Source organism: Ixodes scapularis, unplaced genomic scaffold (assembly GCF_016920785.2).
Source record: "Ixodes scapularis isolate PalLabHiFi unplaced genomic scaffold, ASM1692078v2 PGA_scaffold10__122_contigs__length_95168666, whole genome shotgun sequence".
Classification (NCBI taxonomy): domain Eukaryota; kingdom Metazoa; phylum Arthropoda; class Arachnida; order Ixodida; family Ixodidae; genus Ixodes; species Ixodes scapularis.
Genome location: NW_024609836.1, coordinates 84,924,524 through 85,066,458, shown reverse-complemented (window position 1 = coordinate 85,066,458; position 141,935 = coordinate 84,924,524). Strand labels below are relative to the sequence as shown.

The window sequence follows — 141,935 nt, the reverse complement described above, 5'->3', positions numbered from 1 at the left end:
ATCTTTTAAATTGACTTATCATCTGGGACGATCGTCGAAAGCGGCGACTAGACGATCATTGCTGTCATCGTCGTCAAAGCACGTCGTCGATTGCTGCTTCGACCTCGCCTACGGATGTTCATCGTAGCGTCAGTCGTCGACGATCAAAGCTACGTTTGCCCAGTCACATAGCAATGGGCGAAACGACGGCAATTTAAAAGTCTTTCCAGAGAACTCGGAATGGTTCTTACGAAGCTAACACCTCTTTCATTGTGTGGAAGATAGTTAAGACGCATAAAAAAAGGTTGTAAAAAAAATGACGCACTTGCTTATATCGGACGTCATTATGAGGAAAGCCCTTCTTTAGAACGACACGTTAGTAAGTAGGTACCCACACTCTTCAAAAAAAAAAGTCCGTGAATTTACTCTTCCACAAAAGACGGACACGGCCAATCACGGCGAAGAATAGAAAGATCCAAAGGAATGAAAAAAGAAAAAAAAAAAAAAAAACGATATACGTATGGAGAGAGAACGAGTCCTGCTCACTGTCCCTGGCATCGCATATTTCAGGTCCAATTAACTCGCAAGCTTCCTCGGATCCTTTCATTGATCGACGTGAATCGGTTGCCTCCGTGTTCAGCAGGAATGCCAACTCACCAACATTTTGTTTAGTACAGTCATCTGGAACGTATACTACGCGTCACTGTTAGCGCGAACAATCAATAGCCAGGTTTTTCTTTCTTCTTTTTTTGTCTTGCTGTATTTTTCTTAGATGTGATTCGTGAAGTTCTACAATCAAAGCTACTGCTCTGGTTGAGGCACCAATCTAAGCCGTAAACGATAGTGCACCTTGGCGAAAGGCGAAAAAATGCCGACGTCGTGTTCGCGCTCACTGTGTTGCGGCAGTGTAGTACAGGGTGTGCTAATGGTACGTATAATTACTAATGTAAAATTTAAGAAAAAGACAACATATTTACACCATGAGGCGCAATTTAACTATGATGTTTCCTACACAGCTGTCGTTTTATTTTTTTTTTTTTGCAAGTATACACGATTGTATTTACACAGCTATATTTTTTTTTTCAAGTATACAGGATTGTTAGTCTTCGCAACTAATGACGCAGTTAACGAATTTTTCTAGACCTTTTTCTTGTTCAAACGCTCTGATTGGACAAAAGAGCGTACAGATGTGGAGCTGGCGACCAATCAGGACAGTGCAGCCAGCCGTTTCAAAATCACAAACCCCCCAAAATTGCAAAATATATATATATATATATATATATATATATATATATATATATATATATATATATATATATTAATACACGAAACGATGACGTTCACGGAATAAACGGGTAATTATGAAGTGACGAAGCACGGTGAAGGTCGAGGTGACTGTCAATCAAATAATACGCCAGGGATGGTGTAGCAACTTATAGAAAAGGCGTCTATTATATTCATGTCTTCGTTGTTCGCCATTCTTGTCGGCTGATGCCGCAATCGTATTGAGTGCGGAATTATAATAAGATCAATCTCCACGCCGTACGTTTCTTAACGCGTCTTTTAAAGCGGCTGCTTTTTTTTTTTTCTTTTGCTATTGATTTTTAGCAGAGCTGGCAGTAATGTAATTACTGTAATGAAATTACAGTAATTTAATTACTTGTTCCAGTAATTAGTACTGTAATTCATTACTTTTTGTAGCAGGTAATTTAGTAATGTAATGAATTACTCCAGCGACGGTAATTGTAATTAAATTACCTAATTACTTTTTCGCACCAGGCATATTTTTGTGTCCACAATACACAAGAGCGCTTTTCTTTTTATTTTACTTTTTCTTTTTCCTCTACACCTTTCCAAAAAACGCTCTTCGGCCGCCGCTACGTTGCTGATGCTCATGCGGCTGGTGCGACTCTCGCGCCCGCCATCAGCTAGACATTTTCTGCCACTCTCTTGAACTGTGAAAACCCGCTCAGCGCGATTCTCTACCTATGTTTTGCGGTTTTGCATTCGACGTTTTCTGGCCCCTCTTGAAAGCTTCCGCTTACTTTTTCTGATGCATACTGCGTACCCTCTCTGTGTTATCTTCCACTGTGAGAAATATGGCTGGTAAGTGCCTGCCATTCGAGCTTTTCTGCTCGACATTCTCGGGAAACGAGAATGTCGGGAAGGAGGGGAAGTACGTCGAACTAAGGCCCCTGGTAGTTGTCCGGGTTGGGGTGGGAAACGGATCAGTCGCGTGCGTTCCTCTGTCCATCGGTAAACATGCAACAGAGAGTTCTAGCTGTGTGCCGTGAACTGTGTAAATAATGTAAATAAAGTTATCTGTAAAAGGAAGTTATCAATAGCTCCTTTATATTTAAAAGTATACAAAAGTAATGCGAAAGTAATGTCATTACTTTTAAAAGTAATTTGTAATGGTAATTAATTACTTTCTGGCTGTGGTAATTTGTAATGTAATTTAATTACATTTCAGCAATTTTCAGCAAAGTAATTAGTAATGTAATTTAATTACAAAATATGAGTAATTTGGCCAGCTCTGATTTTTAGGCAGGCCTTTAGCTAGAGGTTTTCTGAGTCATGTGTACAAGATCGTGACTTTGCACAAGCGCGTGTCGGCATTGTTTCTCAACACAGTCTAGAACGAACAAACAAACGGTGAGATACGGCGTGCAGTTCAAATTTTCATCTTTTCCTTTTTTGTTATAAAAGAAAAATTGTCCCGGTCAGAAGTACCATTTATTCACTTGGAACTCAAGACAGCGCGAGCTGATGCGATTATACACCGACGGAAGACCATTGCGCACACGGTAGCGCATACGAAGTGCGAATTTCGCCCCTCTCGCTATCGTGTGAAGCGAAAAAGCACGCCATCGAAGGGGGCGACGTGGGGAATAAAATAAGCGTAGCAGACGGATAAAATGCCTCCGAAACCTTAACCTAGTTTGCCACAGAACGCCCCAAACGGAGGAAACAATTAAAGGCAAAAACCGCACGGATAACTCGAGCGCGTCAGACAAACCCAATGTCCGTCGAGCCATTTTGGCGCGCGTAAAACTAAACGGGCGCACATGTAACGTGGAAAAGAAAGAGCTAAAGGACAATAAGACTCGTTACTGACCTCCGATCTCGAAGAGATGCCCTGGGGTCAGATTTTCCTGTCGCGGACTCGATACGCTGATCGGAAGAAACGGTCGCACCAGATCTAGCAGGCGAGTTCGAGGTTGCAGACGACACTCGGAGTTTGAGGTTGCAGACGACGCTCGGAGTTTCAGACGAAGTTAAAGTCGAAGCCAAAGTTCAAGTCAATTACGAAGCCTTAAGTACCACTTCAAAGTCGGGGACACCACATCACAAACCGAGACATTTTGCCCGATCGCACCGCGGAAAGCCCCGCGGTACTACGTGAGCAGACGACGCGCGAGCACAGCTGACGCACACACTGGAGCCGACTTGCAGGACGGATCCCACGTCCTAGGCCGAAGCCAAGGACGATTCCTAAGTCGTAGATTCAAGCCAAGTCGAGTCGTAGACAAGATTCACGACGGTTAGCAGACGACGGCGACGTCGCTGACGCCGAGTCGACGAGTAGGGTAACTTGGAGGCAGCGTTTGAGAGTAAATCGACAATAGGATGTGGGTCAAGTTGCAGACGCAAGTGTCGTGCAAACAGAGCTGGGCACGTGGGTGACACTCGGCTCGCATTCTGCACTCAGTTCGCAGACGACACACGCAGACGACATCCAAGACGCAAACGAAACTAAAAACGAAACAGACGGAGTAGCACCGGTGCCGCGAGCACAATATTATTCCCCTCTCCACCTCCGCTCTTCGCTCTTTCAGTCCGCTGTGGCCATATCGAGAAGATCGAGAGCAGGCGGCGAAAAAAAAAAAAAGCGAACAATGGTAAAAACTGAATAGATGGCTTCCCTCTCCCCGCCCTGCGGAGTGTGTATGCAACTGCCACCGTGCTACCCTCAAACTAAAGCAGACACATGCAAAAAGGACAGAGTCGCAATCTTCGCAATTAAAATGAAAGCGATCTGCGCGACCCGCTGTGGCAGATCGGGGCGATAACGACGTTGTAGCACCGCGATTTATTACCGGTGCTTCGATTGGACGACGCGAAACCGAAACGGGCTCCCCGATTGGACGAGGACAGTCACGTGGTTTTCGCGTTCGGCACGCAAAGGCGGGTGGTTGTTCCGTCGCAGCCCGCCGCGAGGTGTCCCGGCGTGGTTGAGCAGGCTCGATTATAAATTGTGTCAGGAGCAGATCTAATCTCGAAGAGGCGTAATCACAAGTGGAGCCCAAATGGGCTCGGATAAGCCGACATCAAACATCACCGACATGGACGCTCGACGGGCCGATCTGTGTATGTTTGGAGTTTTATCTCATAGGACCTCTCGACTTTCTCCAGTGACGACGATTTGGTCTCGTAGGCGGTAGGCCTGTATCACGCGCAAGCCGTCACCTGATCATCCTTCGCACACTTTCATGACCTACGATGACTCAAATAAGGATTACTGCGCAGGCGAACTAATAAACAATCATAAGAAAAAAAAAAAAAAAAAACTTAAAGCAAGGGAAAAAATAGAGAGGGTTGGGGGTTGGGAAAATTTAATATTTTTTCTCTCCCTTGTTTTAAGGTATTTGTTGCTATGAACGACCTAGAATGTTTCTATTAAAGTACGTGTGAACACGTGATGTCTTCTCCCGGCCGGCAGTAACGCAGATGCACCCGAGGAAGTCGTTCGGCTGGCACCGGTATCCAATCAGCGAGAAGACGAGCGCTGCGTCGGTGTTCGGCTGGCAGTCGGCTTATCCACTTCCGTTCCCGCTCTGGAAACGGAAAAGGTTAGGTGCCAGCCACAACACACTGTGCGCCAAAACAAAAACAACGAGACAGCCAGTTGGCCTGAACATACGCGAGGGCAGACAATAATTTCAGCCATCCATGATTGGGCAAGTGTGTTAAAGTAAGCGGAAAGTGACGTCCGTGCTATGCAGAGCGTTTGTGCGGTTTCACCGCACCTGCCGTATGTAAATGAGAGCTCAAGATGCACAGGGCCTGGTTTGTTATGTTCACGCATCTCGCTTCGTCATTGTTCGTTGGTGACATTGCAGCGTTCAGCGTTACAAGATGACCTCGCCACGCCCACCGCTTCTTAAAGTGACTACAGCAACTCTTGCTCGCTGCTCTCGGTTCAGGAAAACGGGTCGAGTAAACTAATAAAAAAAAAAAATCTCGCACAATCAAATATGCGTGTCTGTTTGAGTTCCAGCGCCACCACGCGGACTGCGATGAAACTATAGCACGTCGTATGCCGTCCCATTTGTGCAGTTGAAATTGCACATTCTTGCTGTGGCACAATGCCAGGAATGTTAGCCTTCAAAAAATGTATCCTTCTTGCGTCCACCAATGGTTATTTGCAATGCGAAGAACCCGTGAACCAGAAACAGGACCCACTTTGGTTCGAACGAGATTTGGGAACGTGCGATAATTTATTTTCTAAAATATTTCGCTATTCCATTTTTGTGCCGGGAAGGTTGGAGGAAAATGGACTGCACAAAGATGGAAGTTTTGACCATTCAAAACAAAAACCTGCATTTAAGCGGCATTATCTCCCCATATGTCTCGGCGTTTTTGCGTTATTCTATTTTGTATTATTTCTATTTTATTTTTAGACATTCGCTCATTTATCGTTAGTTAGAGCTAACATTTTTAAATATTTCTTCCAAACTCTTTTTTTTTTGTGTGTTTTGCGATTATCTTGTTACAAATACCAGGTAGCCAGGACATAAACCAGAACTTGTCAGTATACATGAAAACATTTCGCCAGAGCCGTAAAACTCAATTCTATAAAGTAGCTGAGCTACCGTCCGTTTCGAGATGAGTATGGCATGAGGCGTTCCGTCCACAATAAGTGAAATTACCGGTTAAACGCCCAATGAGCCAAGTAAAAATGCATATTACAAGGAGATTTTTTTTTTTGTGCCAATTTTGAGAACAAAATGCGATGACGGAAGTTCCCATCCCTTTCCGTGACGTCATGGAAATGATTCGTTCCCGCTGTGTGACGGAGTGACACATTTCTCATGGGCAATTCGGGGCCGAACATCTCCCGCATTACATGCGTTCTAACGTGCGTTTCTTAGAAGAAAAAAACAGAGATCGAACAAAGTTAAAAAAGTGTACCCAAACTACAGTTGCGCAGTCACCAAAATTTCGTTGTAAGTGTAGAGAAGCATTATTTGATCCCGTGGGCTTGCCAAAAAATATAGGTAATGGTTGTACACCATTACCTATATTACCTATATTTACTACAGTCATTGTGACTGTAGTAAAGTATTATTCTATTGCACGGGCTGTTTTTTTTTTTTTTTTCTTATTTTTATTTTGTCTAATTGTTAGCATACTTAACGTGGAATACATCTTCATTTTACTCCGGGGTCATTCCGACCGTAAATGCAACGCCACGGACAGATAATTCAGTGGAATTATTTTACCGCTTAGTTTAGCGCGAAGGTTTAGCCCGTCACCACGTGTCACGTGATATACTCGCAGGGGTTGAGTGGGAGCCTAGAAGGCACTCTCTGTTTTCTTCTTTCTCTCTTTTTTTCCCTCGTATTGTTTGACGCTAGCGAAATTGTAACCGATTGTACTTGAGCTTCGATATACTTTAAAGTACTACGCTACCGCCACTCGAAGCGTCAATTCAGACGAGACGGGGAAACTTATAAAGACGTCCCTTTCCGCACCGCCTCCCGACGATTCGTCACCTAAACGTTGCCTCCGTGTCAACAGCGGGAAGGATAAAGAGACGCGAACAACGCAACAGCGAAACAAACGAAGAAAACGAGCGCCACTTTTGCGTACTGTAGATCCACACGACGGCCCGAAGGGCAAACCCTCCACCGACCTGACTCATAATATTCCCATGCCATTTCGAAAGGGGACCCTCAAGAAGCGGGCCGCCCCGATCCTTCCAGGGAACCGGCAGTGTGTCGAAACAGCCCGCATCAATCACGTTCAAGGCGAGGCCCGCCTGCCGATGAAAACAACAAGAAGAAAAAAAAAAAGAAAAAATGAATGAATCGGGAGTCAATTGCCTTCAGGGTGGCATTTCTCAGAGCCGACTTTCACTCAAGAGTCAAAACCAACGATAGACTGACTTTTTTTTTTTTTTTTTTTTCAAGATGTTTTGAATGTAGAAGAGAGTATGCACAAACGTGCACCAACAGGCGGCAGCAGCGCTCTTGTCTGCATTGGGCGTGCGCGGAAGCTTAAAGGGGGAACCGGCTTTCTGCGCACGCGCAATGCTTCGTGAGGGCAAACGCCGACTCGCTCGTAAGCGTGCGCACTTAGAATAAGTGCGCACGCCATTCCTCGACTGTCGTGTGGACGCCGCCCCTGTGTTACGTACTCCAGAGGGAGACGAGGGTTTACGATGAAAAAATCCCAGTTTTCCAGCTTTATAGATACGGTGTCGGGAAGATCGGGGACTGTTCTGACATTCAGGGAGGGCGGAAAAGCGTTTCCTCCGTTTTCAGATGAAGCTTCATATTGCTGGCAACGCTGGTTTCGAGCACCGCGATGGCCGAAGTGGGAAATTGGTTCACGTGCAGCGTTTATCGCGAAAGCTTTTTCGAGCAACGCCTCGATCAAGATGCAAACAATGTTAACGGAGTCAAAAAAAAAAAGACGCTAGAATGTTTAATTTCTTCCACGCTTACGGCATTTTTGAGCGAGCTTGGATATCTTATGGGCTATGGGTGGGTACACTCCTCTTTCCCGTTTGTCACCTGCCAAGAACGACATTCTCGACGATTTATGAAATACACGTTCAGGAAGCGCAGCGGGAGTTGGACGCCAGCACGCGCCCTTGCCAGCTCCGGACTCGGCATGCCAGACCAGCCACTAGACCTGTACTAAACAATTAAGATCCCTGCAGTATTTGTTTTTCCGCTGCATCTGCCCTTTATTGTTCAGGTCGTCCACTGCATACCTGCTTTGCTATTAAACTAGGGAGCAGGGATTCTTCAAACTGCTCAACGTCATCTTTTTTTTTTTTTTTTTTTTTTTTTTGTTTTACAGTTTTTTTTGTTTTTGTTGTAAGGTAGAAAAATTAATTGATTTGGTTCAATAGTAAAAGTAAGGCGTTATTTTAGAGAATCCAACGCGTTCCTTTGGGGGTCCAGTAACCGGTAACGTACTTATTATTATTATTTTTTTTTTTTGTTCTGCTCTGCTAAAGTTTACAAAATAAGACGAAGAAAAACGACACACACACACGAAAGGCGCACGATAAAGATTAGGTTTGGGCTAATCGGTTTTTCACCAAAAAAAAATCATGAAAACCCAACTAGCCCAAACCCAAGCTTTATTTAACTTCATTTCTAGTACATCCGGCCTGCATGTTTATATTAATAAAAAAAAATAATGAAAAACAAACTAGGCCCAAACCCAAGCTTTATTGAGTAATTTACAATCGGCACTAAAAGATTAGCTAAACGAGCACTTTGTGCCAAGACAGGCTGGCGCGTGCTGCCGCCCGATTAGGGGTGTTCAACTCCATCCATCCATCTATTATTGTTTATTTTATTTATTTATATTTATTTACCAATACTGTCAGCCTTCTCTCGAAGGCTATTACAGGAGAGGGAGAAATAAAAGGGAAAAACATACAATCTTAACGTTTAACAGCAATAAGGACACACAAAATACTATTACATTTTCAAATAACAACAATCAACCACAATTTCTTTTAATTTGAAAACAGCTCTTCCAAGGAAGATTCAAAAATGACACGCGTCTGTTAAATTTATGACATAATATCTATATCTATCCACAGCGGGAACGAGACCGCACGATGAGGTTGGCGAGTGTCATGATTGTAGCACGGGTAGACACGGGAGTAAGCGCGCTTTAGGAACGCCGGAGTTTGCCTCAAGCTTTCCTTGGCCCGTGCATGAAGAGCATACGAGGTCTTTTTTCGCATGTTTCTTGAGAACAGCGATATCCTCTTTTTTACTCGCACTCTTATCTTCATGGGTAGTTCTTAAGACACCGAAGTAGCATAGATCATAGATTACATTATCCATCTATCTAGTAAAGACCATTCCTTGGAAGCGATAACTGTCTGCCGATGCACACCGCGGAAACAGAAAGGTTGGAACGACCATTCTCGCTGTGTATAATATAACACTAGCGGGCTCAGTTTCTGATCGAATCCATCTCAAACCATGGGAAGCGTTTTGCAATTTACTGGCGTCCGCTTCTTGCGGAGATTGGTCGTAAGTGCGCCTGTGCTACGTTGTCGCCTGGCGACGAGGACACATGGCGAAGACGCTTGCAAACGATCAACGCCCTTGCCACCCCGTCGATGATCGTACACCAAACGCTGCCCATAAATCACGTGACCTCGATTGAACACTTGAAAACTGTCTGTAATCTATAGGTCTGTGGAATATGTTGGACAACGGCAGCGCCGCGTAAGACAATTTTACCCTTCCGGTCGTCCATTACTCGCGCTAATGTTTTTTTTAGTGCCGACTGCACGTATACTTACATTTTGAGCGAGTTGCCCACCCACTAGAAACGGTTCTTACTCGCTATTTTTAATAACGTGTCTAGGGTTGCTAGCGAATAGCGCGTCGTGTTGCAACCATTCACCGGGAGTGCGTGTATGGCGCTCCAAATGCACGTACAAATCCCTGTACGTGGGTCGGGGGGCCTCAGACGGTTTTCTCGGGATATGCGCCTACTCGGCTCAAGCACTCACTGTCAGACTGAAACCGCGAAGAGAAGAACGGAAGTCTGGGTCGATTGCGTGCGCCAGGTGGGTATAAGGTAGTTCGTGCGAGCAATGTGCACTGTACGAATCGCACGATGGGAGTCAATGTGTCCAGACCAGGATGTGCCATGCGTATACGTTATGGGAGGAGGGGGGTGAGAGAGGGAACCGGGTGCGGTAGAAATACAAGAATAAAAAAGAAAAATAGGCACCCCCAAGCCTGAGTACTGACGTGGGGAGAGTTTGCGATCCCGACAAAGCTCGTCGTCACAGACACGAATCACAAGCGCCACTCGCTGTGTTTGTTGCCTGTCGCTTGTTGGCCAACTTTTCTTACGCCGAATAGGCCGAACAAACTAATTGTAAAACAATGTTTTTGTTTTGTTTTTAATCACAAGTACTGATTTTTTTTGTCTGTTTTTATCATTAGCGTGACATACTTGAGCTGCCAAAACATTATTTTTTTAGTTGTCACGTCACGTCATCATACGCACATGGAAACAGCAAATGATATCATAGATGATGCGGAGTTAGCTACGCGTCTGGCGGATAATTTACCCAGAAAGCTACAGAAGCCACCAACAGGTAAAATGTTCTTCTTGGCCGTACTTATAGTCCACATATATGCAACCGCGAAAGGAGGAACATTTGCTATGGGTATGCAGTAAGTACCAAACACAGTGATAGAACACACGAAAAGGGCGCTTCAATAGCTATAGACCCACGACCGTTTACTGCGGCAAAAGTCTATGGAAAAATTGGCGGTCTTTAAAGCCCTCCAAAAAGGACGTCGAAGACACTACCCTTCAAGATCAACCTTATGTACTGCGTGTGTGACATGATTGTATGTGCATTATTTTACTCTTATTCGAAATGTCTTGGTTCCCCTGTACCCTTCCCTACGGAGTAGCCAGTCGGGGAACGAACTGCGACTGATCTGTCTTTAAAGTATCTATCTATTCTCGGGGTACTGTACTGGCTAAATTTCTCGTCTACAGCCGAGACACCAGATGCTTACTAAGGCCGACTAACTTCCGACTGTGTAAACATGCACGCGACACGATTATGATTATACTCGTATTCACCTCAAGAACCGTGGCTAATTTCCCCTTTCCTCGCGACTAATTTCCCCTTTCATGCGTTGAATCAAGACATCAGTCTTAGGTTAGCTTCATGATATTCTATCAAGACGTTCGCGTTTCGAACGTGAAAACCTTAGTTTCTTCCTTCGACAACCAAATCTGGTAAGAACACCGCGCAACGCCTTAATAATGCGAAGAAAAAAAAACGTAATTTTGTTCTTCATGTGGCAACACGTATTGTTGTTTCTTACGGCGAGACCAAACAGGTTAAATTGTTGCTGACGCCCTTCTACGGTTGGGCAAGCGCTCCTCCCCATGATGGCTTTCGTGCGAATAATTTTACTCGTCGGAAATAAGAGCAATGTCGTTAATTTTGAGCGTGTTGGTTGGAAAACGCAAGGAGTCGGAGCTTCCAGCGTGCTTTTCGCACGCACCATCGAACTTGTCATTCGCAGCTGATCATCTCGGTTGTGACGTCACTGGTAGGAACCCTAAGAGGGAGCCACCGAAATATCTCGTCGTCAATGAAGATGACGGGCTAGAAGAGGTGATCGTCTGCTCCTTGCACGGTGTCCTGCGTTCGAACGACGGACACCGGCGTTCGGCGCTCGCACTGCGAGCCCGTTCTCAAACCTGGCAGCATTGACACCAAACATATAACCTCCTCTATACTCACAAAGCCTGGCAGTTCGATGACGGAGCCATAGAGTGCCCGCGGTCGCAGATTTGGAGCGCGAGGATCTGGTAGCACGAGGCATTTCTCGGGGAGTCTGGTATTCAGCGCACAGCTTTTGCGGCGGCGAGGGCCCGAAACATGGTTTTCAAACCCGACGAGAAAAGAAGCGGTAGCGCGAGGAACGCGAGGAGCACGAGCGGACATTCCATCGCTCGGGAGAAGTGTGTTTCGGCGTCTCGCCGCAGCGGGGCGCTAGCCACGTGGCTCTCCTCTCATCCGTTGTCTGCCGCTCTGCCTTTTCAATATTGGCGGCCGCTTCTCGTTGCGATCTGCCAGGCTTTGTCAGTATAGAGGAAGCTATGCACCGAATCAACACGTGTACTTAATCAGACACTTGTGTACTGGAGGGTCGTACCTCGTCGTACTCAATATGGTACTCAAATGCTACAATATACTTACGGTTCTTTGTTTTCGGGTAAAACCCGATAGGCCCCGATTTTACACCCCGAACAGTTTTTATGGAAATCGGGTTAAACCTGATTTGTCCCCAAATACCGGTCTCGAAATCAGCTGAAGTTATGGAAAATAAGAACAATTCTGGATCTGTTTCAGAACTGCTTCCTCGGTCACTCGTTTGATGGTAAGAAACTTCTTCGATTTGCGTTACCTCTGCATATACTCGCTTCAGAATGAGAAGACGTAAATATACTCTAAGATTGAGCACCATCGCTATATCATATACATTGCTGACTTTTGTTCGTGTAAATAGCACACTTCAGGTACTTGCAATTCATAAGTAAGACCCGAGAAAACCGGATTCCCTAATGGCTTCAGAAAGACCCGATTTCTCCCCGATTATCGGCCCGAAAAATAGAGCGCCCGATTTTTACCCCCGATTTTTGAAAAATATAAAACCCGAAAACAAAGAACCCTAGATATACTATACTGTTAAACTTGCTTATAGAAAAATAACTTTACTTAGACACTATCTCGTACAAAGCCCTGCGTTTTTTTTTTCTTCTAGAGTTGATTTGGGCAACCATTTCAACTTTTTGTGCATGCTTTGAGTATGCTAGTGATGTCTCTTAGATAAAACGTACTCTTCCTGCGTTTTTTTTTTTTTTTTCTGATTTCTTGTTTGAAATAACAGTTCAAGTACTTGATATTGTTACTGTGCAAGAATAAGGCAGGCCTCCACGGAGGCCTCCTTTGTTCCATCATTACACATGCAAATAAACTCATTATAATTATTATTATTATTATTACTAAACTATCCTTCCAGTCAGAGCTGGGCGTTCACGTCTCTTCGTGTCCCTGAGTTTCCCAGGAAGCGTGTCCCGCGAAGGGGGGGCATTCGATGTTCAGCGTTCACGCAAGACGGCGAGGGACGCGTCATACGCGATAAGGGTGTCGAAACCCGCGCGAACATTTCGTCAAACTCACGAGAGTCTCTGCGCGTGAAACCAGCCTCAATTTCATGCAAGTGGAACGCCAATCCGCCCAAAACTGCCGTTCGATAGATGGGGCAAGGCAGGAGCGAGCCAGGTATATACCGATATGTCCTTCCGATTTCCAGTGGAAGCGTTTTAACTATACGCGGGCGTTGCATGGTATGCCGTGTTTACCGCGACTGCCTGGATCGCGTCTGGGACCGCGGTGTGCTCAGAGGCGTATGCGGTGAGCAAGTCGTCTGCTTCTGGCAAAGGAGTGGCGGTGACGTCAGAGCGACGCCGAGCTGTGATTGGTTCTGATTAGAGGATAGAGACCAGGGTGTAAGATAGACAGGTGGGGAAACGGCCCATAGAAGCCTACCGCAGCGCCGTGACCGGATTGTGTACTCGTCTGCTTGCGGGTACCCCCGATTTGCGACAGATGGCGCTGCGGCGAGAGGAAAAAAAATTGGAATTGAATTTGCGTGGAACTTTATGGGAGAACGCGCAAAATAAACCGAGAGCACGACATTCCTTCATTGAAAATCCACGAGAAATCATCTCCGTCAGTTTAGCCGGTCGCCACCGGTCGCCCACCCGGAGTGAGAGTTCGCGGTGCTCCACATAGATGGCGCCACAGAAAAAAGAGAAACCCGAGGGGGACACAATCCGATCGCTCATTTGGCTCTCGTTTCCCCACCTGTCTATCTTACACCCTGATAGAGACCTCGAAGCAAGCTGCCTCGAGGTCTACCCACTATCCTCCAATCAGAACCAATCAGAGCTCGGCGTTCTGACGTCACCTGCAAAAGAAGCAGACGAACTTGCTCGCCGCAGATGCGTACCGGGTATCGAAAGGGGTTCCGGAGTTGGAACAAATGGCGTTCCGGAGTGGCAACATGTAGTGTTTGCCTAGATTTGAGTGTTTACGGCGATGGGGGTCGGGTGTTTACGGGCCGCGTTTGGGCCGGTTCTCCTCCGCCGACAATTCGCGCATGCGCATAAACCAATCTGCGCGTCATGGGCCGAGTTGCCCACGCTGTCGGACGTCGCGATCCTGGCGGCTGGTTGCGTAAGTCCCGGCCGAAAGGACGAGGGAACGCGAGTGTCGCTGTCGTCGTCGCTGTCGTCATCGCGTCTTGGCTGCTTCGGTGGGCCGTCGAGCTGGAGAGCGATCCTCGGCAGAACTGACGTCCGCGCTGCCTCCGCTGCTCCGTGCCAACGCCACAATCGCGGTAGACAACAGCTTGACACAAAGGGGACGTCATAAGGGGGAAAGCGAAAAACTACATTCCAAAACGTGGATAAAAACAAAAAAATCTAAATTGAATACGCGTTTTAGGCGCCGTAGCGCAACGCTGATCAAATGAGCCGCGTCTGACATGGTGAGCTGTAGCACGCGACTTGCGGCGACCGTATTGCTTCAGCGTTAGCCTATACAGGTAACTTGCTTTCCCAGAAATACCGAACATGTTCTGTGTACCGAAAATAGAGATTGTCTAATACCACAGTTTTGAACGCCCATGGATACGAGTGTTAAAACTTGACTGGGAAGCGAAAGAAATATTATAGAATAAAAATATTTTCGTTTCACGTGAATCGAGCCAGGGCAGAAATTGTTTCCCACCAAACGTGGCTATGTATAAAAAATAACAGCTATGTTACACAAGAAACATTTTCAAGAGGGCCATAAAAAGACGAGCTAGGAACAACACAATGCAGCACACCGAGCAATGCAATGATCACTCATTTATCCGAATATAGATGAATGTCCTTTAAAAGGAAGAGGGAAATGCCAAACGTAGACAAAGAAGGACGAAATACATGATAGTGAGCAAAAGTTTCCGAGCCCGTCGAAGCACCCGAGATGCTCCGATAGGTCAGCCGTTTCTCCGGTTACCCCGGTGCAAAGCAGTGAAGCTCCACGCGAGTGCGGCGGAACCAAGCGGAGAAGCTTCAAGCGAGAGCGCTGCCCTGGTGCGAAGCAGTGACGGCGACGCGAGAAATCAGGGAACGCTGAAGCCGTTATTCGTAATTTTCGAACACTCAAAACAACACTCGAACAATTGAAAAAAAGATGAGTGTACACTGCGAATCAAATAGCATAGCACTCTTCGGGAATTATTAAAATTTCCTCATATTTGCACACCGAAAAACGCTTTTCTTTTATGTTCAGAGCACGTCTCTACTTTTTCTCCAGCTTCTTCGGTATCGTCTGCAATGTTGCGCAAGCAGTACGGAGCAACCGCTGCTCTTATGCTATCGTACGAGCTTTCAGGCCTCGTGGTTCATAAAAGTGTGCTACGCCAGAAGGTTCAAGTTACAAACAACAAATGCGGACACGTTAGGTGCGCCTTGAATATATAGACACAGGAGTTCAACGCTACTTGTTGCTAGAGTATTCGGTCCGTGGTACCGAGTAAACTTGTACGCGCAAACATTTGTCCACTCTTTTGTGCTCGTCTTCTGCGTTTGCGCGTACAAGTCGTCCTTGTCTTGCTTTCGCCTCCTACACGTAAGTAGTCTTAAGTGAATTCGTGTATTTTTATTTTACTCTTCCTTTTTGTTTTATCGTTATTAAAGTACCAGATGCTTTTTGACGGAACCCTTCAATCTCAAAATTGTGTGCGCTCGTGCATTTCCCGCTAAATATAGCGGGGAAATCGACGTCACGCGGCATATACGCCAATTCAGTTTCCCGTTAAACTGGGCGGGGAAATTGATGTCACGTGACCTGACATCACGAGACGTATACACCAATTAAGCTTCTTCGCTAAATGTAACAGTAAAATTAACTTCACGTGATCATTCTAACAAGTCAGCTTCTCTGCTAAACTTAGCGGGAAAACTAGTGAAAATGTAGGTACTTTTTCACTCTCAGAAACGACTGTTTAATCTCTTCGAAACAAACTTCAAACGATAGATCCTTGGATAGTGCGCTTAATTCATTTTAGGACTTTAGGGATACAGGCAGCTGTTAGTTTTACGGCGGAGCTGTTAAGGGCTAGTTTCCCCAGTTTCGTGTCCGTGGACAAATAAATCTCGACACAACGCTCTGGACAGCTACCGCCATCTATGAGTGATTGCGGCAACCAGACAACCGGCTTGCCGATTGTCTGCATGGTTACCGCCGTCGCTCATAGATGGCGGCACGTAGTACAGCCACCAGTAGGGAGGCTGTAGTGAGGGTGGGCGCAACTCAAACCCTGGAGAGCGTTTGCAATTTAATGGCGGCGCCTGAGGGAGAGGATTCGAGAAAGGATATGCGCCAGTGTGGCCTGCACGAGAGCAGGCGCCCGCTCTGTTGCAACTCTGTTGCTCCATGCGCCTTTCCTCCTCTCGCCTCCCATTGCAAGCAACGAGCGCCTTGGCGCAGCCTCTCTCGCTTCCTTCTCGCTCCGAGAATTGCAAACGTCGAGCGGAGAAAGCAAAGTTGCCAGACAAGCAGCAACGTCCAAGATGGCGGAATTTACCATTTTTCGCGTTAAAAAAATACTTAACCTATCGCAACAAAACTGGTGGCTATGGAAAAGTAATCATTTATACCTTGTGTAAATTATTCAAGCACCTTAATGGGCTTTTATGACCCGAGTTAGGAAAGAAAACGATCTTTTGCCCCATAGACTCCCAGCAAAATTGAGCAATTAAATGGCGTCCATGTCCCGTGATCGCCGATCTAGCAGTTGCACCCACCCTCACTTGAGCCTCCCTAGCCACCAGAGTGGAAAGGTTGCAAGTTTTTTTCTCTCCATCTCTCATTTCTTCTTCGTCTTCTTTGCTTCTATCAAGCGCCGCATTAAATTAGGTGACGGGACATCTTTTGGCTCTTTGCACCGCGGCCAATTGACGACAGGCCTCGGGGATGACAGAGGACTTCAAACAGGTCCCGTCGGACAAGGAAATAACAAAAACAATGAACACCCTTCAACTGGATGTCAGCCCTAGTCGGTGCGACGAATGCATGACCGAACATATCTCTTCCGGCACGGCCGCTGTAAATCATTCCATTTCACTGTCGACGCACGGGCGTCGAACGGGGCGTAAAAAAAAGTTTGATTCATCTCCTCGTCAATGAAGAGCGTCGAACCATTCATTATGCATTGAAACAATGGCCGCTTCGTCTCTAGGCTGATGCGTAGCGTCGTGGAAGGCCGATGGTGCCAAAGCATGCGAAGTAGGTACACAAGAACACGAGCATGCTGCTGCGCACAGCGCTTGCGCTGCAAGGACGCGCGTGCATGCATGGAGTATTGACGTATCTAAACTAAACATAACGAGGGAAAAACATGGAAGCGTGCATACGTTAAGTATAGAACAAAGTAAAAGCTGAACATCCAACCCTGGAAAACTAAAGTAACTAACAGCGATGTACAAATGAAGACACTGCCGGCACAGACACACGTGTCAGGAAAGACCCAGCCTCAAAGAAGTGCAGCATGCATGCAGTCCTTCGGTGCTCATGAAGTGAGCACGAATGATTGCAAGCCTGCCAAAGGTATTCATTCGCGCGCGTGTTGCCCGTGTTTGAGGCTTGTCGGTGCCGGTTGTTTCTGTTTGTCGCTCTAGTTGGACTCGGCCATTATAAAGAATCGGCACCACATTCCCCGATTTTCTTGTGGGCGCGCCGTTATTTTGGTGCTATCGTCACGATTCGAAAAAACGACTTCCTGGCGCTGTCAGAGCTGCTGTCGCCAGCATGGGGCTTGATCTCGCAGAACATTTGCACGAGTTCTCGCGCAAACAAAATCATATAGATGAAGCCACGTTCTCGCGCCAGTAGCTTTGACAGCGTTGTGTGCTAAGTATGAAATAAAGTATAATAGCGACGAGATGTTTCGGTGGCGCCCTCTTTAGGTTCCTATTTCTTACGTCACGACCAAGATTATTAGAAGCGAGCGACGAGTTCGATGGTGCGTAAAAAGTGCAGTGGAAACATCACACGTTCCTCAATCAACACCGTCGAAGTTGAAAGTTTGACTTTGCTCTTATTTCTACCGATGAGAGCAGAAATAGGCTCACTGAAGACGTCATTTGGCCAATCGTGGAAGGTAAAGTCCCTTCATGTTTTCGAAGTAGCGCAAGGTGCGTCGACGCACGAGGCACGTGCAACGTGTAGCCCTTGGTAAGATCATGGCGGCACAGCGCAGCACTGAGCTAGATTTCAGACGCCACGTTCTTCCCAGAAGTAGCGCGCGGCACGTGTCTCGAGCATTTCCACAACAAAGAATGGCACCACTTTTCCCAGGAGAGAGGGGCTTTGGTGGAAGGCCGATCACAGTGACGCTTTTAGTCGCACACGTCGCCAATAGGCTGGGTTTACATGGATGCTATCGTAGGGCGTTGAATCGAGCAAAAACCAATCAGACGCGACCCGTCCCTTTACTTCTTCCTTGTCTACTACCAATCAAAATAGTCGAATCTTCATTCGAAGTACTACGGCCGCATTCACGTAAATGGAGCCATAAGAGCGCTAGACCCCAAGACCCGCAATTCTTAATTTGCCTTATGAGGGATGTCCTGATTCTTCGCCAGCCCAAGGCGAGGCTCCCAATACTGTGGCTTTTGCTTGCCTGACTCCGCCATCATAAAAGTTGGATTATTCACCACCGTGCCTAACCTCCGACCATCCCTACGTCGATGCAACGAGTCTGCTCAAACAATAGACAGTTTTAGTATAGCGTTGCTGGACCTTACGTACGCAATACGCAATAGTATAGCGTATGCTTAAAATGACCTGCTCGGACCAAATTTAGTTGTGCGTTACGTTTTCGAGTGAACACCGCGCATGATCTTGTTTAAATTTCCTAGAGCCGTAGAATTCCGCGTGCTTGTAGCGCAACCACGCTCCCGGAAAGAAATATTGAAAATGAAAACGTGTCCAATCATTTTATTTCAAATTAAACCAAGCCCCAGCTGCCTCGTCAAGCGCGCTTTTCTGCGGGGTACAGAGGCTGCGACATGGATGAGAAAGAATAAAACAATTAAAACAGGGGCAACACAACCACATCTTTCAACTAGCAACAGACGAGTAAACTTTCAACAGCGAGCAGCCGACTATACCCAGGAGGAGTAGGGGAGAGAAAAGGGGAGAAGGAAAGATAAGAAACGAGAAGTGCAAGTCAGCTGGTGGTGGGGTTATCTCGGATTCTAAAATTTCAACCTCAGTTTTCGTCAGCAGGAGGGAAGGGTTTGACACGTTGTTTTTTGCTGTGGTCATGGCGAATGACTCTATGATCTCCCTGCCGAATCTGCTGTCATGACCCCCCCCCCCCCCCCCCCCCAGGATTTTTGTGTCATCAATTGTTTGTTTTGTTTGTTGTTTTATTCTTTCTCATCCATGACTTAAACCAACACGCTCTTCTCCCAAGCAGAGGCTACGAGTGTATACGAGTGCGTAGCCAAATTCGATCACGGAGCCTCCGTCAGTCGTCCCGTGGAAACGGCACCTTTTATCAATGCTATCGCGGAATGAATTTCATGACCTACTGATGTCCAGTGCATAGCAAGAACTTCGGCGATTTCTTTTAGAGTCGTTCGCCCGTCGGCGATGAACTGTGCGAATAGGCTTAGCGTTGAGCAGATCGCAGCGTTGACGTACATTCCGAGCGGCGAACATTTTCACTGTACACTCCTTCAGCTGCACGGCGATCTGATTCGACCGCGGTGGTCCCAGAAAGAATGGCCGAGCTGAACACCACGCAATTTCACGTAACACAGAACTTTGAAAACACCACGTCGCCCTTACTGCGCCAGTCGAGGTAACCGCCATCTTGAAACTGGCGCTCTCGTTGGGCCCGAGATCTCTCGAGAACGTCCCGCAAAGCCCGCTAGCCCGCCACGCAAAATCCCCAGCGTTGCGTGCGTACGCAATACGCTAGCCCTTCTATTGCGTTCTGCGCATGCGCACTCATGACCCACAATTTCCTTGCGTACGCAAAGCTATAGCGTACGGTCCACTAAAACTTTCTAATAGCTATTGACATCCCTCTGGCTTCATGTGCTGTGCATTGTCTGCGATGGGGTCTGCAACACTGACACCAGCACAAGATCATCGGTGCCGTCTGGTTCCGGTGTGGTGGTGTTGGTGCGGTTTCCTCCGTGCTCTGTGCCCAAGCGCAGCATCATCGCTCAAAACCCACTGCCATCCCAAAACTAACGCAACCTTTTCCAACTGACGCCTTTTCTTTTCATGGGCGGGCCTAGATCTGTTTCTTTCTCTTTAGTCATAATCACGGTGTTAACCTTCCTTTTTTTCCCCTCATTCTTATCTTTGACGCAAATCGGTTATCGTGGCTACACCCGAGAATTGTGCTCTATGGTCCGATTTCATGCCAAATGACGGCCGCTATTTAACTAAAGTGCGATGGTTGCACCAATGTTTACCATCGAGGAAAGAAGTGCTCCGGTATCTCTGAATAAAGCACATTTAAGGAAATGAGCGCTTTGAAGGTAGACAAAGGGCGCTGTCCTGCATGCCGCGGAAGGCAAAGTCTTACTTAAAAAGCCCCGATATTTCATCTGCTCCAATGGCCAACCTATATAGTGTCGTGATCAGCACAGCTCGCAGCAGTTAATGACAAAACTCGACCTACTTGTGTCTTGGAAAGACTGTCGGTGTTCTTCATGAATTGCTCTGAAAGGTCGATTCTCTGCTGATTTTGACGCAGACTGTAGAACTATGAGAGCTAGCCCGAGCGAGATGCACCAGTCATTGAATTTCTTTTCATCGGGATATGACTCGCTAGTGAAGTCAAACAAATCTCAAGACAACGTCATCAAGGAGCTCCAAACCGAAATTAGTACATCGCATTCTGCACTGTTAGAGCGAGCAAAGTAAATTCAGCAGCTCAAATCCAACCAGAACGACGAAGATCAAATCAGACTTAAAAAGTAATCCGCTACAAGTAACGGATTACTTGTAATCCGTTGCTTTTTCCAGTAATTTTCTAATTGCCACGTTACTTTTTAGGAAGTAATTTGTAATGTAATTTCGTTACAAGATATTGGTATCGGATTACTTTCATTACTCGTTACTTTTTAAAAAAAATATGAGCATAATACAGTAACTGGAGCAATACGACCAGAACATTCAGCAGCATAAAGAGAGCAAGTTCAACAAAATAGAAAACATCAGGAAGGGGAGAATGGCCTAAAAGAAAACGCGATTGTTCGTATGACCCGGTCACTATAGAACCACCAGAAAAACGGTCAAGGCATGTACAAATATACGAAAAACAAAGATCAAGTAAGACAATGCCGAGTAGGCTTTCCGTCGCCATCCATGGTGTTTTTCTTCTTCTCCCGGGCAGGAGAAAGCTCTTCGTGTTTATTTGTTGTTGCTTTTTTATCGTTTCTCCCTTTCCAACTTCTTCGACGTCTCCCGCCACCTGCACAGACATCAAACCTGAACCCGTACCCCTCGATTCGCGGGTTCATTGCACTAATAACCAAGTTCCAGGCTGTAGAAACATACACACAACCTTCTCTTTTTTTTGCCAGGCTAGGTGTTTTCAGCGCTGTTAGGGAGTCAAAGAAATTTGTATAACTAAACCAATGAACGGAGTGCATTAAAACTTTTCAGAGGTGTCTTCAGGTGGTGCGCTTATCATTAAAAAATTTCCCGTGTAGGTTTCGGAAAAAATAAAATTAGGCCTAAAAAGAAACCTTTTTTTCCCCTATGCACACGGTGGAGATCGGCACAAACCGTCTGCTTGACATTGCTGCACAATAATAATAATAATAAAAATAAACATTATTTCCAATTCGAAATACGTGAATGGCGGAAACAAGGGGAAAAAGCTGTATAACAGCTTGACGAAGCCCCTTGCAGTTCCATGTGCATAAAAAATAAACATACAACAGCATAAAATATATCACAATACAGAATACAGCTTAAGAGGGCGCGGTACCTCTATTTATTCGTCCGTTTCAGCCACCAGATGGCGCGCGGCTCGAAACGTGGTTGAACGCGCAACTTCTAGATGGCGCCAGTATCGAGGTGTGAAAAGGCCCGCGTTATCCGCTGCGTGAAATAGATCCCGAAATCTGCCGTGTTCTCCCGGCGGAGGAAGTTTCTGCATCCCTCGCGCGCGCTTGGTATGTACGCGCGGTGACCGAGTCCGGCCTCTGCGCTGTGTGATGCAGTGGGTGGCGCTCGTTTCTGTTCGGAGGTAGGAATAAAAATGCCGGTCCCCTTTTTTACGACGCTCGTTTCTATAGCTTGTTTTTCTTTTTTTTTTTTTATCTCAAGTGACCTACAGTACCGCCTGTTCGAAATCGTCCTTTGCGGTGAGCGATTGAGAGTCAGGTTAGCATTTTATTTGGGTCAGCACTACACGTTTAATGGAGACCTCGGGCGGCGATGTAAATATGCATTGCTCTCCAAAGTGTGTCCAAGGTGCGCAATGACAATTGGAAAGGGTATTGAAGGCGCGCGACCGTCGGTTGGTAAAATACGTGCGTTAGATTCACTTATTCAGTCTAATCATTTTTGCCAACGTCTTATATCTGTTTCGACAAATGACATGGTCGAGTCTATTGATAACCTTAGCTAGATTGGACGTACGGAGTGTCCGGGCTTTAAATAAATTTGCTTCGTTTATGTGAATGAATAACTGTTTTCTCTTTTCCGTGCTCGGTGCTATGCAAAAATCGCTGAGATGTTATGGTAGCTCAGTGTGGCGGCGTTTTGCACGCTGACTCGCTATTGCATTCGCTGTGCACAATATGTGTTCAGATGGAATGTGCCAAATCGTATTTCCGATCGATATGATAGATTTACTTTGCTACAGTGTTAATTATATTTTCCTGATTTAAACTGGTTCGTCCCTGATCTGAGCCTAAGTTTAAATTCGAAGGGCAGACAGACTTAGCGTCGTAACAGCCGTAATGCGCAGAAAGAAATTAGTACCATGAAAGAAAAACAAAAGGATACGAGGTGGCTCAGTGTTATAGAAGTAATGAGTGTGCAAAGGATGGGATACGGTCCATTCGTCACATGCACACTCGTCACAGGACGATTGGTCACAGGACGATTCGTCACACAGGAACATTCGTCATAGGATGACTCGTCACGCGGCCAACCGGTCTCACAATAGTTCGTCCCCCCAAAAATGTATTGTTCAATTTGGTTCGGGCGGACAAAGGCGAAGAATTTGTAAGGAACGTTTTAGCTTCTGATTCGGTCCCGAACATTGAATGTTGGTTGGGCCTCAGAAAGTCGGTCACCTCTTATCTTAGCATGTCTTTCGCTTCTCGAGGTCAAAGAATTTGTAACAGACGTTCTAGCTATCTGGGTCCGTCCTGAACGGTGAATGCGGAGGCCATAGAAGAGCGACTATTTTTGAACTACATTCAAAAGGATGGAGGTGATCGCAACAGAGAGAGCCATGATGCTGCACGAGGGGTACTCGTACACATTCGGCAGAAGGAATTCCGATACTTGTTGGTTTTGTCGAATAGGTGTATGCAAGGCAAAACTAAAAACTAATTTGGCTGCCAGTCGGATTATTGCTCGTTCAAGCCTGCAACTGAGATCAACCTGCTGAAGACCCGTAATATAATGAAAGGAAAAGCGGATGAGTATTGTAATATTAGTTTATATAACCATTGGTTTACGTGACAGTGGAAAATTGTGAAACTCCTCATCAGGGTATGTAGGCAGATGTTAAAATTTACAATTTACTATCGTCCCCTGCTCGATCAATGAGACCAGTTGCCCGCATGACGAGTCATTCTGTGACAAATGTTCCTATGTGACGAATCATCCTGTGACCAATCGTCCTGTGACGAATGCGCATGTGACGAATCGTCCTCATCCCGCAAAGGATGCCATCGTACGTTTTTTTTTTTTCTTTTTTTTTTTTTTTTAACGCTCCGCATTGCTGGGAAACGCTCAAGGTACCAGCAAAGACAGCGAGCTGGCGTGAAATTTCCATCGAGCGGAAAACGAGTGTGACTTTTATTTCATCATGCGCTTTCATTTTGATATGGCTCAAAATGGGCGCGAAATAGTAACAGGTAAGGCAACAAAATTTAGATGTTAGGTCTGGAGCACCGCCATACTCAGCCGTGTTGGGGGCATCTCTCGCGAGTCAATACGGCAAAGGTATTGCGCGTCGAACTGTACGTGAGAGTTATCCATTTCAGCGAAACCTTGATTTCGCAAAACTATTGTGGCTCGAGTCGTGGCTTCCAGTACTTGAAAGCCACGAGCGAGAAATAAATGACAGTTGATTTTGAAGGACAATCGCGACGTGGAAACCCATAAAAGAGAGTTCCAATAAGACGAGAGCTTCCCCTTCTCTTCAAGTGCGTGGGTTACGCTCTCAATCCTGCACCTGTGGTAACACCGCAGGCTCCTAAAATGGCTTTGAAAACGTTCCTGATCGCAAAAACTTTTTTTTTTTTTTTTTTTTGTTGAGGCGCTATTTCATTTTTTTTTTACTTTTTGTCTACCTTGATATCCCATCAGCGCAAAAACTACCATAAACTAAAAAAAAAAAAAATAGTGGGCATACAACGACAACGCACCCACTGGGACCCGAGTCAAGGCAAGAACAACTAACTACTAAAAGGGGAAAAAAATCATGTTCGCATACACAGACAGAACGCCTCCATCGAAAGAAATGAATCATGCGCTTGTTCTGCCAGTCTCGTTCTGCGTGTGTCAAAAGCCACAAAGGAGGAAGACAATCAGCGCCTACACCACTCCCCTCCACTCCCCCACCACCCCTAAAAAGAAAGGTTTCTTGGGCGCGCGCGCGGTCGCCCAAGCGATGACCTTGGAAGGGTATGCGATTGTAGCACGTTTGTCCCCCGGTTGTGCCCCTGTCTCAAATGCCACAGTCCGTTTCTCCCAAGTGCCCGTCTTATCTTCCCGAGTATCAACTCCGCAGTGATTCTGAATCATTCCGATGCTTTCCAACGTTGCAAAACTGTTAGACGAATATTTGCACAGAAGTATACTCTGTTCGCAGAACTATCTACGGCGCTAAAATTCAAAAGCGCCGAGTTGGATTCGGGAACTCGTGTAGGTTTAGCTCATCGTTGGAACATTCTTATTCGCTCGATGAACTCCACAAAACGTGTAAATATTAGAATGAACTTTCCAGAGAACGATAGTTGTTGTCGGGGTTCCAGGCGACCGGACAGGTCGCAATTATTGGCTGATTAAAAATTTTATTTCATAATCACAATCGTATCATCAAGGGCACGCCATTTCCTCATCACTTCTTCTACGAAAAGAGTTGCTGTATTCGTAGCACACACAGACGGAAACGGTTGAGACTGCCCAAATAATATCTTCTTTTGGCAGGTACTGCGCAGCGATTACACACAATGCCTCTAACATAAACATGCTGCTCCACATATCTATTCACAAGATGCAATACATCGTTCTCCCAACTTTGTTGAAATGGGCATGAAAGCGCGTAACCGTCACTTTTTTGAAGTTCTACTTAGAGGTGAAGTGTTTACCGTAAAAAGTCGTTAATTATTAATTTTTTTCCGTTTACTACAAAGCTCGATTCCCTTAAATTTTTGTTTTTATATCGTCTCTACAGCGCTTTTACGTCGGTACTTTCGTGTTAGAGGACATCACATAATGTGCGAAAAAAACAACAAAAAAACGGTAGGATCGATGCTGCATAGCCTTTTTTTTTTTTTGTGGACATCAAGAAAAAAAAAAAAGATAGTAGTTGTCTTCACTTCGCACTGCATGTTTTGGCACGGAAGTTCCTATTTGGTTATGATGTCTTTATTTTCTTAAAAATTGTATACAGTAATTTAAATTACCGAATTACAAAAACGTCGAAATTGTATAATTGCTTCTCGTTGGGACGCCATCACGACAGCGACACTCGTGTTCCCTCGTGGTTTTCGCCAGCATTTCTACGATGAATTGCCACGATCGCGAGATGCAACAGCGTGACACTCCGTCTTCTGTGACGTCATTTGTTGCACTTCGGGACCACTTTTGATGTATGGCCAGCATAAGACGCTAACCACACCAGTCGGAGACGCGCTGCAGGTGCCATAGTACTGCTCGTAAAAGTAGCTGTCAAGTGCTTTGCTCCGCGACTGAGGGTTGCCAAATTACGGTGAAACGGAGTATAGATAAAACAGACTGGACGACATTTACCGGGCATCTTTAGAGCTGCGAAGCTCAAAATCACGCGTACTCATAAGATTTTTTTTTTTCTCGCGTGTTTGTGATTTTTATGATGTCCTGCAAGCAAGAAAAAAAATATATATGGTGAAGTCACTCCGAGGGGGTACCGATAACTGCGAGCCACGAACATGAAGGACTCGCTAACATCCGTCAGGAGTGTGAACGGTAAATCGTCACGCAAACATATTCTCACAAGCTGCAAATATTTATTTGGCTTAGCAAGTAGAATACTAGTATACTAACGACATGTGATTATTGTACACAAGATACCATTTCTCGGTTCTTCAAAACCATTTCCCAAGTCTGAACGGTCGCGCTACGGGCCGCGGCTAGCCGTGCCCTCGATAGACTACGGAGCTGCGTTGTGTCGTCTGCTACTGTACCGCCAACAGGAGAGCGATAGCTCTGTGTGTTCCACAGATGCGTGTTGCGGTATAACTCTGTACGTCTGTCCTAGAGGAAGACAAAGAGATAGGCTCTGTGACCCCCTCCTAAGCTAACAAAAACAAACAGAAGTATACTCGTTTGGACTGAAAGGTTTACAAAATAGTGACCAGACATTGGAAAAGCATATGTCACAGAACTTGGTTTATGAAATGGCATCATTGTTTCGAGCAAGAAATTACCTGCTCACCACTGGGACGATGAAATCGTCACTATTTATTGCATCAGGTATATTTGCGCTCATGAAGAAAAATCTGAACACATCCTTCTCCCAAAGTCCTATGTCGAATAATAAACACTTTTTTAAACATCTATGCACAAATAACTCATTTTTTTCTACACTTGTATATGCACGTTAATTGACGTCAAACCGCATTTTTGATTAGATCTTGATGTCTACACCAACTACATTCACATTTTTTAGGGCTTTATTGAACGATAACTTCAACTATAGTTAATGGAACACGATGGCTCGATCTCGACAAAAACCTCAACGTGCGAAGCTTCCACAGACGGTCGCTAGCGAGTATTCTCAATGTGAGACTTCAGAAGCTTTCGCTTGCCATAGGGAGCTTGCTTTCGACTACAGCACTGCACGGGCCCGGAAAGCGCTGCTGTGGGGAGAGGTTGACTTACAAGATGACGTGTTACGTGGTCACGTAAGATGGCGTCATTTCGTGCAGCGTGATCACGTAAGATGACGTCATTTCGTGTAACGAGATCATGTAAGATGACGTGTTTGTGTCACGTCATCACGTAAGATGACGTCAGTTCGTATGAACTGACGTCATCTTACGACAACGCCAACAACATTAGTGCCGTCCGGAACCATTGACCTTAGAAACGCGCTTCTTCGCTTGAAGAGCTGATATGCGTTGATTGTTATTTGTTTCTTTTGCCTACTACAGACCATTCAAGAACTCGCCTTCTGGGTGCCACCAACTTCGTCTACTGGGCTGTGAAGCGAGCGTGCGCAATACCTCTCTAGGCCGAAAGATTGTACACTGAGTATGCGTTCACAGCTCAATGACTTTGGCATTTTTCGTCAGGATAGATGCTCCCACGAGAAGAGCGTAATGGATATGTGAATAGAATTGGAAATTTGAAATGTTCTTGTCCAATCACATTTTTCTTTGGTTATCAACGCTTTTTAGCGTCATCACAAGACGTTCAACCCATAATACACTGGTGATTAAAAAATAAGCACCGAAAAACATACACCGATTTTCGCTCAAAAATAAACACCGGAAAAAAACATACCGTAATCATTACCCATGTCACCTTTTTGGGTGATATGTGAATTTCCAGAAGAACAGCGAGTTATCACCCTCCCCTAGGAATACCCTGACTACAGAGCAGGCGACCCGTTTTTCCCCGCGTTAGATTGTGGTGACCACGAACCGTACGGAGGTCACAGGACGTCCGTGAAAAATAAAAAGGAGGCAAACAACGATCTACTCTGTGCACGCTTCATCCCCAATTTCCACGACCCCAAGGCCGAAGGAAGTTTGTGTGAAGGATAACGATAAAATAAAACTTTGCGTCAAAAAAAAAAAGCCCGTTTTTAAAAGAAAAAAAAAAAGTAGAAACAAGCCCAACGCGTTGACGGACCGCGAGGTTGTGGAACACCGCGCGGTCCGCTTGCCACAGGACGGTTGTCTTCGAACCATAGCTCCAAGGTGAATTTGCCACTTGCGAAAACACGGAGACCTACCCAGCGAGAACCAGGAAAGCAAGACACGCACACTGACGCCTCGGCGTGCAGAATGAAACAGGATACGGGCGCGGAATACGGCCGCGGAAGAACACCTCGCACAGTGCCGATCCGGCCGATCTCCGAACGGACGATTTCGCATTTCGTGGACAGCGAGCGCCACCGTACGGGAGAGAGAGGTACCTTAAAAACGATGAAAACAAGCACCGACACCTTGGTTCTTTATATTTGCTGTAGTTACGGAACAAATCGACTTACATGAATAATTTGAATATTATTCGATTCCGTAATAAATTTAGAAGACATTAAGCGCAATTCTTCTTATGTTTGAATTTAGATAATTTTGTAAATTCGCTCCGAACGCAAGAGTGCCGAATTAGCCGATTTTGACCATTTTCATGATTTTTTTAAAGAATATAATTAAATTTATGATGAAACATTTGTTGCGCTTAGTGTCTTGATAATGATCCAATGTCTTTAAAGCCGAAATTTTCAAGAAGATCCGCGCAGCCGTTATTATGTGAGAATTTTTTTAATTTGGTGAAAAACCTCATGTATTCTCTATGGGGCTCTGAGGTGCGCCCCCTCTTAATACGCAAACAGAAAACGTTTGAACTTATTTCAATTCCAGGAAATCTTTATTAGCGTATCGAGTGAAGTGGGGAGTGTGTATTTTAGTCATTGCATGGAATGATTATTACGACAAAACGGCACAGTCCAATGCTCCACCGAACGAGTTGGATAGATTAATACACGAGCTGTTAGCTCGTTAAGGTATTCTCATTTCTTTTCATTCCTAACTTGAAAGAGACCACAAGTTTGCACTCGTGTGTACTGAAAACATGCAATAAATTATATTACGTAAACAAGTCTCGGGTATAGGAAGTGCATGCATGACGCGTTCTCTATCAGGCGAACGAATTTCTTTCGCAATAAATGCATTTTTGCAAAATTTGAAGGAGTGGTTGTGTTCCATACTAGGGGGCAGTAATTTACGCGAGAAACGAATAGGGTCTGACGTTTCATTGCACTCAATTCATTAGTTTATTTATATTCATTTTTGACGCCCCATTAGCGATCAAAAATACTGTCTGATCCTCTCATTCCAGCGTGCAAGAAAACCACAATGGACTAGTATTTATTTCCAAAACACATTCCTAGGAGATCCGAGTGTCACGTGGACTTGTTCTTCTGCCGTTCCTCCAGGAGCTTGTTGTACGCGTTGTCATCTTCCCAGGGCCTCGGACCGCGGACGTTCTGCCAGTTGTCGATGTCGATCTCTTGGATCTTCTGCGGAATCAGAGACGAGGTAGGGGAAAGAGAGATGTTTCTTTTATCGGAAGGTTCATCTGAGGTCCCAAAGTTTGACATTGGGTGTACACACCGGGCGTTCCCGACAAAAGAAAACCGTGCATTTTGGCACGCGTTAACAAGCTACTGTCGAGACCGGTAAACCCTAAGCAGTTTTGGAACACTGTAAACAGTAATGATAACGGTGATATATCTCTAATCTTCCCTGATGGGCAAAAAATTGAAGCCCACGAGTGTGCCTCTGTGCTGAATGATGTTTTTGTAAAGTCCTTTTCTGTTCAGAGTAATGTAGGTGTACCTTCATTACCAGTGCATGATTTCTTGCCCATGAATTCTGTCATTTTTGATGTGGTTGGCGTTTCAAATGTAATGCGGAGGGCAAGTTCGTCTGCTTCTTGCCATAGAGTTATTATAATAAACGCTAGAGGCTCAGCTGGCGCTAGTGTCTATGGGACTTCCGGTTGCAAATTGAAGCAGACAGCATGCAGTCTACTTTTCCAGTCTTCCTGTGCATTCCTATGGGAAAACGCGCGTGAATTTTGTCTCGTCGCCGAAAAATAACATGAATAACGCTTGTTTTTTCGGTTGTACCGGATAGTATGCACCTTTATTACTATTGTGAAAGTGTAATCGCTTTAGTTACAGCATTTTTCTTTTACCACTGAACGATGTCATACTTCGCTATAGTTCAGGCCCAAACCTCTGTTCCATGGCAGGTATGTAGAAACGACCGACGATTCTAAGCAAAATAACGATCGAAAGGAATGTAGAGTGTGTTAAAAGTCCGCCAGCATTCCGTTGGTGCTTATATATTGCTAATATGCCTGTCCTTCCACTATAAGAAAATAACCCCGTCGTGCATCTTTACGAGTGGCTAAAAAAACGTTCGAAACGTAAAGAATAAAGTACGTGGGCCACGAAAGGTGAGTCTTCTTATTATTTCCTCTGTCGGGCAATGTTTATCGCGCACCTGTTCTCTGGCTTCCCCCTATTTGCAAAGATTTGGAGCGCGCGGGTGATGATATTTTGAGCACACCACAAGCATCTTCGCACATATTCACGAGCAGAAAGAATAAACCAGTACTTATTTATTGCAAATCGGACTATATTACGTGACTTTTCATTTATTTTGATCGTCTGCAAGCGCAAAGAGTTACTTATCCAGTGTTACTGCGTAGTTATTGCCGTCTCTCTTGGTTTTCCACGTTTTCTACATGTCCTTCGTTTGTTTGGCACGTATATCACCCATGCTGGAAAGCGCCGACACCGTGTTCGCGCTAACAGTGTCCGACAGTGCACATAAATACATGTACCAAACAGTTTTAGCACCGTTTTTCATGACACGATTTTAAAATAAAAACGGCGTAACTGACCAATTATTTCATCTGCGTGACTGGGAAACGTTCTAATGTGTCTAGTAGGTACGAAATATTCGTGATATTTGCTCTTATAATCGAGCGCAGAGAGAAAATGCACTCGCTTTTTTCCATAGAAATACATTACCGGAAGTCATTTTCGGACTGCTTGCTGTCTGCTTCAATTTGCAACAGCACACTAGCGCCAGTTGAACCTCTAGCGTACATTATAATAACTCTATGCTTCTTGCGCAGGGGGTAGCGGTGACGTCAGAACGCCGAGCCCTGATTGGCTGATCGCGACCCCCTATCTGAGCGTCGTCTGCTCCTCTGCAACGTCGTCTGCTCGCAACGTCGTCCGCGTCTGTGTTACCTTTCCTGCGACTTTCGGAAGGCCAGATTCACGAAACGATCTTACACCAAAAATGTGCGTAAGACAAAACCTAAGAACAAATTCGTATTCACGAAACGAAATTTTCGTAAGTTTTGCGCAGGTAACGGCGAAATCCTACGACAGCTCCGAAGCTGTCTTACGCACTTCTTACGATCAAGTCAGCATGGCCGACAGCGTCGCGGTCGTGACGACCCACGGACGTTAATTTTTCTACGTGCGCTTCTCACGCGTCCCGACTTCAAGCAGCAAGGAAAAAGTAAAAAGTACTTGAAACAGACCATGACGAACAAGAACGCTGGATCCACAAACACCGGGGAAAAGCTCCAACGGCCACGATTCCACCGAACGCGACCAAGTGAGCACGGCAGTTAGGCCTAGCAGGCACTCCGCGACTCGGCGACCGTCTGCCCACGACGGGTTGGCGTTCTGAATGGAATATGCCCGCGCGACCCTTGTGAACCCTTCCCGTATTATACTTTGATCGCTGACCTCAATTTTAGATTAAAAGGTCAATTTCTTCCTCTTGTTATATCCTTGTTTCCCGAGGCAACGGTGACTCTCACCGGTGAAAAGGCGGTGAATCTCCGACACACACAGGAAAGGTAAAGCAGCCATCGCTTTGAGTAGCAGACGTAAAGCAGACGACGCCGTTAAAGAATGAGGGGTCTCGCCGCACACGAAAGGAGGGAAAAAGTATTTGGGAGGGAACTTGCGGACACCAGGCTCACCTCTCGGTTCGTAGCAAACAAACCTCGGCGCCTCGGGTCACCTCGCCAGTGAGTCCTTTGACTTCTAACCTTGATGCAGGTCTGCTAGTTGTTATTTCCTCTGCCCTCTCTGAAAGGCGAAGTCGAGCTCGCTCGTAAAGACCTGCACCTCCGAAAGTCGCAGGAAAGGTAAGACAGACGCAGACGATGTTGCGAGCAGACGACGTTGCAAAGGAGCAGTCGACGCTCAGATAGGGAGTCGCGCTCAGCCAATCAGGGCTCGGCGTTCTGACGTCACCGCTACTTCCTTTCTCATGCGCAGGAGACGAAAATGAGCCCACTTGCGAGGCGTATAGATGGCCTTAAGATGTCATCATCTACGGGTGCTGATGATATTAATTCAAAATTTCTAAAAAACACCAAAATGTATTCGTCAATAATACTTCATCAGCTATTTTCTCAATCACTCGAATTCGGTATTGTGCCTAATGACTGGAAGATCGGGAAGGTGGTTCCGTTGCATAAGTCAGGTGTCAAACATGATCCATGTAATTATCGTCCTATCTCACTAACGAGTGTTCCATGCAAAATATTAAAACATATCCTCTCCTCTCATTTGGCTACCTTTTTAGAATCTAACAACTTCTTTACATCGGCTCAGCACGGATTCAGAAAATCATTTTCATGTGAAACTCAACTCGTCTCTTTAACCCATGACGTTCATCGCTTTCTTGACTCTGGCTCTTATACTGACTGTGTCTTTTTAGATTTCTCGAAGGCATTCGATAAAGTTTCTCATTCGCTACTGCTTCAGAAACTCCGCGTCTTGAATATTGACCCTCACATACTCGATTGGATAAATGCCTTTTTAACTAATCGTCTACAGTTTGTACGTGTTAACAACAACAATTCTTCTTTAGCGTCTGTTCATTCAGGGGTGCCTGAAGGTTCCGTCATTGGTCCTTTATTGTTTCTTATTTATATTAATGATTTAGTATCTAACATTTCTTCACCAGTCTGCTTGTTCGTTGATGACTGCGTTCTCTATCGCAAGATCACTGACCAATCTGACATTGTTCATCTTCAAACAGATCTTAACTACATTGCTCGCTGGTGCGATGCTTGACTAATGGAATTAAATACGAATAAATGCAAGTCCATGAGAGTATCGCGCTCTAACACTACATGTCCTACATACTACACTAACAATGCACCCCTATCACCTGTTTCCAGTTACAAGTACCTCGGCGTCTATATCACCTATAAGCTTTCATGGAATACCCATATTGAGCATGTTGTTGGTAATGCCAACCGTATGTTGGGTTACCTAAAACGCAATTTTTCTCAAGCGCCTTCATCGCTAAAACGTATAATGTACAAGTGTCTAGTCCGCTCTAAATTGGAGTACGCTTCATCTGTGTGGGATCCCGGCCAACATTGTCTTGTCACTGCATTAGAAAGCATTCAGAATCGAGCAGCTGGATTTATCTTATCTAACTATCATCGTACTTCCAGTGTAACATCTATGAAAATAACTCTGTCATTACCTGACTTATCTTCCCGCCGTAAATGTGCTCGTCTCTCTTTATTTCATAAAATCTACTATCACAACTCACTTTTACGTCAGTGCCTCATGCTCGAACCATCTTATCGCTCAGCTCGCCTTGATCATGCTCATAAGGTTGGCATACCAAGTTACAACACTAACGCATTCAGTATGTCATTCATACCTCGTACGTCAACAGATTGGAACCGCCTTCCCGCTTCAATTGCCTCCGTCACTGACGTTTCTCTTTTTAAACAAGCACTTTGTAACAGCACCCTTAGTTGACTGATTTAATTGCCATCATTTTTTTTTTTGTGTGTTCACTCCCCTCTGAAATGTACTATGTACCTTGAGGGTAAATAAATAAATAAATAAAATAAATAAATACTGTCGAGACCGGTTATAACGAAGTCGGTTATAACGAAATAGCGGCTATATCGAAACGATCACGATTCCCCATTCCCTTTTGGACTTCGTTATAACCGAAGTTGGTTAAAACGAAATAGCGAATATAGCGAAGTGATTTCCGATTCCCGTTGACTTCGTTATAACCGGTCTCGAAGTATGCATCGTGGAAAGCTCAAACTCCGTGGGAATCTGACGCTAGCGTTTAGGATAGAACGCCTGAGAGTAGATTGCGGGTGCAATCTACTCTCTTGAATAAAAAGGTGCAAATCAGGGAGAAATTTGTTCTTTACAAAGAAAGATTTGATTTTCACCAAAGATCGCTTTAGAACGTTCTATCTCGCAAATGCTGTCCCTAGAAAAAGTAAAGGATGCAGGAGCATCAGCCGTCTTGGGTAAGCGTGTTCTTGTTTGGCAGGGAAAGAGCGGAAAAGGTTCTTGGGCAAAGAAACCCCAAAACTTACAAGGCACAAGAGAATAGAAGAAGCCTGCAAGTAGCTTTTTCGCCTACAGGAGATCGAAGAGACTAAACTCATTGGGACCGTTTCTTGGCCCGCATTATGGCATCCGCCAGTGCGGCACTGAACGCGCCACCGGCAGAAATCGGAGGCGAGTACTCAAACTAATACATCGGTTAACAGCAGTTGAATTTCCCTTAATTATGCAGTACATCGAGAATATTTTGCCTTGTCGGATCCCGTGCGCCATGCGGACGCCCTCAGATAATATTCGGACTTCCATGCGAGCGCTAAAACGTGTTCAACGCCACTTGGACAAACTTTCCAAAAGACGCTGGAGGTCACTTAGTTCCAACCTTGACTCGAGAAAACCACTCAATCGAACATGGCAGACAATGCGAAGCCTACGTACAAGGCCACAGCAAGTTCACCCGTTCTGCGCCATCAGTCTGAGTCACCAAGTATCAGAAACAGTCGTAGCCAAAGAGTTGTATCAAGATCACCTCCTGCTCTTCAAGGCCCCAAAGTCAGTGTACAGGAGGGACATGTATCCGTAACCGTATGCAAGGCTATTGATGCATGTCACTTGATATGGCGCTCGAGCCGTCTAACGTTAGGTCCTCCCAATGCAGGCAAGGTTGATATACGGTATTCAGCCTTACGCCACTTGGGTGAGGGGTCGCCGGACCGCTACTGCTACTAAGATTTAACTCCTCGTGGGAAACGGGTTCTGTACCGAAAATTGCTCGGGTTCTACCGATCTTAAAACCTGGAAAATCTCCTTTAGGCATTAACTCCTACCCTCCGATAGCATGAACAAGTTGCATAGGCAAAGTAATGGAGCGAATGCTGCTTACCCGTACGGAATGGGATCTAGATAATAGAGATCTTATATCCTTTGTCTATGAATGGATTTCGACGCGGAAGCAGCAGCATCGACAACGTTATTAACTTAGTAACTAGCACTGAACGAATGAAGGTAGTAAATAAAAAAACAACAGCTGTATTTGTGGACATAAAATCGGCATTTGATTGTGTAGAACACAACGCTATTCAAGATGTGAAGGCCATTGGATTTGCAGGACGTGTATACAAATGAATAGCCAATTACCTAAAAGAAAGAGAAGTGTACATATCGACACAGGACCGCAACACCGATCTTCATCATATTAATAGGGGAGTACGCACAAGGAGGCGTCCTCAGCCCCATGCTTTTTAGCATTTCTCCCATAGGTCTCCTAAAAATTCTCCCAAAAACCGTTCACGTGTCTATATACGCGGATGATGTCTGCTTCTGTACTTGCAGTAGATCTCTGTACATCAACAAAGCAAGACTACAGAAAGCCATTAACATTACCGCACGGTACCTGCACCTCCGAGGTTTCCACATATCGCCGGACAAGTCAGCGGCGATGAATTTACAAAAAAAAAAAACAAAAAAAACACGGACAAATATTCAATCGAAATAGACGGAAAGAAATTCCAAATGTCACGGAACATACTTTCCTGGGTATCACTCTGTAGGCAGCCGACCTGGAGACCCCATGCAAAACGCCTTAAAAAGAAGCTCTTCTTTCATCAATATAATCAGGATGATTAATGGAACCAAATGGGGATGCTCTGTCTCCGCACACCTTGCCCTTTATAATACCTTATTTCTCGAACTTCTGCGCTACAGCCTGCCTGTTATGCATAACATCTCACGTACTCTTCTAAAAGAACTCGAAAGTATTCAAGCACAAGCTCTTCGCACATATTTAGGGCTGCCAAAAGGCACTTCTAATTTGGGATCTCGTGCGGAAGCACAAGCGATTTCACCAGCCGTTTTAAGAACGCAAGAAACGTTAAGAACGATCATCTTCGTCACAAATATCGTACATATAAGCATCAGCTCACAAATATTGCAACAGAGAGACCATCATCTGGCTTTGCACAAGTTATCACACTCTTGGAGGATTACATCCCCGCTTCTTTTAAAGCTGCGGTAATTCCAAGCTATCCACCATGGAGGTATACCACCACTTAGAAATCAGAACGAGTATTCCGGGAATCGCTTCGAAGAAAACAATGCCCGCCCCCGTGATTACGCAGACAGTGCTGGAGCCGAACTTATGCTTCATTTGGACATGTCTTCATCAACGGGTCAACAATGTAAGCATCATCAACCCCTACATTCCGTCTCAGGACGCATGCATACAAGAAAGGTTGAGCCACGTTCCGTCGTCAACAGCGTCGGAACTCGCAGCAATTCGAGCAGCTGTTGCTCACGTGGGAGCCGAGAGTCCTAGTTTGAGGACTATCTTTGTAAACTCTAAATCTGCTCTACATACCCTCTCTACGATGAAGAAATGTAGCCCGAACTTGCAACTCGCACATGATATTCTGGAGGCAGCTCGCCAACAGCTTCATGCAAAAGGCTCCAGTTTATTACAGTGGATTCCTGGTCACTCTGGTATAACCGGAAATGTTACCGCTGACAGAGCCGCTCGAAACGCTCATGAGAGCGCTATTATACTGTGTCAATTCCATCGTCTGGGTCACATGCAAATAACTTGATTAGAGATATTGGCCAAGAAATATCGTCTTCTCTCTGTAGAAATCCTCGATATCATTACTCCTATCTTTACAATATCGATCCCAAACTTAAATTTCGGGCACCACGAGGGCAGCCGAGACGGTCCGACATCGCTTGAGACTAAATGTGGCATACACCAACAGCTACCTTGATAAAATCGCTAGAGCCGAGTCGTCTGAATGTGCTTCGTGCGGAGTAGCACATAACATCGAACATGTGCGAATGCAAGGACTACGGCCGTGAAGGGGAGCTTATGTAGACAGACCTGAAGCTACAAAATGAACAAGACGTAAGCATTCGTACTCTGCTTGGTCCATGGATTTCTGCTGCTGAGGGGTATAAAGCTACGAAAACTCTGCTGAAATTTCGAGCAGCTACTCGCTTACAGAAGAAGCTGTAGGGGAGTATATAGATGAACAGCAATGGCCAATGACAATCTCCAGTGAAACATTTTCGTTAGTTCTTTTTTTTAAATTCTTTTATACTTTGGTTTTGTGTGGTTTCTCCCTCTATCTTTCTCTGTTTACCTTTCTCTCTTCTATTTTTATGATTTTCGCTTCCGTTCGTTTCACAATGTAGCAAACCAGCACCAGGCGCTGTCTGACATCATTGCTTAACAAACGCCTACCTCTCCGATAATATTGTGCACTTTCGGTTGTTATTCGTGTAGTTTATCATCGAACAACGGCATCCCTATGACCAGGGGATTGTCTTCGTTGAAAGCGCTAGCTCTAATTAAATCTGGAAGTCAAGCAATGGAGGAAACCGCAAAGAAAACAAGCGAACTTGGAGCACGCGTTTAAGGCGTTCATCCGGGCCTTCCGCTCGTACCTATCTAACCAGAAAGGAGGAAAGCGCTTGTAAACCCTCTCCCCCTTTTCTCTCTTCCCTTCTTTCACTAAAACGGTCGATAACACACGAAACTCAATGGCGCCGGTTACCAAAAACGGGCCCCAGTTTTCAATTAAAATTTTCCGAAAATCACCTTTCAGTTTTGACTGATGATGAGTAGTTTATATTTCGTGATGCGTAGTTTATGATTGCGGCAAAAAACAACAACTAATTTTTGTTTTTTGACGTGTGTTGACCCCCCCCCCCCCTTTTTTCTCTCTCCCAAACCTTTTTGTCAAAATCGGTGAAAACCAAAAGACGCCGAATTGGCGCTGTTCTTGAATAGTTTCACGAGCAGAAAATATTTAAGCGTAGCAGAAGCTGCAAGAGCGAGCTCCGAGCTTTGAGCGTCCCTGCCTGGCACGCGCGCTCGTGCAGTGCAAGCACTGTTCAGGACCACATGCTCGTGAAGCGATGTGTAGCAGCTTTATTTTGTGTTGACTCGCACATGGCTCACTGTGAGACAACGTTACTTTGCTGTGAAATGTCAGCGAGGCTGCTTCTTCTTTCGAAAAAGACCGATCTCGAGCCATGCATCGTGGGGTCTTTGAGCGTGGAACACTAGTGAGATCGGTGTACTCCCTTCTCTTATCCGTACGGGGTCGTTTTCCAAGCATTCGGGTCACGCGTATGTTACCTGGCCGTGTTTTAACTTTTATTCCCCAATTCTTTTTCTCTTTTTTCAAAAAAATTAATACCGAAAAACACAAAATCGGCGGGATAATTAGACTGCGAAAAAACACCTCCCGATTCGGAGAAAAATAAACCCCGTGGAACCATACATTTTTGTGCACTACCGATTTGAGGGTGTCGTGTGAATCTTCGGAACACTCACTTCTAGCGCGGGGCCGACAGCTCGTGACAACAAAATGGTGGACGAAGGTTTTGTCACCGAAAACACCCTATATCCATCAGCCCATGGTAACGAATACGTCGGATATTGCCCTAATCGCGACATTTTGCACCCGGAAAATATTCCCGAAATCTGTCCTTCGCAAAGTTCGCGTAGCCGTTTTCAGTAGTCCCAGAAAGAGAGCTACCGCGTACGCTCAAAACGCCCTCCAAAGTTCACTTTTTTTTTTTTTTTTTTGCGAAATGAACGCTGAGGTTTTACGCTGTACGCGAGTCGAGTCCGAAGTTATCGTCGTAAATCGGGAGGGACCGCGTCGAAACTCGAGTGCACTTTGAGCGCACAAAGGGCTGCCCATCTGCCGGGGCCGTGGCGACATCTGGAGGGAGTCCACTTAATTAACGTGTCCACAAGCCGCTCGCGCCGGTTTGCGCGGCGTATTCAAACTCGCACCGGAACTGCCCTGAAATCAGGGCAGTGCATGGCACTCCTCGGTCGTGCAGCGCGAAGTCGGTGCAACATCGAGGACCAACTGCGCCAAGCCGGGCACCGCACTGAACGCCACCTTGCGTCACCTCACGTTTTGTCTCGCGTACGTCCGCGCGCGCGGTGCCCGTTTGCTGTTACTTTCTCCCGTTATTTTTTTTTTTACTCGCAGATTTAGCGGTTACACAGAAACGAACACCGTGGACATGATTGTCGATGGGGTCACGAAGCGGGTGAAAATTCCGCAGGCATATTTCGCCCACCATTGTTGGTTCAAGAAAAAGTAGCACCAGATGGTAACCGTACCCAGGGGCAGATTTAGAGAGAAGGGGGGGGGGGGGGGGGGGGGGGGGGCGTATGTCCTGACCCTCCTCTTGTTTTCTGCATGTGTAAAATTTAGGGCGTAAAACGAGGGGGAGGGGGTTCCTAAACATATGGTACGCTGACCAAAAAAAATTGGTATCATATTTATTTTTTTTAATATTCAGTGTGTGCCTTCGATCACCCACGACTTTGATTATATTTAGTGATAGTGTCTAGACTCTTAACCATAGAAAACGGCACGTGACCACGAAGAAAAGAGTGAGTGCGACTCAAACCAATGCTCAAACCAACCAGAGGCTCGATCGGCGGTTTACAGCGGAAAGAAAACGAATTTCGAGCAGCAAAGTGTGTTCTGGGTAAGTGGGCTCTCATGTGTCACGTACAAATGAAAACCTTGGCCCTGACAGTGTCTGATTGATTACCCGTGCAGTTTCGATGGTCGCGGTACTATTTAAAACAATCCGGCTTCAGGGCGCTGCCACCCTGCTCGGCTGGGGTGCGCTTCGCAGCGGCCATAATCCGATTACGGCGCCTTAGCAAGGCTCCGTAATCGGATTATGACGCGTCCAAGCGTATTCCACTGAGCAAGAGGGCGGCGCTCTGAGACCGGACTTGTAAGGGCGCAGCCTTCTTGAATGTCGTCACTTCTGGTATGCGTTAAAACATATCGGTGTGACCTCTCCACGCCGCTAGAAGGTGTTCACTAAACATGCGTGATTGCCACATATTCTTGTTTTGCCTCGCCTGTATTTTCTCCCACATTCCAGGTTGAAACGTCTTATTAGTTTTTACCCACGTGGCTGAGAACGAAATGAAAAGAAAAACGTCTACAACCCAAATCAGCCTTTAAATACAGAAAATTAAGCCAAGGCAAAAATTCCAAAAAGAAATGTAAGATGGGTGAATACATATATTATTTTTAAATGTTGAACTCATCAGACATAAATCAAAGCGCACAGGACCTTTGGCATGTTCACACAGGGCAAAAGACACAAGACACTAAGCCCGATATTTGTGAGAACGCCAAGGAACTGTATCGTAGTTAAACATAAAGCAGAGAACTACGAATAGCACTGCTGGGGATGACAACGTACAATGCTGTGGCGAGAGATCCCGCGTTTTGATGCAGTTTTTTCTAATTCTTTCTGATATCTTCGTAGTCCGTGTCGCGATGCCTCCAGAGGTCTCCAAACCCTGCTTTAGAGCATGCGCCCGTGAAAACCTCGTGATATCTTGGAGACATTTTCGCTACGATCACACATTCGCCATTAACCCCATGCTATGCCCCATGTCTTGTTTATTCCCGCTAGTTCGCATTCAGAACATCTTTATAATCATCTTGACAAATCGTTTGAGCTTGTTGACATGTTCAATGATGACCTCTCTGTTTGTGCATCACCGTAAAAGGTCCATGGTTGTTGGTATCAATTAATTCCTCCTTACCTCGTAGACCGATTCTGTAGTGACCTCTCCAGGAGCCTTCATTTTGATTCCTTCTTTTTCTGCGTCTTCTTGTGTGATCTGTGGGTAAGGGGATAAGGATAAGCGACACTTGGCAAAACGGCGTGTTTGAGTTGTGTTGCTGCAAAAAGAAACATGCCCAGAGTTCGCTCACCTTGGTGGCCCTAAACTCGTACCGAAGCGACGTGAAGTGTTTGAGTCCGAATGATCCGCCGACTACGAATATCTGTGGAGCAATTAAAGCGTTTTGTAAGATATCAAATCAAAGGAGTCTTAAAAATTGCCGCGACCTTACCATGAACGGGACCCCCAGCCTGAAGAACCGGCGCCGATACACAGACTCAAATAGCGATTTCAGGTAAACGGCAGCCATGTTATGGGTTTTTAAAGCTGGCACGCGATGTCTAAAACGTTACATTTCCAGAAGCGGACTTGTAGTATTCAACGTTAACGATATGTTTACGAAACAACGAAAGCTTAAAAAACAACGCGAAATTCACAGCAGACAACACAACCGCAACATGTCGCTACCGGAAACGAAAGTTGATTTTTGACCTCCTGGCGGCTAAAGTGGCTAAAGTGCATAGATGGCAAGGTAAATGTGTGTTGTATTTTTATTTCTCCGTAATCTTGTGTATTTTTAATTATTTTAAACGAAACTAGCTTGTTAGTGTCCTTATATTTTCTTCTTTGTTAGTAATCTTTGTTATAAGTGGCTAGATGATGCGGTCCGCCATCCGGGGTCCGGTCCGCCGCCATCCAATTTACTTATCTATTCATTTGTAACTACAAGAAGATGGCGGGCCTCGTGCGGCTTTTCAGTGGGCTCTCTCTTCACTGTAAATCAGGTGATTTCTCTTTCCACGTTCAGTGTTCACGTTACGATTTCTGTACAGCGTATGTGTCAGATCCGTACCCTCACAATCACTATGTACCTTCAACTGGGAAGGCGTTAGTTGCCACGTCTATAGACCGCATCGCCCGGCGTCGAATAGCATCGTCCGCGTGCGAATGTTTTCGATTTGTGCTCTCCTCGATTCTGCAAGCGTAACGGGAATTCAAATGTTTTCAGCGACCTGTCTGACGCAAGCGAAGGCATCGGGCGTCCTGCTGCGACCACTGGAGCCCATAAACACCGCTGAATGCATTCGGGGCACCAGCTTCTTCGTGAAACGTGAGTTGTGCCTCATTTCTCCACTGGAAGAGTCCAGGCACCGGGTGCCGGAATGTATCAGAACCATTTTTTCGAGCGATGCATACTTTTGCGATCGTCAGGACGCTATCACAGCACAGTGTTTGGAGGCATTTCTGGAGACACCCAAGTGCTGACACCTAAACGGTACCCGTAGAAAGTATTGGCACGAGTGCCGGCTGGAATTGGGTGTGCAACCGAGGTACAAGCAGCTACAAGCTTTGCTCGCTGCAGGGAGTGGTGGCTTTTTTCTGCAGTGCTTACTTTAGCCACGAGTCTACACATCATGCACACTCGCAACGCAGCCATGCAGGGAGGTCACGAGCAGACAGTCATCTTTTTGGGGCAGCGCGGTCGAAGCTATGCACGCACATTATTTGCCCTAAATGTCAAAAGCAAGTTTAAGTATTTCTACATTGGGTTAAGTGTGCTATGTGCTACACATGCTACCTGTTGTAGTAATGCTGTTGTGCCTCTAATAGGCTCCACTACCACGCACACTGGTAGGTACTCAAACTTTTCTATTCTACGAAAATATGTAGCACATGATAAAAATAGTTTCCACAGGAACTGGAAGGTTCTATACACCCCGGTTGTTCTCACGGCACAAAGCACTACCTTCAGACACTTCGGTAGCTTCGAAGCAAAGCTCCCACCCACAGATTTCGATTCTGTGGTGGTTCGTTGCAAAGAAGGTGCAGTCTAATTGAGCTTTCAAATCCATATCGAAAGACGTCGATGTGGCTTCAATTAGCTCTCAGTCCTTCGCTGTGACATGCCAGATGCTCTTCCTTGGTGTGTCATATAAACCCCTCAAACGTCGTTTTAACACAGAATGTGCTCGAGGACTGGGATCCTTGAAGAGAGTGGGATGGAACGCCACTGAAATTGTTATGCAATGTGTAACACGTCCTCCAGAGGACAATCTGTACAAAAGGGCATATAATTAAGAAGAAATAATAATTAATTGGAAAGGAAAAACAAAATTCTGAACGCAGGCACTGGTAGAGTGTCGGCACCAAAGGGGCAGTAGCGAACTCTAAAGCCCCAGACTCCGGTGTTCGAATGCATTTGGACAGTGAGTAGAGGCAAAGACAGCTAGCTTTGCGTCCTCCCTCTGATCTTTCCAGTCAGAGCTCGGTGCTTCAATGTCTCCGCTCAGTCTCATCTCTTTCTTTCTCTCAATATCTAAGAAGAAAAGAAATGGCTGCGATTTTTATTTTTAAGTTCTTATCATGCATGAAATGGTTAGGAGTGATAATTTCAATTGTCTTTTTATGTTGCATCACTCCCTTTTCTTTTTCCTCGCAGTGACGGCGGAACAGCTGTGGAAGGGCGTCACCAGTGTAAGCAACGCAGGGAGGAAGCGGGGGCGAGCGTCTGGCCATTCTCGGAAGCTGTCTAAGGACCTGAACAGAGGGCAGGTGATCGGCGTGGGTGAGTGACTCCTCCGCGTGCCAATCGCACACACACTGCCGCATTCGACGTGGAATACGGAGCTTGTGCCAGAGACCGTTTGGGGCTTTCGGCGTAATGAAAACGAGCCATAAGTTGGGAATGCTGATACTTTGCTGGATCGCAGTCTTAGCAGTAAAAGCTGGGCCTGAAAGTTTTAGGAATTTGCAACAGCCAAATCAAAAGATGGAGGAAAACGGCGGCAAATTACTAAAGTGGCAACTCGGTCTTGAAATTCATATGATAACGATATTGCTACCTTTTCTTCCTCAACAGTTTCAACCAAGCACCTAGCAATACCTTTTCTTAGTCCGCTTTTCAAGTGTTTCTCGTCATTTATGCATATCACGGGGCACTTTTCATCATCTCATGCAGTCTTCGAAGAGGAAGTGTTAAAAAAAATTAAAGCCGTTCACAATTCCCTGTAACGCCGGATTAGAGCGCAGCTCTTGAGGAGGAGGAGGGAAGGGTACTGAGCGATAGGTGACTTCCTGAGGTCATGTTACCTCAAGGGGGGGGTGTCACGTGACATCAGGAGGGTGTCACGTGACCTTAGCGGGGGTAACCCTCGTGAGGGTAACCATTATGACCCTCGTGAGGGTAACCCTCATAACCCTCGTGAAAGTAACCCTCGTGAGGGTAACCCTTTTGAGGGTAACTAACCCTCGTGAGGGTAACACTCGTGACCCTCGTGATCCTCGAGAGGGTGACCCTTGTAACCCTCTTGAGAGTAACCCTCGTAACTTTCACGAGGGTAACCCACGTGACGTCATTATGGGAAATTTCCAATAGTGCAACACGCGGTTACGCCCATGACGACGCCGCTCAAGCCGGAAACGGGTGCCTAAGAGTTGCGCTCTAATATGCAGGTGACCGTACCATACTTGATTGAATGAAACTAAGGTTATGAAGCCGCCAAAAGACAAAATCTTTGGCAGCGCCGGGATTTGGATTGTGAGTTTCCCGATATCTGGTCGGGTTGGGAGACCCGGTGTTTGAATCCCTGCACCACCAAAGGTTTTGGTTTTCGATGGGTTCGTAATTTTTGTTTCATTCGATCAAGTACGGATCAGTCATGCCCATATTTTAGAATTGGTTTTTATGTAGTTATGTACATAAACTGTACCATTCCTACTATGGCTGTCAGTTGAGAGCCGTGGTATCTCTCTAATAAAATAATGACTAAAGGAATAAATAAACACAGTTTGTCGGTAACAGACTTAAGCCATCTACATGACACGGCAGCTCGTAGAGGACACTATGTTTGTGCCCTAGGACGGTTTCCATGCAGAGCCGCCATCATGTAGAAACAACGGCAGGGGCATTGCAGACTTTTGTCGACTCGGAGGTTTGACTGTTTACAAACTTTCAAACGTTTGGCAAAATTCTCTCAAGTTAAACTTTTTGAATGGGGTTGCCCGACTTCTACAAAACATTAAAAATTTCGAGAACAGATCATTAATAAAATTCCCCGTTTTAAATTTAAAAGTGTAATTACCCACGTTACTCAATATAAAAGCAAACATATATGTTTTAAATGATTGAGTTTGTATAAATGCCGCATCTTTCCTCTGTCATGTGGTGCCAATTTACGCACATGCACATAATAATCAAACTTGTGTCGAACCTTGACTTTGAAGTTCGACAAAGTCAAACATGGTCGAATTCAAACCTCGGTGGGTTTACGACGTCCCCATCCGACAGCTAGCGCCATCTAGGAGTTGCAGTGTTGGGCACCGCCGCGTCACGTGTCTCAATCGCGTGGTGTCCGGACTTTCGGCACAAGCGGTCCGTATACGGTGCTTGGAATGTGTCTCGAACCAACGCGTTTTTTCTGTGCCAAAAAGTGGTTCCTCGATTTCCACCCAACGACGTCGTACGAGCGTCACGTCGTCGCCTGCCGCGATACTGGTGGAGTTAGAGCAGCAGTGGTGGTGCACATGGCAGCGGCCCGTTTCGCTGCTGGTTGTTTGACAGTCCGCGGAAGGTTCGGTAGCCGGGAGTCGGGACGGCGCAACGCTTGCATTCTTTCGCGCTTTCTTGCTCGACTTCTACGCCGAACCAGCAGGATTGCAACATCCGACAGCGTGACAGTTCGGCTTTTGTTACGTCGTCTGTCGCCGCTCGGGGCCATTCTCGATGTGTGGGCGGAGTAGGACGCTAAACGCATCGGTCGGAGACAGGTTTCAGGGACTGTAGACCGAGGACCCGTCCACTCCCCCGCAGGCAAGGTGAACATGGTCTGGCCGGGCCTGAACGCTCCCGTGGTCCGTGGAAAGGAGGTTGTGGAGAGGGTGCAGCTTCCACCGGACAAGCAGCGCGAGGAGAAGCTGCTGCAGCTGCGAAACGAGATGCACGGCTTCCGGCCCCTCAAACTGACCCCGCTGGAACGCGGGTGGTGCGGCACCAGGGCGCCCGGCCGCAGCATAGGACCCCCGGACCCCGTCGGAGATGGTGAGGCGGCGCTGCTCTCACCGGTCCGTTAAAAAGAATGCGAGACAATTTTGTTTGTCACTCCGGCTGCGGTCAGCGACAGCTCAAGAGAGGCAGGGCATGGCGAGTTCCGAGCATTCTACTGTCGCTCCGTAGCCGGTTTGACAAGAGCCACTTTTAGGAGTAAATGCTACACGCTGTGAACAATTCTTCCCAGGCACTCGATTCTAAGTTTGAGCTTGCTTTGCTTTCCAGAAACCTTCGAGAAGTTTGATACCATCGTAGTTGAGGTGAGTGGCCATGTCGCGAGGCTCGTCTCGGCTAATCCCGGAACGTGCCGCCTCGTCGATCCGCCTCACATCCGCTCGCGTATCTGTTGCGCAGAGTAGAATGGTATCGAGGATGACTGGCAACCTGGGACGTACACGCAGGCATAAGGCAGTTGTGGTGGTCGGCAACAAGAACGGACTAATCGGTACGTTGATGCTCATTGCGCTTTTACAGCCTCGGTCGGCACGCGCGAAACCGTTAAGGTCCGTTTGCGCACTTGCCTTTGCTTAGGGTAGAGTTTCCTTCACCAAGCGTTAAAATAGTAGTGGATGCTAACGACAGTCGCAAAGGCGTTGCTTTAGGCAGTCGGCTTTGTCAAGCTTCCTGCTGTGTGCACGCTTGCTTTTTTGAGATGAAGGAATCTCGAGGAGCTACGTATAAAAAGTTAATTTTGGAACTGACAATGTCATGGAAATGACGCTTTGAAGTATCAGCTTGGAAGTATTCACCAATTGACTAAATGGTCACTCCACTCCCGTCTCAGGCTTTGCGAGCGGAAAAGCTCCGGAAGCAAAGGCGGCACTCAGAATGGTGAGCTTTTGTCTGCTCGACAGCGCGCAAATCATAGAAATTATAAATGCAAGCCGTACTCCCTTTTCACTGCAGGCTAAGAACAGGGCCATCCAGCGGCTGCGATACATCGACAGATTCGAAGATCACACGGGTAATACAAGTCTCACATTCCTTACATTCCGTTCTAAAATGGCATACTGTAATGGCGACTGAGGGAACTTTGGAAGTGTCGTCCACCCATGTTTTTTGGTCTGACTTCTTTTCCTTACAGTATACCACAACTTCTTCACTCAGTATGGACCAATGAAGATGATGGTCAGGAAGAAGCCCAGAGGTAGCTCTTGGAACATCTGCAACATTGTTACGGCAATATGTATGATGTGGCAGTCCCGACTAAGCAGGTTATCTATCGTAGTCGGGAAGAAAATCGATCGGTCGGTGCTCGCCTAATTCGCGCTTCCGCTCTCGATTCCACTCTCGTGCCGTCGCCGTCGAAAAGCCGATTGTGTAGTCCCTTTACCAACGCTCGTTCCGTCGTGCGACCAGGCTATGGCCTGGTGTGCCACCGCATCTTCAAGGAAGTGTGCAAGCTGGCTGGCATCACCGACATCCACGTGAAGCTGATGGACTGCAGGGCGGGCTCTGCCACGGTGCTCCTCAGGGCCTTCATCCTCGGGCTCCACAACCAGGTGCGCCACTTTGCTCAAAGAAAGGCTCCGTGGCTCGTATTGTGCGATCCACCTTTTTTGAAATTGAGGTTCACATTCCATGAATTTGTGAGCGACCATGGCAGAGCTCAGGATGTGCATGTGCCTTCTCTGCCCAAACACCTCGAACCGGTGATTACAAAAAAGGTGGATTCCCTTTAATGTGCAAACCGTAATGTTTTTTTAGTGCTTACTTTTAAAGTTTTCTACAAAGAAAGGCACTAATGCTATATGCACAACTAGTAAAATCCCAACCTGCTTCTTGTCATTTCTATTGTTTTGCAGTGGGTCTATGTGCATTTTAATTGATTAAAAAATGTATATAATATGCAAAATAATTTTGGTATATGGTGTGTGTATGCCCTTACACCCAATTCTTAGGCGGCTGTTTGCGTTGCTTATACAAGATTTTAGGCTGGACCCCTTATTTTTACGATACGAGCACTCGCTCGCCAACCTGGTAAAATGGAGTGCTCGTACGCAGAGAAACTTGGTATTCTGTCATCTTGTTGCATTCAGTAGTAGAGCAATTGCACAACATTAGCTCGAGCTAACTGGTCCTTGAGGACGGCTACTACACTACAAGCTCTTTATTGCAGACTGATGTAGTTGAGACTTTTACTGGAGAAACTCGTTTTACTATGGAGAGGTTTTATACTCTCCGTCAACTTCTTTGCGGTGCATTGTCGAAGCTAGTGTAGCTTCCGCAGTGCAGAAGCCTTGCAAAGCCGCTAGAGCACGTGACTTCGTCTTGCATTCTATTTTTCCCAAAGATTCCCAAAGGGAGTCACGAGCCAACACCACCTTGAATAGTCGAAGCCTGTGAATTTTGATGTCATCAAAGGCACATATTGGACGCATCAGCATTCTGCTTGGCTTCATGTCCAATCAGTACGTCGAAGGATGCTAAGGTTCATCTGCCGAGTTTGCACCATCCGACTGCGATTATGTTCCATGGAGGAAGAGGAGGATGTTCGCAGGCCTCGATTATTCTATCTGGCTTTACACGAGCTCGCGCAAGTAACCTTGAGGGTGTTGGAGCACTGCAGAAACTATGCCAGCTTTGAGAATGTAGCACGAAGAAAGTTTGCGTCAGGTACAAGACGCTCCATTTTAAAAAGGAGCACGAACCCGGGGTCCATTCCAGAAAACGCACCAGCAGCTTGCGGACGAAAAACGGCTCCACCTGGTGGAGTTCAAGCGCGAGACGGACAACTTCCCCCGCGTGGTGGCTTCGCCGAAGAACGGCTGCCGCACGGCGGAGCAGATCGGCACAGACGAGGAGCTCGACTTCGACCTGGTGGTGAGCGGGGGCCGGCTGGTCAAGCCCCCTCCCAAGTACGTGCCCTGGTACATCCGGCACAACACCAAGGGCTGGCAGGTGCACCTGCGCAAGGTGGACCCCTACCGCAACGCCTACAACACCCGGCTACAGCTGATGGCCCGCTACGGCAAGCTGTGCAGCTTCGTCAACCCGGACGGAGTGAGCCTGTACAACAAGCCGCCCAAGGACAAGGACGCCTCCTAAGCTATGCGCTCTCATTCTAGTGCACTTGTTGGTGGAAGTGTTAGGTTTTTGGAACTAAGGATGGGCTCTGCATCTGCCGTTAATAGCTTATTCGCGCGAGATCTTTATTTACGGAGAAAATCGAGTGTTCGACAAGTCTGCGAGTAGCAACGGCCGCAAGGAGCTGGTGGTGCAGAAAATTAAAGCAGACATTTACGCAACAAAATTGCATGTACGGCGTCAAAAAATTCGTAGGGTTTTATTAACGCAAAAATAAAGTATGCGTTGCCATATGCTCGTTCTCTGCCTAAATGTAGTGCTAGCAATCGAAATTAGATGCCAAAGCTTAAAAACTAACTGTTATCTCATTAAAAAGTTGCGTTTTTTTTTTAACTTTTAAGGGGAAAATGGGCCCAATTCTTGGTAACTGGCGCCAACCAACTTTGTGCATTCGAAGGTTCAGTTGGCCGCCATTTGCCCATTTAAAATTTCAGAAAATAACTTCTGAATAAGAGAACGGTTAGTTCTGAAACTTTGGCATCCGGTTCAGATCGCTAGCGATACATTTGCGCGGAAAACGAGCGTTCGGGAACGCAGTTTACTTTTGCGATGAAAGAACTGTGAAAATTTTTTTGGGGGACTTCCGGTATGATATGTAGTTGTCGTTGGGAATAAAAAAAGTTAGGTTTTCAAAACTGGCAGCCGAGTTTTGCATCCATTCAGTCAGTGAATCCTGGGAAAGTAGCGCATCTTCAAGAAATGTTTATGAAGCATTCTGTCACCAGGAATTTGGATCAGCTCATTAAGAATGAAGAGGTCAAGGAGGGACTGCTCGTTCCATGGGCCAGCACGACGACCACACGGGGAGCTTGGCGCTACCTTCCCAAGAGTCGGTGACTTTACATGTACCGTTAAGGGAAGCTCCACCGATTTTGGCGCAGAATGTTTAAAGGGCAAGGAGCATGCAGCGCTTTGTGTCAGGTAAAATAGATGAATAAATGTTTATTACAGAAAGTTACACCAGCCCTCTAGACTTGAGTCGTCTGAATTGGGGGATGGGGTAGGACAGGGAGGATAGTTTAGATGAAGAGGATGAGACCTGCCAACGATGGGTCAAAGATTTCCTTGCAACTCTTTGCTCCCCCACTTGGGGTAATGCATTCTGACCCTCTCGCTTGTCATGCTGGATGTTTTGTTCAAATGTTTTCTGTGCTGAAGGTGTTTTGGTCATTACAAGAATATGCGACGTGTCCTTACCATGTCTTGGCATTTGTGGTGTGGTCATCTGGTGGGTGTCCCAGTTCTCTCCCATTGCGTAATCTTTTCCTCGCCGTGGGTGCCTTGGCCGTTTCGGATTCCGTGTATACAGACCCTGCTCCACCAACCGTAACTGGAGGGTGCAGGGCATTGGTCTATAGAGCCTTTGCTTCTTTACGATCTCTCGAGCCTTTGCGTTGACCAGGTCACTGCGACTCAGTGACCTGGTCATTGAGGAACTCGGTGGCAAGGAAGAAGTAAGACGTTAATGGGGCATTAATTCGGGGATGAACCAAGCATACGAGAACAGACCTTTACATCCAAATTAGCAAAAAGGGTTAATTTATTTATTTTTTTTTTTTTAAATCTTGTTAGCAGACAAGATTTTAACGTGAAACATTCTTTGGCTCGTTGAGGGTCGCCAGATTTAGTGAAGCTCGACGTCGATTGGCTGGTGGAAAGGTCACGTGATGGACGCTTGTTGGCCGGTTCCGGCAAGTATGGGAGGTTCTGGAAAACGGCCAGGCTTTAAAACCCCCCAGCGCCAGTATCTTCATTCGAGGAACTGCTGTCAAGCTTATATGCCACTTGTCTGGCGAAAAGTGCCACCAGCATAGGTACCGGGCTCAGCAACGTTCCGGTGCGATATCGGAACACGGGCAGAGGACGAACGTGCACACGGAAGTGCTGGCACAAGATCTCGCTTTAAAGCCTGCCATGGTCACTCGTGAATCCATGGAACACAAACATGTTTTCATACCTGAACTTCCGGCACCACAATTTCTAAAGGTGTATTTGCTACACAATTTTTTCAGGTTTTACTTTAAGTCCAGACTTTACAGTCTGGACCGGTGTAATGTATTCACATTTGTCCAAGTGTCTATGTACTATTTACTTTTGTGCTTGGCGAATTTATTTATTTGTCAGCAACTATTTCAGTTGCAACTTCCCAGTAGTTGAAGTATCAAGGGCACTGCGACAGCACTTCTCTAGAGCTTGCTTGTCATCAGTGGCACATACGTCCGGAGGGGTTACTCAATCTCCCAAATTTATTTGCCTTAATCATTCCTTTTGCGTACTGCCGCAGGCTCGTAAGCCACCTGTTTACATTTCATCCAGCTACCGCGACTGTGAAGAGAAATCTAAGCGAGAAAATGCACACAATGCCAGCTGGAGGTTTCTTTCAGTATATTTAGAGTACACCTACATACACATCACACACAAACTTAAAACAAGCAGTGTGATTGGTTAGCACTGCAGCGCTGAGAGCGGAGAGATTTAGGCTGCGATTTGGGACTCGAAACGGAAAACAGCATCAACCAACAACTTCAACAAACACCTTTGGCAGTTTTTTTTTTTTTTCTCTCTCAACCAAACTTTGCCTCTCAGTGTACCTTCTCTTAGGAACACTCGAAGCCTTGCCTTTGCATACGTACAGACGACTCTAGCTGTTGAAAGACCCTTTAATTTATTGCTACCTAGAGTAGTAGTCGTACGACTCCAACACTCCGCGGAACAAAAAGCGGCGAGCAGGGGAGAAAGGTGCGCCGAAAGAAAAGAAAAAAATGTTTTTGGGAACAATTTTTTAAATGCCAAACTTGCACCAAATGAGGATTTCCCCCAGAGTATATTGAAGGTTTACAGCTAGAGGGCATCACACGAAAAAAGTGAAACAAACAAAAAACAAAAGGCACCCTAAAAATGTGCAACGGGTAATATACAAACAAGACGACCCGGAAAGGCATCTCGCGAAGCAAAGAGCGCAAACAAGAGCAAGGAAGTCGGGGGAACCATTCATCGTCGCGTGGACACTGCAATATATATTACTCGCAAAGATGAGTCTCCTACGCGTTGGGGTGCCGCCGAAATTTTGTACGGGCCGGCTACGACCGGCTACTTCTTGGTGGGCGACACGGGGGCCGGCTTGGCGGCCGGCTGTTCATCACCCTTGACCTCATGGGGTGGCGGCAGCTTTTCCCAGGACGGCTCGACGCCCCAGATCTCGCGGGCGTACTCGGCGATGGTGCGGTCGCTCGAGAACTTGCCCGAGGAGGCGATGTTGAGCAGTGCCATCTTGGTCCACTCTTCCTGGTTGGTGTACATGTTGGACACCCGGTCCTGGCACTTGATGTAAGACTCGTAGTCTGCCAGCAGGAAGAACCTGCCGGGGAGGGAGTGTCTTTTGCGACCACCGTGCGACAGGGATGTGTGTAGTAGAACAGTGTCTCGCATAACCGAAATGTACCAAGTGCCACGTAAACGAACTAGCCACATAACCGATCACTACATAGCCAAGTTTCAGCCAGCCAGGTGTCCTAGTTTCGGCCAGCTAGTTGTCTATCAGCCAACATTCTGTTAGCCAAAATTACCCTAGCCAGGAGCCAAGCCTCGGTTTAAAGAGCCCCAGCTAAAAAATGCAAAATATTAGTCTGCTGAAAGGTATTGAAAAAAAGTATCAGCCAAAGACGTCCCGGCCAAGGACGTCCCCGGCCAAAGACGTCCCCGGCCAAAGACGTCCCCGGCCAAAGACGTCCCCGGCCAAAGACGTCCCCGGCCAAAGACGTCCCCGGCCAAAGACGTCCCCGGCCAAAGACGTCCCCGGCCAAAGACGTCCCGGCCAAAGTCGTCCCGGCCAAAGTCGTCCCGGCCAAAGTCGTCCCGGCCAAAGACGTACCAGCTGAAGTCTAGTCTTGTCAACTACTCCCTGTCCATGGCCCCACGTAACTATACATAAACCACTTACCTGTCATGGTTGAGAAGGACATTTGTGAGATCGTGGAACAGGCCAGGATTGTGAGGACTGAACATTCCACTGTTGATCTGGTCAATGGCCTGCTTGGCTTCTGGAAGCCTGTTGTAGTAGTCCCAGGCGTTGTAGCTGCAAGACCATCCGTCGCCACACGTGAAACACCCAGTGTTGTTGACGATATTGCAATATTAATGCGGTGGCGTTAAGAAACTTGTTTTGCAGAAAAGCCGGCGGGAGTTGTTGCGATTGGAAAATCCTGATTGGTAAATCGGGTCATGACGTCACAGCCACATGACCTTGCGCAGGAATTTCAAACAACCCACTACGCTCATGTGAAATGTGACGTCATGCGTAGAATGAAGTGATTTAAAATGACGTGTAAGGCGATTTAGAGGTCGCTGCATGTCTCAAATGAATTCACGTCATAAAGTAAATAATTTGCTTTAAAGAAAAAATTTACGAGGGATTGAAACTTATGACCCTTCGGTTGCAAGTCAGACGCACTACTGATGACTAGGCCAGGCAGAGATGCTTGCATGGCTTGGGAACAAGTGGGAGCTCATATGTTTAGTTTTCGCGTTTCACTCTTAAAGGGAAACTGAACCGGTTCTCTATTTGAGGAAAAACATTTCAATGGCCTTCATTCTACCTCCAGGATGAGGAATGAGGAATATCAAGATTATTTTTCAATTTGGTGCACGGAGGCTTCAGAAATTAATTTTTAAAGTATCGCCGAAGCCCCTCCTTCCCGGGGCGTGACGTCACACTAGGAGCCTTCGGAATATCTGCTCTCGCGCATCTTCAGCGCCTGTCAAAGCTATGCACGCGCACTCTTGCTATTTTCAGAAAGGTCAGAAAGAGACGTCACGACTGGTGTCAGTGCGGGGAAATATACCTGGCAAGCTTGCGTTGCACGCGCTGAACACACGAGCGACACGCGCTTGGCGGCCCGAAGATCCTAGTATGACGTCACGACTGGTCGAATGTTTTTTCGCTTTTTCTCGCTTTTAGTTGCATCTTCAGGGAAAACAAAAGTGATATTCAGATTCACGGGATAAAAATACGCCAGAATTCACCTCTAACTCGTTTTTTTCAAGTAGTGTTTCAGCTTCCCTTTAAAGGCGAAGCTAAGCGTCCAAGTTTTAGTAATGTTAGCTCACTGACAGAAAGGCGGATAGTGCTGAGTTCGCATGGCGAAGTACAGTCTTCTCCAACATGAAAGACCCACTCGCGGCGCATGGCTGAGGCTGCGGCTTGTAAGGGTACTGCTTGCGCTTTGGGCCATTCTACGTCACTCCGAGGGAAAGGAAGGCACTTCGTCAGTGTGCGCCGATGCAGTTAGGCTGCGTTATCGAGTTTTACTCCCCTCAGAGCAGTATGATACTGACCACAATGCGTGCCGTGCCCCCATCAGTAGTCTTCTCGGCACTTGCTTCGAGTGGGTCTTTCATATTGGCGGAAACTGTACATCGTGGCCAAAACCTATGCAGCATGCCAGAGCACTGTGAGCACATCACATGACAGATGTGCTGCATCACTGCAACAAATGCTTCAAACGTCATAGTTGGATCAACAGTGCTTTGGGTGTGCAAAAGCTTATGGTTAAATGGGAATTCCGGCGATTTTTTTAGCAACCCCAACTCACCATATTTTCGAAATTGTCGTCCTTTACTCTTTCCAATATGCTATTTAGTATTGCGAAATTCAGAGTAGTTTTACTTCACAAATTGGTATGTTATATCCAAATGTATGTTGTAACCAGGTCTGTTGTAACGAGCTTAGACTGTATTGTGAAATCGGCAAATGAAAATGACGCCAAAACGAAGGTTTGAATACTCGCGCTTTTCATTGCCGTGACGTCACGGGTGGGCTAGCTTGCGGTTTGAGCGGGCAGTCTAAAAATGAACTATGCCGAGCATTTGTATCGTGCTGCTGCACGGGAGCTGGAGCGATTTTCCAAAGCATTCATTTGACACCATGAAACTGTTTGTAATCAGTTGGGAACAAAGTCTACAGCCCAAAGAGTGAACCCCTGCCTTCCCATGACTTCACTTTTTCAATGTTGCCAGCAGAGCTTTTCATTTTGAAAAACACGATGAGGACCAAAATTGTAAATTCTGTAACTTCGCAAAAAAAGGTTATTGTCCAAGTATTTGGGTTACTAGTTCAGCGACGTTTGTTGGTGTTTTTAGCAAGTTTTTAGGCAAATCGGGGACTATGAAGAAAACGGCAGAGTACCCCTTTAATACCCAAAAGCAGTGACATTCTACGAAAATGCGATCTGCTAAAACTTTGCGAAGTCGTGCAGTTTCTCTGGGCGCCGAGTTTTCTCTGTGCATCATTCTAGGTGGCCCTAGGACCACCTATGCTCTTGTTCACCTCAAAAACCGCCGTTAAAAAAGTCCGGCTCTTTGCGGAACATTGTTAATTCCCCCCTTCGTTCATGAAATTAAGATGCCGTATTTTCCGGGCTATAGTCCGCACCCAGCGCATAGTCCATACCTTGCCCGAACGTAAAAATTATACACAGCACACTTTGACAAATGCCTCTTGTATTAGCTCACTAAGAAGCTTGCATCATACATAAATGCACATTAATATACTTTGTTATCCATTAAATTCTCCACGACTTGTCAGAATGAACGACCTAGGAAAAAAAAATTGTATAGTCCGCATCGGGTAAAATTTAAACTTCTAAACATGAATAGTCTGCAGACTATAGACCTTTCCAGCGGCAGTCTCGAACCAAGCGATTTACAGTGTGCATCACTGGTTTTAAGAGTGTATGACGGTGTTGCCCGACTGTGCTGGGCTGCGGGTTCTCCCGTCAGTGGGCTGTGGCAGCCTGCGTAGGCACGATTCTGGATGCTGCTGGTGGCTAAATTGCTGCATTTCGTTGTTTCTTTTGTATTCTATGGCAAATAGAATTTCTCGAGGTCTTCAAGAAACATTGTACTATTTTTGAAAACAAAATCAAACAAATAAAAGCTATTTTCGGCGAGTCTGTGCGCAACGGAAGAAATGCAATTGAAATGTTTGTTTCATTTCACACCGATTTTTTCACAGTGTCGTACGCCCATCTGTATCACCCTGCAAAGGTTTTAACTGTTGAAATTATTTGACCACACAGGATAGCCGAACTGCATGAGTATTCCCCGCTCACAACACGAAATTCAACGAGTCTCATCGATCGTACAACATATATTGTACATACCCCACGGTGCCGCGCTCTCCGAACAAGATTCGAGAAAGGTCTCAAATAACATAGCATATCCAATATAGTGTCGACGATAGTGGCTTCACAATGATCGGACGGAATCCAGTTTGTTTTGGGACACGTTTTGCAGAGAGCTGCTTTTTTGCACCGCACCAAAGCAAATGCACGAACCTGCCTATTCCGCCTTATACCCCGACCTGACCCTATCGGCTATTTTTCGCAAAGACCGGGAACATAGCTGGGAAGTTTTTTTGGAAGATTAGTGTGATGGAAATATTCCTCGAAGAATGTCAAACAACCCGCGCGCCGCGGGCTGCTCGACGTTTTGCTCTCTTCATTCGTTTCCTGCGAAGGCCGAGCAGGCTACAAGCCCTAGAATTCCCTGGTTCTGACAGTGAAAGATTACACAAAAATGATAAGCATCCTGAACAGGCAAATAAAGTAAAATCTTTTAACGAAAACCGGCAAACTCCGCATGGACAATGCAGGTGGGGAGTCACACTGACCGGGTTTCCACAGTAAAGTAGTGATTTGAGCTAGTTGGTACTTCAACATGATAAAACAGCGCACAAAACACTGAGGAAGAGAAAAGTACAGATCGAACGGAAGAGCGCCGTTTGTTCGCGCTCTTTCGTTTTATTTGTCCTTTTCTCTTCCTTCATATTCTTTGCGCTGTTTTATCATGTCGGGTTTTTACAGCTCAGGCGGGTGGCAGAAATTTCTGACTGACGGGGGTCGCTCAAGCCCCAAAACGGCGGCGGCCAGAGAGCACTTTTTGAAAACGCCTATAGCCTGGAAAATACGGTGTATGCATAGGCATCCTAGATTGGCTTTATCTTTTTGTCGAGACATACCCATTTCAAATGCCAAGAGCATTGTTTCTTTCTTTGATGACCAAACCCTGGAAAAACGTGTAGCGCACGAATAATGTGCAAACCTTTCCTTTTCTTGATGCAACGAGCATAGATTTCGAAGTGTAAACCTTGGAAAAACGTGTAGTGCACGAATAATGTGCAAACCTTTCCTTTTCTTGATGCAACGAGCATAGATTTCGAAGTGTAAACCTTGGAAAAACGTGTAGTGCACGAATAATGTGCAAACCTTTCCTTTTCTTGATGCAACGAGCATAGATTTCGAAGTGTAAACCTTGGAAAAACGTGTAGTGCACGAATAATGTGCAAACCTTTCCTTTTCTTGATGCAACGAGCATAGATTTCGAAGTGTAAACCTTGGAAAAACGTGTAGTGCACGAATAATGTGCAAACCTTTCCTTTTCTTGATGCAACGAGCATAGATTTCGAAGTGTAAACCTTGGAAAAACGTGTAGTGCACAAATAATGTGCAAACCTTTCCTTTTCTTGATGCAACGAGCATAGATTTCAAAGTGTAAACCTTGGAAAAACGTGTAGTGCACAAATAATGTGCAAACCTTTCCTTTTCTTGATGCAACGAGCATAGATTTCGAAGTGTAAACCTTGGAAAAACGTGTAGTGCACAAATAATGTGCAAACCTTTCCTTTTCTTGATGCAACGAGCATAGATTTCGAAGTGTAAACCTTGGAAAAGTGTGTAGTGCACGAATAATGTGCAAACCTTTCCTTTTCTTGATGCAACGAGCATAGATTTCGAAGTGTAAACCTTGGAAAAACGTGTAGTGCACAAATAATGTGCAAACCTTTCCTTTTCTTGATGCAACGAGCATAGATTTCGAAGTGTAAACCTTGGAAAAACGTGTAGTGCACAAATAATGTGCAAACCTTTCCTTTTCTTGATGCAACGAGCATAGATTTCGAAGTGTAAACCTTGGAAAAACGTGTAGTGCACAAATAATGTGCAAACCTTTCCTTTTCTTGATGCAACGTGCATAGATTTCGAAGTGTAAACCTTGGAAAAACGTGTAGTGCACGAATAATGTGCAAACCTTTCCTTTTCTTGATGCAACGAGCATAGATTTCGAAGTGTAAACCTTGGAAAAACGTGTAGTGCACGAATAATGTGCAAACCTTCCCTTTCCTTGGTGCAACGAGCATAGATTTCGAAGTGTAAAACCTTGGAAAAACGTGTAACGCACGAATAATGTGCAAACCTTTCCTTTTCTTGATGCAACGAGCATAGATTTCGAAGTGTAAACCTTGGAAAAACGTGTAGTAAACGAATAATGGGGAAACCTTTCCTTTTCTTGATGCAACGAGCATAGATTTCAAAGCGTCTAGGTAGTCCCAACTCCAATGGATCCTACCATACGAGGGATTGTGCCAATTTGGTTTCCCCCTGAGCCAGTTGCAAGGCCCAAGGCAAGAAGGCCTCTGTGCAGTTACCGGGGTGAAGACTGCACTCACCCAGACTTGGCCAGGGCGTTGACCTCGTCCTCGTTCATGCCGAAGATGAAGATGTTCTCTGGCCCCATCTCCTCTCGCATCTCCACGTTGGCTCCATCCAGAGTGCCGATGGTCAGTGCTCCGTTCAGCTGCACTCACAAATCATGCATGTTAAAAAGCTAAATTGTTCTTTACGATTGTACTACTTACAGCCACTCTCAAAACATATAGTTAAGTTACACAAAATATTAGCTGCAAAATGTGCTATGATGTCAAGGTACACTCGCACATCCTATGTGGAAAAAGGTATCAGCACAATTTCGTTATCGGTCTAGTGTTTGGCTCATGGTAGATTTTGAATTGGGAGCAACAACAATTCGACAATATTAAGACTAACAATTTGCATTTCTGCGTATCAACACAATTTCAACAAGTAACAAAGTGAACCACGTGACAAATTGCATCATAAAGGTAACTATACTACAGAGTTACAGATACTAAAATTTTCACTACTATAGCTTGAGAAGTATTTAGTTAGCAAACCGAGCAGCAAACGAAATTATATTTAATTAGTTGCAACATAACTGTCGACAATGGTTGCCCTTTAACGGTTCTCATCGACGATTGTCTCGATATAATTTAATTGTTGACACTACGACTCCCGTGAGCCAATCGGAGCAAACATGCAAAACACGCAACAGCCCTTCACCGGACAATGGTACATTGTCACGTGCCTCACTCCAATTGGCTCGCAGGGGCCACAGCTTTTGCCATCTGCCAAGTTTTGCCGCTCAGAGGCTGCATTTCAAATCTTGCTCCAGTAGATCAGAGTTACTCCTGCTGGTCATATCGCACGACAACACAGAAAGACACCGGCTTTGCCTTGCTACCTGGAAGCTCCTGGAAAGGGATAAAACTTCAGTGGAGAGGGAGGCCGCGAGGGTGCGCACCTACTCTGAACTCTCCCCCCACCCCCTCTACTTAATTATCAGTTCTCCGTGACCTCCAGGTAGCAAAGCATGTGTCCAAGGCTACATGCACCTTCATTTGCATTTCATTCGTGCTTGATAGTACAAAACCTTTACTCTGGAGCGAGATTAAGTAAATTTTGAAACACATCAGTGTCTGCAGATAGAGGAAAGGAGCTGGAGAAATGGATAGATATTAACAGCTACATATAATGGGCAGTAGCTTGTGCCACCTAGCCTAAAAGCTAAAAAAAAAAAAAAAAAAACGCACCATGAACTTCATGTTTCCTGTGCCGGAGGCCTCGGTGCCTGCGGTGGAGATCTGCTCGCTCAGGTCTGCGGCAGGGATGATCTTCTCGGCCAGGCTGACCCGGTAGTTCTCCAGGAAGATCACCTTCAGCTTGTCCCCCACCACAGGGTCGTTGTTCACCACATTGCCCACCGCTATGATCAGTTTGATGATCTGCTTCGCTATGTGGTAGCCTGGTGCCGCCTGGAAAAGCACCTCGTTGTTAGCACGCGCTCTGTTGACCGCCATTCTTTCTTATCGCCTGCCAGCGCAGTCGAAAAGCAGAGTTACTCGAACTAAAATGCAGCAGTTTCAAGTAGCTATACTTTATTTCATGCTTAGTATATGCCAAAATTTCAGAAGTTGGTTATCGAACTCAATTGTTAGAAACTATTTCATTTTTCAATTAGGAATTTGTATTGGCTCTTGGTCACAGACACTGCCTGCGTGTGTAAGACCTGCTGACCACCATTTTCTCATTAAAAATTTCAGAAAATTGCTTCCTGACGAGTTCCAGCCGCTTAGACTGCTATTCTGAACCTCCAATGGACCGTAGCTTCAGAGATTTGAGCCGTGCACACATACCTTGCCACCGATCATGATGGTACGGGGCACCATGGGGGCAGAGGGGTTGGCCTTGATGCGGTTGTACAGGGTGATGATATGCAGGCAGTTGAGCAGTTGCCGCTTGTACTCGTGAATGCGCTTCACTTGCATGTCAAACATCGAGGCCGGGTTCACCTTTACTCCCGTCTCCTTTGTCAGGTACTCCGCCAGGCGCTGCTTGTTCTCCTGCACCCAATTCACCCCCCAATCTTACTCCTAGTAGGGAGCCTACAGCGCATCTCCGATCGGCGCGTTTGCTGCTGCCTCAAATGTGGACCCTCAATGTCTGCTTGGTGACATCCTGGTGGTCGCACAACAGCGGAGGCAAGCACGGCAGACTCCCGTTTTACCGTGGCTCACTCTTGGCTCAACAGTCTACCAAAGTTTCTGCGGCAACGAGTTTGCACACTGTGACAACGGCAACCCTCTCTTGCTTTTTCCACAATATCTACACCTAACTGCCAGTATCGCCACATTCAACAGCATGACACTCCAGCTTTTGGGACATCATGTGGTACCACTTTGCATGACCGATATAGGACACTAAACACACTGGCCGAAGACGTGTTCAAGGCATTGTAGTCCTAGAGTTACGCGCGGAACAGCACCAAACTCCCGAGCAGCAAGTCTCGTCGGAAACGGCAGGAGAACCGCAGATTTGTTAGGGATTCCATACGTGATACGAGATGCAGAACGGTGCACTTACAGCCTTGACCCTCTGCAGGTCCCTGAGAAACCCCTTGTCATTCACCAGGGGCTTCAGCTTTGTCAGCTGGTCCAGGTGCACAATCCAGTCCTCTCCGATTTTCTGCAAAGATCCAAACACAGGAGGGAGCGCTCAGCACCCATCAGCAGACGGGGATGTGCAGTGCCCGTGAATCTGCGAGAGGAGCTCAATGTGCCATGGGGATCTTTTTCGATTTATCTGCACCGGCCATCAGCGATGCAGAAAAGTGTAGCATGCTGCAGAAAAGTACAGGGCAACGTACCGTAATAAGGCACACTCGTAAATCGAATCTGGTGGCATGCACCAAGTGTAGCTGATGCAGGAGGTGCACGAAAATTGAATGCAGCAACAGCCAACCACAAGTTTGCTGTTCGCACATGCCTAGAAAGTTACCATCAGGCTTCCCTATGTGGTTCTTCACACAACACCCCATTTGACATAGGTAGTACTAATCTGCATGTTCTTCCTTATTCCGAGAGACGGTGTGCAGTCATAGGCGCATCTACGCACATCTGCAATGAGGTCGGCCAGGCTCGCGTTGCACAGCAGCAGCCAGCGACGGGGAGTGATACCATTGGTCTTGTTCAGGAAACGGTCTGGATACATCTCGTAGAAGTCCTTGAACCTGGACGCAAACACGCGCAGTGTTTACCTAAAATGGTCAACCACAGGAATGTTGCTCCAAACGACATTACTAAAACATTTTGCACTTCCAGTTTCTGAAACTTGAGTAAACTGCGAACTACCAGAAACGTTGAAATGGTGAATTACCACTTTTGCCAGCATTCTACAACCCTCGCAAACCGAGAATGGCCATTTTAAAATAGCCCATTCTGAGAGCTTCCCAAACTCTGAGCCCATGTTACAAAGAACTACTAGCTGAAACCCTCCGATGTTACAGTGTACAAAAGCAGACAAATTTGCATACACACACAAAAAGGGACACAGAAAAGAGTTCCCTCTTTGTGTGCCTATGCAAATTGTGTCTGCTATAACATCGGGGGTATGAACAAACAACTTGCCCAAACCCAAACTATTCTGAAAGGTGTTCCCACTATTGGAATAATCAACTCGTGACAGTCTCTCCAGACTCACTTAGAGACTCGCTCAGTGAATAGACAAAGAGTACTTGCAGTCCCTTTTTGAGGATCTCGGAGTGTATGCGAGCCACGCCGTTGATCTTGTGCGAGCAGACAATGGCCAGGTGAGCCATGTTGATGCGCTTCTCTCCTTCCTCCTCCACCATCGACATGCGACGCAGGCGGTCGTTGTCGCCCGGGAACTTTTGCGCCACTTGCTGCAACACGTCCACTCGTTACAGCACGCAATAGCTCCCCATCAAAAGCCTCAAAAGAAAATGACAACTTACCCCGATACTGCTTCGCATAAAGCAGACTCACGCGGAATGCGTCATGTTTGTGCCTGTCTGTTTTAGTCCATTCGAATCTGTTGTGTACTGCCTATTTGGCTTTTCGGGTAATCTTAGAGAATGAGACTTCAATACACGCATGATGCATTCTGCGTCATTCGGTTTTATGCGAAGTATCCAGGAAAGTTACCATTTGTTTTGTCCTTTTCCTCGCAGTAAGCTTAAAGATGTTCCAACCATTTCTTAGTTGCCATATTTTACGATTGCAGAAGTACATCTATAAATGAACTGAAATAGTATTTTAAGCCGCTCCGGTAGCACTATACCCTTTTTTACCCCAAGAAAACGGGAAGTTTTGCGCACTGTTCATACACTACGTAAAGTACAGTAATCCCGTTGTAACAAAATCACTTTTTTTCGAATTATTCCTTTTATCGAAGTTCAACGTGGTCCTAGCCGAGATGCACGCATTTTGAATCAGATTATTCGAAGTGTATCGGCGGCCGACCACGCCTATTATGAAGGCCGCGGTGCCGAAAGCACGCGAGTCTACACGAAGGCGCACGGAGACCCTTGCGTTCTTTCCCCCTTCACTGAGGCAAACGGCAAACTGGGAAAACGGCAAACAAGAAAATGAAGCAAATGGGTGACGGGAGGCAGAGCGCCGCTTCCGATGCCGATGCGCCGACGCAGGCAGGGAGCAGCGGGACCAGCGTCCACGTTTCGACGCTCCTCATGGCCAATGCTGCCCGACTTTTGTCGGAATCTGGTTCAAGGAAGCGATGGAGCCTGGAGGAGGTCATCCCTTTGGGAGCCCCCGATGTGCGTGCCTGTGACGTACACGCACACGTGCGTAGTATGGGAGGGTGGGAGTGTTTACCGAAGTCGCTTAGATCTGCGGGATTGAGAAAAGTGGCCGGGCCAAGTCCGAAATCGCCGAAGAATTCACCATTCCGGCATCGGCTGTTCGACGCTGTTCACCATTTTGCAGAACAACCAAGGCATACTGGATAGGTTTGAGAAGTTTCTTATGCAAGAGTAAGCGCACCCGCAACCCAAAGATAAGATTGTCAACTGCATTGCGCACGTCAAATTTTTTCTTACGAGCGCGCTTGCCGAGCCGGTGCACGATTTCTAGGACTGCAACGAGTTTTACAGGAGTGTGTGCAAACATGTTGGCAAAGCCACCGAAGATAACTTTGATTTGTTCGCACTTGTATGCGGACGTTACCGTTTCTTCTGCCATGAATGCTGCGATCGTAGACCTTGCGTGCGGCCGGGGTAAACACCAAGCAACGTCGGAGAGGCGCCTCGAAAAAGGCCAATGACTGCAGAGATGCAGAACATTCTACAGCTGTTTCGAAACAAAGTGGAGCGCAGCGGCGGTGAGAGTGTTCTTGCGATGTCTGGAACAGTTCGAGGAGAACTGATGCCCAAATTAAATTATCAGCAAGCTCCATTTAATTTTTTTTTACTCGGTAAAGCAACCGCTTGTTCATATCTAAAGTTTTTTTTTATTAGGATACGGTCAGCGTTCCCACCCACCTGCAAGGCTGTTGGCGCTGTTTCTATGGTACTATTGCTTTTACCAAATGACCGCTTATATCGAATTTTTTTGTTATAACGAGGGATTACTGAATATTACAAGATTTGGTTGCCGGAGGTAGAATGCGTGTTTTTGGCATTTGAAAAGTGTATGTCTTGATAAGATAACACGATCGTAATCTAAAATGCACCTACATATATCTTAATTATTTACATAAAGAAGGAAATGAATGCTCCGCGAGGAGCCGGAATTTTTTTTATTACGGTTCTTGAGGTAAAAACGAGCGTAGGGGGTGGAGCATAGGAATAGTGACAGAGTTCGTCGATTCGATTCTCGCCAAGGGGCAAAGTGATTTTTGCAGAGAAGCCTGGCTGTGCTTTTATGTTTTTTAGGCATGTGTGAATAGTGTATTTTGAGTTTGGAGCTAATTCAAAGCGGATAGTGGTTTTGGTTGAATATTTTCTAATCAAATATTGAATAGTTTCTGCAACATTTTAACTATGGTTTTAACTATTTAACTAAAATTCAGTTGAACTTGTGAAAGTTATTTGCAACCTTCCACATCTCCACTTATAAGCTCAGTTAATTTTAATATAGATGAACTGTGGCATGTAAACAACACATTTGTTGCAGCCATCCTAATCGAGGGGATTCATATATCTGCTTGCTATATGCAAGCATTCTTTTCATTTCAAATTAAAAAAAAACACGAATGATGAACGCAGGCTCTTAAGACATTGCTGCCTAATATACCTCCTGCATAACTGCAGCAGGTTAGCCCCGTTGAGTGCGCTTCACGCCGAACACTTGTGCACTGTGGGGAAGCAATACCCACAGAGCCCACGAGCATTGCTTCCCCTCATTGCACAGGTGCTCCGTGAGAAGTGCACTTGGTGGGGCTAATTTACCGCGATCAACACTTCAAAAAGTAAAGGCCAGTTCACATATACAGTGCAGTGCCGAATCGGCGCTGTAGAGAGCCGGTGCAGCTCAGACCTGCACTTGACTTATCACCAATGTGGTTCCACAGTGGTGCACGTGACTTATCGGCGACGTGCCGTTCCACAGTGGCGAGCAACAATTATGTATTGCTGCTTAACCGACAACTCGGCACAGCACCAGTGCCGCACCGGCGTCTTTTCCAGCGCCAATTCGGCGCCGCGCTGTACGCGTAAACAGGCCTTAAATATTGCAGTTCACCTCGATGCGAATATCGAATAGCCCATTTTTCTAAACTATTATTCGAATATTCGGACAACACTAATGTTTTTGTTACAATTTTTCGCAACGCTTTAGACTTTGAAGTTAGCCCTAAAATGCATTCTAGATTAGAAGAAGTAAGGAACAGCAGATTCCATTAAAGAAATCTATGCAGGAGAGCGGTCTGCAAAGCACATTGAGGAAGAAGGGCAACGCACGTGCAGGAAGCGTGCATTGATCTCGTAGATGATCTGCAGGTGGCGTGGCAGGAGGTTATGCAGCATGGAGCAGGGCCAGCGCTCCAGGGCTTCAGGCAACACCGTGTGGTTGGTGTAGGCACAGATTTCGGTGGTCAGCTTCACTGCCTGCCCGAAAAAAAGGAGGGGACTGTGTAACATCCGGAAAGGTCACGGACCGGTTGTCACGGCAGCTGCCATCAATGTCGTCCCCTTCTTGGTTGTCAGTAGAGCTAGAGCCACCAGACAAGCTATGCTACAGAGGAAAAACAGTTCAGCCATCTTAGTGCTTAGAATTATGGTGGCCAGTTACGTGAAGCTTTATCTAAAATTGCAGGAAACACTTTTTCGTCTTCCACAAATGTTAAAACAATCAGCAACAAAGCTAGGGTGCCACATAACCCGAGCTTCGTGGCACCCTATCTGAAGCTCAGGAAGACCCATTTTCGAATTGCTACTGTACTGCCAACTGTGCCCACTGTACGCAAAGTACCAAAATGACGGCGCCCACAAGGAGACAGGGGAACTGAGCGCTTTTTCTGCTTTCCCGATGCCCAGTGTTTGGCCGAGACTCATGCTTTAGCCAAACGAACGCGTGTCGCAGCCGTGTGCCGACACAGCGCTCATGTTCAACGAGCGCGAGTCGCAGCCATATGCCGACACAGCGCTCTTGTTCAACGAATGCTTTGTGCCGGCTTTTGGTAGGTCGCTTAGAAAATCCGGCACCGTGGCCCCGAGGAAGGTGTGGCGTGTGCCTACCCTATCAAAGTCCAAGCCCTCGATGTCCACAAGGAGGCGTACGAGCTCGGGGATGGCAAGGGCAGGGTGGGTGTCGTTCAGCTGGATGGCCACCTTCTCGGGCAAGTGGTCCAGGCTCGTGCGTACGGGGGCCCTCGTGCCGAACTTGGACGACTTGTAGCGCCGCAGGATGTCGTGCAGCGTGGCAGCCACCATGAAGTACTCCTGCTTCAGGCGCAGCTCCTTGCCCTCAAACATCTGCACGGGGAAGAAAAGGTTGTATCGGCTCGTATTCCGAATGACAACCTCGTTCTTGAAAAAGAGTGGGGGATTCTGCTCAATTTTTCCAGAGTGGAATGCTTTTATGGCTCGGTTCTTAAAGGCCTGACCACACACTTGCGTTTGCTTAGGACAGAGTTCTTGCAATCTTTTATGACGAGAGAACACACTGACATGCTGGCGCCATCTATGAGGTGACTTTGGGACTGCATTTCATTAAAGCGAAGGTTCTGCGGTGTTTGCGAGATCGAATGTACATACTGTATATGAAAAATGGTCGAACATTGGTGAAAGTTTTTCGAGCCAAGAAAGAAAGAATGATGTCCCACAGCTAGCTGATAGAAGGCACCATGCAGTGTGTCTCTTCAGAAATTTTAAGAGGTTTTAAGGCACACAGTTGTAAGCGGACGCAAGCGTGTGAACCAGCCTTAAGTTTGAAACATAACGAAATGTTCTTACAAAAAAATTATAATACGACCAAGTGTACTTACAATCACCCGTGCCGTAGCCCCATTCAGCGCTTTTCGCAGCCTCGAAGTGAAGTAGGAAAACAACTCGATCCTATATGCATCACGTCAGAAATGTGCAGAATGCTTTTCTTGCTAAATTTAGCGAAAGGAGGTCTCGCGACGTCCTAAGCGTGCCAAGTGTAGTGCAAGCTGTGGCATCACATGAGACCACAACGCGACACTGCGACATGACGTGACCACCGCCCGCTTTGCAGGAAATGCAGTCTGCATATTTTTTACTGTACACACAAGATCGAGGCATTTGTTTTCTGCATTTTATTTTCTCTTATTTGTTGGAGAATTATCTCTTCACCGAAAATAAAGCAGAACCAAGTTTTTGTGACTTACATTTCTCTTAGCAGCATGTGCACCACGGGAGACATACATAACCACCAGCAGGGGAGAACAATTTTGAGTCCTACATTTGTTAACGAAATAAGTTCTACAACCAAGTTTTTTTTTTCACGCATTGTATTGGCAGGCGACGGCATTTTGATTTACAATTCCTAGTACTTTATATGCCACCCCTAATTGCATATGTAGTATGAAATAATGTTGTAATTGCACAAGCCACAAAAAATAACTGAAATAAATAAAATTAGGGGACTATTCCCATTTTAATAAATCAAACCTTGGTAGAGTAAAAAAACCCAGACACCCATTGCTATTTTAACACTGCACAAAAGTTGTATTGAAAGAAACCAACGTTACTAAAACACTCAGTTGGGAAACTCCCATAGAGACAACCCTAAAAATATGGCCCCAATCTGTCTCCGAGCACCGAGCTAATGACGAACACAACGCCACCATTTCTCCCGCAGCGGCCACTCGAGAAACTGCAAGTGACTTCTATTTTTGGCTTTGACAGAGGTGAACCTCCGTCTCCCCGGCGGACGCGCCGCGTTGAACTACTGAAGTTAAAATGCACCTAGGTCGGGACGCGCTACCTGAAAGGCCCGCTGAGGCATGGTTTTATAAAAACAATATTAATTGTTCCGCAAAGCCTTGCGAACTAAAGATGATAAAAACATCACGCGCCCATCATTGGGTACTAAACTCTAATAAATTTCATACAAAAAGAGTCTTTTCCGTTTGTTTTGACGCAAAAAACAGGTTTTCAAAAAGCTCAAAGTGACCACAGTACACACAAGTGACAAAGAGTGGCGCTGTTGTCGCATTTAGCTCGGTCTCGGTGGACGCCAGCGGCCCAGGTTTCGACGGCGAGTTTCCCAACTGAGTCTTTTAGTAACGTTGAAAGAAACCAAGCAATTCACTCACATTGTCATTAGGATAGAGCACTCGGGAGATGTTTTCGGCCAAATTACGGTCCAACACGGCCTGGATGTAGTCACCGTTGTTGACTGGAATGAAGGGAGACGCGATACAGATCAACAAATATGGCATCGGCGCAAGTGAAAAGACGTCCGTCTAATTAAGTGCAACAAAACCGCATGCAGACTCACAGAAGCGGAGGTTGAAGTTGACGGGGGACTTTGCCGACCAGAGCCGCATCGTGTTCACGACGTTGTTGCGGAACCCGGGAATTGGATTGTCGTAGGGCATCGCAAACACCACCTGGCAAAAGCGAGCGCAAGAATAGATATACAGCAGTGCGATGGGCTGGTTTGTTCATACCCATAATAACAAATGCGACCGAGACAAAAAAAAAAAACAACGCGTGGACGATCACGTGATGTGATGCGAATGGACAGCGTCCGATGGTGCAATATTTCTACGGTATTGCACAGTGAATGAGTAGAACTATTTCGGTGATATTGCGTGCATTCCATCCTAACGTACAGGGTGAGGCCGAGCGAATCGGGGACCAAAGGCGAGAAAGAGCAGGTGGCGCCCCCTCCCGGGCCAAAGCCAACTGCAATAAGTGCGCTCATGCTCCATTCGTTTTCAGCAAGACGACACTCGCCCACAACCAGCTCAATACTATAGCCGACGCTGTAAAAAAGGCACACATACGACAAGGATTGAAAGGTACAAACAGCGCAAGGACATTGACGAAATAAAGTGGTTTCTCACACTTTCGACTAGTTATGACCGAGTGCCTTAAAATTTCTTACTTAGGATCTTTTACGACGAGAGAACACACTTGCGGTATCTGTCGGGTAGCCGTGGAACTCTGCATTTCTTTATATTTCCCGCTTTTTTTTTGCGCATTATTCCTTCTTTCTTGGCTTGAAACTTTAGACAGTGTTAAAAACAACCACTTCTCATAGATACCATGTTCATTTGATCTCGCTGATACCGCAGAACCTTCACTCTAGTGAAATGCAGTTCCGGGTCACCTCATAGATAGTTTCGCACGCCTGTGTGCTCTCTTCGTAAGAGGTTGCAAGAACTCGGTCATAAGCAAATGCAAGTGTGCGTGTGAATGGGTCTTAAAAGAAGACAGACATCTTTTACTGTTTTGTTGTGCTGTATGTACTTTTAAGAATCATGACCTTTCAGCAAACAAAATCGTCAATGTTAGACAAGGACTGGCCAGTCCTTGCTATATGTGGATCTTTTTTTCCGTCAGTCTTGTTCGCATTATCGCGTGCCCACTAACTGGTGCCCTTAAGCATCTTCACACTCACGTCAGTAAACTCACAGCAGTAGTGTTGTCAAACCTGCAGGATCCTCAATCTCATTCTACTGAAACTGTGCACGAGCCCCGTGCAGGTAGATGAAGTGAACCGAACCATTATCCGACCTCGTTTAGGACAGCCAATCAGTGACTGACCTGTGTGTCAACCCACTTGAAGCCCTTGTCCGTCTGCTCCACGTGGCCATAGAAGTTGACCGGCAGCATGTACTCTGGACGGGCCTTCTCCCAGGGGTTGCCGTACCTCAGCCAGTCATCTGGCTCTTCTTGCTGCAAGCCCAGACGTCGGCAGAAATTTGCCAGATGAGTGTGCACGGCCCCCGAAAACAATTTTAAATCAGTTCGTGAAACATGGTGTCATAATTATCCTCAGATTCTTATTCGTTCAGCTCCAATCAAGCATTTTAACACAATCCACAGAAAGTACCATTACCATAATCAACGTTTTGGCAAGACAGCCCTAATAGAGTATTTGAACACTGAGGAATGAATGGCTATAAAATATGTGGTTTTGAGGATCTTAACACAGGCATTGGTGGGTTCTCATAAAAGGTTCCTCTGAGCATCTCCCACCGTTCCTCAAGCATCCAAATTCTCTCGGTCATCCCAAATCCTAAGTAAGCTGTTTTCTAAGAACTCTTAACACATTTGTGCCCCACACTGATGCACAACGACGAGCCAAACATGACTAAGTTTGTATATTATTGCTATCAAGGTGTCGATAGCATCTGCACTAGTTTATTCAAAAAGCACTGAGCAGGGGAAGGCTTCTTCGGCTGTTATTTAGGGCAGGTAGGTGCCTTCCAAGGTACAAAATTTTGAGATCCTTTCAGACAACTGTGTGGGGGCATCGAGGTTCAGTATAGAAAATCTTATTATACCTCGTCTCTTGAATGGGCAACTGTATCAATGAGGTAGTCGAGAATACCACATAAAAATTAGATTTTATGTTATCGCATCTCTTGACTTCCTAAGTTCATCAAACAGTGGTCAATCATTGCAGGAATAGAAAAGAATAGGAATAGAACAGAACCGATTTAATGTTGCTCAAGACACCCAAATATAATCAAGTTCAATTGACATACAAAATTTCAAAGGTCATTCCTCCGAGAAGTCATCCCTGAAAGTATTTCAAGAACCAGTATATAGAACAGGGGTGGCCAAGCAGACCCGGCCTAAGAGCCGCAAGCGAAATCACGAAACTTCGCCGCGGAAAGGGGGGCGGGGAAGGGGGGGGCAAACTTAAATTTCTGTATGTATGGGGGCACAAGCTGCACGACTGTACGTATGGGGTACAAGGCTACCAAACCGCGAGCCATGCTTTATTCTGAAATCCTTTCTTTTTTTTTCCTGAGGAAACGCAGAAAGGGGCGGGGGGCCCTTACGAGGGATCCGCGAGCCGCACTTGGACCAGCAAAGAGCCGCATGCGGCTCGCGAGACGCGGTTTGGCCACCCTTGATATAGAATACGATTTTTCATGACTACATGGCCTGCATCGGCAGACTAGGTAAATATTCTATGCAGCCTAACGCATGGAGCTCGACCAACGATGCACGAAGCCCGTAGGGCACTTGCCTGCTCGTTGTTGACAATCTTCTGCGAGAAGATGCCATACTCGTAGCGGATGCCGTAGCCATAGGCGGCCATGCCCAGGGTTGCCATGGAGTCGAGGAAGCAGGCTGCCAGGCGCCCCAGGCCCCCATTGCCCAACCCGGCATCCTCCTCCACTTCCTCCAGCTCTTCAATGTCCAGCCCCATCTGGTCCGATACGTCAACATGTGTCTCGTCACGCTTATGCTAAAGCTCAATGCTGGGGAATGTAACAAGTCAAATAACAATACAGTACCCCAAGTGGTCCCAGGTCACCCCTTAACTGGTCCCAGTTCACGTCCCTCATCTGGTCCCAGTTCACGTCCCTCATCTGGTCCCAGTTCACGTCCCTCATCTGGTCCCAGTTCACGTCCCTCATCTGGTCCCAGTTCACGTCCCTCGTCTGGTCCCAGTTCACGTCCCTCGTCTGGTCCCAGTTCACGTCCCTCGTCTGGTCCCAGTTCACGTCCCTCGTCTGGTCCCAGTTCACGTCCCTTGTCTGGTCCCAGTTCACGTCCCTCGTCTGGTCCCAGTTCACGTCCCTCATCTGGTTCCAGTTGGGCCTTCAGCTGATCCAAGTTTGTACGAACTGGGATTAACTAGAATCAGCTGAATCCCAGTTTGTACCAGCGATTCCCAGTTTGTACCAGCGATTCCCAGTTTGTACCAGCGATTCCCAGTTTGTACCAGCGATTCCCAGTTTGTACCAGCGATTCCCAGTTTGTACCAGCGATTCCCAGTTTGTACCAGCGATTCCCAGTTTGTACCAGCGATTCCCAGTTTGTACCAGCGATTTTCAGTCTGTACCAGCGATTTTCAGTCTGTACCAGCGATTCCCAGTTGGGGCCAGTTAATTCCCAGTTGGGACTTGTTAATTCCCAGTCGGGACCAGTTAATTCCCACTTGGCACCAGCTAATTCCCACTTGGGACCAGCTAATTCCCAGTTAGGACCAGTTAATTCCCAGTTAGGACCAGTTAATTCCCAGTTAGGACCAGTTAATTCCCAGTTAGGACCAGTTAATTCCCAGTTAGGACCAGTTAATTCCCAGTTAGGACCAGTTATTTCCCAGTTAGGACCAGTTATTTCCCAGTTAGGACCAGTTATTTCCCAGTTAGGACCAGTTATTTCCCAGTTAGGACCAGTTATTTCCCAGTTAGGACCAGTTATTTCCCAGTTAGGACCAGTTATTTCCCAGTTAGGACCAGTTATTTCCCAGTTAGGACCAGTTATTTCCCAGTTAGGACCAGTTATTTCCCAGTTAGGACCAGTTAATTCCCAGTTAGGACCAGTTAATTCCCAGTTGGGATTCCAACTGGTCCCAATTAGACATTTTCACCTGGGCAATACAGGCTAAACATTAAGTAAAGCTTTGCATCCCAGCATGTACGTGCTCGCTACCTTCCGCTGGGCTTTGGCTACATGTGCAACAATTCTATTTAAGACAAAAGACACGTGCTGGAGACTGAGCATATTGAATTCTTAACTTGTCGTTGGCTATAGCAGAAGGCAGAGAAAGGGATATTTTCTGTCCACTCATCCCTTACAGTGCTAGTTACGGCTAGAGTGGGAAAAGGCAAAAAAACAAAACAAAAAAACTTGTCATCACCATTCTTTTGCAGAGGTTTTGGATGCAGAGCTGTGAAGACTATGCCAGCATTTCATAGAAAAGCTGGTGCAAAGTATATGAAGAGAAAAATCAGAAGGAGAAATGCTACTTTATCGTTTTCAAGCGCATATTTTCTTGATTAGGAAAACAAATATTCTAGTTGATAAATCAGCATAAAAACATTTCTTTCATTTGCCTGTTACCGACTAAGGTCTTCATATAGTATTGTGACAAACAAGCTATTTCTCTCAATTCTTAAGTTGAGAAGTCGTCTCAAAGCATGCGTTGCACCACATTGCCTTGGTAAACATGTTGCCAATTAGCTCTAGTTCTGCCAAATGCGGAGCCTCACCTGATAGAGGGCCTCATCGCAGGCATTCTGAATTCCCAGGTTGACCATGGTGTTGGTCAGGGAACGCCCCATGTAGTACTCCAGGGACAGGTAGTACACCCTCTGCACGAGGAGGAGTAATTGCACAGGTTGGACCCTTTGGCATGCCAACCAGTTGGGTGCTATGAAACACCCATTTGCGTGTTGGCATCCGTGCACTCCACCAGTGCAACATTTAATTTATACTGCTTGAAAAGCGATTTAGCTCTTTAAAAGTTTTCATTTCATCAGTTCGAATTTGCCCGTTCACACATCTTTATTTCACCAGCTCAGAGGTTCCACAGTATGTTCACTTGTTCTAATAGGGCATTCACTGGTGCCAAAAGATGTTCACTGGTTTCAATGAGTTAGTTTCAAAGTGTTTTCACTAGTTTCAAAGTGTTTTCACTAGTTTCAAAGTGTTTTCACTAGTTTCAAAGTGTTTTCACTAGTTTCAAAGTGTTTTCACTAGTTTCAAAGTGTTTTCACTAGTTTCAAAGTGTTTTCACTAGTTTCAAAGTGTTTTCACTAATTTCAAAGTGTTTTCACTAATTTCAAAGTGTTTTCACTAGTTTCAAAGCGTTTTCACTAATTTCAAAGCGTTTTCACTAATTTCAAAGCGTTTTCACTAGTTTCAAAGCGTTTTCACTAGTTTCAAAGCGTTTTCACTAGTTTCAAAGCGTTTTCACTAGTTTCAAAGCGTTTTCACTAGTTTCAAAGCGTTTTCACTAGTTTCAAAGCGTTTTCACTAGTTTCAAAGCGTTTTCACTGGTTCAAAACAGTTTTTAGCAGGTTGCAAATAATTGACTGGATCAAAAGTTCTACACTAGTGCAAAATCATCCTGTCTGGGAATGAACATGCCAGTTCACTAGTTGTCAGACCAGCAGTGTATATGCTTAAAACCCGAGATGCACGGTGACACATAAGGAAACTGGGCATTGCTCGACTGCAGTTAGAAGCAACAAAAATAGAAGGGACATTATGCCAAAACACTTTCTTGAAAGGAACAAACAAAGTGTCGTCAGAAAAGAAAAAAAGAAAGTCTGCAACCGCCGTTGTAAATCATGGTCCGTATTCTGGCAACAAGGAGTTACTACCTTTTCTTTTGCTTACTTTCTTATGCCATATCAAATTCCAAAGTTCAGCGACCTCAGAGGTGCATCAAGACTTCCTTGTAGCCAGGTGAATACGATGCTCAGGACTGTCATTACAGTTAAGTTTATATATGGGTACAGTGCAGCACTTCAAATGTATACAAACCACACAGTACAGTGCAGCAGCACAACCTTAACAAAACTGGCTACAGCATTGCTTACCGATTGTCTCACTTTTAGCCCAAACAAGATAGACGCCAGTAAAAAAATTATTGTCCATGAGTTACAGGAGTGGGGGAGTCATTAAATAATTTTGAACCATATCCACAGACTTCATACTTTAACGACAAGCCTTGAACATGCTAACAGTCAACTATTAAAACAAAAGTCATTTGTCACATATAACTACTCCCGCTCCTCCCCACATGCAGATCAGGATCTGGCGAGTATTGTACTGTCGGCTAGCTTAGGGGTGAATAGAGTATAGTCCCTAATCCTAGAAATATCATTCTAGACATTTCCCACCTTCAAGTAGCGAATGACTTCTCTTCAAATTATTCGTCAATACTATACATAAATTTGTCATTCCTGGGCTTCTTTACTTCGCACAAGTACGCATCCAATAGTTCAGTATTTGCTGTATGCAGAAAATGCATGGCAGTACTTCAATTTAGTGTGCAAATAATCACAATCAAGCAGCCAAATATGGCATCCATTTTTTTTTTTTTTACAAATCTCCATACCCTCATGCTTTTTTTTATTGTCATTCAATTTTGTTACAGGGATTGAAGCTGAAAAAATTCAGGTTCTAAGGTAAATGCTACGTTGTGCTCAGCGGCTCTGAAATCAGCCCGACAATGGCGCAGTAAGAGAAAACTGCCATATCATGTTGGCAGACCCACGATGTTTTTTTAATACAACTTGTGAGCAGCTACCACAAAATGTTGTGCAGTCTTCAAGCTGTCATCACAGCTGCCAGCTTTGACAGTTTATTTAAAGGTGTCAGGTACAAAGAATATTGCACGTCTACTTAGAAAGGCCACTGATGATACCACAGTGAAAACGCCACTTGCAACTTTATTAAACATATTTTTTATTTATATGCAAGTCGAAAAGTGAATCCTACTTTCTGCAGCTCCGGACAGCAAAATTAGTAAAACCATGCATTTTGCTTTTTTAATGATCTAATTAGGCTATGGCCAAATATAGCTCAAGCGTGAGCACTACTCATGGCTACAACTCTGAAATTGTAAACAGATAATAAAGTAAGCAACTGCGTAGTAGTTAAATGTTTTTCTCCATCTTCTAACCAATTAATTGGTTTCATGTTAAAATTTTTCTTGTCCACAGAGCAAATAAGACGAGGGAGAAGAAAAAGAGGAAAGAAAAAATGTCTTTCCTAGGGACTTTTCCAGATTTATGCAAAAGTAGGTTTAAGGCAGTAAAATGCATACTTAGGCCAGTTCATTTATACTGCAACCATTTTGAAGCACGACCTGCATGAGCCCTCAACCGCGCTTCAATATATAATGCAAGTTCCTACATAAAATTAAACAATTAAAAGTTTTAAATTTCTATGTCTTTCAAGCACATCCAGCGCTGAGTGCACGCAGATGTCTTTTCTCTGTCCCCATCATCAGCCGTCAGCTGTCCCAGAAATTCCATCCAGCGACCATAACACGGTGTTTGCAATCCCCCCCCCCCCCCCCCCCCCCCCCCCCCCTTCGAGCCGATTGTTACAAATATACCTACAGTCAAGGCTATAGAGGACGCAGTGCGGCGCAAAGCGGCGCATTTCCTGCGCATTGCCTTGGCAGGGAGGCCCTTCGGGAAAGACAAGGGGTGCAACAAACCCATAATAAGAAACAACCCTGGATCAATGCCAGCAAAGATCCCCGCCGTGAATTGAAGCGACACTGCGCCGCGGAAGACGCAATCAGAACCGACTAGACGGAAAACTTTAAGGTAAACAAGCAAAAGAAGAAGGATGAGCTAGTAACACCCTCGGTTACGTCGCGGCGAAGGAAATTACAAAATAGTAATTGCGGTCGGCAGGCGCGCTTCGGCGCAATGCACCAGAGCGTTGCACAAGAGCCGACCTTACAGGCGGAAGACACCGCGCGCGTTGGTTGCCCGGCAACAAAAGGCCCAAAAACGTCCTTGGATCTGTTATATTAGAAACGTATAATAGAAGTAAGAAGGCACACTCAACTTTCTATTAAAAAAAAAAAAAACGTAAAAATAAAATAGCACACAAAAAAAATTGACCGGCCGGAAGAAGGGAAGGTAGGTCAAGCAGAGGTCAGAGTTATCCGGCTCATTCCAACATTAACACGGTTAAAAAGAAAACTTTCACGGCCAGTCGGCTAGACGACTAAATAGTACTCCCGGTTACGTGGAGATAGTAAAGGACCAAAACTCGCGCTGTAGTCTCAAACGATAACGGCGACTTGGCATCCCAAGGCTGTGCGCTAAATAGGCTGCGCTTATCGACTTCACAGCCGATAACGATAAGCCAGAAAAACACACTGACCCCGGAATATGTGCTACCCGCTATCGAAGAACCAACGAATGGCAGCTTAGCGCGCGCGCAGCGCATTCAAGGAGGAAAACACGAATCGCACAAACAACCAAATCAAGACGCTCCGGAACTTCGCAACCGGGGGAGGATTTCCTTGGCGTAATCACAGTTATCTAATCCTTTCTGTGCACACTCCTTGCAGCGGTGTTTTTCGACCCTCGACTAGTCACGTAACCGGTCGTCTTGCACCAAACGAGGATGCACCTCAGAAACCCAAATTCAAGAACGAAAAAACCGTTATTTACCGCTCCTATTGGATAGCAGACGACTGCAAAGACCGTCTGCTAGAAAACGAAACCAAGAGCGCCCCACTCCGCAGTGCACCGCTGACCAAACCTCGTTTGACGGGTCCGGCCTTCGCAACGACCTCAATCCGGCAACACCGCTCCCACCCCTAAAACCCAACGTATCTCCCTTTGCGTACCGAACTGTCAACGCTTGATTGATTATACCGAAAACGCGGAAGCCGCTCGTCAAAAAAACACAGCGATTAGGAAATAATGATTCGGCGTACCTTGGGGTCTTTTTCGTAGTAGTGCTGCTGGGTCCGGATCCATCGCCCAACCAGGTGATCTTTGACGGTGTGCGCCAGGGCGAAGTAGTAGTCCCGCGGCGTCGCCACATTGCGGTCTTTGACCAGGGTGTAGTGAACGTGCCGGTTGAAGGCCTTTTTGACGTTCACCACGTTCTCTACTTGGGCGATGCCGCGCACGCTGATCTGCTTGCGCTTCTCGTGGTCGGAGGCCGGCACGGCGGTCGTCATGTTCGGGGCGTTCTGCTGGCCCACCTGACCTTTGGCGACCGCTGACGGCGTGAGAGCGGGGAGACGGTGTTAGGCCGGTCTGCTCTCGGCGGGAGAAGCAGTTAACCCGGTTTGCGGGTGAAACACTTGACTCTGCACAACGGCCGCGCGCGCTACGACTCCCGCTGTTGTGATGTGATGTGATGTGCGCGCCTGAGAGCGGCTTTAGCGATTCGACCCCTCGAGCTCTCGAGCTTATCAAGGTCGCGCAGCCGCAGTCTCGAAGACGGCGCAACGGCGCGTTCGTTTGTTTTATGTGCGCTAAAGGGAATGTCGAGCTTAAACTCTTAGTGGGTGATAACCGTTTTTAGTTGTCGCGTTTAAAACTTTGATAAAAAAATAAAATATATAGACGTATTTTATACAATAATCTACACCATATAATATATTAAATTTTAGATGTTTAAAGTTATAACTTTCTTTGCTTGAGAATACCTGCAATCACGTGATTATTTACGTGACGTCATATTTGTATGTACGTGCTTGTGCGGGAAGCCCGACACACTCTCAAGAGTTCTGGATTCAGTTTGGCTAATTTGTGGATTTTATGTTTGAAAGCGAAACTAGAGTCAAGCGGAACCAAACCCAAAGCGAGCGCCTCATTTAGATTAATTTAAATTTATACCTAAGAGACAAATTCCGAAACAAATAAACAATTTTGCATTGATTGTGACGCAATATTACACTTCCAAGATTATCCTGGTTTGTATTTTTATCCGGAGTCACACAGGACGCTTTGGAAAATTACTGTGGAGACATTGGCGGTCTTGGTATACATGCAACATTTTCAACATCGCAAGCTGCAAACGTGACGTGAAATTGCTAGTATTCTTCCACTTACGCCGCTTTGTTGCCACATACGACGCCATTTCCCCAGCTTGGACCGATGAAGTTGGCGACACACCTTGTTTACCAGCTATTTACCAGCTGCTGCTGGAACATTCAGTCGGGTCTCCGCCATCAGGAACGCTAGGTTGCTCATGAAAACGGCGGTCTGACCTCGAACGTGCGTACCTGCTCACGAGGTGTGCTAATAACTTAGATATTTTTTCTTCTTCACTCTATGACAGGGAGAGCGCGTGCTTGGTTTGGAAAAACACTGCAACACCTCCAAGAACAACCTCTCCCTCTACGACGACCCCAACTCCAGTGCGTGCTCGGTAGACTAGCGCGTGTGAGGCGACCGGTTTTAATGCTGCGATGGTACTGTATTGAGATAAAAACCACTGTGAAAGTGGGAATAATCGACATTGTGGAGGTATGTGAAGTATGTATGATGTCTATGTTGAAGGCTTCATTTCGTTTCGTTTTGCAGACGACGCTTGTCGTCCGCTCGCGATCATTGTTTGACAACGCCACTAGATGTCGCAATTAATTCTGGTATTTGAAAACCACAATAAGCGATCCCATTTACTTACATAACTTCGAATAAATTTATTAGAATAAATAATAATTTTTAACAATTGATAACACTAGCCAAACGTTTTGTTGTTATTTTTGCACTTTCGGCTTATGGCGCTTCCGGTGTAAACAAACGCGCGTGGCCGGCAGGGAAGTCGGCGTTACTGTAGCTTTTCCCAATTTTTCGGCGTGTAAATTGCGCCCATTTACAACACACTAAACAAAAATTCATTCATTTTTAACTGTACGTAGTGATATCTTACCAACAAGCTCGTGCACATGTTGTCGACGTTGTTTCTTAGGTTTTACCAGCGATTCAGAGCTTTTCGACATAGCAAGGGGTACGTAGAGAGAAGATAACTTTGTGATCGCGTACTTGATTTTTTCGTTTCTTTCTCCTTAGATTACTTCAGAGACACCGGCTCGCTATCGCCAATGCCGGCACGGCAGCACTTTTGTGTCGAGCTTGGAGCGTTCCTGCCACCGCGCATTGCGCAAACAGCGACCAGGTAAGCGACCAATTCTGATATAACAGAACAAGTGTCGGTCAGCATTTATAGGCATACACTAGCCCGAGACCGCAGGACGCAAAAACGACACACACACAATGTCTTCAATACAGCTGTGTTAAAGACTTCGTCCAAATTCCCTTTTACCACATTCAATGCAAGCCAGGGACCGAAAATGCCTCTGGCATATACCTCACTTGGCAAAAAGGCTAAAGCTAGAGCTCACATGCAGAGAGCAAATCGTGTGTTTCTTGCGCAGGTGTTGAGGCGGCGTCAGAAGCGACGCGAAGCTCCGATTGGCTTTGATTGATAGTTTAGCAGACTTCAAGACTTTGTAGTGTTTGTGTCATTTTTTGCCTGCAGTCTCGGTGTTTTTGTCGTGTAGTAAACCCGATGATAGATGCCTTGAGGTCTACCCACTATTTTTTTCAATCAGCCAATAAGAGCTTGGCGTTCCGTCATCGTTGCAACCCCTGTGCAAGCAGATAAACTTGCGCTCTGCACTGGATGTGAAGTATGCAACAGCCCTTTACGGGAGTGCGCAACAATATGTAATATAGTGTCACGTGCCTCGTTCCACCATACTCCGCCTGACTTGCTGGGGCCGCAGGTTTTGTCTTTGCAAATTAGGTCCTAGTGAAACAGCGCGACGCATTCTCCAGGTTCAAGACCTAAATCCGGCAACGTTGTCCCACGAATTCCTCATCAAGCAGGCTAGCATCGCTGCCGTCGAAGCAACATCTAGGATCTTGATGCAGCTGACGGCTGCTGTCTTGGACGCACACGAAGCATACTGCAAGGTGAGGAGTCTAATTTCGGAGCCTGACCAACCAGGAGTTTGTCTCGTCATAAATTAGGGCAGCGTCCTAGACGCAATGATACAGGACACAAATGCGCAGATATGTACGGAGGAAATGTAGACGAGGAAACTTTTCTCCATGAGTAAGACAAAAAAAACAAAGAAGCACCGATGTCTTGTTTGCACTGTGTTGCATTATGTACCACTCGCCACAACAAACCAAATTTAGATCAGTCTTGCGAGGAAGGGGAGAAGTTTTAACGAGATTCCTCGAACAAAACGCAAGTGCAATGTCAGCATGCGCTGGAACAGGCCGAGCGGTGGCTTCAACCCCGCTTTCCTGGCTTCTGCAGAGCCTGAACCGGATGTGCTCGTTGATGAAGACCTTCGAGACCGAGCTGGGACGGTGTGCCGGCAGCGACGAGTTGTGGCTCGAGCTCATCGCCATGAGAGAGGAGGCCAACCGTCTCAAGGCCAACCTCGTCGTAAGTGGCGCCGTCGTGATGCCGCAGCTGCGAGTTAGGGAACGAACGTTTACGCTGCGTTTGTGCTCGGCACAGTTAGATTAGAAAGTCTGCCGCCAGTTAGAAAACTTCCTAGAGGTGTGTGAATGTCACCACAATTTTGACCGCAAATTGAATATGAATATTAAAATTGTGATGTAAATAAGATTCAATATTTTTTGATATTAACATTTAATGTGAATTGAACGGATACTTTAATAAACCACGACTCTTTTCTAGAAAACCTGCCGAACGAAAAGGAATACTTGCATTAAAGACATTAAAGACGTTCAAAATACCCTGGAACGCCCCCTGCAATGCGGAATTAGAGCGCAGCTCTTGAGGAGGAGAAGGGGAAGGTACGGAGAGGAGGCTATGCCCCTCGCCTTCTCCTGCTCGCCTCCCACTCAGGGGAAATTTTTCCGCTAAATTTAGCGGGGAATTTTTTCGCTTAATTTACGGGGAAATTTTTTTCACTAAATTTAGGGGGGTTATTTGTTCTGCTAAATTTAGCGGGAAAATTTTTCGCTTAATTTTGCGGGGAAAGTTTTTGCTAAATTTAGCGGGGGAACTTTTGTGGCATCGTCCTTTAATGGGCCCATTTCTCTCGACCAGGGGATGCTGTAGCGTCCCTGAGATGCGACCACAAGAGGCGCTTCCGCTAGCGTCCGTGAGACGTGACCATTTCATGCCTACATGAAGCGCCGTCTCATCATGCACGATCTACGGGCATAAACTAGTCTGTCAGCGTCCCTTGGCGTCTGTCCATGACCACTAACAATGCATTTGAAAGGGTGCAACGCTATGCAAAACGGAGAAGCGACCTAAACATATTCGGTTTTGCTCGCAAGGGGCATTGCTCAAAACTTGAGGGCTACGGGTCTTTGAGAAGTTGAACTGTAATCATAACCAAGGAATGCTGACCTATAATAGCAAACAATATAACCGAGCCCATTGAACCAACCAACATGCTCAGACACGTCAGCCGTTTCCCCCAGCACGCAGGTGCAAAGCAGTGAAGCTCGACGCCAGTACACTGGTGCAAAGCGGCGAAGTTTGACGCGATGGAAATCGTTGAGTTTTAAAGAACCTCATTCATGGTTTACAAATATTTGAAAAATACGCACCAGGTATTTTTGAGGAAGATATTTTTATGTATTTTTTTGTTGCCTGCCCGACGACGACTGTTCCACTATATCTTTATTGTCACCACCAATTTTTGGGGAGCAGTACACTTGTATAGTGGTACTACGCTTTTCTTCCCAAGTACTCTAAACATGCGAAAATCCGCGTTGCAGAACCTGGAATCCCGGATGCAGAGCGTCTCCAACCTGGTCGAAGCCATGGCGCAGACGGCGTTTGTCAACGGCGCCGAGTACGCGGGCATCAGCGCCAACGAGCGCCTCCTCTCGGCACAGCGCGAGATCAGGAGCGCCGCCAAACGCACCGCCAGCCTTGAGGCGGTGCTCAACGAGGCCCAGAAGGCCAGCATCATCGCCGCCCTAGACAACGACGACTACGACGACCTCGACGACAGGAAAAAGCCGCAATGACAATCCTCGTCCTACTGGCATTTGCAACGGGAAGTGAAAACGGCTGGTCAAAAGGATTACCAGCTGCACCGATCCCGGATATCGCATGGTCCTTAGGTAAACTACTTACTGGCCTGGAATCTTCGGCAGTATCTGCCCTAGTCAGTTTTGTCACCACGAGCTGCACCGATCAATGTAAGAGTAATTCCGAAATCATACGACACCTAGGTCTGGAGCGTAGATGCCGTTCCTAATCATTCATCTTTTCGAAGGGCCAGTGGGGTTTTATGAAAGGGCAGACACATCTAGCGACTTTCGTTGTGGCAACTTCTCCGAACCCTCGTCAGTTCGTTAGACACTCCGAGTGATCCGATTGGTTGACTCCTAACGTCGGCAGCATGCCTCAGGTGCTTCAACTCGTCCCTAGGGAAATCCTTCCCATAGCATGCAGAAAAAATTCCGGACCAGGTAACCGAAGGACCATGGCTACAGTACCCAGCTCTTTCGGACAAAGATGAAGCTCAAGCATTATCCTGCCTATGAGATACAGCCTGCAACATTTTTTTCGGGCCGTCTTTGGCCAACCACGATACTTAGGACAAGAGAGTGCACGGCGACGTCTGCTATCTTGTTGATGGAAGAGAGCCTGCGATTGTGTCTCTGTTATCCTGTCAGCCGGGATAGCAAGGACAAAGAAGAGGATATCCCAGCGGCATCCACAGACTTGTTGGTGTAGGACAGCCGGAATCACTCGCTTGGTCATCCTGTCTTCTGTAAACAAGAATGACGACTATCCAGGACAAGCAAACAAGTGCCTCAAAGTTATCCTAAGCACCCAGGGGCGATTCCCAAGGACAATAAAAAGCCGCTTCAACACTTGGTATCATCCTGCTTCCAGTTGGTATAGATGTGCGCGATATCCTTTGTCCGGTCTTTCATCGAAAATGGCAAAACTGACAAGCAAATGTTCTCCTGGCTTTGTCCTGCGCCTGCCAGCATGGACAATATAAAGAATGGTTCACACACTTGCAATGGTTTGAGAGTGTCTTAAGACCTCTCAAGATTTTTTACGACGAGAAAGCACACTGGCGACATCTATCCAGTAGTCGTGGAACGCTTGGTATTTCCATATATTTCCCTTTCTTTTTTTTTGCTGTCTTGAAAACTGTGGACAATGTTATAAACAACCACTTCTCATAGAAAGTATGTACATTTGATCTTGAAAATACCGTAAAACCTTCGCTCTAGTGAAATGCAGTTCCAGAGTTACCTCCTAGGTGGTGCCACCATGTTCTCTTGAGCGACTATCTTACAATTCGGGGGAATGTCATTGAATTGTATCCTTCAAAATGGCCTGATGTGCAATTTTGAGCTGCCTCCAATTACGTGCTTTCTGTGTGATTCTGCTAATTGAATTCGATGCATTGCAATCAGCATGCACTGGACACTTTATTTGAACCTTTGCGTTAAAGCAAATGTTGAGCCTGCTGCTCACCAAATGCATAATGGATCTCTGCCGTCCTTCGGTTTTTCCTGTTGTGCCACTAGTCTATTGCCAATAGAACAAAGACGCAGCATTCTTTTAGTGCAATCGGTTATCGGTGCAAAGCTGTAAAAATACATGCTGCATTGAAGCGTAATTCGGAGTTCTCCAATTACCCAGATTCGTTCACTTAGTAGGATCATCTTCTAAATCCGTGGGGTATCGGAAGTGGTGCCTGACGATTAAACTCGTGTTCTCTTCTGGTAAACCCCTCGTGGTAACATACGCTCATAATTGACTCGTCTGTTATGCCACATTGATTGCCGGAACAGTGTACCTTCAGGCTTCGTGCAGTAAGACTCGTTACTTCCTTAAAAAGCTCGCACAATGAAGTTTTTTTTTTTTATTGCGTTTCACTCTGCCTTAGGTCAGACAAACAATATCTTGTCAAAGTCTGTTATCTGCTTCAAAAATTGTATAGTTTTGATCGTCAAATGTGCTCGCACTGTTGCACCGCGATTCGACGAAGCAAATTAACTATGCGGGAACCCGGAAACAATGCGGCTCTCGGTCATTACTTTGCAGTAACGACAGCGACCCACAGTGTTGCCGGATTTTATGGCCATATCCCAATTTGCTTTGGGGTTCTCGAAGCTCCCGTTTTTATACATACATCCGAGCCTCGACTAAACTGGTGAACTGGAATGATGTATCTTTCCGCGTCACAGCCCGACGTGTGTACACTCAAAGCGTTTGTGCGAGGTGGTTCGATGCTCCGCCGGGCGTCACGTTGAGTTGTCGACCTTGATGCCCGTGAGCAGGTAGCCTCCCCCGCCGCTCATGTTGATGGACGGGTGAGTGCGATCGGGCAGCACCTGGGGTGGAGAGTAGAGCGGCTCAATAAGTTGCTCGCATTAACGTAAAGGCAAAGAGGCAATAGTCCAATCTTTCATTGCTACAGTCGCGGAGAGGATGAAGATGGCAGCTGCCTCTGGCGCAAGATCCCTACCTTCAATAGCAATTTCGGTGGCTCGTGTGGGCACGTGCTCTCCAAGCACGGCGGCAAAAATAGGCACGCTGTTCTCACCCTGTAGACAACTATGCTAAATGTAAACTAAATAAAAAAAAGCTGCCTCTTTCGCCCACACTGCGCGAAGAAGTAAAAGCAAAGCCGTTTGTCGCCGTGTACGCGTGTCCACCCCGTGCCAGTTGTAGCTCTGAATGCTCGCGTCGTTGTGTACGCACCTCCGCTTTGCGCGTTCGTACCTTGGGATTCTCGTGTCGCCGTCTATGTGCGACACGGGCGAAGGGCGGAGAGGGGGACACGTGCGGCGAAAGGAGGCGAAGCTCTGCGGGGAATGTGGAGGGAAGGCAACGAGTTTTGCCAGAACATATATTTTACGTTTCGAGAAGTAGGGATGTTATGGTGAGTGGTGGGAGTTTCTAAAGCCTTCCTATATTACGCATAGCAAATGTATACTACTGCCAAAGTGGAATTTTGTATAATGCGAAGAATGTTTAAAACGCCTGTTTAGAAGTTATTGTTAGCAGACGACGGGGGAAGGTGCTCCGCTGACGCTTCCTCGGCGTTGCGTCGTTACAGGCGAGTCGTCGGGGCTTTCCTCTCTTTCCTCTTTGTGGCAATGGGAATACCTAACCTCTCTCTCCTTGCGCCATGCAAGGAGAGAAGGGCTCTTCCACCTCTGCTGCGACGACAGACAACAAATGCTAACACTGAAATCCTTGCAAAGTGTCGCCCGTAAACTAAAATCTTTCGCTGTAGCCAAAGTGAGAACGTTGTTTGTAGCTAGTTGAAGTGAAAGAATTTTTACTAGTAGCCAAAGTTAAAATAAAATATTTCGTGATAGCCGAAAAGAAAACGTTTTGGTGTAGTTGAGGGAAAATATTTTCAAGATAGCTTAATCGCAAAAACAAAAAGTGTGGTGATAGTTGCAGCGAGAAAATGGTTTGGTGGTAGCCAAAGAGAGAAAACATAACTAGAGATAACCAAATTTTAAAAAAAAGGTATGTCATGGTAGCAAAGGATCAAATGCTTGGTGGTAGCCAAAGCCAATAAAGAATCGTTCAATAATAGCCAAAATGAAAATTGAAAAAAAAAAAAAATAAAAAAAAAATAGATACAGTAGAACCTCGTTGATACGTTCTTGGTTGATACGTTTTCCTGTCCGTTGCGTTCAAAAACGCCGGTCCCGTTTTACTTCCATAGAGATACATGTATTAGTTTCCTGCCTGTTACGTTTGCTTTCCCGGTTGTTACGTCCAAAAGTGCCGGAATCGCGGCGCCTCGGCGCCTCGGCGCGCCGTGCGCCAAGGTGCCACGCCGGCTTGAAGCGAAGCAAAGCAGAGCCGAACAGCCGAACCACGCAGCGCGGAGGCGCGGATCGCGCGGCCGCGCACGCGGGCGCCCCCCTTCCCTTTACTCCTTTCCCCCTCTTTCCCGGTCTCCTCACTGGGCTTTGCTTTGCTGAGCTCTGCGAAAACGCTCGTTCTCTCTTGCTCTTTCTTTTCATCTGTCCTCTCTCTCCGGCGCGAGTTGTTCACGCGCCGCACGCACGCCGGGACGCTGCACTGGCTGCACTTCCAGTTTCTGTTCCGCTCGACAGCTCGACTGCGTGAACAGTGCCGTTTCTGAGTGCGTGCGCGTTGACGACGGCCATGACATCCCGAAAGAGAAAAGCACTCTCTTTTAAAGAGAAGTTTGACATACTTCGCACGGTGGATCGAAATCCCAGCCGGAAGAGGTCTGAGGTCGCAAGAGAGCTTGGACTCGCGCCGTCAACTTTAAACAGTGTCGTCGCGAGACGAAAGGAGATCGAGGCGAAGGCTCCTTTCTACCAACCAGGCTTTAAACAGGCTCGGGGGGCAAAACACGCAAAGTTAGAGGAGGCCCTGTTGGTATGGTTCAAACAAGCCCGGGCATCTTGTGTCAACATCGACGGAGGCATTCTGCGAGAGAAGGCGCAAGAGATTGCTGATCGTTCGGATATCGAGCATAGCGGACATTGTGGCCGACCTCACTACTGCCGACAACGAAGAAAGTGATGAAGAAGACGAACAAAAAACCAACGATTACGCTGCACCCACGTTTGCGGACGCGATCGCTGCGTTGGACACCTTGCGCCGCTACGTAAACGTTCATGACTGCGCGGAGAGTGAGAGGGGACTGCGGCTTCTGGAGAAACGATTTTTACTGCATACCATTAATTCGAAGCGGCAGGTGGATATTACGCGTTTGTGAACGTGTCTGAGTCCAAAAGAGTTCGGTAAGTGCATAAAATAAACCATTGCATAAGAGCTGCTTTCTATCTTATATAGAGTGCCTTTAAGTGCGTTATCGGTTGCTGCGCTTTCCCGGTTGATACGCTTTTTTTCCGCGGTCCCCTGAAAAACGTATCAACGAGGTTCTACTTATACACGAAAAAATTATTTCACGGTAGCCAAGCGACAACAATGTTTGGTGGTAACAGAAGTGCGAAAAGCATGTAGTGGCCAATGTAAAAAAAATACTTTCATTGTGACAAAGCTGAAAAATGTACAGTAGCATATACACACAAAAATAATTTTGTGCTAGCCAAAAGAAACAAAAAAACAAACATGCGCTAGCAACCACAGGCATCCGCAGAACTTCTTTCAGGAGGTGGGGGGCAAACCTTATATTTTTAGGGGGGAAGGGGGGGTGCAATTTTAGACGGGAGCAACCCTGGAACTACAGGACAAAAACGCTGTTGAGGCATAACGTTTCAGTAGAATTGGGACCCACTGGTTGTATTATTCTGCTTTTATTGACGGGAATCAAAGTAACGTCAGACTGCAACTTTGAGAGTGTTGGTTAGCTGAACATGATGGTTTTGAGCTTCCGCCACCCCTCTTTCACCCACCATCGAGCATGGCGTCCACATTTGATAATGCTGCAGTTGTACGCTGTCGCGAGCATTTATCGTAAAGCGGCAGTTACACCGCTCGCACATCGTACAAATTACCCAGTATTCGCCGCAGACGAGAAGACACAAGTATCTGCGGCCAAACCTCAAGCACGCTCAAAGTATGTTTGCTTCACGCGTAAGTATGCCTAGAACATGCCGGCAGGGAGATGCGACGTGGCGTAGCCACCGACAAGGTGAGAATGCTCGTCTCCGTTGAACGCCTCCAGCACGTGTTGGATGCCTTTCGCCGTGCTTTGGCTGCATGTACAGGGTTGAGGCTCGTGAGATGCCGAAGCGGCATCGAAGGTAGCGAACGTGCAACACGGGGCGGGGCAACTGAAGTCCCTTCCTGCTACTCTCATTCTGTCGGCAACTATGGGTGGCAGCGGCTCGCACCGCCCAGCCAAAGACGGGTGCCCCACCTGGTGTGCCCTGAGCCAGCTCTCGGACAGCTTGAGAAAGACGGCATTGCCGGCGCTCTTCAGGCGGCCGTAGAGGTCCACCAGGGGCTCCTGGTAGGTGCAGAACACCGCAAAGGGCCGCGAGGGCGCCAGGAACTCGAGCAGAGTGAGCACCACCGGCGTCGGGTGTTGCTTGCTGGCCACCAGCAGCCTGCGACGGGAGGACGGGACTCGGACATCGAGGACCGGACTTGGACATCGTCGACGCCCCGAAGAACTGCTAGTGTTTAACTCTTTCGTGTCCGAGTCCGGGATGCGGTCTCGATAGGCGTACGGCAAGGAGTTGGCCACAGCTCTCGGAGCGGGGACTTTTCTCGGTGCGTGATCGGCGGCAGTGAGGCGGACTATGTGTACTTTGAAAGCTCTCGCTCGTGGGCTTTGAGTACCACCAAAGCATTGCAAGAATGACAACGGCGGACACGGCAATGCGAGGAGGGAGGGGCGAGGGACGTGGCTGCAAAACGAGAGCGCCGGGCCAGGCAGCAATAGGAAGTCAGTTGCCATTGCACGGTGGCCGACAGGCAGTTCAAGCGCCAGTTTAAGGACAGTCTGTTCGATGCGGTTCGAAAAGGGTGCGAAAGATTGTGCTTTCGAACGGACGTGTGCTAAAACGTTCCGAGTGTTACGCATTTCAAATACCCCTAGAAAGTGAAAAAAAAAAAAAAAAAAAAAAAAAGGCCAATAAGTTTTTAGCGAAATACTAGAACAGAGTAATCAAAATTTTTTGATCTCGAGGAACTCTGCCTCGAATGGCAGCCAAGGAACCCTTCCTGCTCTCGACAATGCGGCAACGAAGCGGTCCGGCAGACCTTTCGTGCAACCGTAGCGACAACGAGTGGCGTTCTCGTTGGAAGACTCGGTATGATGCTCGGTAAGTAGACAATTGCACACTGATTTACCGACCCAAAAGCATATTCTATGTCTTACGATTTTGTAAAATAAAGAATCACCGGGGTAGTTCGTTAACTGACATAATGAAAGGAAGCGATAAATGATGAGACAAATTTCGTGAAACACACACACGGGACAGGCACGACATAACACTTGTCCTGTGTGTGTCTTTCTCCAACTTTGTCCCATCCCTTCGCTCTCCCTTTTATTATGTCAATTCAAGATTTTGCACGGCATAACCGAAGTACTGGCACAAACCTTTTTTTATTATTTTTATGATTTGCTACTTCCCCTCCAAGAAGTACTCCTGGTTACCCAACAAAGGTACCGCTGGGGAGGCTTTTGAGGAAACAGCTAGGTTCCTGAGGATTCCTATCTAGAGCCCATCATTCCGACCATGTTTGGGCAGCCATTGTTTTGCCGCCCTACATGAGAAGACGGCTGCAGTCGTAGCTAAATATGCCGTCGAAAGGGGTCGGCCGATTGGCTGGCTGCGTACCCGTCGAGTGCCTTTGTCTTGAGCAGATCTGCTGCCTTCTGCTGCTCCTCCAATCGCCGTGCTCTCCTCCGTGTCCTCTCATCCTCCTGAAAGAGAAACAAGGTACCACAGTTTTGAGCCCATCGAAGCACGTCTAGGATGCAACAAACGGAGCACTTTGGTTTCTGTTGCTTTGTACGGCTGTGCAATGGCTATGGTAGCTTTTACAACCGAGCACTATTAGCATCTCGAAACTGACACGTCAGCCCCAAATTGCTAATCACGCTCGAACAGTTGCGTGCTTGTCCGTCTGTTGATACGCAATTGAGTAGGACAAAGCGCGCTCAAAATGGCACAGTTAACTGGGACGAGAGAGCAACTCTCCTCTTTCCCGATGTAAAAGCCTCTTAGAGAGACATGGCAAGTGGGCAAGTTATTGACAGGTAAAGTTAGTGCAGAAAAAAAAAAATCCAGATAATTTGAGACGGCGGGAAGTGCGACACGAAAGACGTGGTCGTCTTTTGTACGTGATCTTTTCACCGTTTGAAAGCATGTCACTCCGACTAGCCTAAGCTTTAGTCTAAACAGATATTGAGGTGTGGCCATTTTTTTTTTTTTTGACAGCTGGGTTCTCAACAGGCCAGGTTTCTGTGAAAACTTGGGCATGCATGAGCACCTCATCAGAGACGGTTTACAAGATGTTTATGGCGAATTCAGGTGGTCAATCGTTGACAACTTATTTTGCCGGAAAACCGGCAATAGTGTTCGCGTGATCAGTTTCTTGCCGGCGCACACTGTTCGGGTAATGGTTCTCTGGCAAGTGCTGGCAACTTATCGGCGCTTTTTCCGCCCAAGCTCCAAACGGCCGGGCGAGTAGACACCAGACTGTATCCGGTGTCGTCTCTTCCGAAATGGGAGAGAAGGTCAGTGAGAAAAAACAGAATGAAGGAACGAAACTGATCTGAAGTCACTTCAGCAGCCACTACTCGAGTTAATCCAAGCTGTTGGGACATGGGTCGCCATGGGTGCGACAGCCTCTCGCTAGCGGTGTCGTGCAGGCAACAGGCGAAGTAACCTGCCAGCGTCTGCCGTTTCGTGTTCGGGTGCTGAGGGTAATGTGGTGTGCCGCCGGCGCGTTTCTGTCTGCCGGTTCCGCCGGCTCGGTCTCGCCGGCGATTGACCACTCGAATTTGCCATTAGAGTGGAACATCTCAAACAGGTTTTAAAAAGCGTATTACTTTCAGTCGGAGAACGTGAACAGCATGAGACGAGTGAGAGTATCGCGCGAATAAAAGGCCTAAAAAGTAATGCCCACCTTCCACTCTTTGCCGGATGGCTGTCCGTCGCTCGGGGTGTCGTTATTGCTTCCCGCCACCGTCGTCTCGGCCTGATCTGCTGACGCTGCCATCGAAGAGTCTCCGTCCCCGTCTTCCGCCGTGGAAGACTCTCGAAGCAGGTCGAGGGCTCGCTGAAAGGGCAGCTCCAGAACGGTCGAGTGCACAAAGTTCTCATCCAGGTTGAGAGCATTCACTGCCTGTCGGTACGAACTGCGGGGAAACGGTCGGGGACAGTACGGTTAGGAATCCGCTGTAGTATGACCGAGATTGAAGGAACGTGTTGGTGAAAATGGCGGTCAGCTTAAAGGCCAACGCACACTTTGCGCCTTCCACTTTTTGTAGCTTCCTCCTTTACCATATCCCCTCGACCTTTCAGCTAGTCCCAACCAGTGTTGCCACTCTGGAGTTGGAATGATTCCGGAATCATTCCTCACTTCCGCAACCCCGAATAGAATGGGAATGGAATGGCCGCAAGATGCATTTTGCCCGGGATGGAGTGGGAATGGAATGGGCTCGGTCCTTATGCGAGGTATGTCGACCTTCAGCTAGGGGTCTACGGGCTGCTGGTGCACTGTTAGCGCGTGGTCGAAGTGGCTCTTGAGCAGTATCATTGCACTGAAAATGACTGACGTTTTGAGTGTCTCAATGGCTCATGCTTCGTCGAAGATTAATGGTGCACACTAAGCAAGAAAACTGAAAAGTTGTAGATGGACAACAAGGTGTCGTTCTTGGTGCCACGAGACGCGACATAGTGTCTGCTCTAACCGCGCGTAATTAGCACGTAGCTTTTAACCCAGCAGATCTTTCAGCGTTGGTGTGGGAAATAAATAAAGAATTGGATTGAATATGGTAAGAAATTGCAAGAATGGTTCGAAGAGCAGAGATAAAAGTATATGTTTTAAGGCGGGTTTTATAGCATGGTCCTAGAGTCCCTTACGGTGACCATGTTTCGAACCTGACTAGAGACAGTTTTTGCATGAATAATGTGATAGGACTGTCACACAATGAAGAAACACGCCTCAGGCAGTACCTGCAGACTGTCTTTCGTAAGGTGAATTATCGTTGCAACTGCGGCTTCAAGCCTGATCAATCCCTTCAGAGACAGAAGTGCCACGAAGTGCTCCAAGCGACCACCATTAGCCGTAGTATATAGTGCTAGGGGAGGCATTTTACATGCTTTTGCCATTGTCTCTGTGTTTAATAACATCAGCTTTACGCTGCTCTCTCCGGCGACACAATGTGGCTGTCAAGAGCCATTTTTTCATATTTAGGAATTGGAGGAATGGAATGGAACGGATCAGCCATTCCAGGAGTGGACATGGGCCCAGTGTTTCCTTTCCTAGTCGGAAGGAATGGAATTGTTGGAGGCTCTAATTCCCCGGAATGGAGCTGGAATGGAATGGGGTGCCCATTCCGCAACACTGGTCCTAATGTGGCCCCCTCGCAGTTTTGGAGAGGCAGGTGCCAAGAGGATTATCTTCCCTTAACCTAACCTAACGTCGGCCCTTAACCTAACATCATATGATGCAGCCTTAACCGCGACTTGAGCTCCATCCGAGTCTAACGCCGCCTAGCTGGGTCTGAACTATGTAGTCGGCTCCGGGTTAAGAGTTAAGGGGAAGCTTCTCCACCTCTCTCCTCTTTAGCAGAGTGAACGCTGGAGAGGAGGTTGCCTCCTCTTCAGTGTTTGCTCCGCTAAAGTGAAAAGAGGCGGGAGGAGCTTCCCCCGGAAGCTTAACCTGTCACCGACAAATAGCCTTCACTCAACCTACTCTGACTTTAGAATAACGTCAAAAACTTTTAGTGCCATATTTATGTTGCGAGACTCATTTTGAGTGAGGAGCAATTCCAAAACTTGCTTCTATTTCGGCACGTCGACAGAAAATTGAATAAAACTCAAGGTGAGCCTCGCAACATTCATGTTGCGCTCAATTTTTTCTTGGGGGAGGAGAAAGTTTAATTCGCAACATATGCAACAGGGGATTGGTGGCCGAGCGGGTAGGCATGCCGCAGCTTCAGAACCCGGGGAACGGGGGCTCGATCCCCACCCTTGCCCACTCTAATCTGGATGAGTATTGAATTGGCCCGCGGTCGCAGATCGCAACTGCACGATGCATGTTAAAGGCACCAGGCTAGGTTCGCTAAATTGCTCATCTTTGGTGTAAACCAGTGTTGTTGCACCTCAAAGGCAGATGGACCTTACGCTGTCAATGAAAATAAAACATCATATTAAAAACTTTTCTTTTGCAGGAGGGGTTTGTGACACAATCTTATCTATACTCCCTTTCACCTCACATTCAACTGCAGACGAGCAATCCCAACCAATCCAGTGCCGTGAAAGTAGCACGTGATATGCTTCCTGCACGTCACTGCACCCCCTCTTCAGGGTCGCATACAACTTGCACGGCCTTGGATTAGCTCCGACGCTCGTCGCATCTGCTGTAGCCAGTCGTAAGATGATCAGAGTGTAGCAAGTACTTTCGAGAAACTTTTTGGAGGATTGAGTGTTTTTTTCAATAAGGGCTCTATGGAAGACACCCACCTGTCGGGCCCCAGACCAGGGTAGAGTTGCACGACGGAGCCCTCCCTTCCCAACCGCTCCAGCACTGCTGCGGTGAGCAGCCCCAGCCAGGAGTCGAAGACGGCGTATCTCCCGCCGGACCGCACGTTGCACCACGTCAGCAGCTGGGCCAGCGCGTCCACCCGCATGTTCCTGGGCGGAAGGACGGACGCGCGTGGGTGAACCCTTTAAATTGGGAGATGACTCGCGCCGCCCGGCCGGTGGTTTTAGTGTTTATGGTTAACGTCTCAAGAAAGCTAAAGTGGTGTTAAAAAAGAGGAAGGATGCAAGGAAGAGATGCACACACAGAAGGAGGCCGACTGCCGACTGAATATTTATTTCCGAATGGGAGGTGGAAATAAAGAAAGAGAGAACCGAGGATATTATTACGTGCACAAAAAAAATCCAGCCCACAATCAAAGCTCGTTGTCACATTTCCTTATAAAATCCACCTCGTCACCTAAAATAGTCAAAAATGCAGCCCCAACAGACGTGTCCTCGGCGTGTGTATCGATAAACATATGCTTCGTTTACCCCTCTTGCAATTTTGTTATGGTGTCGTCCGAATATTTTTACGTCGTCGAACAAAAGGGACACACCTGCACCTGTCGCGGTGGATCGCAAGATGTCCCAAAGGTGAAGATCATAACGAAAGGGCACACTCTATAGCTGCCACATTGATGCACTGCCTCATTTTCCCTAACATACCTCGCGCAGTAATCCACGGTGATCAACAATGTCCGTATCTTTGTCGTGTCGGTTTTTACTAGAGACAGGCACCACTTCAGCCACGCATCACTATGTCAGTATTCACTAGAGAGATGTTCCACTTCAACTTTATATGTCTTCGCCATTAAAGCTAGTTCACATACTTGCGTTTACTTACGACCGAGTTCTTGCAATCTCTTACAACGAGATCACGCTGGCGCCATCTACAAGGTTTCCCCGGAACTACATTTCACTAGAGCGAATGTTTTGCAGTATCTATGAGATCAAATGTACACACTATCTAAGAAAAATGCTCATTTATATCTATGTCAAAAGTGATCCAGTAGCGGAAGAATGGTAGACAAAACAAATAGGAAATAGACGAAAATTCCGCAACTACCCGACAGGTGGCACCAGCGCATTCTCTCGTCGCGAGAGACCACAAGGGGCAAGCAGTTGGAAGTGTGCGAACCGGCCGTTACGGAGAGGGGAGTTAGCGTACGCCTTTAATATATTGGTAAAGGCATTTGAGGTAATCACACGGAGCACATACTAACGCGGCATAAATTTATTTCCGTAAAGGCTGACCTCACTTACAAAGCTTCACTACGCCGAGCGCGAGTTCATTCGCTTCTTGCACGGGGGTTGCGACGAAGTCGGAACGCCGAGCTCTTATTCGCCGACCGAAAGATATAGTGGGAAGACCTCGAGGCATCTAGCATCGAAGTCTACCCATTATTCCGTCGACCAAAGCCAGTCCGCGTCGTCCGGCGTCGTTCGGCGTCGTTCGGACGTCACCGAAACTCTCATCCAAGAAGCGGACGACCTGCTCTCCGCGTAGAGAACATTCGTTGGCGCCGCAGCAGTCTGTGGCCGCCGAGAGCATGCCAATCGTGAGCTTCCGCAGTACTCGCGCAATGCTTCCACGTCGTCGCCAGTCGTGGCGACTCGTAAAGCTGCGGTCACGCCGCTAATACGTCGTACAAAAGACAGTTTGCAGGCATGTTCAAAGCATACGAAGCAAACATGCTTCGTATGCTTTGCTTTTGCAGATGCCTCTATCATTGTGTCTTCAGTGAACACCACTTCTTTCGTACGACGTACAAGCCAGGGCAATTACACGTGGCATCCGGTGAATGCCCCCAACACTTTACATCTTCGTCATATCGGCCTCTACTAGGAAATAGAGGGAATCTACTCTATGCTTCCAATATACTGAAAGAGGCACTTAAACAGCGCCTCATAGTGTAGACAACGTTGCAGTGAGAGACATTTTCGTATCAGCTTTTTTCTTTCCTTTCTGGCAGGCGAAGCAACAAAATGCAACATCTTTTTTTCTTTCTTATGTATGCACATTGTATGAGTTTGCTCCAGCGATGGTGCGTTGTAACCTATTGCTGTTTCGCCTCGCTTCAACCCTCATCTTTTTTTTTTCCTTCTTTGACAATTTGCCCGACCCGTCTGAGGAAATGATGTTGTCAAACTTTTTCGTTCGAGCGTGTGTTACTTTAGATTTTTATGTATTCCCAGGGAGTGTGTAGGCTCTCTCCTAACATAGTGCCACGGGGGGGAGTGCTTCGAAATAAAATAAACTAAATATTAGAAGCGACGGCTGAGCCTCACCCGACTTTGAGCGGGTTCTGGGAGTAGTACATCTCGCCGAGAAGGCGTGCCGTGGGCCTCTCGAGCGTCAAATGCTGGAGGTACTTCTGCTGCTTCTTCTTGAGGTACTTCTGCTGGGAGTACTCCGTCTTCTTCTTGAACGTCGTGCTGTTCTCCAGCAGCGTCTTGACAATCTCCTGCAGACGGGGACGCGGCAACGGCCAATGCCTCGAGCTCGTACCTCGGAAACAAACGGACGACAAACGCGAGACATGCGGAGAAAAAAAAACGTGAATGCGCCGCTTGGTCTTTCTGGTGGCTCGTTTTCGCGAAGACAACTAAGAATGAGGGCAGACGTGATGGAGCCACGCCCCTTCGTAACAACAATCGGTAAGTTGTGACAAGGATTTGCGCGATCTTTCGTTTACTCTCCATTCATATTCTTTAGCTCTGGCATGCAACAGATTTTCTGAAAAACAAAACTAATATAGGTAAAAAAAAAGTTTTTTTGGCTCATACTTTTTTACGTTTAAACTAATAGAAACGAAAACGATCATCTATCTGAGCTGACTGAAATTCCTTATCAAACTACACAAGTTTGCAGGGTTTTTTTTCACCGCACACAAAAACTATGCATCGCCGAATACTCACTCCTAGCCAAATGTAGCGCTAGAAGTGCGAACCAGATGCCAATGTTTCAGTACTAACCGTTATCTTACTCAAAAGTTACAAGTGATTTCAGTCCATTCTAATGTTTTTTTAGTGAAATTTTAGAATCGCGCTTTTTCAGGTTACGTCATCGTGAGCAGACAGGGAGAGTTGTTCATCTGTAAAATGTTTATAGAACTCTAATTAAGAAAAAAATAAAATGGTTCCTCCTAATGAGCTTTGAACAGATGGTAGCTGTGTGCCACAGTTGTTAAGAAAAGACTGAAAATTAGTGTAACTCAAAACTTTGTCTTTAGTGACTGAACACACCTCTCCAGATGTTCCGCCTGCCTTGAAGTTCTCAATCTGCTCCCTAGTGAGCTTCTGAGATTTCCCGTCATCCAGTAGATTCCGGTTGTCCTGGCCACTTGTCAGCACATCTAGAATGGCAGCGGCTCATTAAAGTGAATGCGCATGCCTCATTGACATATTTATAATAGATAACATTACATTGAAAAGAGAGCACATGTTGTCAACCAAAGACACATGCAATTCGAGATTACCTCGAGCTAATTTCTTGTCTTTTGTCACAAAGTTTCAAAAGCCAGTAAGCGGCAAAGACGCATACAAAGATTAGTTTGTGGGTGTTTAGCACCACAATGAATATTGTCTCCAGTTTCTGACTGTATGTTGAGGTCATAGTTAAAGAGCAATTAAATAAAACTTGACAGCATTTCAGCATCGTCAACCAACAAGTCCAGAGACAGAGTGTTGTCTTGTCTTTTCTGTCCTGTCTCCAGGGCTAGAGTGTCAACAGCAGCTTACTGGAATTGTAAATTAGACATGCAGATGGAAACAAAAACCCTTTTATATATGCGCCCTCCCCTGAAGCTAAGAATACTCCTAAAAAGTGCACAGAAACACCAGTTAGCTGGTGAGTCCTTAACATACAGAGAAGTGTATATGGTGCATGTTCTGCGGTACCAACTGTTCTGCCACACTGCAGTGCTTTCCGAGCTTTGAGTGGAAGCACCTGATATATGTAAAATATGTCTATCCACAGCAATGTAACTCATCCTACACAGGGTATCCCAATGCTGTTTTCGGTAGTTGGGGGAACACACACACAAACACACACACACGCACACACACAAAATAAGCGTGTTTCCTACATATGGAAAAACAAAAATACACCGAAAGATCGCCCACCTGAAAGATATGTGTTACTGGCTAATTTATGCGACATCATTCACTTAAATTAGAAATTATAACTTCAAAACAGTCCCATCCAACAATTACACGCGTTTTCGACCATAATCACGCTTCTGCGAGTTGTGTCCTCACCGTCGACTTGGGGAATGCATTCGGAGGATGTCCGCCTGAATTCCTCCGCAGAAACCTTCCGTAAATCTCGATCTCGGATCTCGAACACGGATCCGAAGGGTTGTCCGATCGCGGCTTGCACTCCGAACTTCCGTTTTCCAAAGAAAATCGGCCTGCAATAGTTAAGGCAAAATCAGCTCAAGGCACGATGTGATATCATGCAACGAAAAAGCCGGTAGTGCGGACCACGATGATGGCGACTCGCATAGCGCGTCTTACTTTTTCTTGTCCACCTGAACTAGACGTACGTTGTTGGCCCCTCTTATCACGACGTAGCTCCCTTCTTGGATCAAATTCATGCTTGAAAACTGCTGAAAACAAACTTGCACTGGTTGTTTGAAAACACGAGCATGCGAACCAGAAATGCCGTCTGCCAAGAAAGAAATAGTGTGATTGATGATGAACGGATAGATCGATATAACAAAATCTTTCGTATTGGGCGTCTTCTTGCGCTTGCGCCTCCTAAGCAAAATACGAAAGTGCTCCCTAGGGAACTGGAAAAACCGCCTGAAGAGTTTTGTTGATGGAACTGAATGCCTGTAGGTGCAATGTGAGTAATGTTTTCGTTAATTTTTCAGTACAATAAAAAAAAAAAAAACGTGCACGAGCTTGGTCACTGATTTCTGCTTGGTAGATTTTGTGTTTTGCCCGGCAGCGCGAACGCTTTCCCCTCTTTTTTGATATTTAAAACTCAAAGTCAATCCAATCCACTACATCAAGTCGGCGGCTTCCTCGCCCCCGCCTTGCCCGCCTTTCTGCCTTGTTTCCATTCATTTTCTACCTCAAGTAAGTGTACAGTGTACTTTGCCGTCTTCTTTCGCGGTTGGACAAACCCGGAATTTCTGCCCCCGCTTAATGCCTCTGTTGCGCTGTCTCCTCGCTAGCAGCCACGGCATCCGGCGCTCTCTGAGCACCAACACCATGACCGGCACGGCCCGACACTTCGACTACCTCGTCATCGGCGGCGGCTCGGGCGGCATCGCGAGCGCCCGACGTGCCGCTGAGCACGGTGCCAGGGTGGCCCTCGTCGAGCAGGGCCCCCTCGGCGGCACCTGCGTCAACGTCGGCTGCGTGCCCAAGAAACTGTGCTACTACGCCGCCAGCCACGCCGAACTCATCAAAGACCACGAAGACTACGGCTTCGCCGTCACCGCCGCCTCCGCCGTCGACTGGGCCAAGTTCAAGGCGAAGCGGGACGATTACATCATGCGCTTAAACGGCATCTACAAGGCGAATCTGATTAAAAGCAACGTGGAGATCATCAGAGGCGCGGGTGGCTTCACGGCTCCGAAGACTGTTCGCGTCGGCACCGACGCCTTCACGGCCGATCACGTGCTCATCGCAACCGGCGGCTACCCGATCGTCCCTGATGTCCCGGGTGCCGAACACGGCATCACCAGCGACGGTTTCTTCGAGCTCACCTCCATTCCGAAGAAGGCGGTCGTCGTGGGGTCCGGCTACATCGCCGTCGAGCTCGCCGGTGTGTTTCACGCGCTCGGCACCGCGGTGACCGTTGTGGTGCGCACCGATAAGATCCTCCGAGCCTTCGACGCGATGTTGGGCTCTGCGCTGATGGAGCACATGGCCTCCGAAGGCGTCCATTTCGAGAAACACTGCACTGTGGCGAGCGTCACGAAGAGTGGCCCGCTGCTCCGCGTGAAGACGACGACGGGTGTCGAGATCGAGGGCGTTGACTGTCTCCTCTGGGCCGTCGGCCGAAAGCCGGCGGTCGACATCGGCCTGGACAAGACGGGCGTCGTGTTGGACAAGACGGGGCACGTCCAGGTGGATGCCTTCCAGAACACGAGCTGCGACGGGGTGTACGCGCTCGGCGACGTCTGCGGCAAGTGGCTGCTGACGCCCGTGGCCATCGCGGCCGGGCGGCGGCTTGCCGAGCGGCTGTTCAACAACAAGCCGGACTCGAGGCTCGTGTACGCCAACATCCCGACGGTGATCTTTAGCCACCCGCCCATCGGGACGGTGGGCATGACCGAGGCCGAGGCGCGCTCCCACTACGGCCCTGAGGACATCAAGGTGAGCTAAACTGGCTAAACTACAGCTGAACGAAGCATGTCTGATTGGTGTACAGCGAATGGTGTAGTAGTCATGGTGCCGGGGTTGTCTTTAGGCAATGCAGTATTATGCATGAAATCTGAGGTCCAGTCGCACAGGACGTCATTTCCGTTGCCCTCCAGAGAAGAGGGGAAGAAGGAGCTCCCCTCTTATCAGGATCCTCCTGTGTGCCTCCCGGATTTGCACAGGCGTCACCATTCTCCTCCCAGAAGATTATAGAGGATTAACCTGTCACTCAAAATTCTTACAAAAGCAGCTACTCTCCTCCTTTTACTTGGTGTTCAAATGTGTGCGATGTGACGTCAATGCAAGGAGCCTATAGGGACCCGGCAGACGAGCGCGGGTAGACTGGCAATGGGGGCGCCAGAGCCGTATATGTAGAGAGTTTGGTCAATGGGAGGCGCGGGCAGAGCCAGGGCGTGCGGCAGACTCGGAAAGAGGGCTTGGCATGCTCTTTTGACCAACCAGAAGCCGAAAAGAATCCCCTAGCGGTGGTAGGGAGAAACAGTTCTGAGCTGATCGATCATCAAGGGTCTCTGTTCGTATAGGGTTTTAATAAGTGCGTAAGAGTGAAGTGTAGTAACTCTTTGTGGTTGAAAATAGGGTGCACGTGTTGTTTCATCATGATCATGCAGAAAGATGTAAGAAACGAATGCGCCGCTCAACTCTGTTTTGCGCGGACAAAGTGTGACCGCTCCGACGGCAGATTCCCGGCGCTCGGCGTTTGGCGTAAGAGTATGTCGATCTTTCCGCTAGTCGCACTCTTCCACCATCATTTTAGATGAGTGTGATTGAAACATCATGTGTACCATATTTTCAGCCATCGAGAGTTACTCCAATGCAGTTATCAGGTTTGTTTCTCACGACCACCGCCAGGGTATTATTTCCGGCTTCTGGTTGGTCACACTCGAATTTCTGAAGACGCCCTGGAACACGCCCAGCCCGCTTTCGGCCAATGGCGCCGCTTCATTTGTCTCCTATACTTCCCAACGAATGGCCAAACTTTCTACATATACGGCTCTGGGGGCCGCATGGGAATACACGAAACGAAAGAGTGCAGAGGCTAGGTGGCGTAAGCTACCGCACGATATAAAGGGTACAACCCAGAGCCGTATATGTAGAGAGTTTGGCCATTCGTTGGCATGTATAGGAGACAAATGGGGAGGCGCCATTGGCCGAAAGCGGGCTGGGCGTGTTCCAGGGCGTCTTCAGAAATTCAAATGTGACCAACCAGAAGCCGTAGATAATACCCTGGCGGTGGTCGCGAGAAGCAAACCTGATAACTGCATTACAGTAACTCTCGATGACTGAAAATATGGTACACGTGATGTTTCAATCACGCTCATCCAAAATGATGGTGGAGGAGTGCGACTAGCGGAACGATCGACATAATCCGTAAGCCAAGCGCCGAGGGCCGGGAATCTGCCGTCCGAGTGGTCACACTCTGTCCGAGTAAAACAGAGTTGAGCGACGCATTCGTTTCTTACATCTTTCTGCATGATCATAATCAAAACAACACGTGCACCCTATTTTCAACCACGAAGAGTTACTACGCTTCACTCTTACGCGCTTATTAAAACCATTTACAAACATAGACCTTTGATCAGAACTGTTTCTTGCTACCACCGCTAGGCGATTCTTTTCGGCTTCTGGTTGGCCAAGAGAGCATGCCAAGCCCTCTTGCCGAGTCTGGTGCACGCCCTGGCTCTGCCCGCGCCTCCCCTTGACCAAACTCTCTACATATACGGCTCTGGTACAACCGTTAGCATCCATTCATCTATCGTGGATGGATGGATGGATGGATCAATACGGCTGACCCCTTTGGATCGGGCGGTAGCTTACGCCACCTAGCCATTTTGTTTTACCATTTAAGCTTAGAATATTTAAATGTGAAATCTATATTCACTCCGCAGTGCAAAGAAAGTGAGGCTATGAAACCCCCTTGCCATCAGTGAATAAGAAAATACCTAGTTTTCTCTCGATTTCTGCCACCATTCACTTAATCTTTGCTTGGTAATCTCTACAGTCTTGAAATCCACTCTCTCTTCGCTGTCTCTAAAACCCAATGACTTTATTAAATCTTCGTACACTGGCACACTGCCGCCATCTGTCGGTAGCCTTGGAACTTCTCCATCTGCGTATATATTTCCTAGGTTCTCTTACCCATCATTCTTTTATTGTGGCCTTGAAGTAATTGTTGCAATGCTACAAACGGCCATTTCTCATCGATAGTGTGAATTTGATGTCGCAAATACTGCAAAGCCTTCAGTCTAGTTATATGTGGATCGAACTTGTTCCACAGCTACTTTATATAGATGGCGCCAATATTTGTGTTCTCGTCAGAAGCAGCAACAGAGTGCACTTGGTAAAGGCCCGTTCACACACTTGCGACTTCTTAGACCGAGTGCCTTTATGACGAGAGGACACACTGGAGCCATCTATATGGTAGCAGTGGAAACCTGGTAGTCCTGCATACATTGATATTTCTCTTGTGCATCATCCTTTCTTTCTTGGCTCGAAAAACTTTTGTCAACATCATAAACAACATTTCTCATAGGTATTACGTTCATTTGACTTCAGAAATCCCACAAAACCTTCACTCTAGTGAAATGAAGTTCCAGGGTCACCGCACAGATGGCGCCAGCATTTTAGTGTGTTATCTCGTTCTAAGAAATTTTAAGAGGTTTCAAGGCGCTTGGTTCTAAGGAGTCCTAAGTCCGTGAACGGGCCTTTGCACTCAAGCACAAACGTGGTGGCTGAGACATGATGGTGCCGGCAGCCATTTTTAGGTGTACCATGAAGAATGGCAAATGCAGTGACACTGTTCAATGCCTTTGCAAAGTAGCACTTCATTTTCTGGTTCTTGGACAAAATATCTAGCCTGCTCACTGCCACACAAGACTAGGTATTGTAGAATATCTAGACTCATTTACGATTCTGGCAAAATGGAGCCATACTCCGTTTCACGATAAGTTGGCGAACTCTGGAGAGTACGGTGTGTCAGAGCGAGGCACGTGATCTCACATCACGGGAGCTTTTATATCACCACCAAATTCGAGGCCTGGAGGAACCATTTGTCGTCTGCTGGCCAAGAGTCGTCTGCCGCAAAACCAACCAACTTCGAATGAACGTCCACTGCCGCAACATTGCCGTCCGCTAGAGTAACGATCTCTTCTGGAAAAGTTTATGAGACAACCATACGCTCAATTTACGTGCGAATGTGTGGCGAGTACTAATGCCAGGATGACGTTTTGAGCGGAAGTGGTCGATTACAGGGCTGCAATCTTTCAAACATCGTTCAAAAGCCACATTGTTTTCGGAAAAGGCTTGAGCCGAATTAAGTATCATTGAATAGTAACATGTCTTCGTCTTTCTCCTGTGTCGTGTAGCGTAGTGTCGCTGAAGATGCAGTTGCTGTGGTGGTAATGAGGCCTCCATGGCCCCGACCATGGAGCATTGTCACAAGCCTTGCTCCAATGCCATTATTGGGCTGTGGGGGCCGCAGCCTCTACAGTTTGCCAAGTTAACGTGAAACAAACGCTCCCGCTCTGCTCGTTTCAGGAGTGCAAACCAGTTTTGCGTGTACAGTGTCGCTTTACAGCTGCAGATGGTAGAGACGAGGTTGTTTTGCAGACAGAACCACCTGTTGTGTACTGCTTTCGATATCTACTATGAGAGTAGATATGACGGTTGCACTTGTTTGTGGCACAAAACTTAAATATTTTCACTAGAGGTATTGGCAGATACACAATAGAAAATGGAACTGTTTCGAAATAGCACAGAAATCATTGATTGTCGTAATTGTGCGCAATCACCGACTTTTGCCGAGGAGAAGCAGCACACTAGTGGTGGTGGTGTCATACCCTTCAATATGCTAATCGTGACTATGTTCAGTATAAAACGTTTCACAGTGCACCAGCCAAACTTTCTCTGTAAAAACTAAACTTTGCATAGTAATTAAAGAAAAAGGTTAATCCCATACGCACCTATTGGTCTCTTTCAAAGGGCTTATTGAGGAAGGTGCGTAGCATTTTGAATAATTAAGTGTTTGATTCTTTTCCAGTTTTAATTTTTACTTACTAAAGTGCTAAATTTCAATTAGAAACTTGCTGGGCACCTTCAAAACTGCCAAATCATCCCACTTTAGAAACATGAGACATTGGGACACATTTCATGGCTCTGGGTTTTCTCTCAACCCGCATCCTTGTGCCAGCTAGGTTTTTCATGCAAAGCAGCAGCCAATGAGAAAACGAAATTTGGAAGCCGTGTCGAAATTTATTATTATTTCAGAACGTGAAAAAATATGTATCGAAATATTTAAGGCCACTAATTAGAGCAATGCAATTATTCTTGCAAAATGCTATGCACATTGCTAAGAGGCCACTCAACAGTGACAAGACCATTTTGACGAGTGTTGTATTAAACACATATACACCAACACACAGCTCCGACGTTACGCCGTTGCGGTGGCACTGCTGTCGGTACGGCGCTTGAGCAGACGCTTCTGTCCACGCGTCTGGTTTGTGTGCATGTGCAGTGCCCACACCTGGTGTGAGCAAACACCCACTTGTTTGTAAACTGTGTGTTGGTTTATAGCATGGCACTTGTGGCTAAGCAGGTCACATAAGGTCTATAAATTCGAACCACTAAAAATGGCATTAAATACAAGCTTCAGCTCATCAGGATTCAAAATTGCAGTGTTTGCGGTGCTCGCAGTGGGAATTCAAACTCCCTCTAGCCAGGGTGCAGTTTTTGCACGAAAGCCTAACTTGCCATTATTACCATAATAAATGTCCTGAAACATTGTTGTTGCATAAAAAAAAAAAATATTTTTTTTTTTATTATATTTTTTTGACAGGCTTACAAAATTAGACATTGATTGGCATCTTCCCAATAACAGAAGTATATAAATAAAAAAAAATTCAAAATACACAAGATACTGGAATGATTGAATATATGAATTTAAACAGGTGAGGAAAACCTCCAACAGCATCAAAAACAAAATATTAATACTTTTTTTTTTAAGTTACAATACAAAGTTTGGTTTACATTTAATTCCAATTTGATGTCATTGCCTGCCTCTAGTGCTCTACATTCTTTTATAAATATTGTGAATTGTCTATAGTTTATATAGGGTGTTATAATAGGGTTCAGAGTTTTCGGTAAATACCAATACACCCAAAAATTAACCCCCAAACCATGCCTGGGATTTGGAAACGTTGACAAGATGCACGTCCTCAGCATCCTTTTCCATCGCCTCTGCAGGTCTACCGCAGCAGCTTCACGCCAATGTACTACAGTATGACTCGGCGCAAGGTGAAGTGCGTTATGAAGCTGGTCTGCGCGGGCAAGGAGGAGAAAGTGGTGGGGCTGCACATGATCGGCGACGGTGCGGACGAGATCCTGCAGGGGTTTGGGGTGGCCATCAAGATGGGTGCCACCAAGGCCCAGTTCGACGACTGCGTCGCCATCCACCCGACATCCGCCGAAGAGCTGGTCACGATGCGGTAGACGCGCGATCGGATGCTGCAGCGAATCGCAAGATTGAATGCCTTTGCTGCAAAGGGCACATTGAACAAACGGAATCGAGCGGAGCGTTTTCCCTTTGTGCATGGTTGGTGCACAGTGTAGGACGGCACTTGTACAGTCTCCACCAATACGAGAGACCGCTCGGAGCACGTGGCCGAGACTGTGGCTGCTGTCCGCAGGAATGCACGCCGATTAAGTTTTGCTGCATTATCCACCTTGCCTTTAACTAGGTATTCAGAGTGGGTCTTTCATATTGATAAAGACTGTAACTTTCATTTTCTAGGGGCACCACCAAAGCTCTTTCACTCCTCACTTGTTTCCTTTCCAGTATGTACAAACAAGCTTGCCCCCACTTTCTAACGGGTTATTTAAGAGATGATTGGTTTTGAATGTATTTACGTTTATGTTTATGTTGTTTTGTGTTTATGTTGAATGCCGGCTTATTACATAGGTGGGGATATTATGCGATTCTTTGATGCCACCAACAGGCAGTTTACAGCAGGTAGCTTAGTGCAAGCCCAATGTTCTATGCTGCACGAGATTTAGTTTTTTCGGGTTAACTGTCTTGACATGTGGCACCTGCAAGTCATGCTGTATACTTTTAAACTTGTAGGTGGGAAGTTAAGATTGTAATATGTGGGACCAGGTTAAGAGCAGATGTATTAATAAAATGCTCAAAACATCCCGACCACACTACTGTGATAGGCTTTCCGTGCGTACAGCGCAGGAGGCCGCAAATATTTGCTCCAATGCAAGGATCGGTATTGAAAGTGATGGTTGTAGGATTTATTCAATAAATTGTCTTGGAAAATGGAACTGTTGTGAACTTTTTCCTAACCACGGCGAGTTCCCATTTTTGCAAGTCCCAGTATCTTTTCGTTTTCTCGTTGGTGCCGCATTTTCCGGGCTATAGTCCGCAGAGTATACAGGAGTTTTGGTCTTCAAGATCGTTCATTGTGACGAGGCGTGACGGGTTTTGTGAATGAGAGTATGTTCTTAATGATTTATGTTTAATACAAGCTTCTTTGTGAGCTAAAAAAGCAGACATTTGTCAAGGTGTGTCGTGTACGAGAAGATATTCGTGTCGACTAAGCACCAGTACGAACTACGCACCGGATGCAGATTATTTAAGCAAAAACTTTTTTTCGGCCTAAATTGGCCCGGAAAATATGGTGTATGTTGCAACACATCAAAATGTGCTAAATAAGTTCCCTATTAGAATGAATGAAGTATCAAGCAAAGAACTTAAGCCGAAATACTTATGGCCAACACAAAATAGATGATATGTAACTTGAAAAAACACCAAAACATTTCTGAACATACAAATGAGGCAATAGATGCAAATAATCCGCTGTTACGTCGAGATTCCTCTGCTGTTTGTCAATTTCTTAGCATTTTCAGTCACAATCGAGACCTACTGCTCAGTCATCTATCCTTTCCCACACCTGCGAGCTAAGGTTTAGCATTGTTTTACGCTGTTGCGCATGTACCTGCTTGTCGTCCCGCCGATCGTCGGTTCCTTGCCGCAGCCAACATGGCGGACATGCTTCAGCTCAATATTTGGCTTTGAGTGCCAGCAAAGGCACAGGTGGGAGCACCTGGTTTTCGAAAGCGCTTTTTCTGCGCAAATGCTTGTGCGAGCGAAGGATTTTTCAAAACTACTCTTTTGCGCCCTGGCCTTTGCCACCACTGAAGCGAACTGATGAGACCAAGCATGTTCTTTGGCACCCCACTAGATGGCACTGTGCATTTCATATATGGTCTATTCACACGGTGTGCAGCCACAACTTTGGGCACTGCAGCTTCCACCCTACATTTCGCCACGAGCGACGTCACAACTGCAAAATTGCAGTAAAATCATATCATGCGATTCGGGTATTAGAGTTGAGCAAAATGGCACCAACCCCCATGGTGCACATGCCATTGACTGAAGCTGCATGAAGTAGTAATTGGAACTGATAGTTTCATCAAAAATATTTAGTGCAGACACATTTGAACCGCATGATTTACAACAATTACAAAGAGGAGCACAAACTGGCTGACGAGATCAGTCTGCTCCGGCAGTAATGTAGGAGCGGGAGCTTCTTAAACTGAAAGTGGTGAGAAAAAGGAATATTAACACCTATGAAGTGTAATAGATGATCATAACTAAGGAGAGTTGTGTACGAGACAAACATCAACAACATTGACACAGAAAACATATCTTGAAAATTTTAATATTGCACAGTGGCTGTAGAAAACTTACATTTTATCACAGACGGAGTGGGGAAGCTCCCCACTGAAGTGAAAAACGAACAAATGCAGTAACACTTGTTCGAAAAAACGTGCTCTATTTATGGGAAACTTGAACAATTTACAGAGCTTGTTTCAACTCGTCTTCTCTGGCATTCACGGTTCTCCCTGGAATCGCAAACACAAAATAAATGGAGGGGCTTCTCCTGTTGCATAAACATTGGACACAAGATAAACATTGGACACAAGATGAACAATCGTTGGCAGTAAAGTACCATGTGCCGCTAATCCTCCACTTTCTGCAGCCAATCTTTGGCAGCCCATTCATCCCACCACACTTTTGTTCATACAATGCCAGCAGGAAGGCAAGTTTACAATGCATTCTTCCACTAACCAAAGCATATTTACTCTGCCACAAGTGTGCAGAACTGGCAAATTCAGAAGCGACAATGAATCACACACAAACTATACTGCCGTAAAATACAGAGCAAGCACCAATCAAAAATTTGGAGATAATATTGTCACGAATGACAGACAACGATGCAGGATGAAACGGAATGAACCAAAGAATCAATAGGCAAACTTGTGCCAGAAACGAAAAAGAACATCAGGGGTGGAACTCATGAAGTGTACTTGGGAGCAGCCACGGGAGCAGCTGAAACCGCTGTTTTGGAGCAGGTTGGGAGCAGCTAAAACTACATTCTGGAGCAGGCTAGGAGCAGCTCAGATCAGTTTTCACTGCACTTCAGCTTGTCTTAGACGAGCACGGGAGCAATTTCAATTGTGCTTAGCAGCACAGATGAACATGAGTGGTTAGGGACCTAGGTAATGGGATAACAGTGTAACAGATGCCAAAACTTGAAACTTTGTGAGCCTTAATGAGAATCAAAAAGCAAGTACCATATGTTTCTGTAGATGGTGTCCTTGATATTTTCTGAGTGGCTTTCAGCTGCTCAAAATGCAATACAGCACTGCTTATCGCACAACCCCCGCGTGCTCGACAGAGTGATTATATGTGCGAACCACATGACGTGCGTAAGCAACGGACGTGCAGTTGCGCGGAGGAACAGGGCAACAAATTTCGAGTATATCTTATTGTGCAACTCAATATCGAAGCAGCAGACTACAATTAACGGAGTTATCGTATTCAAAGCGATTAGCGGGAGCAAGGTTGAAGTACGCCGAGCAGATCTACCGCTCGCGTGACAGCAGCTGGCAGGCAAGGTTCCGGATCGGACCGCGTTTCAGTTCTATCAAATCGCAATTATCTTGCGGGAATGCTGTTTCAACTTCTAACGACGAAGTACTAAAAGGAGTATTTTGCTCATTTGTTTTCAATTGGCTGACGTCCGGATCCCGGGCTGCAGAGCCTCAGGCAATCGGACGCTTAACGACTCGACCTCACCTCGGTCGACTTGCTTAACAGCTTATGGTTGAAGAATAACAGTCCAGTCGCAGGTGTAGCGATTCGAATCCGATCCCCGAGTTTTTTCGCGCGCTTCCGACTCGGGATACACAGGGAGAATAAAGAGAACAAAGGATTGCAAGGCCGACCAAGCTAAACGGGGTAATTGTTGCTAATCGAGTCGATAGGAACCGAAACCAAGACAAAAAACAAATTTTTTTTGGCGCACGTTGTGCGATTTGGTGCATAATGGCGCAAGGTATTGGCTGTGGCGCAGTTTCCGTGAAATGGCGCAGGATGGCGCAGACAAATGCGTCTGGCGCAAAATGGCGCAAATGGCGCAGCCGTTCCACCCCTGAACATGCAGCGAGTGCGACGACAACGGTGGCGGCAGCAGTCAGGGTAACAGCTGGTTATCGCGAGAGAGAATCGGGGAATGAGTCGGCAATATGGCGCTCTGTTCTTTATCTACTGTGCTGGTCATCTTGAATATTCAACCTAGAATGTTTGGGAAAGAGCTAGGGCGACACTGACTAGGCAAGGTCATTCTGGGCTCGTTATCATTAATTGCTCGGGGTAAGAATCTGCGCAAATTTTCTAGATGAACGGAGAAGCTTATCTTCTTAATCATGCACGCGGACAAACTGAGGGATAGGTGTCTGTTGTGCTGGAGCGCAAAAATGCAAAAGGAGCACACGATAGAGTGGGCTTCACCACTTTGCACCGGTGTGCTTGGAGAAGTGGCCGGCGGAGGAGGTGGTTGCTCGATATGTCCTACAGTCGAATCTCATTAATTCAAACTCGAGGGGGGCAGAAATGTTTGAATAAAGCAAAGTTTAAATTCTCAGGAGTTTCCTCCCATAGAGACACATAGGATGGGACCTGCACATTAGTTTGAATTACCTGCAAGTTTGAATTAATGAGAGTCGACTGTACTTATTTTTCAAACGTTTCATTAGTAGTAGGTGCGCAGTTACTGCAATCTGGATGCCTTCTCGGTATCTTACGGTATACGTTTGTTCTAAGCCGCTCACACTTTGAAGCTCCGCTACAATAATAATTCCGCTATCATATTGAAGCTTCAGAGAGTCATCGGCTTAGACTAAGGACTTGTTAGTACTATGCAATGCCGCCTTCTCGAAGCGAAGGGAGTTTCCTTCCAAAGAGCCACATAGGATGGGACCTGCACATTAGTTTGAATTATCTGCAAGTTTGAATTAATGAGAGTCGACTGTACTTATTTTTCAAACGTTTCATTAGTAGTAGGTGCGCAGTTACTGCAATCTGGATGCCTTCTCGGTATCTTATGGTATACGCTTGTTCTAAGCCGCTCACACTTTGAAGCTCCGCTACAATAATAATTCCGCTATCGTATTGAAGCTTCAGAGAGTCACCGGTTTAGACTAAGGACTTGTTAGTACTATGCAATGCCGCCTTCTCGAAGCGAAGATAAAAAAGACGCGAAGCTTAAAGCTCTAAAACAAATTAGGGTAGCCAAGCTCACATTTAGTAAGCTATGTGTATTAAAAATATAGAAATTAATTTATTTTGAACAAATAGAAATATTAGTTTTAACAAATCTGTCCCAAAATAATCGGCAAAGAGGCACTGCTGCCACGCAATACTGCAGAGGCAGGCTGCAACACATTGTTACATCCACAACAATGGGTTTCTTAGATCCCGAGGCACACCGCGGTGGACCGGAGCGGGAGGCAGCGGGAGGCTCAGGATCCGCACTGCTTGACCATCCGCAGGCACTTCTTGGCTAGCGCCATCTTGGCTAGCTTCTTGTTCTTGGCGACGCACGAAAACGTTTTTCCAGTCACCGTGAGCTGCACCTTCACCTTGTTGTTGCCCAGGAGCTCCGCCGGACTGAAAGTTCAGCACAAGGCAAAGAAACAAAACGTATGGCGAGTGTATGCACTCGACTTGAAATTTAGTCATAGCTTCCCGATATTAGCACAATCCGTTGATGAGAAAGGCTCGTATGCCCAATTTTGTATGGAGCATGCAATCTACGAGAGAAGCCTAGTGAATGATGCGGCAGTAAAAGTGCAGTCAGCTCTTTTTCGTCAAAAATGCAAACGAGCCATCTACTGCACAGGCAAATGCGCGCAATCCAGCTTTGCATGGAATCGTGCTGGATTCCATGCAAACGCATGGAATCCAGCACACACTGCATATCCGGACCTTATTCCAGAGCTGAACCATACTCCAGATCTGAGCCCAATCAACCATGCTCCAGGTCTGAACCGTGCTCCAGAAGTGAACCACGCTCAAGAACAGGACTGGGCCTGAACTACCAGTTCCTGGCCAGATCGGAACCATGCTCCAGACCAGACCCCTACTCCATCCAGGTGTACATCTAGCCCGGCCTCGACTCACCCAAACCTTGCGTCCCGGAAGCGTTCCGTGAGCTCCTTGACGGGGGGCACGGGCACGTTCTGGCTGAAGGACTCGATCTCCTGGCCGAACATGCGGTAGATGATGCGCCACACGCGGTCCAGGGACATGCCGCAGTCGAGGAACACGGCGCCCATCAGGCTCTCAAAGAGGTCCCCCAGCGCCTTGGGCACCTCCACCTCCTCGGGCTCCTGACACTCCTCTTCGTGGCAGTAGTGACGCTGAGGGAGGAGGTGCGGCGACGGCAAGACCATCAGAGACAAACCGCACCGAACGAAAAAGCGAGCGAAAATTGGACTCGACCCTACAGCGAATGCCGGAGCAGACTGAGTGGAATACGAGGCATAGGCAACGGCAGTAAGACCAAAAATGAAATACTCCAGCCAAAGCCCTAAAAAAATGTTACCAGTTTCGAAACTTTGAATGGTTCCTTCTTCAGCAATGACGGAACAACGACCATCAGGTTTTGTAATGTCATTTTAGGGCTTTTGTTGGAGTATTTACTTTTTATTACCACAGCTCCCTCCAACCAGACAGGTTTCTGTCCAAGATGTTTACATTGAAGACACCAGCAGCTCTATGCTTTGAGAAGCCTTGACACAGGTCTACTGATCTACAGGTATAAGAGAGCAGACCGCAAGTCCTACATGCATTGGGCTTAGATTTTCTTTGATTCTCAGCTTAGCAACCCCTTAAAAATGTCCCTGTTTCGCAACTATAATGCAGGGTGCTTTCAAACAAACGTGTCTAGTTGCTCATTTGAGACAGCCAAGGGCTGTCTCGGTAACGTGCTGGACAGCCGGTGACCACTATCGTGGTCACAGGCACAGCCTAAGCTGCGGTCCGAATTCTCGTCCCCACACACCCACCTCCAGCACCTTCCAGTAAGTGTCGTCTTCTGCCCCGTCCAGAGGCGCGTTCAGGTCCGGGAACTCCTGACGGTCGTCGTCCGGTAGCTCGCCCTCCTCGCGCTCCTCCTCGCGCGCTTGGGCCTGGTAGTTGACGAAGCGGCCAATGGCGCTGAACAGGCTCGGATTGCAGTGCTTGAAGCAGCCGTGGAGCCCGTACTTCACCACCAGCGAGGCGAAGAAGGTGTTGTTGACCAGCGACGAGCGCAGGTCCGTCAGCTGGCCCGGGTTAAACTTGCGGGGCAGCTCGTACAGGTAGCGTGTCACCAGGTAGTCGATCACAGCGTCGCCCAGGAACTCCAGGCGCTGGTAGCAGTCCGTCAGCCTGCAAGAGGCGTGCCATCGCTCGTACAGTCGCCGGGCGCCTCGTCCAAATCTCTAGCGCGATACGATTCATGCACACCGAAGAGCCGGTAAGTAAGGTGGGTGCGTCACCAGAGGCAAAGTCGGGTAAGACTTCCAGTTTGGAGGGACATGGCCCCAACGACGACCAAATCAAAAGACGCTATTGGACGGAAAGGACAGCCGGTTTGATGCCAACGGCTTTTTTTGGTACCCCTTGGGGGCGTTCGCACCGACCGCGCCCTCTACTTCCAGCTTCCATCGGGATTTTCTCGTTTGCCTGGCCCGAGCCGATACGTCGCCTCCTCTCCTTCCTGCCTCCATGGTTGCACTTGTTTATAAGACAAATGCAGCCTCTAATAATGCATCTTATAAAACACAGCATTTATTGTGAACAGCCGCATTCATTACAGGACTCTGCGGACATTGCGGTCGTCCTTTCCTGCCACAGTCCCTGGATGTATCGACTCATTCGCGTTCTGACCATTTCTTAGGCTCGTAAATGTTCTTCGCACAGAAACCAAGTGGGGTACTTCCCCCAGTTTTCCTCGTGTACCTTACAATGTAAATAAACTTCCTGCACAGCCGCCGCATCTCGGAAGCTAAGCTAGCCAAGAACGCACCGCAGCCACCGATCGAAAAGCACAAAGTCCCGGGAAGAGCGTCGTTTACGGAGGACGCTCCTTCGTACCTGTTTTTGTAGTAGGAGGCATGCGTGACCGCCTGCAGCAGGAAGGACCGGTCAACAAAGGTGTAGCCGAGAGCCCTCTCGACGTCCGCGACCGTGTCCGCCATGAGCTCCATCAGCGCCGCCAGGTCCTCCTCCGGGTGCGGGACGTGGCGCAGCAGCGCCGTTTGGGGCGGGGGGAAGCCCCAGAAGCCACGCACGCCGCTGCCCTCTGCCCCGCCCTCCAGGTCGCATTGCGTCAGCCGGACGCCCATCCACTTCATCACCTGACGTCGAGAGCCATCCGTTTTGGGAAGCACTTCACTAACCCCAACCGCTGCTTCGACCATGCTTAACTCTCTAAGTGCCACGCACGAGCAAACACAGCCATCTGGTTTCACTTTGCTCCCTGCCCCTCCCAATTAAGCTAAAATTCTTTTTTTCTGCGTTTTTGTTGCTGTTTGCTGGGTGCAGCCCGACAAATCTCCAGACTTGGGTGGACCCATACATTAGCTGTACTGTAAATGAGAAATACCAAACCTATTATTATTATTCTATCGGGCCTTTTCAGCATGTTCAGGTATCAGTCTCGCGACAGCTCGACGAAACTCCCTGTTTGCCCCCTCCGAACAAAGGAGCACATTCTGAGCTTCGTAGAGGATGTTGTTGCACCGCCCGCCCTTCCCCGCAGGCGGGGGTTCCGACTGCCTTTCGTAATGCCGGGAACGGAAGCAGTTTTCTAAGTCCGACATTTTGGTGCCAATATGCTATTCAAGTCTGTGTTGTCTTGGTAAGACCCAGCAATGTGCCTTTTACAGTTAGAACTTCCCTGGGGAACTGCGAGGCCGTCCTTCGTTAAAGGTGCATGCGGGCGTTCGCAAGAGACGTCTTATGTTCTCACTCCGTCAGCGGCCGTAGCCGAAAGCCAGTCATGGTGGTGCACGCATACAACTCTTTGAGTCACAGAGTTGTTATAATGCATGCTAGAGGTTCAACTGGCACTAGTGAGACTATGCAAAATGAAGCAGACAGCAACCAGTCGGAAACATTTACTTCCGGTAATGCATTTCTATAAGAAAGAAAAAGCCTTGTCGACCTGTGCTCGGTTATAACAGCAAATATCGTGAATAATTCGTACAAACTAGGTAGCTCGGAACATTTCTCAGTCACGCCGATGAAATAATTGGTCAACTATGGCATTTTTCTTTCAAATTCATGGCATTAAATGGTGCTAAAAGAGCTTCATACATGTATTTATGTGCACTGTCAGACACTGTTAGTGTGAACACGGCATAGGCGCTTTTCAGCATGGGGCATATACGTACCAAACGAACGAAGGACATCTGGATAACAAAGAGACATGGCAATATAACTATGGCGTAACAGTGGATCAGTAACTCCCTGTGCATGTAAATGTTTAAAATAAATCAAAGGCCACATAAAGCGCGATCCAAACCAACGCTTCTTTTTGCGCCTGTAGGTCGTGCGGCTGCGGATGTGACGTTTCGTGACGTCGCGCCGCTTCTTCGCTCCTTCCAGGCGCGCACAAGAAAGTTGGTTGATTTCAACTTCTTCTCAACGCGCACAAAAACGCGCGGTGACGTATAGGGCGCTCCTGTGTCTCGGCCAATCGGTGGAGGGCAAGCTAGTTCCGGCTCCGTGTTTCTCGCCGTCTGGCTGCCCTCTCCTCCCCCCCTTTTATTCTCTTCCAACATGACAACGCAATCTCTCTCTCTCTCTTTCTCTCGCCGTCTGGCCGGCCAGTCTGTCGCAGTTGCACTTTGCTTGTCCGCGCGTGCCTGCATGCGCGCGTGCGCGCTCGCCCGAAGTTTTGCCCATCCAAACCAAAGTGCACGGTTCTGACTCAGAAAGCGTGCCCGGAAACAGCAAAAACGCCACGAATTGCGTCACATCCGCAGCCGCACGACCTACAGGCGCAAAAAGAAGCGTTGGTTTGGATCGCGCTTAATATAGTCCGATTTGCAATAAATAATTACCGCTTTATTCTTTCTGCTCATGAATATGTGTCAAATGCTCGTTCTGCATTCAAAACATCACCCACACGTTTGAAATCTTTGAAAATAGGGAAATGCCAGAAAACAAGTGCCCGATAAAAGCTGCCTGGCATAGGAAATAATAAAAAGAAACAAGTTTCATAGCCCACATACTTTATTATTTACGTTTCAAATGTTCTTAGCTGCTCGTAAAGATGCACAATGCGGTCGTTTTTATATATGTGACAGGACTGGCATATATAAGCGGCACCGGAACGCTGGCAAACCTTGAACACATTTTTCATTCTTTTTGATCGTTATTTTACTTTAAATCGTCACTCTTTTTTACACACCTGCTATGGAACAGAGGTTTGGGCCTGAAATATAGCAAAGTTAAACATTGTTCACTGATGAAGAAAAATGCGCTAACTAAAGCAATTACACTTTTACAATGTTAATCAAGGTCCTTACTATTCGGTACAACCCAAGTAACCAAAGTGTTCCACGTTATTTTCCGGCGAAGAGACAAAATGCACGCGCGTTTTCCCATAAGAGTGCGCAGGAGTACCGCAAAAGTAGACCGGTTGCTGTCTGCTCCAATTTGCCTCCCGGAAGTCGCATAAACATTGCACCAGTCGAACCTCTAGCATATAGGTATTAAAGAATTAAAGAAACTGTACGATTCGAACAGACAAGCTTGCACGCCGTATGGCTAGACCTTGGAAAGTAGCAGGTTCAAAGAACGCGACTTTCGGTTACGGAGCGCCGAAGACGACCATGCACTCGGATCGCTTCCTTTTCCCCAAACTAGCCACTATGATTTTTTTATTTTCCAAACTACCACCACGGTTCCTTGAATGAGCACACTCAGACACAGCAAGAGTTACCTTGAGGGCTCCGACGGGTCCGCACACCAGGAGGTAGGCTCCGATGAGAGCCTCGACCGAGTCGGCCACACTCTTATCCGGCACCTGAGCGGAGGTGCACACGGGCACGGCGCACGAGCTGTCGCGCTTGGGCGCCACGTAGTCCGGCCGCAAACACTCCGCCTTGTACGCCTGTGCAAATGACTCCAATTTACTTGCATTTCGAGCCAGCAGAAAGGAGAGAAGCTAAAGAAGTACCCCAGCCTTCTACCTAAAGGCTGGTCCAGACATTCGTGTTAGGGTGTGCTCAAGCGTCTTGCATAATGAATTTACACACACCCCCGACCTCGTATATTCTTACGCGCCCTTCTTTTACCGTGGGCTCGAAATAACTCGGACAATGCTATGAGCGACCACCTCCTGTAGATGGTACATAGATTTGTTTTCGCGATCACCGAAAAACTTTTAGCATAATTATGTGCAGGTTGAAAGTGTTCAGAGCCCAGCTGACAGATGGCGCCAGTGTGCTAAGTAGCGTGTCTAGATTACAGAGCTTTTCTGACACTCGATTGGGGTCACGTGGTTTATGGGCTTTATGGCAAAAAGGAACACCGATTTATGCTTGTCGAGGTTTTTATTTGAACGTGACCTATTAGAACCCAACTACCCAGAACACGATTTGCGGCTCGAAATTCGTTTTCTTTCTGTCCGAAAACAGCCGGCCGAGAATTGGCTGGTTTCAGTCGTGCCCGCTCTCTTTTCCGTGGTCATGTGGCATTGAAACTATGGCATACCAAACATATTACAAGTTGTGGGACATCTTAGGCAAACAGTGAGTCACTAAGAAGAAAGAGGAAGTCAGAATCGCCAGAAGACTCTACCAACCTCATAAGCAGAAGTCAGCTCCTCCGCCGTCACGGTGTCAAACCACTTGGGACTCTTCTGCGAGGCCCAGAAGGCAAAGTCTACGTCCAGCATCTTGTCCTCGCACCCTTCCGGAACGCGATAACCCGGCGGCAGCCAGTTCCGCTGCGGTTCAAACATCTCGGATGCCGCCGCCTCCGCGACCCCGATCGCGCATCCGAGCCTGTGCAGGTTCCTGTTACTGATGATCCGTGACCGCGCCTGCGTCAGCAGCCCTTCTTGCGCCGCCGTCTCCCCGCAGTACAGGTCGATGGTGACCGCAAACTTGAGAAACGAGTCTCCCAGCACTTCCAGGCGCTCCAGGTCAAATCCGTCCGCGGCCTTTGCAGACGTCAACGCCTCGAGCAGACGCCCGGGGCTCGGACCCGGGTTCCCCTCCAGCTCCGGCTGAAGTTCGAACGACCCGGAGATCCGCGGCATCCGGATCTCTTCCGCGTCGCCGTGTCCGCGAAGCAGCGTCCCGAACTCGATCTCCCTCTTGGCACCCGCAGAGGCTCTCTCGAACGACGCGCTCTGGAAGTCCAGCGCCGGCCAGTCAGTTTCGACGGTCCGCAGCCCGACGCCCGTCTCCGCGGCAACGGTGCACCGGATCTCCTCCGCCAGGAGGAGCTGATTGATCCGGTAGAGGATGCTGGGGAGGCAGACCGCCTTGCGCCACACGCTTGCCGGGATCGGGTGCACGTCGCAGAACTCGGCCACGCGGAGCTCCACGCGGTCCGCCGTCGTCTTCTTGGCAAACGCGTCGCCGTGGCGGTTGCGGAAGCGCGGGGTGAGGAAGCTGAGGCGCACTTCCGTGAAGGCAACCTCGAGGAGTGGCTGCGAGCGGTCCGTCACCCGGAGGTCGTGGACGCCCGTGAGGTACTCGGCGAAAGAGGCGGTGCCCGTGGTCCAGGAGCTTTCGGGGCTGAGGTCGTCGCGCACCCTCTTGACGTAGTAAGTTTTGTGCCGGTAGTTGAGGGGGTGGTACTGCGGGACCACCACGGCGTCTTCGTAAGAGTGCCTCTGGAACTGGAACCGCTCGCCTGCCGCCGGCTTCTTGTGGTTTAACACGGCATTGACGAAGGGCCAGTCTATAGCGGCAGTTCCGTCGCCTGGTTGAAGAGTTATACGGCACGAATGAGTAACCACGGGCCTCGGATAAACTACTTCCTGGTCTGGAAACTTGGGTGGCTTTTGCCCTAGTAAACTCCTACGGGGATTAGCACTGCAAGCGGCGCTAATCCCTGTAAGAGTAAAAATATCCCACCATAAATGCGAGTGCTCAACGGCTAGGTCAGGAATAAAAAATAAAAGTTCCCTCGTCCGCTCGCCAAGATAAGAAGGCAGTACTGTGGAATATTTCGACTACCCGAGGTCACAGACTGGATATGAGCGTTGCTGTTCGGCTGAAACTTGCGTTCAATCGGCCAGGACACAAGTTCCAGCCGAAGCTCCGTGACCGAGGGGAATGGAGGTAGCATGGCCGGTTGGGGGTCGCATACCTTGCATCACGGGTGCCAGGGTGACGCAGTTGGGGGCGGAGCCGGGGTCGAAGGCGAGCAGGGGACGCTCGCGCACCCGCATCACCTCGTCGCAGACGAAGCGGTGGAAGTGCCGCAGCCTCTCGCACTGCTCCTTGGTGAGGTGCACCGAGCCGGCGCGCGAGACGGTCACCAGCTCTTCCCCGGAGCGAGTGAAGATCGGGAAAGACGGGATCTGCGATGGCGGAAGGACAAAAGAAAGCGGAAGGTGACGACACCGAGCCGAGCGCTTCCTCCCCGTCATATTTTTCGGGCTTCGACTTTCGCGGCGAATTCGGAAGAAGTGCGTGAAAGAAACCAAACTAACAGAATGATGAGGCTGCGGTATGATAAGCGTCGTCGTCGGCGCTTTGTGCATTTCTTGGACACTGAGGGCACTAATTAAAACAAAATAAGCACAAGCAGAGATAAGAAGTAAACAAAAAAAAAGACAGCAACACGCAGACTGAAAGAGAGAGTGGTACAGCGAAGAAAGAACGCAGACCACAATACAAATATAGAGTATGAAAAAGAGAAAATACGGCACTACAAAACTTATAGGTGAGAGTATCACGGAGAATAACAAAAAAAGACTGCCATATAAAAATAGAGAGTATGATGAGAGAGGAAAAGACAGCAATGTAAAGAGGTGAAGGCGGACAGAGGGCAATGTAGAGAGGGTTAGAGTGTAAGGAGAATTGCAGAGTAAAAAAATACAAGGCACAGAGAGCAGTGGTGAGGGGAGTAAAGGAGACAGAGAGTGATACAAAGGGAAGATGAGGAAAGCAGCCAAAGAAATGAGAGAGAGCCCACCAGGGGCATGTCCTCCCGCAGCAGCATCCCGAACCAGAGGGGGCTGTCCTCGGGGTCGACCAGGCGCTCCTTGCGCCAGTTTTGCAGATCGGAGGCCAGCCGCTCCAGCCGGGTCGTCAGCACGTGCAGTCGGAACGTGCCGGGTCCCGCCAGCGGCGCCTCCCGGAACAGGCGGCACACCTGCCACGAGAAAGGCCGCATCGCGCGGAAAGTTTCCAGTTGTTAACGCCCGCTGATGGTACGGTCGAGGCTGGTTCGCACGTTTCTGCTGGCTGCATCTGAAGCAACCGAAACGACAGCATCGACCAATTGCTTCCCAAAGCTACTTTTTGCATTGCTTGGCACGTTGTGTGCAGTAAGCACTTTTCCCAATGACTGTGTCGATGCCGTTTCAATAACTCTGAACACAACTATCTGAACCAGGCCTCATGCATCCAGATACAGGCTTCACAGCATCAGGAATTGACGTCACGGGCACAATAGTACAAGACCGATGACAACACCTGCCCCACTCACCTACCCCCAATGACAGATAGTGGATGGGAAATGCCGTGGCTACAGAGCCAAAGTGCGAAGAAAGATGTAGTTGCAATTCTGTCAAATTTGCAGCTGAACCAAGTGCTTTAGGAGGGAACATAGCCATGATGAAAGTACTGACTTGCACTCTCTACCACCGTAGATCATTCTAAAAAACGTTCAGCCTTTCCACTCTCGTGAAGAAGGAAGACCAGCGGAGCTGTGCTCGATATCTAGACGGTGGTTTAAAAGCGCAAAGGACTAAGAAGAGAAGAAGGGGACAGGACAGAGCGCTTACTTACAACTGTCAAATTTAATAGAGCATCTAGAGAAAGACAAGGTGGAAGTGAAAAAGGAGAAAAGAAAAATGAAATAAAATTAAAGTCACTGCTGCTATTAAGAACATATTTGGTTTTAGAAATCGAAACAAAAATATTTTGACTGCAGCTGAAGGCAAAGTACTTGTCACGTAAAAAAAAAAAAAAAACTGTCTATACAGCAAAATGAAAAAATAATAAAAAATTGAATAGTAGGAAAAAAGAAAAAAACCATTAGGCAGAGCGACCGGCTAAAAAGTCTTGAGGTAAAACACCGCTAGAACTGAAGTTCTTTTTGTGTTTCAAGTCTTTAGGGCATACACCGAAGGAACTGAAGTTCTTTCTGTGTTAGGGTCACTGATCGGGCGCTTATACACTTGTCGCCACTGGTGGGGATGACTTGAGCCTCGTACAGCTCTCGAATGTTTCTGTCACGGAACCGCTTCAGAACTTTGGTGTTGGTGAATGTTGGTGAGCATTTGCAGTCTCTGACATGTATCGCAAGATGTCCCGATGGTGCCGATTTCAACGTTTGGGCATGTTCTCTTAATCTCGTATTGATACCTCGCCCCGACTGACCTACATACACTTTGCCGCAAGTAAATGGTATTTGATATATCACTCCACTTTGACATTCTGCATACTTGAGTCGATGTTTTACAGTGCATTCTTGCTGTTGATGCTGTTGGCAATTGATCTTAGGGCAGAGCCTTTTTAGTTTGTCCGGAGCTGAAAGCACGACTTGGACTTGAAACTTCGCAGCTGTTCTCTTCAAGTTGTGGGACAAGCGGTGTATATATGGCAGAACTGTCGGTCGGTGTTTCTTGTGTTTTTCAGTGTCATGTTTTTTATTTGAGGTCATCAAGGATTCCGCGACTTCATATATTATCGAACTGGGATATCCCGACGCTTTCAGTCTTTGTACTTGAGCATCAAAGCTTTCCCCCGCTGAGTGTACGCAAGATTTTTTAAGAGCTGTATTCAGGCAATTTTTTGCAATTCCTCTTTTAATAATTTTGGAATGAGCCGAATCATACTGTAAAAGACCTTTCTTCGATCGAGGGGAATACATCCAGCAAGCGTGGTTGTCAGAGAAAACCAGTCTTAGATCTAAAAATTGGAGTCTGGAGTTCACTGGTGACTCTCGGGTGAACTTGAGACCCTGGCCATTTTCTAAAAAGTTAGATCGGATGATGTTGAATAGTCGCGTCTCATTCTCACTTGGGCGATGTTGAAGAAGAACGAGGTAATCATCAACGTATCGAAAAATATGAGATACATGGCTGTTGAAAAGTGTACTGGCTACTGCCCGATCACATTGGGCCAAGTAAATATCACATAATATAGGCGCCACACAGGAACCTATACAGATACCTTTCTTTTGTAGGAAAGAATCACCTTCAAAAGTGACGACTGTAGCAGAAAGGTAGAACTTAAACCTATTCTGCCGCCATCAGACATGGTTCAGTTCCACCAGACTTGGTTGGGTTGTTTGGCTTTGCAAGACCTTCCCAACATCATGCAAACAGAATATGCAAGATTGTCCGCTCCGAGATGTGGAGGCAGGTCCGATACTTCAGAACTTGCCTCTGGGTTCTTGCGGGTTGTGGAGACCCCGGTGGCGGCCAAGGACGAAGGTACAGAACCTTCCTTGACAGAGCAAGTAAGGAAACGGAATTCCTATGGTCTTCATATATTCCGCATATAAAAAGTCTCCGTGCTCAAAATAACCAACGCAAGGGAGAATCCGTAACGTTGTTGGGGGATGCTACAATACCGGCGGAGATAGGCAAGATACTCGAAAAAGGACCAAAATTCTGCACACCACCAAAAATGCAGGGCGTAGAGCTGGTGTCTAAGATACACGACATAGCGGCAAAGGCCCAAGAAGCTGATAGACTTCGATGTGTGGACGATTGTGTTGACGTGCTGCTACAGACTGGTCAAGTTAATGACAAGAATATGAGAATTCCTGCTATTGTCAATTATTTCAAAACGAATGACCTAACCCTTCTAGTTTCTGATAAAGAAGGAGGTTTCGTTGTCATTCCTAGGTCACTCTACCTCGAAAAAGCAGGGCGGGCCATAGAAAAAAACTTTAACAAGTTGCATGATTTCAAAACCAAAAGTGTGAAGGCAAAGGCGCTTCAAATGTGCCACAGACTTGAGTTGGAGCAATTGAGGAAGACGATTACTGCTACCAAAAAGGACAGTCTGGATATGTTTTTCACAGCAAAAACGCATAAGGAATGCCCTTTTCAAGTTGTGGTCACTGAGAAAGGGTCTTGGCAGGGTCTAATGTCACGGTTCCTCTTAAGGGGAGACACTGCCCAGAAAAAAAAATTTCTGCAAAAAAAGTTGATTTTGAAAAATGACATATTTATATCCACCAACATCTAGAGAGTATTCCTAAAAAGTTTAATTAATTTTCACTGCATAATTAATTTTTTATAAATTATTTTCTGTCCACCAAAGCTAAAGAAAAGGTAGGGGTTGGAGCACTTTGAACGCATTTTTCTCCATTCCACTTTTTGGTATAAATTCCATTTTAGTCAATCTATCGTTTGATAATGGCAAAACAGGGAAGGCTCATTCTTCCCTTTTCTTGACTGAAATTTAATAAGGAATGCGGCTATGGAACTTTTTTGTCAGTTAACGAATGTCTTTTATAAAAAATGTTGACATTTTGTCGAAGACACAGAAGACCAAAAAGTTGACCAATTTTGCAGAAGAGAAAATTTATAGAAATAAATTACTTCTTAGAAAAAACGTTCCATAGCCGCACCCTCTAGGCATTCTGCTACATATCTAGTGAATAAAAATCTTGAATATTGTGATAGTTTTCTGACGATAGATTAACCAAACAATGTAGGCGTGTTGCTGATGGAAGCTACTCTAATTTCCTTTTCATTTAACCGACAGACCTGAAATTTTGTTATGCAGCCTCTAGCATGACCACCAGCCTACCCTGTAAATTTCATTAATTTTAAGAACATCGGCGTCGCTGCCCGGCCTCGCGCTTGCTCTTGGCCTCCGTGGCACGATCGTCGTCCGTGGCGTTGGCCTGCCGGCGCTCTTTACATCACTGGTTCTGTTCTCGGCGGCGGCTTTCCAGGCGAGCGATGTGCTCTTCTTTGGCAAGGAATCTGAAGCGCTCGACGCAGTGGAAGTCGAGGCAACAGCAGCTTTGCGGCGGTTACAGACCCATTCGCGCTGCTGCGTATGTCGCCGCTCCTTCCGCATCCAGTCTTCTTTCCCCGAAAGGGCGCGCGGCCGGCCCATCCTAAGTCCAAAACGAAACTGATAGGAGCGTAGGAAACAGCGCGCAAAACAGACGAGGTAGAAGAAACACACCTGACGAGCGCTGCGCTCGTTACGTGTGCTTCTTTTTCATCATCTGTTTTTCCTGCTGTTTCCTAGGATGAATTCCCACCAACACGCCGCCCAACTATCAATTCTTCTATAATAGCTGGAAAGCTTGCCGCCATCTACGAGCGACGGCGGCAACCATACTGGTTTTGTGCTTGCTGCCGTCGCTTATAGATGGCGGTAGCTGTCCAGGTGGGTTTGTGTCGACAAGTGTTTAGTACCAGACACAATCTCGGGAACTTGAGCTTGAAGATGGTGATGGTGACGGCGGCGGTGGAGACGGCGACGATGGTGCCGGCGGAGACGGGTCCCCGTCCTTTGCGCGGAGTGCCGCTGATCGACCCCTCGGTTTTCGCCATCGAGAACGCCGGCCAAAGCTACTGCGAGTGCTAACCTTGGAGGCAGGCATTCCTCGGCAGAAAAACTACCGGGAACAAAGCTACCGGGAACAAAAAGGGAAAACGAATCTAAACAGCGGCGAAGTAGCGATACGATCAGAAGCGAAAGAAGCAGCCGAAAGCGCGCGTATCAGGCGAACAAGGAGCGACGTCACCGAAGGCGGCCAATCATGAGCCCCGTTTCGGGTCGCAACCAATAGGATTGCTGGTATCACAGTTCCCACATTTTTTCGGCTTGTTTGTACGGGGTTCTCCCGGGCCACAGATAGCCTCCAATGTAGCAAGCTTCTATGGGCAGAAACTAGAAGAAACGGCGCTTCCAACGAGGGTAAGATACCTCGGCTGCGTCGAACGAGCGCGGAGTAGGCCTAATTTGAAAATGCCGAACTTCGCTGTTCTGCTCGCTCGGCGGATCGCCGCGCGCAGCCCGCGCGGCCGCGAGCTTGTCGAAAATAATTTTTTGCGAAATAAATACTGCGTATTTATAAATGAAACTTTCTGAAACTATGCTCCAGAATATAGTGAACCCAAATATAATATTTTTTAAAAATGCATTTTTTCGAAAAAAAATGGAATTTCGGGGCCGTATCCCCCCTTAACAGCTCTGCTGTAAAAAGTCATCGAAGTGTATAGTTATAGCCGATTGCCGTAGAATAGCTTAACGAGCAATTAGACTGCTATTGCTACGCCTTGTGCTAGAATGCACTTGGAGGCCGTAGTCTCCGACCAGCCCTTATTCCAATGCATTGCAAAAAACACTCATAGTTACTTGTCCCACTCAGCGAAAAAGCAATGTATATGGACATAAAAATATGACTGAGCGGCACGTGCCACTCAATCGTATGCTCAAGGACGACGCTGTCCTTGGCATCATCCTTTAGGTTGTCCTAGAGGTCGTTCTAGACCTCTAGGACGACCTTACTTGTCTTGTTACGCGAAAAAGCAGCATTGTTGTGCCCGAAAAATGGCCATAAAAATATGTCATCAAGCATGCGCCACTCACGCTCAAGTGTGGGAGAGTGATGTCGAGCACTGTGTGCAAAAGGTACACTTCAGACTTCATCTGTGCTCATCGTGTGCTTCGTGCGATGGACTGTGAGGCGACTGCATCTACATCTACGGCCTCGACATCGGCAGCTTCTACATCTACGGCGGCTTCCGCAGGCAAACGTGGCCGCCCACGCAAATATGCTACAGCCTCCTTAAGTGTCCTCCTCTAGGCATTGTTCTCGAAGTCATCCTAGAGGTCGTCCTAGATGCAGTACTTGGTGTCTATCTCTAGGACGTCGTCCTAAACTTTAATACGTGCAGAAACATTACTCGAAAACATTTCTCCCGTTGGACTATAATGCTTTCGCCTTCCTACATCTAAGCAGTCTTGAGTGTCCTCCTGTAATTTTTTTTATATTGAGTCTGTACTTTTAATGCGAAAGCATTAACTGTCTCATGAAGTGAGCCGATGTTATCAACTTTGAAACCACGCCCAACGGCTCTCAAATCCTTCTCCAAGTCAAAAAAAAAAATTAAATGAAATCTATTCATTTCATTTTATGAAATGAAGCCAGCTCCCAGCTAGAAAACTTTAACCACGCGCAAAGCTAGCCACGGCACCTTCACTGCTTCGATCCCATTGGCTAGCGCGCGTCAACCAGACTCCCATTCGCCGGACACGCAGCGCCAGGTCAGCGCCCAGTCAGCGCGCCAACACGCGTAGAGCAAGAATGATGTACATGCTTTCGCACTCACAACTCATAAGAAGTGCCTTAGGTGTACCCCGATCTTTCATAAATTCACACTTCTTTTTACGAGAAGGAAAAAGCGTAAACATGCAGGGTGTGACTGTTCCTGCCCTCACCCTCTTGGGGTACACCCTCCTCCTCTTCTTGGTGCCAGGCTTGGGGACCCCCGGCTGCTCTGCCTCCTCCTCCGGCTCTTCCAAGAGGGCCAGGGTGCGCTTCACGGGGAGGAGGTTGTCGTCCAGCTCACCTGTGGTCGCCAGACAGAGGCCTTGGTAAGGCGCCACGCACATTGCACACACCGCTAGTTTCCCCCGACGTCTCCAAACTATCCTCACCCATCTGGTGCAGCCTCTTGCAGGTCTCGAGAGCTGCGGCCATCTTGGCGTACCTCTTGGTCTCCATGGGCTGGCCCTGAAAGGAAAACAAAACAGTTAGGAATCAATAGTTCTCCAAGTCAGACGAGACAACAGACAAACGTGCACAGATGAACTAACACCAGCCTGCTTGCTAGAATTCCATTTGAATGTGTACACCACAGAAAAGCAGCTCTTTTGGGCCAAGTTTTCACACTGCAAAAGCGTGCAAGCGAACACGCTGGAAGCAACAAGAGCGTAGAGGATATGCAGAAGGGACGGAAGTACAAACATTAAAAGCATAGACATTTAAAACTAAGTTTAGCAGTGCACTCTTATCTTGGTCTTTCTGCATGCAAGCACATAATATGTTTGTCGTCCCTTGTCCAGAATTTGTTTTATTCTTTCTGCGTCGAGTCAATATAATATTCCCTTTTTTGTGATATTCTTTATAATCCTTACGATATTCTGCGCAACGTTGTCAAGGCTAGCATGGTTACTGCGGCGCAAGCATGCAGCTCCACGGATTCCCTTCACACATGCTCTCACCCAAAGAAAACGCAGAACTAATTAAGTTACGCACGTGCGCAAGCAGCTTGGACAACACAGGGAAGCTGTGCCAGCCTCCTCTGCAGCCCTGGGGATACCTGAATGGGCTCCTTCAGGGGACTCGTCATGGGCAGGTAGACAGTGCACACGTAGTACTCCTTGTCTTCCTTGTTCACGGGGAGGATGGTGTAGTCCGGCTGCAGACGGGTGAAGATGTCCGAGGGCAGCTTCACACAGTACCTGCACATGACACAGGCACGAGAACCTGGAGCATACTGAGGCCCACTTCGGAGGGGTTAATTTTCCCCAGCATTTTGACATTGCAACTCCAGCAACAAAGCCCGCCCCCCCCCCCCCCCCCCCCCCCCCCCCAACGTGACGTTATCATTAAAACTGGTATATTCTCGCATTAATTCGACGCAAAGTTACGCATTAAGAATGCGTTTTTGCATCTTTAAACAGTGTTAAGAATACGTTTGACTTCCTTATAATGTGCTTTCGCATCTTTAAATGGCGTTAAGAATACTGTCTCATTTCCCTAAGACCATTTTGTTGCAACACTGAGTAACCGCAAACTAGAACCAGGTATAGAAATTACAGAGAAGATGCAAGCGAGCCGGTAAACTTTCAACATTGTAAAACCCGAGACAGAGGACAAAAGGAGAAGAAAAAAGGGGACAAAAGGGGAGACCTCTGTCTGTGTCGTCCCCTTTTTTTCTTCTTTTGTCCTACGTCTCGGGTTTTACAATGTAGAACCAGGTGTTTGGTTATAAACACCACCCCCACATGAGGGCGACATGAAGATATGTGCCCGATTGACTGCCGCAAGCTCCGAATGTCTCCGGAGGTGTTGGAGTTGCTCGCCCGTTTCGAGCAGGATCTCATCCCAGCAATTAGCGCTGTAGTGCGAGTATCTAGGGGACAACTTGCCAGCAACCTTGAAACTGCCCCGAGAATTGCCCCACATGAAGCGGGCCCAAGCATCTCGAGTATCTTGATCCAGCATAAAACCGGATAGCCCTTCGTTTTCGCGTGCGATTATCTCGTCCGGACTACCAATATCTGCAGGTCATGAACCACCCAAGAGAACATCGGAACTGGATTATGGAATTGGTCCCAGCTGAATCCAGCTGGAAATAACCCTTAATCCAGCTGAATTTAACTGGATTCAGCTAAGACCGGTTACATAATTCAGCTCGACTAATTTTCACATCGCCTGCTAATGGCTGTAGCACTGTTTATTCTCTATTTTTACTACTAAGTCTCTGTGTTCAGACCCAGGCACGCCTGACTAAGCAAATTGTTAGTCTACAAAAAATAATTCTTTTCCAGTTTGCTTCACTAAGGTGATCAGATTATCCGGTTCCAGAGGAGGAAATGGAATGCAAGCCTCACAAGCGAACAAAAAGCGAGATAACGGTTCCACTGTTCTGAAACCAGAAAAGCTAGTCCAAAGTTACACATTAATATTACATGGTCCAAACAGAAAATTGTTACATATTATTTTATTTATTTCCTTTATAAATACCCTCAGGGCCACGAGGGCACTGCAGAGGAAAATGACTTAAAGGTATATATAAAGAAAAAATAATCTAAAAATGAAAATAATTATCTGTTAATAAAATACTAAAATAGTGGCATTATTATTAAGGCAGTTTTAAAGTTGGCGTAAACAGATAAAGCTACCAGAGACGCTGGAAGGTGGTTTTAGGAAAGCGTAGTTCGGGGTACGAATGAACCGTGAAAAGATAGCGCTACGCGCCTTACCTATTCACCAGGCCGATGGCAGAGGTCATGGTAATCCTGGCCGCCCCGTCCCGCTTCACCGGCATGTAGGGCGGCAACATCTCGTCCACCGCAAAGCTGAGTACCACCTCGGAGTCGAGGGGGGCCTTGCGCTCTCGACACTTGTTCATCAGGAGCTGTGTGCAAAACGTCCCACCCATGGCACCTTCTGCTTTTCCAACAATGCGGCCCACTACGCAACCCCACGAACTGAAAAATTTCGTCAATTCTTTGAATAAAACATTTGAGGTGCGGTGTTCCCGACACTACCGGGCTCAAAAGCGCTGTTCCGGGTTTACTTTCTCGCCAGAAACTTCGCATCTTCTGGAACCCTGGCTGTGTTGGCCTGAAACTCGGCGCTGTTTGGGGAGTTTTCATTGTTTGTGATTTCGGACATCATTCAACATCACCGAAGTTAAAGCAATGATGCGGATGAAGTGGGTTAAAACGAGGAAAAAACTACACGTTGCACCTCAAGAGCTTTTTCTAGCTTCTCATACACAATCCCTCCTTAAATTCAACCACAAACCAAATTACACCGACCACTTACTAGTCAAGCCTTCATAAATCTGAGTTTCTAGGACATATCCAACCTGGAAAAACAATTTTTTGTTTTTCCATTTTGCTGATTAGGAGAGCCCTAATCAGCATATTCACTTGAGAACATGTGTTTTTTTTTTTATAGCTTATATACATTCCTATTATCATCAAATCCCAGGCAGCAGAACTCACACATGTGTGCAGGGGCTAAAAGATGTTCAGATTTCCAGGTAAATGCCCGACCACACCCTTCTGTTTGCTTACAAAAGATTGTGCCAACTCTTACGAGAACACACTGGTACTCTGGCACCATCTATAAGGTGGCCATGGAACTGCATTTCGCCAGTGAGGGTTTTGCGGTGTTTGAGAGATTAAATGTGCGTACCATCTAAAAGAAACTGTCATTTATGACATCAAGTTTTTCTAACAAAAAAAAAAAAAGAAAGATCTGAAAAAAGAAAAAGAAAACACACGGAAAGCCAAGTGTCTTCTTTCACAGATGGCGCCAGCATGTTCTTTCGTTGCAAGTGATCCCGAGAGGTTTTAAGGAACACAATCCTAAGCAGTCGGAAGTCTGTGAACCAGTCTTTGTGCATTGGCCAGACTTCAAAAAAAAAAAAAAAAAACCTTTCTAGGACAAATTTGAACTGCAAAAAGGATTTTTACCGGGCAGTGTTTTTTTTCCCAGTTTCCTAGAAAAATTCAAAACTGTGGATCCCATCACCACATTTACTCAAACTCGTGTTCCCCACTTTCATTCGGTACAACGAACGTGCACTTCTTTTGTTCCCCAGACCCAACAGAGCAGAACAAACATACGCAACAGACATTCGAATATGTGCAGGTTCCCAGAGCACCCCTCGAGGTGGTTCCTCACCGACTCGACGACGTGGTAGGCCTGCAGGTTGGAGCAGCTGAGCTGGCAGTCGTCCCGGGAGACCATCATGAGGTAGAGGGAGCGCCTGGCCCGGGCCCGGCCCTTGGACTGCACGTAGGAGCGGTAGTCTGGGGGGAAGTCGAAGCGCACCACCAGGCTGCACTTGGGCACGTCCATGCCCTCCTCCACCACAGAGGTCACCACCAGCAGGTTGCACTCCTGCCGGCGAAACTGCTCCAGGACCTTGGGGGGGGGGCAGACATGGCCAAGACACGTTGTTACCCCTCCACAGTCACCGTGGTGCAACCATCGTAGTGTAATCATTGTAATGTCAGTCAAACTGGGTGGGGGTTCACGTGCCAAACCAACAAAGGGTATCTGGCCTGTCCCAGTGAGAGACTCAGGATTAATTTGAACCGCCTGGGGCGGTTTGCTAGTGATGTGTCCATTCCTCCCAGTGGGTACGAGGGATTTTTATGCCACAAGACTGGTTCCTGGGGGAAAAAAACGAAAATGTGTAGGGCCACCGGCGACTGTCCTGCAAATGACGTCGGCAAAGACGTAGTCATATTTTCTCAAAACTAGCTATAAACTACGACTCCCGTTAGTTTCGACTCGTGAATGGACGCAACTACAATCTTCCGGGCGAATAGTACCCCTCAGCTGCTGAGCTGACCACTCTGTTTTAAAGCGGTCGCTTTCCGAGACCAACCACACTCGAGGTCATGTGTACAAGGTCGAGTAACGCCCGAGGCTGAAGTGTAAACTCGCGTCATCAAGGTCACTTAAGTTTTGACTGGTTGCCCTTCTGTGATCAGTGCAGTCTAATCACCGCTATGTAGACACCAAGGTCCAATCAGCCCTCCGCAGCTGCCCACCTTGCACTGCTGCTTGAAGGACATGCCGCTTTCCTTGGTGCTCTGGCCGGCCATGCCGCCGTGGCCCGCCACGAAGTGGGGCCTCACGAAGGCGTACGGGGCCACCTCTTCGGCCACCCGGCCCAGCCAGGCGCAGAGCACCCGGGCCACCACCCGCTCCTTGACAAACACGATGCCGCACAGGGACGAGTCCTCCTCGGGCCCGGTGGGCCGGAACACGCGCAGCACCTCCAGCAGCTTCTTCAGCTTGGGCGTGGCCAGGGCCAGCAGGCGGTGCTCCACGAAGTTCACGCCGGGGTCACAACCCTTACTCAGCCTGGATTGCGCCTCTCGGAGCCAGTCCAGGCACTGCGACACCTACTCGGCCACGAGCCTCTCTTCAGTCTTCTCCAGGAGCTTACGGGCCTGCACGACGAGCACATTTCAGGCTCCTATCCGGAGGGGAAAAAGGAGGAAGCAGAACGTGGAAAATCGCGAGTGCCGACGTTGCTGGTTCCGAGAGAAGAGAGCGACGAGAGCTAAGAAAAAAAGGCAGACGGCTGCTTAGTTTTGCTGCGACTAATTGAGGTTGTTTCAATGCTCGTCAATATTATGCAATGCGAGACACCCGTGTTTTTGTGCAAAATAAAGCTAGAAAGACACTAGATAATTCCCTGCAAGTGATGTTTTCCCGCTTCTATCGAAGCGTCACCAGCAGCGTGGTCCTGTCTGGACCGCCGATGTCCGTGTCTGTGCCCAGCCATTCCGAAGAGGCCGAAGTGCAAGGGGACCTTTTCCTCTAGGTTATTCTATCAACTCTGTCGGAACCTCGCTTTCCAACACCACGACTTGCTACTGTTTTCTTTTTCACAGCCTTTTTTTCTTTTCTTAATTTGTACAGACTGTTCTTTGATGGAGTCGGGGTGAACAACAAAAAAAGTTCCCGTGGAACTACAATGGAAACAGCCAAAAAAAAAAAAAAACTCAAGCCCTCCGATTTCCACACACGATTTCATATTGATTTACTAACCAATTGTCAAAATAAAAAGCAATTTGCCATTTCTCATAGCTTTCAGCACAGCGAAGATGGCGAGAGGACAGTATATGCGGAGCAAATGTTCGTCTGCTTTCGCAGGGGTTGTGTTGACGTCAAAATGCCGATCTCTGATTGGCTCTGATTGAAGGATAGTGGGTAGACCTCAAGGCAACTTGCTTTGAGGTCTACCTGCTATCCTTCAATCGGATCCAATCAGAGCTTGGCATTAATTCTGACACCACCACAACCTTTGCAAAAGAAGCAGACAAGCTTGCGCTCCGCAAAGGAACGAAGGCTCAAGCGTTGCCGTAAATTTGGATGGGGTCACATTCGGTATGAAGGTTTACAATTGCAAGATTCTTGGCAGGAAATGGGTGACAAGGTACACTTAACAAGTGTGATTAGGTTGAATTGACCCCAGACTCCTACCAAGTTAAGGAGGCCTACCCGACATACCCACAATTTTTACAGGCACACTGAAACTTCCATGTACACCTATTTCATTCGGCCATCCACACACTAATTGCATCTATCTTTGAAAATGGACTACAAGAAGTCAGCCAAGCCAGCCAAAGCTAGCCGGGTCATACCAAAGCCAGCAGGGTCGTGCCAAAGCTAGTCAAACTGAGCTAAGACCTCGTTTAAACGGCCTAGACAAAAAACAAACAAGCCAAGCCCAAGGAACCCACCTCTTCTACGAAAATCTGGGCGGTGAGCTGGCCACACCAGAGGCCCATGTCGTGCGTCACGTTGAGGACGCTCAACGTGACGCGTTGAGCGTCACGTCGAGCGTCCTCTACACGGCGCTCGATGTCTTGATCCTGGCTGGTGGTCAGCCTCTTGGTCGGGCTGAACAGGGGCAGCTCCACCAGGATGCGGCTGCTGTGAAACTCCACAACCACCTCCCTGGGCTTGGTGCCGTACCTGCAGGCGGCGGACAAGGACCCCTTTGGACCCCAGCTCGCAGGTCACGCGCGTTTACCCGCACCAAGTGTTGCTGCATGACCTTGAAGGGAAACTTATAATACAGTCGACTCTCGGGAATTCAAGGTGACTCAAAATTTTGGTTAATTCGAAGCAGGTGTGTTCCCTGCACACTTCATAATTTTCTCAATTTTTATGTAGCTAGTGCGCAGTCGGAAAGAAAACAAGGAAACGAGCGCGGAAAGAGACTAGTAAGCTGCCAGGCGGCCAAGCCAAATAAGTGGCCAAGCCAGCACGGCTGGGGACGCATGCACTAGGGCACCGTTTTCATGAAAGTTACGGAAGTGAGCGCGGCATGAAAGGCCAACGAAGCTTGGTTTCAGGCATAACCTAGCCCTACGAGAGGCTTCATCCATCAAATATATTGTTGTCGAAAAACATGCCATGGCTTGCAGTCCGCTTTTGCACTGCGAAATCGTGCAAATGGTTAGGCATCACGTCACTTTCCGCGCTTAGTGGCCAAGTGCCGCCGACGTAGAGTCCGCTTGTGGCACCATGGAGTAGAATTTTGCATTTTCTTCGGCAAAGAAACTGCCGAGGGTGCTTGCACACAAGGAGAGGTCTGCAATTTGCGGAGCATAGTCAATATTGCGCTTCTCCGTTAGTGGAAGGGGGCACAAACGGCGGAGGCAAGCAAAAATAAACCTTTCCTGGTGAGTATACCGAACGAAAAGCACACGGTTTCAGTGGGCATTTCTTGATTCCCAGTTACCCTTACTTCGAAGCGTTTCACTTGTGGGGATTCCTCTGGTCTCCCTTCCTGATGGCTGTGCTAACGGCCGCGGGTCGGAACGCCCGGCCGCCTTCGCCGTGAGCTCCGACCTGTTCGTGAGGCGGAGGGCCGCTTTTCTTGGGGGTTCCTCCTCTCACTCTCTCCCGGGGGGACCAATTTCCGTCCCCCCGCTTGGATGCAGATCACTGCTGACAGGCGAGAAAGTTTCGCCTCTCGTTTTCCCGCTTTCGGGAAAGGGACTCGTCCGCCGACCGCGAAAGAAATAGGACGTGTGTCGGCGACTTCTCCAATGCTTCCCCTATCTTGGCTCTCCGGAACCCCGCGTCTGGCAAGTAAAGACCTTTTCTTACCTTGCCGGCACGGGGGGCATTTTGGATGGGGACATTGTAGTTCTTTTAAAAGAGTATTATAATAAAAGCTCTTGGACTGTCCTTACTCTGGTACGTGTGTCTTCTCTTCCACTATATTCGAGAGAGTGAGACAAGGTAGTCTATCATTGGCACCAACGGAGGTAATTAATCGAACCGACCCACGGTAATGTAGCCCTAAACGTCGTCTATATTGCTGCAGAGATGTGGGGACCGCGCTACTAGGTTTGATATCTCCTTTGAGATCGCCACCGCTGTTGAGACAACCCTTTGGTTACTTTATCGGTACCTGTGTTGGTAGCTAGCAAGATCCCACACACTGTCCCCGTGAGCTTCGAATAATCGGGTGTTGACCGTACACTGCAAACATAAAATAGTTATACCTCGAGACAACTCTCCTAGGCGCCGAAGTCGAAGCCAGAAGGGGGCTGTGCTAATACCTGGACATGGAGGCCTGGTCGGAGACGGTGAGGACCCGGCTGCGCATGGTCATCTCGAGGCCGTGCATCTTGTGCTCCACCTGGGCCTCGGTGGTCTTGCTGTTGATCACCGAGGCGGTGAGGCCCAGCACCCTCGGGCAGAGGCCCTGCTCCACCCCGTCCATGCAGCGCATGATGTCCCGGTACGGGTGATTCTTCACCGCATGGTGGCACTCGTCCAGGATGAGCAGGTTCACCCGCGACAAAGGCAGGAAGGCGTGGTGCAGGATGATCTTGAAGATCTCGGGGGTCATCACCAGCACCTGCCAGTACCGTCACCTTGATATATATTCTTGGCACAATTCCCTAGTGTCTAGACCAGGGGTGGCCAAGCTGTGGCCCTTCGCATGTTGATGTGGGGCTCACGGCTGCCTCCCCTACCCACCCAACCCTCCAACGCGTCCCTCCCGGTCACACAAGCACTTCCCCAAAAAAAGAAATGTAACGTGTTTTAAATCGAAAGATAGGTTGCGGGTTGGCAGTCTTATGCTACCTTACGTACAGTTAGACTGCTTTTGACTCGGATAGTTGAAAGTAGTTTGAATTTCGTTTATTGCTCTAGACAAAAGTTTGCACCCCCCCCCCCCCCCCCCCCTTTTCTAGCCTTTCCTCTCCCAAGCAGCTCTTGGAAGTTTCGTGGTTTTGTTTGCGGCTCTTAGGCCGGGTCAACCTGGCAACCGCTGGTCTAGACTGAAGCTTAGAGACATTACCTAATGAGGCACTAGAGCAGTGGTTCTCAACCACCAATCTTTTGGGGACCCATTCTGAATTAGCGGAAGTGGAGGGGGACCCCCGCCAGAGGGGAGGTGGGGTGTTGGAAGATTACAATGGCAAAAGGGTTAATGAAGAAAACTAAATGCATACAAATTAACTTGAAAGCTCAGAAACGGAAAATAATCAACCCTACTCACTCGACGGATATGGTTTGGTCTATTTAGCTTTGTAAAACAGCCAACATCAATAAAAAATTTTTTTAAAAATTTTATCGCTCGATTTGATTGATAGTCAAGGGCTGCCTTCCTTGGTGCTTTGGCTGCACGTGCACACTCGAGGATCATAGACTCTCAAGTGCTATCGAAGGAGGGAAGCTTGCGCTACGGGTATTTGGATAACTGACACCCCTCCAGGGCTGTACCCAGAAAAAAATTTCGGGGGGGGTTTTCGAGGACAACGGCGGCCATTTTGTCTTATTTTCGCCTATGAATCATGTGCATCGGTGGCATATAATGGAGAGTTATAGCAAACCGAAGAACCGGTCCCGGTTTGGTACCCAGTGCCGACCGGTGCCACTGCGCGTGCGCAGAGGTGGAGGTTAAAATCGGCTGGCTGCAAGTGCACCGACCAGGGCCGTACCCAGAAACAAATTTCGGGGGGGTCCGAACCCCCTAACCCCCCCCCTGGTTACGGCCCTGCACCCCTCCCCGCCATTTTCATTTTGGCAGTGACTATACAGCTAGGGCGTCCCCCCCAAAAAGTATTGCAGGGTTGCTTTCACCAAAAAAAATTAATTATGCATTGCTGAAAGCTCATTCCCCGCCCAAATGGAGTGCTAGAGGTCCGAACAAGATGCCAAATTTTCAGAAGTAACAGTCGTCTTATTCAAAAGTTACGAGCGACTTTATGAAAATTTCTATGGCAGAATGGCGCCCTACAACACACAAAGCTGAATGGTGCCAGTTACCGAGAATGGGCACCATCGTCTTGCTGAAATTTTAAGAAATTCCCTTACAACTTTTGAACAACTGTTAGTAATGAAACTTTCACGTCTGGTTCGAACCGCCAGTGCTCGGTATTTGGGCGTCAAATGAACGTTCTGTGATAAGTCGTTTATTTCTGCACCAAAAAACCCTGTATGTTTTTTTGCTTTTTTTTAAAGGGGAGGGGGCTGTACATATAACTAATGTTTACCTTATCGTCCAAACCGATGCTGCCATTTGCGTACAATTTCCGCTTGGAGCATTCATACTCCCACGCGGTATAAGTGCTAAAGGGAGCCGACAGAAAAGGAGCTTCACCTGAGAGTTGACAAACTCCTTGTGCCAGCGCGCAGCATCCCAGTTGTCCACGTTCATGCCACCGATGTAGCCGCCAACGCGCAGCGACGTGTGGGCCTGGATGGCTTTCTGCTGCTGTGCCACCAGGGGCACTGCCAATCAAGCAACATGGAAAGCAAACGTTACAGCTGACGAAACACACACAACTCTAGTCACAGATGAGAATAGCAGGGAGGAGGCAGAGCCAAAGTATGTTGAAGGGGAACAAGTGCATGCTGGGGGCATCCCAAAGTGACGCCAGTTTCATGCTGTTCATGACTATTGATGACATGTGGCTGCGGTCGACCTTCCACGGTTGTTTAAACGCTCGCTACGACATCCTGAGTACGATGAATTCTACTTTCATTAATGGAGATAAGAGGAATGTCAGACTGTTGACCTTTAACGTCTTGGTTTAAGGATGCGATAGGTCCAAGCTTCCACTGTGCTTTTTACGCGCACCGTCAAAAACTGTTGCTGGCAATAGACCAATTGATAAATTACCCAAGCATCAAGGAGAATGCAGGGATTGGGGTTCCACGCGCCACATGCGCACGCCTTCCCCGTATGAAAGATTTTAAGTAAATAACCGAAATAAGGTGTCAACGAACGCACATGCAAGGTGCAATTTGTTTTATGCATTTGAAAAGTTACTACTGCTGAGGCCGGCACGTGCAGCGCGTAAAACACAAATCCTTGCATTCTTCTTGATGCTTGGGTAATTTGGCAATGGGTCTAATGGTAATCCTGGTCATGAAGTCGCAGATAGGACAATAGTCCACCTCGAGGCTGGTTTACTGATTTGCATTTGAATGTGCGGGGTGTGTTGCAATCTCTCGTAACCGCTGGCACACTGGTGCCATCTATCGGGTAGCGCTGAAACATTTCCAACTTGCATTACATTTTTCTGCACGTTTTTATGCATTATCTTTTTACCGCGGGCTCGAAATCGCTCTGACAATGTTAAAAGCGACCATTTCGCATAAATAGTGCGTAGATTTAATTTCGCAAATAGTGCAGACCTTCAGTCTAGTTCTATGCAGGTTGGAATGAGGCAGTGACAGACAGGCCTATGAGCCACATCCACCATTGCCCTTTCCCTTTTCTCATCACCAACACACACAGACGCAAGTCGGAAGTGTTCCAAGACTACCCGATAATAAAGCAGTTGTCATTCCCAACTTCTGCATTTAGAAATATTAAATGCATAGCATATATAAGGCCAGCTTCAGGGATTGCATCAGTGACACATAGCCTAAATGATGTCAGTGTCACATGACTCCATGCAATGTCAATCCTACGACGTTGTGTGGTACTGTGACATGTGGCAGTGTGTAATCTGGCAGTGTGAAATGTGTTACTGTGACACGTGGATGTGGCACTGTGAGATGTGACGCTGTGATAAGTGGTACCGCGACGTCGCGACGTCATGTGGTACTGCGACGTCATGTGGGACTGTGACGTCGTGCAACAGTGTGATGTCGTGCAACAGTGCGACATCATGCGACAGTGCGATGTGCCATGAAACTGATGTCACGTGACATGACATTACATCTTGTGACAAGGTGACATCACGTGATGTCACAGTGTCATGTGCCGACTTTATGATATATTTTCAGGTGCCTCCTTACTGTGCCAGCAAAAGGATGAGTTTGAAGAGGTAATGTTACTCATTTAGAATGACTTTGGCAAATCCCAGAGACAATCAATTTTTCTTTCATTGAAGGTCTTCTATAGCATGTTACCTGTGGGCACCAGGAAGAAGGTCCTCTTGCCACCCTCCTCGAAAGGCACCCTGATGTCCTTTTCCATTTCCTTGATGAGCATGACAGCGATGAAGGTCTTGCCCGTGCCGGTGCCCAGGCACACAATTGTGTTGGCCTCCTTGGCGCCCTCAAAGAGCTCCACCTAAGATGCAAGGTGGATTTGAGGGTCGGGCTTAGAGGGTGGTGGGAATTTGGGCACGTTAAGTTAGTGAACTCCAGACATCTGCGCTCGAGCGCGCGGGTTCAGAGCGTAGCTTAACGAACTCACTTTCTTTTCGTACCGAGGCGCCATCTGATGCATATTTTTAATGTTTCCAGTTCCGGCTTTCCAGCGCGCGCTTAAACATGGCCCCCATCACGTCAAAAATCGTAAAGTGTTTGTTCGACGATACTTCGATGACATGAGTGCGCGGAGACGGCGGCAACAGCAAGAGCTTGCATTTATGCTGCACGCTATTGGTGCGGCGATTAAAGGTACGCCAAACGTCTTCTGAATTCCCAAAAGCCTCAAAGAACGACGGCTGAATGGCCGAATTCATTGGCTCACCTGATCCTGAAATTGTGGTAAGGCACATGAAGACTTCGACAAGCATTTGAAGGATGTATGCATACCTGTCTCCACCAGCATTTGTTTTTATGTCCCACGATGACGAACGAACGCGCGAGCTACCAAGTGATCGCCGTCGAAGTATCCACGTATACAAGCAGGTGCGAGAGCAGAACGCGAGATGCGTGAGACCACCGCGAGAAGAGGTCAGCCTTCGCTGCCATCTTCAATATTTAAGCAACTAAATTTCAACAACTTTGTTACATTCTTTTTTGGGGGGGGGGGGGGGGGGGAGGAGGAGGTGGTCATGTTTGATTGCATTCACTTTTCGAAATCGTGCCAACTTAGCATTAACTTGGTCGGCGTCAGCGGCTATACATGTATACTTATTACACTGAGCTTAAGTAAGCAGAGGTTAACCGAATTACTTTTAAAAAGTAGACCTTATAGCTCTGGCAACATGTGCACATACACTGACAATTTGCTTTCAGCGAATTTCCTTCAACGACGCCACACATAACCTCAACCTCGCAATAGCATACACCATGTTGATAGCATATGCTAACTATACAACTCGAATTTCTGGTCCCTAGCATTTGCCTTCTGTCAAGATACAAGGCGAGGAAGACTGTCATTTACAGTATTATTCAGGGAGGGGGGCAGGGCTTTGGTAGGAGACGATGCAAGGTGGAAGCGGTAGTAATAATAATAATAATGTTTATCTGCAAGAAAAAAAAATGTCTCGGCCAATGCCAGCATCCTGCTTTTGTTTTCCCGATATGGCAGCCTACCTAGCCGAATCATTGGCGTTCGGGAAAAGGCTCGCGGTAAGCTCGAGCCCGAGATTATAGCCCATTTTTCTCACGCATGGTTTTGAATGCGTAATCTGCCAAGCCATTGGCAGTTCTGGCTAAGATCAAACTCTGCATACTTACCTCAGCAATGCCGTAAAAAAAAAAAAAAAAAAAGAAACGAGAAAAAGTGTAAGATAATAATCCCTGGAGAACGGGGACAATGGGGACAAAGGACAAACACAAATCTCCAAACACAACTCGGTGACTGGTACGCGACTTAAAAAGTTTGCCTGGTCCTGAAACAGGCACCTCTCCATTTCCAGTGCAGTGCACTACCAAATGAGCTAACCAGGGGGGCTATGCTCGACAAAAGTTTTGTTTCTCCTTAAAAGAAACGGAAGTGACGATATCGCGCCTGATTGGTTAGAGGCTCAAATGACGAAAGTTTCCTCTTTCGTCATTTGAGCCTCTAGCCAATCAGACGCGATATTGTAAATTCCGTTTCTTATTAGGAGAAACGAAACATTGTCAAACATACCCCCCCCCCCTCCTCCCCCCCCAGGGATTTTGACGTCAGTAGAACAAATAGGTTTTAACAGCTGCCGCCAGTATAACACCAACAAGGGTGAACGGCCTGCATTTGAAGGTTATTATAATAATGCATTTAACGCAGAGGTACAATAGAGCTGGACAATAATAAAGGCCATAATTCCTGGAGAAGTGAAACAAAAGACAAACACAAATCTCCAAACACAGCTCCAATGGAAATGGAGAGGTCCCTGGTTCGACACCAGGGGGGCTATGTTCGACAAATGTTTCGTTTCTCCTAAAAAGTAACGGAAGTGACAGAAGTGACGATATCGCGTCTGATTGGTTAGAGGCTCAGATGACAAGCCTCTAACCAATCAGACGCTTTAACGTCATTTCCGCTTCTTTTTAGGAGAAACAAAACATTTGTCGAACATAGCCCCCCTGTGCCTGGGCCTTATGTTGCACGTTTAGGACTCCCACGGCGACTATGGAGAAGGAAGTGACGTCAACAACGCAGCAAATGCAGATTGGATGTTGACTGATCTCTCATCAATCAACATCCAATCTGCATTTGCTGCGTTGTTGACGTCACTTCCTTCTCCACAGTCGCCGTGGGAGTCAAAACGTGCAACATAAGACCCGTGGCGGGTTCTTTCAGTTGCGCAGTCACCTAGTGGAGCTTGGAGATTAGTTTGTCCTTTGTCCCCTAGCTTGTTCCCTTTTTGCATGGATTGTCTTTATTCTTGTCCAGCTAGCTTTGTATTAATTGCATTATTATCAATGCTACATAGAATAAAACCAGAATCCGTGAGACCACGTTCTTTCTTTATGTCTTCCGGTAGGCCGCGGCCTATGGACGTGACCTCGAAAATTACCCAATGTCATCTAGTGCCGAGTTTAGAAGGCACAACGCTCACGGCTATCAAGGGCTTCCGAGGGCTGAGACAGCGAAAAAAATGACGCCACACTCGCCTGATATTCGCGCGCCAAGAAATCATCCTTCGGGACGTCGGCTTCGCACTCGTCACTGTCCATGTCGCTGAAACGAAATGCCGTTCAAAGTTAAAATAAAACGCTGGCTCGGAGTGTACACACATCCCAAAGACGCGTCTGGAGCGCTCGCGAGCCACGCTGACTAGAGTTCCTGTATATGCTACCTACGGTAGCAGAGTTGCGCATTCAGCCTCGGCGCGTGGCCCTAGCACCGGCTTTCCCGCACGAGCTGGATGCTTTGCTCCTCACGTGACTAAATTTGGCGAATAGCGGCGCCGCACGCGCCGCCGCGCATGGAAAACAGAGAGGAGGAAAAGGAGGTGGAAAGCAGGGAAACATACGCCGGGGCAAGAGAAACGTCGACGGAGCGACCGTAAAGGTGGCTTTCTTGCACGCCACCGGATGCTTTGCTCCTCACGTGATGGATCTCGGCGAATAGCGGCGTGGCGGCGCGGGGAAAACAAATGCGCAACTCTGGCTCCCGTAGGGAGCCTATACAGGAACTCTAACGCTGACAGATGTCTGCGGGATCGAATCCTAAAGTTTCAGAATCGAGTAGGGTTAGGTACGAACGGCTCGCAGCAGGCTTCACTAACACGCCGCGGTTAGAGCCCCTCCGCGGGTCCCGCTTTCG

General features: G+C 47.2%; 7 protein-coding genes across 9 annotated transcripts; 3 read left to right on the top strand and 4 right to left on the bottom strand.

Annotated features, from left to right (window-relative positions):
• Positions 1 to 29,392: 29,392 nt before the first annotated feature.
• Positions 29,393 to 41,590, bottom strand: LOC8025128 (cytochrome c oxidase assembly protein COX16 homolog, mitochondrial). The gene is made up of 4 exons (XM_002408049.4): positions 41,348 to 41,590; positions 41,207 to 41,278; positions 41,035 to 41,112; positions 29,393 to 29,579 (listed from the first exon to the last, which is right to left on the bottom strand). The coding sequence occupies exons 1-4, from the start codon at positions 41,423 to 41,425 to the stop codon at positions 29,463 to 29,465; spliced, it is 345 nt and encodes a 114-aa protein (XP_002408093.3). The 5' UTR covers positions 41,426 to 41,590; the 3' UTR covers positions 29,393 to 29,462.
• Positions 41,591 to 41,795: 205 nt separating this feature from the next.
• On the top strand, positions 41,796 to 50,210 carry LOC8025109 (28S ribosomal protein S5, mitochondrial). Its single transcript, XM_029974185.4, has 11 exons — positions 41,796 to 41,900; positions 42,125 to 42,226; positions 43,556 to 43,681; positions 45,926 to 46,153; positions 46,388 to 46,422; positions 46,517 to 46,607; positions 46,947 to 46,993; positions 47,069 to 47,126; positions 47,247 to 47,309; positions 47,522 to 47,664; positions 48,830 to 50,210. Exons 1-11 carry the CDS (start codon positions 41,849 to 41,851, stop codon positions 49,208 to 49,210), a joined length of 1,326 nt encoding a protein of 441 aa, XP_029830045.2. The 5' UTR covers positions 41,796 to 41,848; the 3' UTR covers positions 49,211 to 50,210.
• Positions 50,211 to 51,617: 1,407 nt separating this feature from the next.
• LOC8025110 (glycogen phosphorylase) lies at positions 51,618 to 78,103 on the bottom strand. 2 transcript variants are annotated; one of them, XM_029974186.3, is made up of 16 exons: positions 77,556 to 78,103; positions 73,348 to 73,449; positions 71,373 to 71,555; positions 69,935 to 70,066; positions 68,661 to 68,772; positions 68,476 to 68,558; positions 66,431 to 66,667; positions 65,654 to 65,800; positions 62,454 to 62,617; positions 61,831 to 61,945; positions 61,300 to 61,401; positions 60,573 to 60,779; positions 59,970 to 60,191; positions 58,752 to 58,879; positions 53,190 to 53,324; positions 51,618 to 52,607 (listed from the first exon to the last, which is right to left on the bottom strand). In XM_029974186.3, the coding sequence occupies exons 1-16, from the start codon at positions 77,802 to 77,804 to the stop codon at positions 52,340 to 52,342; spliced, it is 2,586 nt and encodes an 861-aa protein (XP_029830046.2). In that variant the 5' UTR covers positions 77,805 to 78,103; the 3' UTR covers positions 51,618 to 52,339. The 2 variants fall into 2 exon arrangements, with proteins under 2 accessions (XP_029830046.2, XP_040076153.1); XM_040220219.3 differs by having other exon boundaries at positions 62,454 to 62,623; positions 65,660 to 65,800; positions 77,556 to 78,032.
• A 1,383-nt stretch (positions 78,104 to 79,486) lies between these two features.
• Positions 79,487 to 83,612, top strand: LOC8025111 (the record flags this gene model as incomplete). The annotated part of the gene is given in 7 exon segments (XM_029974189.2): positions 79,487 to 79,514; positions 79,517 to 79,543; positions 79,546 to 79,585; positions 79,648 to 79,753; positions 80,416 to 80,553; positions 80,906 to 81,037; positions 82,354 to 83,612. Coding segments are annotated over 7 exon segments (726 nt in total), but the record flags the coding sequence as incomplete, so codon positions are not given.
• Positions 83,613 to 84,739: 1,127 nt separating this feature from the next.
• LOC8025112 (tRNA (adenine(58)-N(1))-methyltransferase non-catalytic subunit TRM6) lies at positions 84,740 to 98,528 on the bottom strand. 2 transcript variants are annotated; one of them, XM_029974187.4, is made up of 9 exons: positions 98,302 to 98,528; positions 98,044 to 98,195; positions 97,030 to 97,139; positions 96,073 to 96,248; positions 93,724 to 93,894; positions 91,160 to 91,391; positions 89,866 to 89,951; positions 88,437 to 88,626; positions 84,740 to 84,945 (listed from the first exon to the last, which is right to left on the bottom strand). In XM_029974187.4, exons 1-9 carry the CDS (start codon positions 98,379 to 98,381, stop codon positions 84,856 to 84,858), a joined length of 1,287 nt encoding a protein of 428 aa, XP_029830047.2. In that variant the 5' UTR covers positions 98,382 to 98,528; the 3' UTR covers positions 84,740 to 84,855. The 2 variants fall into 2 exon arrangements, with proteins under 2 accessions (XP_029830047.2, XP_029830048.2); XM_029974188.4 differs by lacking the exon at positions 89,866 to 89,951.
• Positions 98,529 to 98,781: 253 nt separating this feature from the next.
• LOC8025113 (glutathione reductase, mitochondrial) lies at positions 98,782 to 106,495 on the top strand. The gene is made up of 2 exons (XM_040220227.3): positions 98,782 to 100,116; positions 105,421 to 106,495. The coding sequence occupies exons 1-2, from the start codon at positions 98,938 to 98,940 to the stop codon at positions 105,664 to 105,666; spliced, it is 1,425 nt and encodes a 474-aa protein (XP_040076161.2). The 5' UTR covers positions 98,782 to 98,937; the 3' UTR covers positions 105,667 to 106,495.
• A 4,349-nt stretch (positions 106,496 to 110,844) lies between these two features.
• LOC8025114 (endoribonuclease Dicer) lies at positions 110,845 to 141,345 on the bottom strand. The gene is given in 19 exon segments (XM_040220221.1): positions 110,845 to 111,193; positions 111,707 to 111,945; positions 112,594 to 112,957; positions 113,666 to 113,928; positions 116,523 to 116,693; positions 117,387 to 118,516; positions 118,907 to 119,120; positions 119,738 to 119,917; positions 126,193 to 126,323; positions 126,412 to 126,487; positions 127,077 to 127,218; positions 128,746 to 128,900; positions 130,181 to 130,423; positions 131,059 to 131,463; positions 132,763 to 132,997; positions 134,599 to 134,900; positions 136,653 to 136,783; positions 138,416 to 138,578; positions 141,281 to 141,345. Coding segments are annotated over 19 exon segments (4,755 nt in total). The 5' UTR covers positions 141,344 to 141,345; the 3' UTR covers positions 110,845 to 111,045.
• Positions 141,346 to 141,935: the final 590 nt, after the last annotated feature.

Coding starts and splice junctions, on each gene's coding strand:
- LOC8025109 (XM_029974185.4), top strand. CDS start 41,849: ATGGCGGGCCTCGTGCGGCTTTTCAGTGGGCTCTCTCTTCACTGTAAA. Junction 46,423..46,516: donor TTGATACCATCGTAGTTGAG/GTGAGTGGCCAT, acceptor TCTGTTGCGCAG/AGTAGAATGGTATCGAGGAT. Junction 47,665..48,829: donor TCCTCGGGCTCCACAACCAG/GTGCGCCACTTT, acceptor GGTCCATTCCAG/AAAACGCACCAGCAGCTTGC.
- LOC8025128 (XM_002408049.4), bottom strand. CDS start 41,425: ATGGCTGCCGTTTACCTGAAATCGCTATTTGAGTCTGTGTATCGGCGC. Junction 41,279..41,347: donor GGCTGGGGGTCCCGTTCATG/GTAAGGTCGCGG, acceptor ATTGCTCCACAG/ATATTCGTAGTCGGCGGATC. Junction 29,580..41,034: donor CTACAGAATCGGTCTACGAG/GTAAGGAGGAAT, acceptor CTGATTCCGCAG/AAGATCCAAGAGATCGACAT.
- LOC8025110 (XM_029974186.3), bottom strand. CDS start 77,804: ATGACGACCGCCGTGCCGGCCTCCGACCACGAGAAGCGCAAGCAGATC. Junction 62,618..65,653: donor TCAATGCACGCTTCCTGCAC/GTGCGTTGCCCT, acceptor GACGTGTTGCAG/CAAGTGGCGCAAAAGTTCCC. Junction 60,192..60,572: donor CCATCATGATCGGTGGCAAG/GTATGTGTGCAC, acceptor GTGCTTTTCCAG/GCGGCACCAGGCTACCACAT.
- LOC8025112 (XM_029974187.4), bottom strand. CDS start 98,381: ATGAATTTGATCCAAGAAGGGAGCTACGTCGTGATAAGAGGGGCCAAC. Junction 91,392..93,723: donor CCTGGTCTGGGGCCCGACAG/GTGGGTGTCTTC, acceptor GTTTCCCCGCAG/TTCGTACCGACAGGCAGTGA. Junction 84,946..88,436: donor GCTGGCTCAGGGCACACCAG/GTGGGGCACCCG, acceptor TCTCCACCCCAG/GTGCTGCCCGATCGCACTCA.
- LOC8025113 (XM_040220227.3), top strand. CDS start 98,938: ATGCCTCTGTTGCGCTGTCTCCTCGCTAGCAGCCACGGCATCCGGCGC. Junction 100,117..105,420: donor ACGGCCCTGAGGACATCAAG/GTGAGCTAAACT, acceptor TCGCCTCTGCAG/GTCTACCGCAGCAGCTTCAC.